The sequence below is a fragment of the Cyprinodon tularosa genome, unplaced genomic scaffold (genome assembly GCF_016077235.1).
Source record: "Cyprinodon tularosa strain WSP-4 unplaced genomic scaffold, ASM1607723v1 ctg445, whole genome shotgun sequence".
NCBI lineage: Eukaryota > Metazoa > Chordata > Actinopteri > Cyprinodontiformes > Cyprinodontidae > Cyprinodon > Cyprinodon tularosa.
The window spans coordinates 254,190-398,368 of NW_024039169.1; the positions used below are offsets into that span (position 1 = coordinate 254,190).

The 144,179-nt window shown below is 38.7% G+C and overlaps 3 protein-coding genes across 5 annotated transcripts; all 3 read right to left on the reverse strand.

Moving 5' to 3' along the window:
* Window positions 1-19,572: 19,572 nt before the first annotated feature.
* arhgef40 (Rho guanine nucleotide exchange factor (GEF) 40) lies at window positions 19,573-81,074 on the reverse strand. 2 transcript variants are annotated; one of them, XM_038300282.1, is made up of 27 exons: window positions 80,821-81,074; window positions 66,015-66,104; window positions 63,797-63,904; window positions 59,661-59,946; window positions 57,123-58,257; window positions 56,813-57,048; window positions 56,536-56,727; window positions 56,235-56,349; window positions 51,427-51,520; window positions 51,222-51,308; window positions 50,549-50,665; window positions 48,558-48,656; window positions 48,288-48,439; window positions 46,391-46,529; window positions 44,920-45,039; window positions 44,215-44,406; window positions 42,515-43,033; window positions 40,035-40,396; window positions 39,409-39,634; window positions 36,348-36,437; window positions 32,728-32,934; window positions 28,980-29,159; window positions 28,713-28,893; window positions 25,234-25,344; window positions 21,782-21,891; window positions 20,729-20,772; window positions 19,573-20,564 (listed from the first exon to the last, which is right to left on the reverse strand). In XM_038300282.1, the coding sequence occupies exons 1-26, from the start codon at window positions 80,821-80,823 to the stop codon at window positions 20,746-20,748; spliced, it is 5,178 nt and encodes a 1,725-aa protein (XP_038156210.1). In that variant the 5' UTR covers window positions 80,824-81,074; the 3' UTR covers window positions 19,573-20,564; window positions 20,729-20,745. The 2 variants fall into 2 exon arrangements, with proteins under 2 accessions (XP_038156210.1, XP_038156209.1); XM_038300281.1 differs by having other exon boundaries at window positions 39,409-39,658; window positions 80,821-81,073.
* Window positions 81,075-95,926: 14,852 nt separating this feature from the next.
* Window positions 95,927-102,940, reverse strand: LOC119793230 (putative ferric-chelate reductase 1). 2 transcript variants are annotated; one of them, XM_038300295.1, is made up of 12 exons: window positions 102,789-102,940; window positions 100,408-100,706; window positions 100,201-100,284; window positions 99,893-100,081; window positions 99,601-99,690; window positions 99,307-99,445; window positions 99,083-99,213; window positions 97,337-97,528; window positions 97,153-97,248; window positions 96,874-97,012; window positions 96,619-96,768; window positions 95,927-96,516 (listed from the first exon to the last, which is right to left on the reverse strand). In XM_038300295.1, exons 2-12 carry the CDS (start codon window positions 100,702-100,704, stop codon window positions 96,473-96,475), a joined length of 1,551 nt encoding a protein of 516 aa, XP_038156223.1. In that variant the 5' UTR covers window positions 100,705-100,706; window positions 102,789-102,940; the 3' UTR covers window positions 95,927-96,472. The 2 variants fall into 2 exon arrangements, with proteins under 2 accessions (XP_038156223.1, XP_038156222.1); XM_038300294.1 differs by having other exon boundaries at window positions 100,201-100,706.
* A 26,270-nt stretch (window positions 102,941-129,210) lies between these two features.
* On the reverse strand, window positions 129,211-132,471 carry LOC119793226 (putative ferric-chelate reductase 1). The gene is made up of 6 exons (XM_038300290.1): window positions 131,864-132,471; window positions 131,556-131,741; window positions 131,342-131,437; window positions 131,046-131,187; window positions 130,808-130,957; window positions 129,211-129,889 (listed from the first exon to the last, which is right to left on the reverse strand). The coding sequence occupies exons 1-6, from the start codon at window positions 132,158-132,160 to the stop codon at window positions 129,846-129,848; spliced, it is 915 nt and encodes a 304-aa protein (XP_038156218.1). The 5' UTR covers window positions 132,161-132,471; the 3' UTR covers window positions 129,211-129,845.
* Window positions 132,472-144,179: the final 11,708 nt, after the last annotated feature.

The window sequence follows — 144,179 nt, forward strand, 5'->3', positions numbered from 1 at the left end:
GCAAGACGCAGAATAGTGACCTTTGTTGTTTAATAATGACGTTCAGGTCAGATGAATGTGACCTGGCGGTTCACACACAGGTCGCATTTGAAAAGATCAGACCCATATCGGATTCAGGACCACATAACCAAGTGGCCTGGTTCGGATCGGAAAAAATCAGATCTCTGTTGTTCAGACAGCCATGAAAAGACCAGATCCAGGTCGCATATGGGCAAAAAAATCGGATTTGGGTCACTTCAGGCTGCAGTGTGAACATAGCCTAAATCTCCCTTTGGAGGGTTGTTTGTTGTGCCAAGGCATTCCTTAAGGTCCTGTGTTCCGCAACTTATAAATGTGATTTTAGATATAAAACTGCTCTAAGAAACATAAAAACGTATTTTAATTTTTTAACCAAAAAATGCTAGACATCAGCCATCAAGGACACCTGGTATAGTGTGTCTCCAGCTTTGTCTGAAAGTCCGCCCAAGCCCCTATATAGTCCTCTATATAGGGGCTAAGCCATTTGAAATTAGTGTCTGAATGTCTATTGGATGACAAGGTAGCGGACTAAACATTTCTAACAATGAACTTTAAAAGTACTGTGCATCAATGGTCACTTGAAGATCATATCCCAGAATGTTGTTTTCTGGAGCTCTCTCTGCAAAAAAAGAAATCATGAGATTTGTTTTGGGGGTGAGAGAGAACAAAGATGGTGCAGGCAATGTGCAGGGAGCCAGAGTCCCGCGGCCAAAAGGGAACGAAAAGTAGTGATCATCTCTCCGAACGGTCAGTGAGCTGAATTCACTATAAAGTGCACTATATAGTAGTGACTGAGGGGTCGTGGTTTAGGGCAGATGTTTGGACACAGCCTCTGTTTGGGACCTGGCTCCATCCAGGAAGTACTACATCTATTTCCCACTTTAAGCTGCAGATAAGTAGTCACTCCCCGCAATCATGCAGGAGTAAGCAACTGTGGAAAATTAATAATTGAGCTTTATCTAAACTAGTTTATGCGATAAAGTTTGATAAAGACAATCACTGGACATAGAAGGATGAGCTTTATTTCAGCTGCTGTCACTAAACTGAAAAATAATAAATACAATAAAAATACATTAATTTAAATAGACTCCTAAAAAGTAACACAGTCTTCTTCTTTTTATCATTATTATCATCCATCCATCCATTTTCTTACACGCTTGTCCCGAGTGGAATCACCAGGGGTGCTGGTGCCTATCTCCAGCAGTCAATGGGCGAGAGGCGGGGTACAACCTGGACAGGTCGCCAGTCTATCGCAGGCGAGAGGCGGGGTACACCCTGGCATTGTTATCATTAAAAAATATAATAATTATTAATAAGAAGAAGAAGAGTAACCACATAATGCATGTTTTACCCCAAACCTGCTTCAAATGTTATAAATTAAAATGTTTAGTTTAATTTTTACGGTGAAATATCAGCATAAAGGTTGTCGTTGTATCATTGAGGGCAATCTGGAGTACCCAGGGAATGCTTTTACATGCATGGAGAGTACAATGAAACTCCACATGGAAATATAAATGGAATTTTGTTTTAGATGGGTCACTAAGCTAATGACCACGTAATAGACCACATCAAAAAGCAAAATCGTCCATTCAGCAAAAGTGAACATAGAAAGCAGACTTTTTTCTGGCAGTGAACAAACATTGACTGACCCATTTAAACCATGTTTTAATGTTAAACCACATTTAAGTTCATATAGTGTTCAGAAACAATAAGGAAAGCTTTTTTTATTAAGTTAAAGTGAGCCGACATAAAAAAAGCTAGGACTCTCAGCGGATCTTAGTTTTACATCAGTCTCGGTTTAAGGTTCAAACCAAGTTGATGTTTATTCTCATCTCTATCTCAGCCCATGTGGAGGAGGGACCTCTACCAGCTGGTTTTGAAACAGTTTACAGTTATGTAGCACAATTGTCACAGGTTGGAGAAGAGACCGTGAAAGAAGGAGTGAAAATCTACCACCATGACAGTGTTAGAAGTATCAGTTATATCAGATGGACTGTGGGAACCTATCTAAATACAAGTCCCAGATCTGCATAAAGTTTTGCCTGATAGGAGATGTAGCCTTTTAAAGTGCGTCCTATTATCACTGGCCTTGAGGAAAGTTATTTTCACATGCCAGCACCTCAGTGAGCTCCAAATATTTTCAGTTGGTCTCTGTCCTCAGCTCTAACTGCTCCTTTTAAAATTAGCTCAACTTTTCTCTCTCACTATTCTCTGTGATCATAGCTTTGAGTTTTGATACCACGGTTTGAGTTTGGGGTTGAATGTCAACCATTGCAAAACAGAGAACTAAAAATTTCAGATTGTTACAAAAAAATAGAGTTTTACACAGCAAGAACAAAAATGTTTTGCAAAAACATATAATTCTGAATAATCACCACAATAATGTCTCTAATCATTGACTCACCCATCCCTATTATGTCATGCATTTTTCATTTTTATTTACTTGATGAAACACACAATTTCAACAAATGTTACAAAAGTCTAAAAAACAAGATTAACAACTCAACAAAGGCATTAACAATGGATAGCAATGGAATGGAGAAGAAATCATGTTCTTCAGTTGATCTCAAGACGTACCTGCTGAATGAACTAATAAATTGACAGAAATATGCAAAAAATATATATATATATTGGCTGGTCAGCAAATGTATTAGTCTTTTTGAAATTTGGACGAGATATGTGCCAGTTAAAAAGTAACAATTTCACAAAACTTGGTTTACGAGAACAAAACTCTGGAAGTGTTTTGGGAAAACAAAAAATTTTAGATCAGTATTCCAGCAGTGAAAGTCGTTCCACACCAGGGGAGGAGGCACTTAACCTTGACATAGCTAAAGTGAGGAAAACTCTGAGGAAAGGCCCCAGGCCCCGATAACATACCTGGACAGGTTTACAGGAGTGTGTCAGATCAGCTGGCTGGTGTCCTAACAGACATTTTCAAACACACAACATATCAATGGACCAAACCATAGTGCCACCATCATCCCTGTCCCGAAAAAGCTCCAGGTCACCTCACTAAATGATTACTGGCCTTACCGGCCTGCTTCAATACCCTCCTCTGCAATTGGCCCCTAGACAAATAGACCTCAATCAATCTGGGTCGGGACAGAACACCTCTTCTGTCATCACCCTAAGTACAGGCTCCCCTCAGGGCCATGTCCTGAACCCCCTGCTGTTTACTCTGAGGATGCTTGACTGCGTTGCCAGGTTCACCACTGATCACATAGTGAGGTTTGCAGACGACACCACGGTTGTGGGTTCTCTTCAGAGACAACAACGACTAGGACTACAGAGTGGAGGGGGAGCAGCTGATGGACTGGTGCAGAGACAATAACCTGATCCTGAATGTGGAGAAAACGAAGGAGATCATCATTAACTTCAGGAAGAACAGGCCTAACCACGCTTCGTTGCTGTAGGTGGTCAGCAGCACCAAATTCCTGAGGGTGAAATTCACAGACACCCTCATCTGGACTGTAAACACCACCTCACAGGTCAAAAGAGCACAAAAGCACATGTACTTCTTGTGGAGGATGAGGAGAGCCCACCTTCTTCCACCCATCCTCATAGGCTTATACAGAAGCACGTAGAGAGCGTTCTGACCAGCTGTCTCACTATGTGGTGTGAAGGCTGCAGCTCCTCAGACTGGAAGAAGGTGAGGAGAGTAGTGAGAGCTGCAGATCATCAGGGCTCCTCTTTCCTCCATAAAAGACATTTAATCCCAGTGCTGCTTGTCACGAGCCCGTAATATCATCAATGACCCCTCACCATGGACTGTTCTCCCTGATGCCCTCTGGGAAGAGGCTTTGCAGCATCCGCTGCAGGTCCAGCAGAATCCAGAACAGCTTCTTCTCCACTGCCATCAGACTGCTGAATGTTTAAAAAAACTGTAAAAAGAAAACTGAAAAAAGGTTAATGTTGGAAAAACTGTAAATCATGTCACAGTCTCTGCATCAAATTGACCATATCAATACGTTTTTTGCACCATATTTTTTTCTCCCAATGTTTACATTTGATCACTGCTGCACTTTAAGAAATGTAAATGTCATAAGAGCTCTACAAAACATAATTTTGGTTTGTATACACTATGTATACAATGCGTATACAAAATGAAAATAAAGTTTGTCTAAATCTAAGTTAAGTTTTCTCAAAATTACCATTCTGAAGAGAATACATGCTTTTGATTTTTTTTTTATAAATCAACCCACAGCAGTGATGTCTGTTTGGTCTCTGTTTGGTGTTTTAGCTTTGTTCTACTTATAAAGGTTATCCTATGCAAAGACAGAGAAAAAAGTACCAGCAGCTTAAGTCCAGCTACTGATTTGACTAGCTTTAACATTTGTTCATTGTGAGTTATAAGTGACAATCAATGTATGTCTGTTTACCCCCTATCTCGAAAGAAAAAACAAGCCTTTAAGAAGGGAGACAGGGAATTAAAGAGGAGTATACAGAAGCAACTTAAGGTCAAGATAAGAGAAAGCAAGAAGGCATACAGGAAAAGGCTGGAAAACAAGGATGAAGGTCACAGGCTTAAAGCAGAAGGATGATCAAACAGATGGAAGTTTGGGCAGATAAATGAACTGAATACATTCTTCAACAGGTGTGGTTCAGGAACAAGCTCAGCATCTTTCTCTCCACCCCCAGTCTAATGAACACCCTGCCCTCCTCTGCCATTGACTCTACTGCTTCTATGAGTTTTTTGTCTCCCAAATCAGAAGATGGGGCTGCTCCCTCCGCCTTTCACCTGTCAGTCTCATGAGGTCAAGTAACGGGAGAGACTAAATGGTAATAATTCCTGATGGTGTCAGAACATGCTAAAATACCCTGTTCCAGGAATGTGGAAGACCTCCTGCCTTGTTCTAGCGCCAAAGAAGACTCAGCCAACAGTCCTCAGTGACTATAGACCTGTTGTCCTGACATCTCACATCATGAAGCTCCTAAAGAGCCTGTTGTTGGTTCACCTCAGCAAGTAAACAAGCAGCTATCAGGAGACCATTGCAGTTTGCTTATTGCTGTGGAGTTGGGTTGATGATGCCATCATACACCTGCTTCAACAAACCTACTGTCATTTAGACAAGGTAGACAACACTGTAAGGATCCTGTTCTGATTTTGTCCTGATTTTGATTTCCCCAGTGCATTTATTACAATTTTAGTCTGACTTACTTTGTGAGAATCTTCAGAAGACTCAGGTGGAGGCATCAACAATTTCCTGGAACAAAGACTACCTGACAAACAGCCCACGGTATGTTAGACTGAACGGTCAGCTGTCTAACCAAGTAGTTAACAGCACAGGAGCACCACAGGGCTCAGTACTCTCTCCATTCCTTTTTACTCTGTAAACCTCTGACTTCCAGTAGCAGGCAGAGTCCTGACATCTGCAGAAATACTTGGAAGACTCTGCAGTCATTGGGTGCAACAGAGATGGCCAAAAGCTGAGTAAACAATCGTCTGATCCTGAATGTCAACAAAACAAGGGAGTTTGTAGATCAGGAGTGAGGTGAATCCTCTTAACATCATGGGAGAAGAAGTGGAGGTGGCTGAAGAGTATAAATACCTTGGTGTTTATTTAGAAAACAAACTACACTGGAGACACAACTGTGAATCCATCTATAAGAAGCGACAGAGCAGATTGTACTTCCTAAGGAAGCTTAGGTGCTTTGGCATTTGCAACAAGATGCTACAGGTATTCTACAGTATAAGTCTGTTGTGGAGAATGTGATCTCTTGCTCCATCATCTGCTGGGGTAACAGCATCAGAGCAAATTATTCTTTATCAGCTCAATAAGCTAGTAAAGAAGGCCGGCTCTTTTCTAGAAACTCCTCTAGAAACTCTGGAGATGATTTCCACAAAGGAGAATTCTTCATAAAGTGAAGATAATTAAAAAGTCTTCAGTCAGAGGCTTCTCCAGATACAGCGCAAGACAGACCACTACAGAAGACCCGTCCTTCTTACAGCTATCAACACCTACAACGCCTTGATAAAAAAAGACAACCCCATGAGTCACTGCAACATTTCATTTCCATGTGAGATTAATAAAGTATTTTTGAATTTAATTGAATCTAGAGGTAGGTCTGAGTTCATTTCATTATGATAGATTAATTGTTCATCTTTATAATTCAACACCTATAAATACTCACAGTATAAAGCAGTCCTCATCAATCAGAAAAATGTTTTATTAATAAATTATTGATAATAATTAATCACTTATCATTGGCAATCCAGCTTTTCACAGCTCCTTTTTGTATCTGCTTAGTTCTAGTATTTTAATATAGCCATACAAAAAAGCTTCCCATATTGTCAGGTTTTAGATGTCAGAAAGCAAGCCTACTTGTGAAACGGAGTCTGTGTCTCATTCTCTAAGGAGCTCATATTTGGAATTCCTTTCATAAACGCTGGATTCTTGTGTAACTAGATTTTCTCTCATGCATTTTAAAGGCAAAATCTATGTTGCTGTTTTAGCTGTATTTAACTATGATAATCAGAGGGAAATGTTAGAAGTGACTTATCATATGAAGGAGCTTTTTCATCTCTGTGTTTGTCTCTGTTGCACTGCAAACTATACCTTGCTGCCTGCATCAGAAGCTCTAGCAGTAACAATGGAAAATTTTAGGTATTAGTGCGTAAGCCTTCAGTTCATGTTATGTTTTAAGAGAAGAAGATGGTTTCCAGTCTACTTTAACTTTACAGGCAAGGCAACAATTGTCATTAACAGGTCTTCAAGGGACAGATTTATGCATGCTCAGTCTGAAAGAAGTCTTTAAAAACACATAAGTTTATATTTTTACCCATATCAGGAGTTTACAATAATTGACATTGATTTCAGTAACGACATTTATTCCTGTTGCTCCCATTATCGCAGCATGTGGACAAGTCTTTGGGTTTTTTAAGGCTTGTTGGTCCTCAGAACATTTTTAAATACACCAGAATTGGTCCTTAATAGCCACACACAATGTTAGCCGGACCTTTACATTAAGGGTGAATGTACCTTTTAGTTTGACTCCAAACAAGCACCAACTTAATGAAACCAGGGTGCGCTGCATTCAGTTCCTGTTTGCCATGTGAAAACAACATTGTTTTGTTCAAGGTTAAATATTAAAAGTGTCAACATCACTAGCGTGTTCACTATAACATCTTCTTCCAAAAGACAGATGTAAATTAATGTGTTTCAGCACACTGCGATACTTTACATTGTTCCTGTAGTACTAGCTATGTATTGTTTTACCAAGTTTTACAAATTTCAAAAAAAGTGATTCAAAGCATCTGTGATGAAGATTCTTAGTCATCTAGGTCATAGTCTTTCCAAAAGAAGTTATGAAAAAGTTATTTTGAATTGACAAAGCTTTGTGGATGGGAAGCAAAACGTTTTTGGAAACAAAGTCCAGTGAATAGTTTTTTAACTTTTTTGGAACATCTGTGATAAGAGTTTGCTCACTGTAACCAATTTAAGGACTCATAGTTTTCATATTTCTCATTAGCTAACTTGTTTATAAGGAGTTTTTAAGGCAGATGCTAAATTTAACACTGCTAGCTGCTAACAGCTAGCTGTTTTCAATTTCTCACATTAGACGTGTTTCTATTCAACTGAAATTCAAGTTTTAATTTAAGTTTTAAAAGTTTGATTAAAAACAATATATTTTCTGTGTTGCCATTTGGTTTGAAGCAAATTAACAAGCAAAGCTTATCGCAGTCCTAAATCATCCATATTACATCTTCATGTATGGCTGTAATAAACAGGAAGTAAGGGCTACAATCAAGCACAGACCACAGATCAGTAAAGTTTTAACGGATGTCTTGGAATTGAGGAGATTTTTTATACGTTAGTTCAGTCAGTAAGTTAATAATGGCCACGTTGCTTACAGCCATGTTCACATGCAAAAAAAGAATATCTGAGAAGACACCTACAGGAAAGAACAGCTGATCAGTCATGTGTGGAAAAGTTTGCTATGTCAGAGCTGAGAAAAATGGGGCTCCATCTGTCGTTTTGCTTATTAACTCTTTTTCACAAAAGCCAAAATCCACCTCAAGTGATTGTAAAAATATCAGCTTCTCTGATGCGATATTTCAAAATGCATATGCTGATGGAATCGTACATTTTGCATATAACATCTTATCCAGAGCATCTGTCACAGACTTTTCCCAGCTAGCCTGCCCTGTGTTTTTTTCATTAGTTGACTCCATCATCCCCAAAAATCACAATGGAAAGAACTACTTCCTTTCTTACTTCCAAATAAGTGTCAAACTGAGTTAGAAGTTGGCAAGCTTAAAGTATCAATCATTTAATCCTCCATTTTCCTCCCCAGATAAGAGCCTACATGTTGATATCTACTAAATAGCCTTTCACTAGGCAAAGATCATGCTGACTAGACATCTCAACATGCTAGAAGACCCTGTTCCTCCACTAAAAACTGACAATAAAAGGCCAACCTATAAAACTCATCAGAGATCTACAGTATTGTCTTCTATCTTCTACGTTTTGACCGTTCCTTCTACTGCTGAATGTTTGTCTCCACATATTGAAGGGCCCAGTCAGAAAAAAAAGAAAGTTGGAACATTTTCAGCAACAGGCCTGTTTTATTGCATTTAAATGTGCTGTGCTCACACGCTGTGTGAAGGTAAATGTTGGCTCAGAAATTCAAATGTCTTTGCTGACGCAGAACATATCTCCTGGATCAGCCATTGTAAGCCTGCTATTGTGTGACTGACTTAGTGTCTGTGGCATGTGTGCTGTGCCGATTGTCTCTGTGCGTGCTCGCTGTAAATCAATGTGCGTCTAGGCCTTGTTTTTTTTCTTTTGCTCATCAGCAGGTTAGATCTATGTACACATAAACACATATGTAGGTATGTAGGGTCTGTTTTTGTCCCTATTAACGTGTGAGGGCATGTATATTTGTGTGTGTGTGTTTTTTTCTATTTGTGTGCATGCACTTGGTACATATGTGCCACAATGGCATCATCACCCGCCCCTGACGCTTTGATTGTTTTCTCCGCCGCAGCAGAAATGCACCAATTAATATGCAGAGAGTGAGTGAGACGAGACACACACACACACACACACATAAATACAAAAAACAAAACAAAAAAACAAAAAAAAAACAGCCGTGAGGGAGGGAGACGAGGAGGGAGGTGCGTTGGGGGAGCAAAAGGGGTGCTGAAGAGATGGTACAGAGACAGAGAGAGAGAGAATTGGAGAGATGAAATGAAAGATGAGAAATGAGAGTGTGTGTTTGTGGAGGATAAGGGCGTAGATTGGGGGGGGTGAAATCTAATAGATGTTTGAGTAAAACAAGAGAGAGCGAGAAAGAAAGGAGTGAGGGATGAGGAGGAGAAGAGGAGGACGAGGATCAATATGCACATATTCAGTGAGATATGGTGGGAAATCAATTGAAAGGAGGGGTGGAGAAATTGATTTGGGGAGTGAAAGATGGGGGGGTGGAGGAGGCGCAGGTGTGTGCACGGAGGAGGAGGGGGAGAAGGAGGGGTGCAGAGGTGGAGTGATATGTGACTACGGCGGCTGTCCTTTTTGTCGCAGTGTCAGGGTATTGATACTGTAATACACCCCCCACCCCCCCTCACACACTCACACCCACACACACACACACACCGTCACAATGCTGTCGCGGCGACGCCTACTGGCACAATGCAGCCACAATACTGAGGGCACTGAAGCATCTCTTACACACACACACACACACTCAGAAGGAAGAGAAGAGGCCAGAAAAGAGAAGAAGAAGAAAAGAGTAGAGGATGAGGAGGGGGAAAGGTGAAGATTAAGGAGGGATGAAGAAAGATGGAAAAGAGAGAGGGACAGAGATGGGGAGAGGCAAAGGGGAAGGGTAGGGGACACGGATTGATGGAGAGACAGGAGCGAGGGAAGGAATGAAGGAGGGAGGTGGAGGAGAGGAGATAGGGCGGGATAATATTACATGTGTAAAAATGCCGGAGGCTGTGTGTGCGCCCATAGAAACATGTTTAATGGCTTTTGTGATTGGAGAGAGGGTAGTGCGAGGTGTGTTTTCTTATTTGCCATTTTGATGAGTGATGGATTTAGGGTGTAAAACAATCAACCACATACATGTGTTTTTTATTTCATGCACCAGAGGAATAGATTGTAATATATTGGGAAATGTATTAGGTTATTTGAATCAAAATACTTCCCATTTTTCCTTCAGAACAATAAATGTTATGATTTCATGTCAGCTCTTGACATGATTTGTAATATAAAGATATATTGCATTATTTCATATTAAGATATATTGGAAGATATATATTTATTGATATTTATGCAGAATAAATATATTTATCCTCGGATGGTCAGTGTTTCGATTTCCAGTCATTTAAAAAAATAACTTCTGGGTTCAAAGCGCACTGATTCAGGTATGACAGTTGTTGCTCTGAATAAGCTTCACATTTGCTGCATTTCATCTGCCTTTTTTAAGACTTTTGAATAAGAAAGTATTTCTAGAGAGGAACCTATTGATTGCACATGTTTTAAATGAATATATCAGATTACTTTTAAGTGTCAAACTGAAATTCCTAACAAAAATGAAAAAACAAACTAAATAAATAAAATACAGAGTGCCTGCTCTGACCTCCCCTCAGTGGAAATGTCTGCCTGGCGTATTACTGTATCTCCCTTCAACATGTACTCTGATTTACAAAAGAAACGCTTGGCTGGCTGCCTATAAGTCAGTTTATCCGCCTGAGATGACCAACGTCCTTCTTTTCCTTGCCTCTTTATTCTCTCCTTTTCCTCCATACAGTGTGTGTGTATGATCTATAGTTCCCTTCCTCTCTCCATAGCCCACCCTCCCCGCCCCTCCCCGTCCCTCCCTCACCCTAACCCTTCTTAATATGATGTAAAAAGCTAATCGCATGCAAATGTCTGTTGTCCCGGTAACCGGGCCTAAAAAATCCCTTTGATGTTTCACCCGACTCATTCTCTTCACGTTCTCTTTGTTCGCCACAGTCTCGCTGCTTTGTCAACATCCCCCCTTTTTACCCCGCGCGCACTCTCTCCTCCATCTATTCTGCAGCTCTCTTGGTTCTCAACATCAGAAAAAAAAAAGTTCCAACTCTACTTTGTGTCTCCCTCTTTCTATAAGCCCCCCTTTTTTTTTGCTCCCCCCTCCCTGTTCTACCCTTGACTGTGCCTCTCTGTCTGTCTGCCCCTTAGCCCTCACTCATTTCCCATCATTCCCACCTACTGTCTCCTGTCCTTCTCCTCTGTCGCTTCCATTCTCATTCCCTCTGTCATGCTCTTCCTGTTGCCCCCACCCTCTTTACTTTATCTCCCACTCCTCTCTTGGTGCCCCTCACAAGCACAGATGGACTCTGAAGCTGCCCTCCCTCCTTAAGGGAATTTGATCCCTGGAACTATTTGATATGGCACTGTACTGTAGTTATCTAATCTTTCTGCTTTTTGTGCGGCAGCGACAGCACAGCTGGCTTCCACAGAGGGGACCACACACTCATTACAGCGAGTTCGGGGCTTACAAGGTTACAGGCCCCATGTTAGGCCTGCAAGAAAGAAAAAAAGAGCCTGAAGCATAATCACATTTCTTTAAATTTAAAGTCCAGTTTTAATTGGAAACAGAAAAGTAAAAAGGACTAGAATAAAGTAAGCAAAACAAGCATTTTCCAAATTCTACTTTGTTTTAAAAAAATGTAAACATCTGGCAGAGTTTCACATACAACAAAAGCCAACAAAAAGTTTCATTACAATAATACTAGACAAAGCGAGAGGTTTCTGCATTAGACAATGTAGCCGCACTGTAAATGAATGATGGTGTTTATTACATCGCTTCTAATACAATGCAATGTACCAAACAGCTAAAGGCTGCGAAGTGTGCCGACTTCTTCAAGCCAACAAATTACATATTGATTTAGAAATGGCTCGATAGCCATTTGCAATTTTTAAATTCGAATGCAGATATGAAACGTGATACCAGCCACAAACTGCGGCACTGACTGCCTTCCCTGCATCCTGTAGTGCCTTAAACATGACAACACGTCCTTTTTAAAATCACACCGCCTCAGTTTAAAATATCAGCAAGATTTCTCTCAAATCTCTCCTTCCTTCTCTACTTGTTATTTCCATATCCAAGTATGTAAATAGCACTCAGCAGAGCAACAAATAGCTATTAATAGGTTTACAGCAAGTGTAGCAAAGCAGAGGAAGTGAAAGGTATTTTTATCCCTCATGCTGTAGTTTTGAGGTCTCTTCAAGCAAAGGTTTTTGCATCATAGGTTTTGTTTTTGTGCTAATAACAGATACCAGTTACATGTTTTTGTTGTAAAAAAAAAAAGAAGTTTGCAATCATTTGGTAGCATCAGCTCAAAATCTTGGTCTTTTGAATATGGGTGGACAAAGCTGGACAGTAACTAGCCACAATATGTCTACTTAGCTTGCTAGTTCCTTAGCTAGATAGTTCCTTTTGTTCTTGTTTGCATAAAATCTGCATTCGCAAAATTGGTGGGGATTTTCATGCAGAACATTCTGATCAAGCACTTGGTTGTGTTGCTAAAAAAAACGCAGAACTATGTTGAAAAAAGGAAGTTGCTTGTTTTTCTGTTTGGCATAAAAGTGGACTCATAAATGACAAGAGCTATATCACAATGCTAAATGAAACCAAGATTCTCCAGCAATGTTTGCTTTCTGGTTCTTAAAGTGCAGTATGTTTGGCTAACCAATTGTTAGCTAAAGTAATTATTCCAACTTCGTGTTGTCTCGTTGATTTACAACTTTGCCCTTTGGGGTTCTCTTTTTCTTTTTTTAAAAGAAAAAGACATTCAAGTGGAATGTGCATAAGGCCTTTGGAATCCTGAGGTGTATGAAATTTATATTCAATTAAATTTAAAACAGTTTTTAATATTAATCTTAACTGCCAAGAGAAATGTTTTGCCTCATGGAAACAAAAAATGTTGTATTTTGAGATAAACTCGTAATATCTGGGTGTGACCTTAAGTGTGGCGTGGGAAAAAAATAACAAAAGACTCATTAATCCAAGATAAGGGGCTGAGCAACTATAGAAAAGATAACATTTGCTGATGTAGGAGGAACGTATTAATCTGTTTAAAGAGGAAAAGGGAAAATACATTTATATAAAGACAAATTTAGATGTCTAAAATATTTAGTCTAAGGTTGAACAAAAAATATGGGTGAAAGAGTCACATTGTTACTATATTTCTCTCAGCCAAATTATTAGAAGCATTATAAATTTAAATGCCTAAAATTTGCACCTATTGAGTAACTTAAATGAGGCTGTAGGCTACAAACTACCTGGACTTTTGGCTGAGATAGAGGTGGAGCTATAAACACTGCTGGTGTGAACAGTTTGGATACAAAATATGCTAATGACGCATGGATAATTTTGATATTTGATATGTTAGGAAAAAATCCACACACAAGACACAACCTCTTATGGTTCAAAGTGGGGGAAAAAAGTAGCAACTTATAGTCCGGAAAATAAGGTGCATAAAAATTTTTTGGAAATTCCTTGATAGAACCGGGATACGTCATCTTGCCTTAACCAATTCTTTTCAGTGTCTGATCCAAACCAACACCCCGTGAGCTGCAACCTTAATGTGGTTGGTTGGGTTGCCCGAATGATCCTAGGAGCTATGTTGTCAGGGGGCACACACTCCTATGGACCAGCCACCCGCTGCGGGATATTGGAGACATGGCGTGGTCCATGTTCTCATCCTCCATTGTCAGTGCTGCCGATGGTAGCTGTGGCCAGGTCTGATGTGCCTGTCACGGCGGCATCCCCTAACCTGGTGGTGGCGCCTGGGAGTAGGTAATACCATCAAGCTGAAAAAGGAGGCCTACCTGGCCTTGTTAGCTAGTAGGACTCCAGAGTAAGCCGAGAGGTACTGGCAGGCCAATTGTGCTGCAACTCGTGTAGGAACTGTAGCGCTTAGATTGGCAGACCACAGTGGTGGTCTCTCTCTTTAAAAAGTCGGATTGGAGGGTGTGATTCAATCACAGAGGTGTCACACTTCTCAGCCATCCCAGTAAGGTCTACTCGTGGGTGAGAGGAGGATAGTCGAACCTCGGATCCAGGTGGCACAATGGGGTTTTCATCCCGGTCGTAGCACACTGGACTAGCTCTATACCTTTCATCGTGTGCTTGAGTGTTTGTGGGAGTTCGCCCAAACCAGTCTGTATGTGTTTGGTGGATCTCGAGAAGGCTTCGACCGTGTCCCTCGTGGTGCCCTGTGGGGTGTGCTCTGGCAGTAAGGGGTCTGGGGTCCTCTTTTAAGGGCTGTCAGTTCTCTGTATAAGTGCAGCAGGAGCTTGGTTAAATTTGCTGGCAGTAAGTCAGACCTATTCCTGGTGCATGTTGGTCTGCGCCAGGGCTGCCCTTTGTCACTGGTTCTGTTTGTTACATTTATGGACAGAATTTCTAGGCGCAGCCAGGGACTGGAGGGTGCCCGGTTTGGGAACCTCGGGATATCATCTCTGCTGTTTGCAGATGATGTTGTCCTGTTGGCCTCATCAAACCAGGACCTTCAGCATGCACTGGGGTGGGTTGCAGCCAATTGTGAAGCAGCCGGGAATAGGATCAGCACCTCCAAATCCACCGGAGAATGGTGGACTCCCCTTTTCAGTTCAGTGGAGAGTCCTTGTCTCAAGTGGAATTCAAGTATCTCAGTCTTGTTCACGAGTGAGGGACGGATGGAACGTGAGATCAATAGACAGACCAAAGCTCTTGATTTATTGATCTATCCACGTTCCGATCTTCACCTATGGTCATGAGATCTGGGTAATGTCCAAAAGGACAATATTTGCGAATACAAGCGGGCGAAATGAGTTTCCTTCGCAGGGTGGAGGAGTGCACTCTTCGAGAGCCGGTGAGGAGCTCAGTTACCCAGGAGGAGCTCGGAGTAGAATTGTTGCGCCTCCACATAGAAAGGGTCGAGCTGAGGTGGCCCGGGCATCTGTTCCAGATGTCTCTTGGTCGCCTTCCTGGGGAGGTTTTCCATGCATTTCCTACTGGGAGGAGGCCTTGTGGAAGGTCCAGGAGGGACATGTCTGTGAGCTGGCCCGGTGTCCCCTTGGGGCCTTCCCAGAGCAGCTGGCGCAGGTGTGTATGGATCGGGAAGTCTGGACATCTTTGCTTACTGTTGCCTCCCCAACCCAGCCCTGGATAAATCGGACGAAAAAGGATGAATGGATGATCCAAACCAAATATTAGATAAGGATAGCAAAAAATAAATGCCTCAAAATACTAATTTCAATACTCTTTGATTTAGAATTATATAAAAAAAAAAAACTAAACCTTATGTGACAGAGATTAGTAGTGAAATAAGCACAAACCCTTTGAGTTACAGTAATTTCATCAGATCTGTTGTTGGACACCCTGAGCCTGCTCTACATGTGTCAGATTTGCCTCCTCTGGAGCACTCCAAGGTCAATGTATGAATATTCTTGACTACCAACAAATGACTGCAGTAAACACATATTTCCACTTGTGCTTCACAAATAAACTCCATTGAGCAATTTTAGAAGTTAATAGAGCAAAAAAAATATATATGAGTTACAAGGAAAAGGGTATGATGGTGGTTTGGGATCAATGCAAGGCATAATTAATGGATTTTTTTTTCCCATCCATCTCTTAAAGGCCGCTCTGACAAAAAGAGATGGCAGGATTATGAATTTTTAAAATACTCCAGTTGGTGAAGGACAAGCTTGCTGGGGGATGATGCAGCATTGCAGAGTTTAGCACATTTTTTCCTTCACCTTGGCCAGGTGGTGGCCTAGACTCTGCTCGTGTCATGTATTTCTGTAAGATCAGATTTGAAAAAATAAAATGATAACGTGACTGTGGTATAAAAAATCTAAAATATTAAATCTTTTTGTCATTTGTTTTTAGCTTTATTTCAAAATGTTGTCATACTCCATATGTTGTGTTTATATTATTGTTCCCATTTGTCTCAGGTAACAACTACAGACCTCTTTGTAACTTTCTATGATAATTTTAAGTGATTGACACAAAGCAGTGAATATCTGAGAAGCTGACAAAGAAAATAAAGCATGGCTTTTGAATTATTTGATCAATTTGCAGATTTCTACTTAAGAAGTGTGAAAACTATGTCAATTTCTTTCCACTTTACGCTATTTTAAGTTGGTTCATTACAGCGAATTTCAATTTAAAAACATTGAAGCTGACAAAATGAAGAAAGGACAGAAGAGTTTAATACTTTAGAAGGAACTATACAGATGGGTGTCTTTTTAAAATAGAAATGAAAATAAATTCCCAATTTCTAGAAATGAAACTTAATTTGAGTTTTGTTTTTCTTTGCACTGTTTGCTGTAATATTTCAACCTTAGTATTTTTGTTTTTTTTATACTTTAATAATCCCAGAGGGAAATTACTTCTTTGCAATGCAAAGATCAATTCTTCCTTCCAACATCCAAATCTGCTTTATGCACATAAATCCAATCAAATATAATGTCTAGAAAATAATGTCCATTTAAACCAAAAAATACTTGCAGTAAACTTTAAAGGAATAGTACACCCAAAACATGATTAGCCTTCATTTTCTACTCACCCCCATGCTGAACAACACTCTGGAGTACTTTTTTGATATCTCAAATGCATCTGGAGATCTGGGAGGCTTCTTGCTGTCTGCTGACATTCAAATAATGGAGGTCTATGGTGCCCGAGGCAGAAAGGTCCATAAAAGTCCACAAAAAACTTGTCAATATTCCTCCATACTGCTCGTCCAATGTATTCCAAGTGTCCTGAATGGGTAGCATCCAGAATTTACTCGAAACGAAGTCATTTAGAATGTTTTTAGAGCATAAACAGTAGTGTATAGGATTTCCTGAAAGCGCGCGCCTGCGCGTTCACGACGCTACGGAAGCCGGCAGACCAAACCAGATGAAAGTGCGCATTCAGTGTCTGCTCTGCCGATAATGCAAGCGTAGAAGAAGAAATGTGCTGTTTACCTGTGCAAAGAAAGAAACAACGAAAGAAAAATGTCTGAGGACTTCAGTGTTGAGGAAGAGCATGAGTTCTTTGCCAAGCTGAATGCGCACTTTCATCTGGTTTGGTCTGCCGCGGTTTCCGTAGCGTCGTGAACTCGCAGGCGCGCGCTTTCAGGAAATCCTATACACTACTGTTTATGCTCTAAAAACATTCTAAATGACTTCGTTTCGAGTAAATTCTGGATGCTACCCACTCAGGACACTTGGAATACATTGGATGAGCAGTATGGAGGAATATTGACACGTTTTTTGTGGACTTTTATGGACCTTTCTGTCTTGGGCACCATGGACCTCCATTATTTGAATGTCAGCAGACAGCAAGAAGCCTCCCAGATCTCCAGATGCATTTGAGATATCAAAAAAGTACTCCAGAGTGTTGTTCAGCATGGGGGTGAGTAGAAAATGAAGGCTAATCATGTTTTGGGTGTAGTATTCCTTTAAGTTGCATGTCATTTTTCATCAAACACACAATTATTAATCGTATTATATGAGTAATCATTTTTATTATTACCAGATACTGTTTACATATGCTAGCCAAAGAAACTTGTAAAATAAAGTAAATAAAACTTGTAAATAAAGAAAATGAAAAAAAAAAACAAAAGTAATGAAATACTTTCCTCCATTTTATGGAGAATGCAAACAATTTCTGAAAAACAAAATTAGCCGGTATTGTTTTGAACAAAAACATTGCACTGACGCCCATTTATACCTTTGGCATATATGATATGGCATCTTATCCTCAAATCTGTAACATTAAAGTTGGTTTTAGTACTCATCAGTATAGCAAGGGAGATTCTTTAGGTACCAATGTGTTTATGCTTTACAATGCTGTAAAAAAATAACTATGAGCCCCCTCACAGACATTTTCTGATTTTGCTTTATAGTCTCACTTAAATGTTTAAGATCATTAAACAGGTTTTTAGAAAGATGAACATAAATAGTTATAAAGGTTTCTGTTCATTTATTAAGGGAGAAAAACAACAGATGTCCTAGTAGGCCTGGTCTGTGTGAATTGCTGGTAACTAGCAATTGGAATAAAACACAAATAACCCGCACTTTACTTCACTGTGGAGAGATTTTGGCCTCTAAACTGTAAAATTTTTGTATTCTTGTCGCAATGCATCATTTTTAAGTGTTACCAACTAAACTACCAGATTTAGGTCCAGGTCTTGACTGGTCGTCTCTGTCCTTGCCTTTCAATTATGGTCTTTCTGGTGTATTTCACTGTCCAGCCATTGAGCCTAAAGTCAAAAACAAATTTTCTGTCAGGATTTTCTGCTTAAGTAAACATTTATTATTATTTTCTCAATCTCAACAACTTGTCCAGGTCCTGAAACAGAGTGCGAACCTGTTGGTTTTTCTAAAATGCTGGTTTTACTAGAGATGACTTAACCTGATATTGGAAATCAGTCCCATAACGAAAAGCCATTTCGGTTTATATCAGCGTGCATCTAAAATGGCCAATATCATGCTTCTACCAGCATGTTTACATTGGGTGGCATTAATTCAAAGTCATTAGACGTGTTACTGAATAAAGGAGTTTGCCCTGTGACCATAAGGTTGTCGGTTCAAACCCCACCTCTGGCCTTCTCTGTCATTGTGTCTTTGGCCAAGATGCTTTTCACGCTGAAGGCAGTTAGAGAGCCAGCGAGGCCCAGCAGAGCTGTGGCTACAATGTACCTCAAGGATTTGCATCACAAAAGTACTTTGGAGTTTTGAAAAGATGCTACATAACTACAGGCCATTCCACTTCTATAATAATATACAATGCTTGAGTAGGAGCTGTGTGGCTTTTACAGTCCACACATTTACTAGTTTCCTCTCTCATGAAATATTATTTTTTAGTTTATGCATTGGTTAGTAACAAATGTGCCATTTTTTCCTCATTACTGTTGTCATTGAGTAAAATCACTTGATCAACTCTCTTCCAACATTCCACTTCAAGACAATTAATAATAAAAGTATGTATGATTTGTTCTGTTACTGTACCAGATCAGTATTGGTTCCAGTCAATACTTAAAACTTCAATTTCGGTTTAACATCAGAAATTAAAAAGTTATATCAGTACACCTTGACGTATTACTCCAGATATGACAGGACCAACACCCTCCAAAAGGGCTTGCTTGGTTAGCTTTTAGCTTCTGCGGAAACATTTGAGATTAATCAACCTTGGATGCTAATGTTGGTGTAGTCACCTTCTTTTTGTAGAAAAATGAACACTGCCCAGGTGTACACACTAGTCCTTTTGATGTTGTTCTTGGTTCCTTTAGGTCCTCCAATTAAACACCCTTGTTGAAGTTCTTCCATCTTCCTCTGTTTGGGGAATAATGTCCTTCTCTGTGGTTCCCTAGAGACCAGATGTCTTGGTAACAGCTTTGCTGTCCTTTCCAAACTGATATATGTCAGTGGCTTTTTGCCTGTCATCTGTTCTTGACATGACGGCACTACTTCATGCTGTTTAAAGAGCCTCTATTTCAGTTGAGTATTTTAGTTTCTAATCCCAGTTAATACTGGTTTTAACATACAGAAATCATCCGAAAAATTGATTTTGAAATCAGAGTTCTGCTCTTTTTTTTTCTAAACATTGACTTTGCTTGATTTGAAACATGAAAAGAAAAAAAAAAGAAAAAAACATAATACTGTAATGGGGGAACATTTTCATGCCACTTTTACGCTTAAAAGAAAAGATAGATACCATTATTACTTTCAGTTCTTAGTACTGTTTATACAATTTGCTTAGACACTCCAATAGTCATGTAACTAAAAAACCGCTTTCCTTGTTCATCATCTCTATGTGTTCAGATGGAGGCTCGCCTCATTTAGTCACTGTACCAGGCTCTAAACTGGGCAGCGACAGAGAGAGAGAAGAAGAGAGCATGTGAATGTGAACAGTGCTCCACTGTCTGATAACAATAAGAGTGACTGCATGTGTCGGGGGACATTGTGTGTGTCTGAGTGAGTGTGCTGGTTACCTAATTTACATAGATCCAATCCCACCTAACCCAAACCACACAGACACGAAACACAGGCCAGATAAAGAAGTATACAGTCCTCCATTCAGCATTATGAGGGTGATAAAGTCCATAATACATCCTAAATCTGCAATCCAATGCCACATTTACGCTCCCAAATATTACTTCCTGTTTATTATCAGATGCTGAAGCATGTGATGTGTAAAGGCAGCCAGTCAGTGGTTCAGACCAAGTGGTTTGGCCTAGTGGGGAGTTGCGGAGCAGACAAAGGCCGCACTGTGCAGCCGAAGTGCCTTTGGTGTCGATGACTCTGCCAGCAGCTGAGACTGGCAGACCCAAAATGGCGGAGTGTCAGAGAGAGCCCCGCTGGTGCTTGTCATGGTCTAAACAGAGGGCAATTTCTGATCCCGTTTGGATGCGGAACAGTGCAGCTGCGCCTAATCCCCTGGCATTGTTTGCACTCTTGGAGGAGGTTGAAGGGTACAAGAGAGGGTGCTGGTGTGTTGGAGAAGTTCACATGGAGTCCAGTTTGAGTTGGATTAGAGATGAAGGAATCCTCTAAAGGTCCTGAGTGCAGTTTCTGCTTCTAAGAAAGAAGAACACACATTTACGTGAAAAATTTCAATAGACAAAAAAAAGAAAAGAAAGGATGAGTGAAGTTTGTAGCATCCCAAAGTGAGCAGTTCACACATGAAAAAGAAACAGAACAACAGCGAACAGAGGGAGAGAAAAAACTGCCATTAAACTCACTGTTGTTGAGATGACAGTCACACAGCTGTAGACGGTGAATGATTCTGTGGGAAAAAAAGTCACGCTTTAGATTCAGCGTTAAACAGTAGGCTTGCACCAAAGGCGTCTTCAACCTGTTGTCCAATATGCGCACATCGCCTTCTGCGTGTTTGCCCTTACCCGTTCTGCCCGTCAATCTGTTCCTGACGCAGTCTGTTTGCCAATCTGTCATCTTCTGTTTGCTGGATAAGGAGACCGGGGGAATGTGTGTGTTTGCACAGCATGTGTAGGTGTGGGTAAGTGTGTTTAAATACTAAAAATGCATCCCATTCTGGGTTGGTACTCCTGTTGCTCACAGCTAAAGACAAGGGTTGTTTATAACCTCACCAACATATGGAAAGAGCATTTCTGATGGGTAAATGGTCAATGATAAAATCTCTTTATAAAATCACTGCGACCCCTGTTTTCATTAAATGAACACTTGAAGTCACTGAACATCCAGTGTGTCTTCATTCTAGAAGGAATGATGCATTCATCTTCTTGTATTGAGTAAAACTCAGCAAGAAGTGGAAAAAAAATATATTTTTTATTTAAAAAGATGGTAAAATTTCACAATTTTTACACTTTTTGCTGTGAAATCCAGTGCACTAACTGACTAAGTAAACACAATATTTGACTTTCTGTTTCCTGCGGGTAAAGTTTTACTACAGATGTGCCTTTTTCAATGAATAAGACAAAATAAACCTGCACTTCAATAAATGTGGCAGGCTAAATAAGTCTGATAGAGGCGAGATAAAAATATTTATTTTTTTCTTACAATAAAGAATTGTATAAAAAAATACTACTTGTTTTTTTTATTTTTGTTTTAGGGGTTGGAAGTCTGAGTTTTACCCTGTTGGGTGTTAAGAGACCCAGTCCCCTGAAAAAAGGATCCATCTCCAGTAGAGAAAACATAAAAAGAAATGTACTACATAAATACATATAACCACGCTGGAGGGAATAATTTCTACCAAGAGAAAAAGCTTTCATTCACCCAGGGATGACTGGGGTTTGGTGAATAAACTGTGAGCCCACCTGTGAATAGCTTGTTGATCCGGAGCTTGACCTGGGGTCCCTCCCAGAAGCTGGGGATCCCCCCTCCTTCTGACTGCCCACAGAGGAAGAGTCTGAGCAGCTACTGTGGACTGAAGCAGAGGGGATCCAATCAAAACAGAGCCGAAAAATACAGAACAAGCTGAGAGTCTGGAGCTCGAAAATACACGCTTCCACAATGAGTTTGGGGAAAGTATCACCCAGTGAATCACCCAAAACAGGGTTTTTTGTTTGGGTTGCCTGCATGCTGCCTGCATGCTCAGAAAGTGTTTTATTTGGGCTTTAGATGAATAAAAATATGATTATTATGGTAATAAGCCTACCTTGAGCAGCAGGCAGGGACAAAAGAAATAAAAGGCCTTTTTTCCTCATGTGTACCAATGAATATCTAAACATCAGCTTCTGTCCCTGAGGACATTTCATAGCCAGAAATCTGCTCATCGAGACACCTGGTGAGCAGAATGTGCATTACACCGAGGTGTGAATGGGGACTCATTTTAAGGTTAGGTGAAAACAGTTGCCTTCAGGGACTGTGTGTCTAAAATCAGTGGAATGGTACTCCAGATGGGATGCTTAACTGCTGAACTCTGCGGACAAATTCTGCATCGGATGATGATGTTTAAACAGCAGCAGTTTACAGAGCGTGTTCGCTTCCCTTCCCCCTGACTCCCATGAATATGCTCCCTAATTCCCTGTATTTAGGAGACAGATTTATGAGTGAGCTCTGGCTGATGCGAATATGTTTCTATCTATTTATAACCTATCTGTCTAAACCCCTCTGTTTGTTAGTTGTTGTTGTTTTTTTTATGACTGGCTACTTTCATTTTTGTGGTTGTTTCAAAAGGTCAAACATGCCTTTTTTCTGCAAGATCAACAAAAACACAAACATACTGACTCAAAGTAACTCTAAATATGGATAGGATGGATAATGTTTCATTCATGATGTGCAGATCTAAAAACAGCGTATCCTTGGAGATATTTTAGTTTTAGGACCTATGTGCACTGACTAAAAAAAAAACATAACTGCAAATGAATGCGAAGGCTTTTTTTAGTGTATCACCCACAGTGATTTCATCAGGCATATTAACTGCACAGAAAGGATAATACGTTTTCTGTTAAGAGATTGATCTGCTGCTCCGAGCGGCTCAAAAACAAAGAAATTCAATTAATGTGTCCGAAAAAGCTCGTTTTTCAATTATGGCCGACCACTACAGGCACAATCAAAAAAAAAAGAAAAAAAAAGAGGTGCAGGTGAAACATTATGCGATGCATGCTCCAACTCTCTTTTCCTGTTAAATTGCATTACAGAGAAAAAACTCTTGAACACCATTAGATAAATGTATTCACATCCCTAGTGCTGTTTTCACATAATGCGCTCTTAAAACCAACAAAACGAAATATAATTGATTCGATTTTATGTTACTGTTTAATTCAAATTGGAAAAGGGAAGGAAAACAGCACAAAGTTTCTAATTTTAACTATAATCCTGCAAAATCTGAAAAGTGTGGCATACATCTGCATTGTACTCCAGTTGCAGTCTCTCTAAAAGTTTCACGCTACAGTTCAACTGATTCAGTTTGTTTAAGACTGAAGTCAATACTGATTATCATGACATTTGTTTAACCAAACCGGTGTACTCCTGATTTTTTTTTTTATGTGATTATGTAGGCATATATTTTTCTATATTCCTCCATTTAAATAAAAAAAAAAAATGACACAATGATAACAAAAGCTACAGTACAGAAATCTCAATTGAAACAAACAGAAAACATAACTACAATGGACAGTAATTCTGTAGTGGAATGGAATTCTCTACAGCAAGCGGTAAGTCACCCGCTCTGCAAACAGGAGGCCTGGGTTCGTATCCCAGCAGGAGGGAATGAGCTGCCAATGTGGGTTCTTAAGTAAGACCCTTCACACTAATGCCTGTTTGGGGAGTATTGGCCTAGTGGATTGGAATCCTAAGGTTCTGAGTCCACGGACTGCCACTCAGGCTCCCTACAGTAATGCTGCTATAGGTTTAGGCTGCTGGGGGACATAGGGACCACTTTCCGTCATTTTGCCTCATTCTATCTTCCATTCTGGAGTATTTGTTATTTTAACGCTAACTTTATGTTCTCTCTGTTTATTTCTATTTAAGTAGCCTCATCAAGGGTGTTCCTGTTAGCTGTGAGACCATCCTGCAATGAAATATCAGTCGATCTGCTGCATCAGCCTCTCGCATTATTGATGATAGAGTAGGGCCTATTTTTTAGTGCTTATTCCTGTTTCTGTCCCGGACATAGCTATGGGTGCAGGTTTCACTATGACTAATTGTATCTGCCCACTTTCATCTCTTTGACACTAAAAGGGGCTCAGAGCCCGTTTCCTTATCTGTTTCTTTTTTCTTTTTGTAGATAAGAGCTTCAATGATCATTTTGTATGTCTGCTTCTATCTCCTTGAACCCCAGTTGGCCTCAAAAGAATGCCTCTCATACTGAGCCTGGTTCTGCTGGAGATCTCCTCCAGTTAAAAGAGAGTTTTTCCTCTCCACTGTTGCCACAATCATGCTTGGTGTCAGGGATTGCTGTAGAGTCAATGACGAAATACAAACGGATATCTACTGTCTCCACATGCTCATCTACTGTAGGAGCAACTAATTCTGCCAAGTCAATTACTTGATGCAATCAGATGGATTTCCTTAGATAAAAACTTTTAGCTAATCTGACTGTATGAAATGACTGGATGTAAAGTACCATGAGATGACGTGTTCGGAACTGCCGCTAGATTAAAACTGAATTGAATTGTTTTGCATGTAGGCCAATATCACACCAGATAACTTCTCCCTCGCATTCTTTCTGTGCGCTAATCTTTAAGTGGAACCTCTTGCTTTTTTCAACAACAGCTGTCTTATCGTCCCTCTTCCATGAGGACGTGTTTTTCTTGACAAGCCTAGTAAATAGAGGTCATTCAAAGAGATTCTTCCATCTGAACTGCTGATCCCTGCAGCTCCTCTAAAGTTACCCACGGCCGCTTTAGAAGCTTGACTGATTAATGTACTCCTCGCCTGACCTGCTAGTTTAGATGGACGGTTCGCAACAGAGTTCTGTGAGATGTTCAAATCTCCTCTTATGGTTTCTGAAACATAACCCTGATTTCAAAGGTGATGTGTTTGCTGTCTTCTTTAGACGTAAAGATACGGCAAGTTGAATTATGTTCTCTAAATAACTGTGTGACCTTCATTAAACAACTGACCCAAATGTTGTTGGGAATAAATGACGCAAATCTCCATGAAAAATATGAAATTGTTGCTTTAAATGGGATAGTAATATGTGAAAAAACATAAAGGGTCTAGATAGGGTTTCAGGGTTTGTATATCTATCCTTTTTTTCTCTTCTTGCTGAAACTTCTGGTGCTTTTAGAAGTCCACACATGATATGGCGCTTAGCTCCTACCTCTGTCGCTCAGACTGGAGACAGAGTCCAACTCTGATCCTGGAGTTCCTGTAGCATCCAGCAGAAGCTTACTGGAAACTCCCATGCACAGTGACTCCTTCAGACACAGCTCTGGGGGGGAAAAGAGAGATTTCTTGGAAAAACATAAAAAACACCTCAGTAAAGTAGCATTCCTAGGAATCTTTCCTCTCCGACAAATAGCTACACATTCTACATCGTGGTTCAAAATCACAGAAACATCTCTCGTCTTGTTTCGCTGTATCAGTCTGGAGCCACTTTGTTTTCTGAACAATGCTTTGTTCCCAAGGAGCATTACCATCTGAACAGATTTAATCCCCTCTTATAAGGAGCTTCTCTGCACCATATTGCAGGATGATACTGAAATCTAAGCCAACTGCGGGAAGCGATCCTCAAACACAAGCTAGGCAGGAACTCCTTGTGTTCAGAAAGCTGGGCATCACCATAACAAACAAAAATAAATCAGCATTTGGTTTTCCATATGTTATTTTTTTTTAACTCATAGCTATTAATGCTGTGTTTCACATTTCTGAAAAATAGAAAACATTTGTATGGTACTATTAGGTGTTAACAATCAGCTATAGCAGATCGTGAATAATGAAATACAAAGGCTCATGGTTCTTCTAAAAGGGTTTCAATTTGACTTTTCGTTTGATTTTTGTACCGTTTCCTTTCAGTCAGTCACTAATTTATCTTACATCTAAAGTTCTATGGAAACAGAATTAAGACAAAAGGAATACTTCTCTGTTATAAACCATCCACCGAGCTCCCTCAACCATGTTTTTAGGATGCGTTAGGATTATTCTTAATGGTGATGTGTGAGTCTGTTAAACCCTAATAATAACTGCCTTTTCTGTGTCAGAAGAAATGTTTTCCCCAGTAGTTTATCTAATTAGAACAGTTCCTCTGGCCGGATATACAGTTATAATCTTCATTCTTCACGTGGCAAAGATTTGGGAATGAAATGAGAGCGTTTTCCTTGATCAAAGAACGTAGTGTAATACTTTGATAAGGCTGGAGCCATGGACGCCCCCTCATTTACAAACATCTATGATGTAATGATGTGGTGTACTGTAGTTGTATAAAATGCTTAACTGTGAATTGAGGCCACTTCATGAGACGTGAGCCGGTTGGTAAGCACTGCTTCCTGTAACTGTGAGCAACTTCTCTGTCTGAGTAAGATCACAATTTCTATTACAATCTCCTGTCTTGTCTCATGGTTTTTTAAAAATATATACATTATGAAAAGTTTTTTAACGAGTTTGTCCCAAGTGACCTCTTTTCAGGAAAAAGAACCAGAGAGAGAAAGCTGGTGTAAACACAGAGCTTTCCTTCATAAAAGTTTGACCAGATATACAGGTGCTGGTCATAAAATTAGAATATCATGAAAAAGTAGATTGATTTCAGTAATTCCATTTAAAAAGTGAAACTTGTATATTATATTCATACATTACATACAAACTCATATATTTCAGATGTTTATTTTGTTTAATTTTGATGATTACAAATGACAACAAATGAAAATCTCAAATTCATCATATCAGAAAATTAGAATATTGTGAAAAGGTTCAAAATTGATGGCCCCTGGTGCCACACTCTAATCAGCTAATTAACTCAAACCACCTGCAAAAGCCTTTAGATGGTCTTTCAGTCTAGTTCTATAGGCTACACAATCATGGGGAAGACTGCTGACTTGACAGTTGTCCAAAAGACGACCATCGACACCTTGCACAAGGAGGGCAAGACACAAAAGGTCATCGCTAAAGAGGCTGGCTGTTCACAGAGCTCAGTGTCCAAGCACATTAATAGAGAGGCGAAGGGAAGGAAAAGATGTGGTCGAAAAAAGTGTACAAGCAAGAGAGATAACCGCACCCTGGAGAGGATTGTGAAACAAAACCCATTCAAAAATGTGGGGGAGATTCACAAAGAGTGGACTGCAGCTGGAGTGAGTGCTTCAAGAACCACCACACACAGACGTATGAAAGACATGGGTTTCTGCTGTCGCATTCCTTGTGTCAAGCCACTCTTGAACCACAGACAGCGTCAGAAGCGTCTTGCCTGGGCTAAAGAGAAACAGGACTGGACTGCTGGTGAGTGGTCCAAAGTCATGTTCTCTGATGAAAGTAAATTTTGCATTTCCTTTGGAAATCAAGGTCCCAGAGTCTGGAGGAAAAGAAGAGAGGCACTTCATCCACGTTGCTTGAAGTCCAGTGTAAAGTTTCCACAGTCAGTGATGGTTTGGGGTGCCATGTCATCTGCTGGTGTTGGTCCATTGTGTTTTCTGAGGTCCAGGGTCAACGCAGCCACATACCAGGAAGTTTTAGAGCACTTCATGCTTCCTGCAGCTGACCAACTTTTTGGAGATGCAGATTTCATTTTCCAACAGGACTTGGCACCTGCACACAGTGCCAAAGCTACCAGTACCTTTTTGAAGGACCATGGTATCCCTGTTCTTAATTGGCCAGCAAACTCTCCTGACCTTAACCCCATAGAAAATCTATGGGGTATTGTGAAGAAGAAGATGCAATACACCAGACCCAACAATTCAGAAGAGCTAAAAGCCACTATTAGAGCAACCTGGGCTATCATAACACCTGAGCAGTGCCACAGACTGATCGACTCCATGCCACGCCGCATTGCTGCAGTAATACAGGCCAAAGGAGGCCCAACTAAATACTGAGTGCTGTACATGCTCATACTTTTCATGTTCATACTTTTCAGTTGGCCAACATTTCTATAAATCCTTTGTTTTTATTGGTCTTCAGTAATATTCTAATTTTCTGATATGATGAATTTGAGATTTTCATTTGTTGTCATTTGTAATCATCAAAATGAAACAAAATAAACATCTGAAATATATGAGTTTGTATGTAATGTATGAATATAATATACAAGTTTCACTTTTTAAATGGAATTACTGAAATCAATCTACTTTTTCATGATATTCTAATTTTATGACCAGCACCTGTAGGACACCATTAGTTTCACCAAATATAGTAAAATATGCCCAGATCATCATACATCTGCTACCTTATTTGACTTTTTTTTTGTCTGAAGTCCCAAAGACTTTTTTTTTTCTTCCTCACCCATTATTGAATTGCTTCAATGTGACAACACATACAACATTTTATAACATAATAATTCCTGTTTTAATGAGGAGGAAAATTTCTCTATGATTTAGATCACTTGTTGCCTTTCCTAGATCAATTTATCATTAAAACTGCATGATCTTTTTTTTACTGAGGTTAGCATTGAAAGATTGTATTACCAGATATTGATGATTTAACACATAAAAGTGTATTAAACTGTATTAAAGCAAATTATAATTAACATGGTCCCTTTAAGTGCAAAAAAACAAAAAAAAAAATCTAAATATTCTTTGACAACCATTCTTGCTTCAAAGACTGATTGAAAACTGGACCTGTTGATAATTTCCTTGAGCGTCTGAGTGTATAGTGCACCTGTGTTGTTAATGGCATGCGTCCACAGCAGATGGGCTATGTCATGAGCCCAGGCCTCCCTTCCTTCCCTGTCCTGGGCCTGAAGGGTGATGCAGTCTCTGGTTCGGGGAGCCTGTCTGACCCAGACTTCAAACTTCACTCCTTCGTCACCAACACTCTGAGTCAGACCCATTTCGCCCGTCTGAAGTGGAAGGACAAGTTAGGACCATGTGTGAATTACTGGTTCAAACATCTCGGTTTTTTGAAAAAAGAAACCTAAGTCCACACCTTGATGCTGTGCTTGTAACTGTAGACGGTGCGTCCTGGACTGGGACTCTTCTGCTTGGTAAAGATGATGACCTGCTGGTAGAGGAAGACATTCCTGACCCCTGCTCGCTTCCTCCGAGGTCCCCCGCAGACGGTCAGCTCTCCTTGCCTCACCAGATCACCACGTTCTCCCATTGCAATCTGAACAACATATAAAGTAGCCTGTAAGCCTTTAGTTTATATCCGATTTTACATAGACCATCTCAGAGACATATCTTCACCTACATCTTTATGAGCCAGATTTTCTTGGTTTGACTCTAAAAACAGGCAACGACTTATCAAAACAGATTGCAGAGCAGAGTGTTTTTTTTATGTCATGTTTAGCATGGGGCCCTTTCCTCATCCTTTGTGTGTTCCTCTCCCTGTCAGTCAGTTGAATATTATATTTTTCAGTTAGAATAATTTGGACATCTCATTGTTTATGAGGAAATGCTGTTTAAGAAAAAAATGTTAGCATCAAGCTATGAAAGCTAGCATATCCCACCTAGGTGAGGTCTTTAAAATTTAATAGCTCATTATCTACATTAGTCATCTATGCCTTCATAACATTCTTCATAATATTCCATAATCAGTAGGCGGTGATGTAAGACAGAGCGCAATCATTTCTATGAGACGTTGAGAAGCAGTAGGTTTTTTTTAGCAGCTAATCTGCACAGTGACAGCAGCTGGTTTTTTTGTGATAATGTCTAAATCGTAAATATTTGTTTTCATCTGGTATTGGTCTTTGATTTTTTACAGCCTTCCTAAATACCAACTTTGATATAAGGTTTATGAATCGTTCAGCACATTTTTAAGGAGGAAAACATTTTCTTCTTAAAGGCATTCTTTGTTATAGAAAATAAAATTCTAAGGGGCTTCACGAGGTAGTTTCTACATTTTACACTACATACATATAAGAAAATACATTTTAATTTCACAACCAAATCAGCAACTATCCACTCCTGCTTCCAGTTTTCCTAGTTTGGTGTTCAAGAAAATCCATTTTATCAGTGGCGACTGAAAAGCCCTCTTCTCAGTCCAATAAAGAAAAAGACAAAGAAGGATTATTGTTCCACCGACTTCTATAGAGGCATCCGCTGCTTTCACATGGCCGCTTTTTTATCTGTTGGATCTTTGCTCTAATTGGCCAGATGAGTCACGTCTTTTAGAAAAAAAATGTAACTTCATTGTTCGCGTCAATTACAGGGCTGAGACTTCTTCATGCTGTTGGGACTCATAACAAAGGCAGACAGACACTCATAAAAGTCAGAAATTGTATAGAGCTCCTTCAGGAAGAGATTCCAGGATTATAAAGGCGCAAACAAACAGCGTGAGCAACAAGAACAATGCTCTGCTGAGGCCGAAAAAGACGGCGATTCACTGGCATGCAGCTTTATTTTTAAAAACCTGCCGAGGTGAGAGGGGGGTCATCATACAAGTGAGGCTTCACATACGTTAATAGCTCCCACACACACGCCCACTGGAAGACACGTTCCCCTGCACTCACAATCACTTTTTTACCTTTGAGAGCTGTCGACGTGAAGTGCCTCAGTAGAAGTGTTTACACTCTCCTAAACCCTCCCCCCCACACACCCATATATAAATTGTGAGTATATCTGAGTATATGCATGTGTGGGAGTTCAAAGCTAGAGAGTTAGACTAACAATGCGAAGTTCAAGAGCAGAGATATTGTTCAAGAATTTCTAATAAAGCCCAAATATGGTAAGCAAAATACACAACGGCCTGAGCTGCGAGCATTTCTACAGCATCTTTGGTCTCATTAGTTTCCCTCAGCTCTACTTTCCTCCACTTGTACCTGTCAAAATGGACCAAAATATTCCGGAAAATAACAAATGTTTCAAATAACTGCTTTATATTTAGAAGCTTCTCAGAAAAACAATCCTCTAATGGAACATTTAAAACAGCGGCTCTCAAACTGTTAAATATTAGTTTAAGTACTTTGTGCCTACTTTGTTTCTTCACGGTGGCGCTTTAAAGATTCTGCTAAATTACCAGAATAGTCTATACATTTAACTGTAATAATAATGCATGCATTATCTTTTTGTTTCCAAAAAAAAATCTTAAAAATGTTGTTTTTATTTGTATTCAACCTCCTTTCCTCTGCTACCCTTAAAATAAAATCAGCTTTCCTCAGCAAAGTATCATGGACCCTCTGTAAGTGCCTGGTTAGAGAAGACTGACAAATCGTCAACATTAGACCAGGAACACAGCAGGAACACATACATTAGTGACACATCTTAAAGCACATGAATTTTCTGCATGTTTCTGCTGACTGCTTAGATAATCTGGATGGATTATTCTGTTGTTCTACAAGAGAGAAAAGGTGAATAATGGAATATTGACAATGTTGCAAAGCTTGTTTAAGTGAAAGACTGGTAACCCATATCTATAAGTGGTGTGAACATTTGGACCGAAATGTCCTTGATATGTTGATATAATCAAAGGTACATAGTATGTAATTTGACATTTTTAAATGTATACGTCAGTAACTCATTCTGGTTTCATAGTTTTTTTATGCCAAATTACAGTGTCCTGCTGGTGTAGGTTTGTTACTTTTGTCTTTTGACCTTCGCTTTTGCTTAATTTGTTACTAAATATAACCCTCTGAGCTGAGCTAAGAAAAAAGTCTGACCTTTGGAGAACTTTAAGCTGGAGCTAAAGCTTAGAAGGCATTCTAATGCGGCTGTGAAGTTTCCTTTATTTTTTTTCTTATTTAAAGCACTCTGAATTGTTTTTCCACAGAAATATAAAAGGTAAATAAAATTGCTTGCCCTCATGCCGAAAATTTTTCAGGCAGCTGCAGAGGTTTTCTTGTGTCTCCATTCATCTAAAGGTGTTGTCATGGTTACCTGTGTGTTCATATGGGTGGGACTTATTCCGCACATTAACTTGAATACACCATCCTTCCACGTAACATGGCAGTGGCGGCATGATGATGTGGGAGGCTTTTCTTTTAGGGTAAAAGAAAGCTGGTCATAGTTGCAGAGAAGATGAATGAAGTCTAATTCAGGTTGATCTTATAAAGGCTATGGAGGAATGGGTTAAATAAAGCAAGAAACAAGCAGCTATGGGGGGCTTCTAACAAAAGCTGATTTAAGGTGGATTGGTAAAAAGGCATTCCACATGTCTCAGATTTTTCTCTGTAAAAACAACAATATCAGTCTCCTTGCAATAAAATGGTAATGTGGTTTGTGTGTCACACAAAAACAATTGTATGATATAAGTTACTAAGCTAAAATGCAAGGAATCATTGTGTATATAGCACAATTCAGTAGAAAGACAATTCAAAGTGCTTTGCATGAATAAAACAATAAAACATGAGAAAAGTAAAAGTGGAATAATAGCAAGTAAAGATAAAAACATGTTAAAAGCAGGTAGTAAAGCAAAAAAAAAAAAACAGCTAGATCACTAACTTAAACTAATGATACTATAGTTAAAATGTACCTGTAAATGTTAAAGGCATTTCTAAACAAATAGAGGTTTTAACTTTGACTTAAAACTGTTTTAAGGCATGAATAATTTATTGCATCACATGAGGGACCTTATTAATTACATCTCTTTTAATTGATGAATGAATATGAATAAAAATAATGTGAAAACACCCCCTCCTCCTTCCCTGGCCTGACCTCATCCAAATTATTTAGGTTTTTCCATCTAAGAAAAGAAAGTGGGACTTTGCACACTTAAGAACTGGGGCATGCGCTCTCACCGGACAGCCGACGATGAGGTCACTGGCCCTGAGGTCCTCGCCGTGCTTCTGGGCGTGTCTCAGGACGTAGAGGGCGGAGTCCGAGGCCAGATTTAAGCCCCCCAGCTCCTCCAGGGCCTCACAGTACTGCTCCAGTCTCTGAATGGGAGCCTGCAGGCAGTGAGGGAAAGACAGAGGGGAGAGGGGGGAGGCCTGGGGGAGTTTAGACTGTGGAGAGGAAGAATAAAAGAGGAAGGAGGGGTTGACAAGAGCAGAAATGCAGAAACAGAATGAATGCCAGCTCTGTCTGTGCTTTGGTTTTACATAAAAAAAAAAAAAAAAAACCCTCTGGTGTGTGGGTGTCATTTTCTAACTTCAACTTAAAGCCTGTTTCAGATCAAACGGCTCTCCGAGGCGACGATATTCGCTGACGCAGCATAAAGTCTCTGCTGCAGCCCAGCAGAAAAAGCTCAGGAACATTTCAAGACGCTAATGAAAGAGTTCATGTTATAGCCTGAAACATTCCCAGATATAAGTCTGATTAGGAATCGCTGAGATGTGCTGACAAAAAGCTTTTCATAACGGTCTGCTGCTGCAAACCGGGTGACTTAAAGGGATAGTTTACAATTACTGAAGTTGGATTTTGCTAGGAATCTGGTTTACAGTGTTTACTCAGTGTCTGCATTTGATAAAAGTCTATGAGACTAAAGCTAGCCTCCCATCTGAAACCCACCCTATTAGAAAGGCAGATTTTTACATTATTGGACTTTTATATCAGAAAACTACTCTTAAGCTTCTTAGAACATGTTTCACATCGGAAGACCATTGGTTACCTGGGTTACCTTGATTGCCCATTACTTCATCCATTTCTATAGAAAATCATCAATGGTCTCTCTGTAAATAAGCACTCAATGCAAACCAAGACATTAGAAGAGTCTTCTGCTCTGAATTAGGCCCAGACTATATTGGACGTCTACCATAAAAGAACATATCTACTCTCATTAGCATTATAGCTGTTAAAGGAAATACTAATTTATATCCATTTCTATTGGTTTCATGTTTGTATTCTGTGGTTCACCAAGAAACGTGTTTTACAAACAGGAAAGGTTGGAGGCTGTATGCCACTGGTTAAACATAAGCAGAGAACATGTCTGTCTGTCTGTCTGTCTGTCTGTCTGTCTGTCTGTCTGTCTGTCTGTCTGTCTGTCTGTCTGTCTGACTGTCTGTCTGTCTGTCTGTCTGTCTGTCTGTCTGTCTGTCTGTCTGTCTGTCTGTCTGTCTGTCTGTCTGTCTATCTATCTATCTATCTATCTATCTATCTATCTATCTATCTATCTATCTATCTATCTATCTATCTATGAGTTGCTTCAGTTGCTGTTTGGCCCTAATCCTCTCCTGAACATTGTTTGATAAAATAATTAAATTTCTTTGTTTTCTACTTTGGTTTAGATTTGAATCACTTCTAAATTCAGTGACAAAGAAAATGTTTAATAAGATGAAAACTTAAATAAAATTAGGCAAACTCATTTTAAAGCTCTTAAAGAAAGTTTACCTTTTTTATTTTCTCAACTCATATTAAAGTTTCTTATTCCTCCACAGCCAGAATTGTGAATTTTTCCAAGCAAACATTTTGTACCTAAAAGTTAGGTGTCTTGTGGCCCTTAAATATGTTTCATAAGGAGACAAACTTTTAAAAAATAGTGGGATACATTTTCAAAATGTGTTATACAATGTCTTAATAAAAAAAATAAACTTGAGGTATAAAAAATATTTTAAAAATCTATAAAAAAATCTATATTAGTTTTTTTAACCATTTGTGTAGCCATGTAACATATGTACAAACACACTTTTAAAATTTAAGTTATATTTTTCTTATATAGTATACAAAAAAAAAAAAAAAAAAAAAAAAAAAAATAATAATAATAATAATAATAATAATAATATATATATATATATATATATATATATATATATATATATATATATATATATATATATATATATATATATATATATATATATATATATATATATATATATATATATATATATATACATATATATATATATAGGTAGAGCCTCCATCATGGGAGGATAAACCCCTACAAGGGATGTACCACTGAAACATAACTGAAGTGGCAGAAATCAGGAAATCCTACCAAGGGCTAGACAGAGCTGTACTGAAGGACAGCACAGATGCACTCATCATGGCTCCACAGGAGCAGGCCCTAAGCACCGGAGCAATAGAGGCCCAGATCTACCACACCCGACAGGTGTAGACTGTACAAAGAGGCCCCTGAGATGATCCAGCACATAACTGCAGGGTGTAAGATCCTGGTAGGGAAAGTATGCATGGAGCACCATAACCAAGTGGCTGGTATAGTGTACAGGAAGATCTGTGCAGAGTATGGAGTGGAAACCCCAAGGTCAAAGTGGGAAACACCTCCAAAGATTGTAGAAAATGACTGAGCCAAGATCCTGTGGGACTTCCAGATACATTTTTGGCAAACCAATAGTAATGGCAAACCAACCGGACATTGTGGTGGTGGACAAAAAGCAGAGGAAAGTCGTTGTGGTTGACATAGAAATACCAAGTGACTGCAATATCTGGAAAAAGTAACATGAGAAACTAGAGAAATTCCAGGGGCTCAGAGGAGAGCTGGAGAAAACCTGGAAGGTCAAGGCATCAGTGATGCCAGTGGTCATTGGGGCACTCGGGGCAGTGACCCCCAAAGTGGAAGAGTGGCTACAGCAGATCTCTGGAAATACATCAGACATCTTGGTCCAGAAGAGTGTAGTCCTAGGGACACCAAAGCTACTGCACAGAACCCTCAAGCTCCCAGGCCTCTGATAGAGGACCCGAGCTTGGAGGAAAAAGGAAGAACGGGTGAGGAAGGCCTAGTGTGTGTGTGTATATATATTGCTTCCACGTGTAATTCGTTTAAAATTAACCATTATTAACTGGAGTCTAGTTTGAAAATCTCTTATCATCCTGTAGCCAAATAATAATAATAATAATAAAAAGGAACAGGTTTAAAGCCGTACCGGCCTTGTTTTCACTGCCATTACAATTATCACCATCAGCCTGCATGCCGTTTCTCAGCCATTACCATAACCATAAAGCTGCCTGTTCCCATTATCAGCCATGTGTTCAAGCTTCTTAAACGGTGGCAGCTTGTGACATCATTAGTAAATGCTGCCACCTAGTGCTGATCTGTAAGAGCGCACAGCTTCAGCGCAGCCTCAGTGAGCTCAGGCGCTTTGATCTTTCCATGTAAAGTCCTCATGGTAATCTCATCATGCTGTTGATGGATTAGTTGTAGTTAATTGTAGCTTGGATGCTCAGATTTCTCTCTCTATAATCTGCTTTTAATTGGCTTTTCTGGTCGTATACTGAACATAATTAACACCACTTATTTGCTGCCACTGACATATAAACTACTCGGGTTGGCTTGAGTTTGAGTTCAGAAATTACTTGGATTAATCATCTATTGTCTAAAAAACCCCTGAAAATAATGAAGTGTTTGGGATTATTTTAAACCAAATCTGTCCCCCTTTCTTTATGTTTGATCAATTTTATTCTTTTAAATGTGAATCTCTTCCATTTTAAATTACTCAGGGAGAAATGTGTGGTTTCCTACCTTAAAGAAGTCTGCTGCTTGTGTGACCAGCGGTGAATCCATTTCAGGTTTGGAGCGAATGTAGTGGGAATACTGAAGAAATTCCTCCCGCTTCGGTTACATAGGGGACAAGAAATATTTTAAGTTTACAAGGTTGATTTATATTAGCTTTAATATGAACATACACAAAAAAAGCCCAAAAATACAGTGGTTTAAATAAAACTTAATGACAACATCCACTTTCTTAGAATAAACTCATCACACTACTTAGCAATAATTTCCTTTTTATAAGTCCTTTTCACACCAGTGTGTCATTGAGTCATGCTTTTAGTTTTTTAATGACTCTGTTAATTAAAAACAAACAAAATGAATAAAATAGTTTTTTTGAATTGTTGTTATAAAGTTTCTCTCATCATCACTGCACGTTGTTGAAATTAATTTTTCTCAAATTTACATATTTTCTAAGCTTATTTAAATCACTGATTGGGTCATAATTAAAAGACTGTGATGTGGTGCGTCTGTATATACATTTGTATGTGATACAGAGTAAAATCTACATGTTATTTTCCACGTTCCTAATTGTTAAAAGCTTTGCTCATGCACTCTAGCAAAACCTCAGCTAGCACATTACATTTAAGGTCTACTGAGTGCTTTATGTGCACCTAAAAAGTTCTTTACAAAATCAACAAAATATATTAATTGCTGCCTTACTTAAACATTCTAAAAATGAATAAAATATGAAATAAAAGTTTCCAAGCATGAAAAGTATTATTAATATACATTTATACATATATATATATATATATATATATATATATATATATATATATATATATATATATATATATATATATATATATATATATATATATATAAACAAATATGTATACAGGTGCTGGTCATAAAATTAGAATATCATGAAAAAGTAGATTGATTTCAGTAATTCCATTTAAAAAGTGAAACTTGTATATTATATTCATACATTACATACAAACTCATATATTTCAGATGTTTATTTTGTTTAATTTTGATGATTACAAATGACAACAAATGAAAATCTCAAATTCATCATATCAGAAAATTAGAATATTGTGAAAAGGTTCAAAATTGATGGCCCCTGGTGCCACACTCTAATCAGCTAATTAACTCAAACCACCTGCAAAAGCCTTTAAATGGTCTTTCAGTCTAGTTCTATAGGCTACACAATCATGGGGAAGACTGCTGACTTGACAGTTGTCCAAAAGACGACCATCGACACCTTGCACAAGGAGGGCAAGACACAAAAGGTCATCGCTAAAGAGGCTGGCTGTTCACAGAGCTCAGTGTCCAAGCACATTAATAGAGAGGCGAAGGGAAGGAAAAGATGTGGTCGAAAAAAGTGTACAAGCAAGAGAGATAACCGCACCCTGGAGAGGATTGTGAAACAAAACCCATTCAAAAATGTGGGGGAGATTCACAAAGAGTGGACTGCAGCTGGAGTGAGTGCTTCAAGAACCACCACACACAGACGTATGAAAGACATGGGTTTCTGCTGTCGCATTCCTTGTGTCAAGCCACTCTTGAACCACAGACAGCGTCAGAAGCGTCTTGCCTGGGCTAAAGAGAAACAGGACTGGACTGCTGGTGAGTGGTCCAAAGTCATGTTCTCTGATGAAAGTAAATTTTGCATTTCCTTTGGAAATCAAGGTCCCAGAGTCTGGAGGAAAAGAAGAGAGGCACTTCATCCACGTTGCTTGAAGTCCAGTGTAAAGTTTCCACAGTCAGTGATGGTTTGGGGTGCCATGTCATCTGCTGGTGTTGGTCCATTGTGTTTTCTGAGGTCCAGGGTCAACGCAGCCACATACCAGGAAGTTTTAGAGCACTTCATGCTTCCTGCAGCTGACCAACTTTTTGGAGATGCAGATTTCATTTTCCAACAGGACTTGGCACCTGCACACAGTGCCAAACCTACCAGTACCTGGTTGAAGGACCATGGTATCCCTGTTCTTAATTGGCCAGCAAACTCTCCTGACCTTAACCCCATAGAAAATCTATGGGGTATTGTGAAGAAGAAGATGCAATACACCAGACCCAACAATTCAGAAGAGCTAAAAGCCACTATTAGAGCAACCTGGGCTATCATAACACCTGAGCAGTGCCACAGACTGATCGACTCCATGCCACGCCGCATTGCTGCAGTAATACAGGCCAAAGGAGGCCCAACTAAATACTGAGTGCTGTACATGCTCATACTTTTCATGTTCATACTTTTCAGTTGGCCAACATTTCTATAAATCCTTTGTTTTTATTGGTGTTCAGTAATATTCTAATTTTCTGATATGATGAATTTGAGATTTTCATTTGTTGTCATTTGTAATCATCAAAATTAAACAAAATAAACATCTGAAATATATGAGTTTGTATGTAATGTATGAATATAATATACAAGTTTCACTTTTTAAACGGAATTACTGAAATCAATCTACTTTTTTATGATATTCTAATTTTATGACCAGCACCTGTATATATATAAATGTATATTAATAATACTTTTCATGCTTGGAAACTTTTTTCCTAAATGGAATGGCCACCCTTTGGGTGAGTTAAATAAAGGGACTGTTTGGAAAAAGTGTTGAGGATTGTATCCAATTTAAAACCCACAATTCGGTGCTAAATTCTTTGCTTTGAAGACAACTGGAATAAGTGCATCTACCTCTGGTTAGTAGTGATGAAATTCTAAACTAGACTGACTTCTACTGGATTATTATGACCTGAAGATAAAATGTTTAAAGCACATTTTTTTAAAATGTGAGAGATTATTTTGTGAATATATTCAACCCTAAAGGTTTAAATATGACCAATGTTTTTGGGAAACATTGTCAGTGTATAAAAAACCAGGTTCTAGAGAATGATCTAAAAATAATTTGTTGTGTTTCTAGAAATGGGCCTTATTAGTGGAGAGGGTTTTCTTTTATTATCTGCATCTTCAAAAACAAATAAACTGTCCATTTAACTAAGCTCATTGATTCTTAAGATTTAGATTTTCCCTAAAAAGTGGCAGAATAACCGTTGCCATACTTTCCCAGCAAATTATGAAACTTACATATTTGCTGAAGCAGTCTTGTTGCAACAAACTCTGCACGAGAGCCCCCTCCATGGCAGGGAGCAAATTCTGGGAGTGAAAGGCACAGAGGCTGCTCCAGTTGGGGAAGAGCGTGTCTCCCTTCCCCCTGATAGACGCTGGGGTGTCAGAGAGCTCCAGCAGGGGCAGGTATGTTTCTTCAACTCCCTTCAGGACAGCCACGTACTGCCTCTCTGAGCTCAGCATCCTGCACCAGAGCAGGTATAATTTACTGCGGGATGAACAGGAAAGCGGGAAGGGCGAGTCAGTAAATGTTAATGCGAAGAAGGGAAATAAATGGTCTCGCTTTTTAAATGAGAAACAAACATGAAAGAAATCCGAGATGTTGGAAGGAAGCTGGCAGCAGGCAGTGGACGGAGATCAAAGAGATGGTGATGAAAAAAAGATCAGAGATTGCATGCTGATTGATCCCCAAAATGATGCCCCGTTTTTCTTTTTCATCTCAGACTCGCTTAATCTAAAGAAATTTATTCAGTGGGCTGGCTGTGGGAGTTTTAAGGCCAAGTGCTGCTTCTAATGCACTCAGTCGAACTACAACGTTCTCAACAGCAACTTGCAGAAGAAAAACAGGATCAAAGACCACATACCTCTGTGCAGTTGACCCAGTCCTGTCAGTCCCCATGTCCCTCTCAGTCCTCCCCAGGAGGACATGTTGCCGTGGCGACCCTGTGTGATCCACCACTTCTTTGCTGCTGACCTCCACACCTCGAATCAACACGCCACCTCCGACGCCCCACCCAGGGATAGCTGCAGCCATGCTGGTGGTGATGACGGGGTCGGCTACGTTCTTTCGGCCCAGCCAGGACAGGGGGGAATTGCGGCTAATCCCGCCAACGGGAGAGTCTGGTTTTGGGGTGGCAGTGCCTTTGCGGGGGGCCAGGAGAGCCTGGAGGTCAAAGCTGGGGTGGCGCTTCCTGGGAGGCTTTGGAGGGAGTGGGGCCTCGGTAGGCTGCAAGATCAATTAGAAGTCAAAACTGAGAAAGCTGCTCTAAATCTGTTTTAGAGTAACTTTTTAGAGTAAACTTGTTACATCATATTACGATAGGATGATTAAGAAAATGAATGGGATCATAAGGAACAAAGTAGAGTGTGAGTGAGCTTTTCTTTTTTCAATAATGGTCGATACATGCATGATTCACCATTCAGCAGCCATGCCTTGAGATCAAGGAAAGAACATGAATACTGCTCCCTCCATTTACTATTCTTAGGTTATTGTTTTCCTCAGTTTACTTGCTTCTTTATGTTGAATATGGGACAGGTGTAACATTCGCTGTCATTGTGTCATCGTTAGTCGAAAGTTGCTAACTCTTGAGCCGCTGTAGAGATCTACAGTCATGTGGGACAATCTATTGACAGGAAAACTAAACTAATCAGGCAGTCCACACAGAAAAAGATCTTGTTGAAGACACTAATTAAAGTCCAGCAATCACCTAAATATAGTGCTCAGAAGAAGACCTCGGGGTGATGTCCATCAGAGAACGGTCTGTGCTACCGTGGATTCAGTCTTATGAACTTCCCCTCCCTACACAGTGAAACTAAATGAGTTGCATAAGCAGGCCTTAACAATGCCTTTAACAGTCGGGTGAGTCGGTAGCTGTCCTGAACTCCAAAAGTTGTTTTGAGAAGAAATGTCCTGTTTAAAGGAACGTAAAGGAAGCCCAGCTTGCTGGCTGCTAAAATGAGTTACAGCTAGGACATGAGGAAAGGTGCTATGGTTTAGATGAAACCAATATCAAATGCTTCGTTTAATATATAAAGTGCTGTAACACTTAAAATCACCCCTAACATATCTCCATCTGAATCATTCTCTATGGCAGCATTATGGTGCAGCATCATGGTCGCTGTTTTTCAGAAGAGACAGGAAAGCTACTGAAAGTTGATGGACAGCTGGAAGGATGAGCCATGAGGATGGCCATAAAGCCTAGGCTACAAAGGAATGCTTTACATCTAACCAAATCCAAAAAGTCAGGTTATCCTGAACTATCTCTATGGTTATGCTGCTTTAGGCTTAGGAAGGTGGAGGACACAGGGACCACTTTTCCTCACTCTGCCTTATAAGTTTGTCATGTACTTCCCTTTTCCATCATAGTAGCTTAATCTGGTCATGTCCTGTTTGATTGTGACATAGCTGACAAAGATGGCCGTTTTGTTAGACATAGCTTTGGGCTCAGCTTTTACTGTTACTAAATGTTTACTTTTGGCATGAAAACTGGCTCAGAGCTAGTCTGCTTTACTGTTTCTTTCCTAAACAAAACCATGCATGTTAGTTTACCATTACATTTTCTATAATAGAAATTATGTATAGATTAGTGTTTCTGTTATTATTTTGCATGTCTGCTACTGTTTCCTTAAGCCCTCAGGCTGGCTCAGCAGAAGACTGCTCAGCCTGAGCCTGATTCTGCTGTAGGTTTCATTCTATCAAAAGTTTTCCCTCTCCACTATCGCAGCATGCATGCTTAGTGTGAGGGATTGCTGTAGAGGTAATGACAATGCAAGCAAATATCTACTGTAGCTTAATGCTCCTCCAGGAGGAACGAATCATGCAAGGTCAATGACTTAATGTCAACTGGGCATCTTTTGATAGAAACCTTTCAAAAGTCTGACATTACAGTCTGATTGAAGTACCTAGAGGGGACATGTGTTGTAAAATGGTGCTATATAAATAAACTAAAATAAAACTGTATTAAATAGTTTTGCAAAAAAGTGTACAAGCAGCGAAAGGGAGACCCCCCTTTCTGGATGTTAATATTTGCAAAAAAATAGCAGCAAAAATTCCTCACCAAACTTATTCTTGAGAGGGATACATATACATTCAAGCCATGATTTTAATTAAAATGTGTTAAAAATCTAGAAATGTTTGCTCTAAACATCCCATATGTGCAAAACGGTATGCTGGTGGTCCGTCACAATCTCAAGGGAACACAATGTTAGTGGTTAACGTGGTGTTGTGTTAACTAAAATGTGTTAAAAAAAATTCAGTGTTTCCTTCAGATATGTGGATGATATGATTTAGTAAAAATAAATGATGATAGATTTAAACAACAAGGACAAATGCAAATTTACTCACACTTTTCTTGACAGGATTCAGAAGGTTCTGCAGGAACTTCCCTCCACCAGCTCCTCCTGCTCCACCTCCATTTCCTCCCCCTTCTTTCCTGTTCCCTTTATCTTCACCTATCTTCAACGTGGAGCATGTTTGTGGTCTGAACAGAGATGCCAGGGACCCCCAGGACTGTAACCCCCCTTCCCCTCCTACTGCTCCCAGCCCCCAGTCGCCCTCTGCTTCAGGCCCCACCAGGTCCCAGAAGTTGCTGCCGGAGGGTGTTTTGGGCTTCCCCTGGCTTTGGTTCTGTGTCCTTTCAGAGTGGAGGAATCTGGGTTTGACCTGTGCTACAGTCCGCTGGTAGCGCTCTACTGTCTGGGTCCAGAGGTCCAGGAGTGCCCCGCCTCCAAGTTCTATAGCTAAGGATCGGGCATCCTGGAAACGAGAAGGGGGGATTGGAGGGAGGGAAGCAAGGGGGCAGGTGGAAGATGAGGTAGTGGGTGAGGAGGGAGTGGAGGAGACCGCATCACACCACTGGGTTGCCTATGAAATGCAAAAAAAAAATAAAATAAGATTAACAAGAAATGGATTGTAAATGCTTGATCTTCAGAAAGTTTGTGGTGTAAATGTGTTTGTGCTCATATAGCAAATCCACCGAAGATTCAAAGTAATTTGTGTTTGCAATTCAGCAGAGTGTGTTGAAACCATTCTTTTGTTTCTGTGTAATGGCCACAGGTGGCGTAGTGGTTAGAGTATTGGACAATAAAGGACTTACAATACATCAATATGCAGATCTTAGTGCGCTGACCAAACTGTAAAAAAAAATCATTGCTTGAGGATTTGCAAATGTAAACTTCTACCAAGTGCAAAGCGATTTTCCCACACTTTTTATAGTACTTCTAAGAGTCAGTGTAAACTGACATGCAAAAATATCTACAGTCATTTTCGCCGTAATGAGGGATTAGAACAACCCCTGGGAAAACAATTATTGAATCACTTGTTTCTTAAAGCCAGACAATTCCCATTTGAGATGGGTTTAGTTTTGTGACATGTCTGTGATCTGCTTTTTTCGTGCAAATTTAAAAAACAGAATAAACATCCGCCAAGGCCGGTAATTCCATAATTCTTGCTACGGGTTGTAGAATAATAGATTATAAAAAGAGATTCTGCATGTAGATATATTTAGACCATCAGAAATAACATTATTACAGCAATATTATTACAGAAAAAAATGGCTATGCAAGAGGGCACAAAGTGAAGCAGGACAACATATAACCAATATTTAAATCAACCAAAGCAAAGAAAATGACTGAATAAGTATTGTGTCATGTTTTACAAAAAAAGTAGAATATTTCAGATTTCTTTTACTTTTATTATTTTCATCCTTCATTTTGTTTTTACTTTTTTCACAACCACGGTGCTAAATGAATAGTATTTAGTATCATAGTATGTACGTTTTGAATGTATATTGTTTACTTTATGCTTTACTTCTATAAATCTAAATTAAAACAGTAAAAAGGTTTCTAATTTTTGGACATAGCCACTGGGTTGCATGTATCAATATTTGCACATGCAGCAGTCATTGTAGATCAACTAAAACACCACTTTCTGCATGGAGTATAAAATATTGCATGCACAATTCAGTGTCTCTTACTCTCAAACTTTGAAGATCAGACCCTAACTGTAGAACTTTATAAACTCTGAAGCTTTCTGCACTGTGTTACCTCTGTCAGTGTAGACAGCAGGCGCTGTGTGTTGTCCAGTGTGGTCCAGCAGTCTGATAGACAGTGGGACATGTCTCTCAGCTTCTCTCTCACCGGGGGAAGGCGGATCTGGACGTTACTGAGTCCTGCCCAGTTTAGCTCGCTCCAGCCCTCCAAATCGCTGAGCACTGACAGAGTCTCACTGTGCAGCTCCTAAACGAGCCCAGATAAAAAAAAACATTAAGGAGACTCTGGAAAACCATACAATCCACCAAAAGCTTGAGAAGATGCACGCTGAGAAACTAAAACAAATATAGAATCAGTTCAGTGCAACTGAAATTAATAAAATTCAAATCAGAAACATTTAACAATGCTTTGTTGTTAAAAAAGGGAAATATACAATTCTTTCAAACACAGTTTTATCCTCTTTTGACTAAAGTTCCTTATCACCTCATGATTTGGATGTAGATATTCCCTCTCCTCCTTCATACACAAGTCATAATATTAATATAAAAGATGTTGTTTTTTATCTCCAATTGAATTTTTTTTTTGTTTCCAAGGAAGGGCTGCTGACTTAAACATATGGCTTTCCTCACAGATAGACTGGATCCCATTGCCATCATCCACTCTTATAAAATGATGATTGCTTTTATTTACTGCACTTAATTTGTTCATTTCAGTCCAAAGGCACCAAGTTTTTCCTATACCTGGGTTTGTATCACTCACATTGGCTGTTTCTTTGAAAGTCCTGAACTTCTGCTGTTTCAGTGAGAGTCTGCTGAGAGACAGAGGGGGGTCCTTGTATTCCTCCAGCTGGGATTGCACTTGCTCAATCTCCTTGTCACACTGTGGGTTGAATGTCAACAGAGACAAGAAGAAGAGGGGAACATGTGTCACTGTACACAAAGAGAAATCACAGGGGAAGATGGGTGAAAATGCACCAGACAGGAAATGAAAGTAGTCAAACTAAGGCTTACTGCTATTGGTGCAGAATTTACTGAAACGTTTTCACTCGATATAACATTAGCTCTTTGTGTGCTCAGAGGAAGCTGACGAAATAAATAATCTGAGAAGCAGAAGTAAGTCCTGTAGTTTCCATCAAGTCCATTTAAGTAGTAAAAACAGGAAGTAATAAAAATAAACACCAGAAAAAAACTGGATGTAGAAATATTTCATAGTGTACCCCCACCCCCCCAAGCCAATTGATGGAAAAATGTTAAATTAAAGGAATAGTACACCCAAAACATGATTAGCCTTCATTTTCTACTCACCCCCATGCTGAACAACACTCTGGAGTACTTTTTTGATATCTCAAATGCATCTGGAGATCTGGGAGGCTTCTTGCTGTCTGCTGACATTCAAATAATGGAGGTCTATGGTGCCCGAGACAGAAAGGTCCATAAAAGTCCACAAAAAACGTGTCAATATCCCTCCATACTGCTCGTCCAATGTATTCCAAGTGTCCTGAGTGGGTAGCATCCAGAATTTACTCGAAACGAAGTCATTTAGAATGTTTTTAGAGCATAAACAGTAGTGTATAGGATTTCCTGAAAGCGTGCGCCCGCACCTTCACGACGCTACGGAAACCGCGGCAGACCAAACCGGAAGAAAGTGCGCATTCAGCTCAGCAAAGAACTCATGCTCTTCCTCAACACTGAAGTCCTCAGACATTTTTCTTTCGTTGATAATTTCTTTGCACAGGTAAAGAGCACATTTCTTCTTCTACGCTTGCATTATCGGCAGAGCAGACGCTGAATGCGCACTTTCATCTGGTTGGTCTGCCGGCTTCCGTAGCGTCGTGAACTTGCGGGCGTGCGCTTTCAGAAAATTCTATACACTACTGTTTATGCTCTAAAAACATTCTAAATGACTTCGTTTCGAGTAAATTCTGGATGCTACCCACTCAGGACACTTGGAATACATTGGACGAGCAGTATGGAGGAATATTGACACGTTTTTTGTGGACTTTTATGGACCTTTCTGTCTCGGGCACCGTAGACCTCCATTATTTGAATGTCAGCAGACAGCAAGAAGCCTCCCAGATCTCCAGATGCATTTGAGATATCAAAAAAGTACTCCAGAGTGTTGTTCAGCATGGGGGTGAGTAGAAAATGAAGGCTAATCATGTTTTGGGTGTACTATTCCTTTAACCTTTGAAATGTTTGCTTCTGAAAGTTTCTTAAAAACACACACAAACCTTTTCCAGTTTGTCCACCAGCCCTGCCAGTCGTCCCAGTGCTTCCAGATCCCGGCCTCTCCGGTTGGAAATCTGGACGAGCTGATGGAGGGCGTCGTCAACGCTGTCGTACAGCTGAGCAGTGGCAGCGAAAGCAGCCCTGTTCAAGCACAAAAGAAAATCTCATGGTCCATATTTAAATCTTATTTCCATTATTTCTGCACTTTTTTTCTATCTGCTTTTGTAAATCGTATTTACTTTATTCTAGACAATCTAATTTGCTCAATCAAAATGACAGACAGGTTTAACCACTCAATGGTAAAAAACCTGTTGGGGTTTCAAAAACGTGTGCTAGTAATCAAGCATTATCTCTTGATTCTTCGGGCAGCATGAACTCTTTCAACTTTTTCAATCTAAATAAATCAAACATAGAACTAAAGGTTTATTGAATTATTTTCTTTTGGCTTGGAGCTCTTGGGATTTTAACTATTGGTTGGCCCACATGTCAAGCTTTGGTAATTCCTCGCCATACTTTTCTGTTTGCTTGTTCCCTGCTAGTTTCATTCATGTAGCTGAATTTTTTAACTGTCTGGGACTTTACACAGACAAGGATTTTTTGTCTAGCAAAAAAAGTACCTCAGGAAATACAAAATCAGTAGATTAAAATGGTATGGTGACCAAAGAGGACTTTCAAAACTCAAAGCTCTTCTTGTAGTTTAAACTTTCAAAGCCTTTAAATAGACTTGGAGCTTTTTCTTTTATCTTAGTTTGCTTTCTCTTTTTATAGTTTAAGCCATTTGATGATTTCAGTAGAGTTCTTTTGAGTTAGATTAATTCTACAGGTCTAAAAGTAATCACGCCTTTTATTAGCAAAATAAATTGAACTGTGTGGCTATTTATTGTTAATCCATATTTCAACAACAGTGGTGATTACTTTAACAGAATTGATTTGCACAGCTTTTGTGGATTTTCTTATTTACACTTCGGAAATATTTATGTATTCAAACCCGGAGAAATCTGTGAGGCTTTAAATACTTATTCACAGCACTTTACTTACAAGGACATGTACAACCCAACTCAAATGAGAAGTAAGAAAATGGGAGTCTGACTCAGCTTTGGTACTTCCCCTTTAACTTGTTCTATTTTGAAGGGACGACTGTGCTCATAGTGTGTGTCGGAGGGGGTAGGGAGATGATGTGGCTCAGCCACTAACCACTGAACGAGGACACATCATTAGCTGAGTGGTAACGCCAGCACTAACAAACAGTGGTTGGTTTGTTATCTGATTGTTTTTTTCATGCATAGTTTGAAATGACTTGTGTTCAAAGACTTGACAGCATGCAAATACAGTCAAGAAGGCCTGGTGCAACTTAAAAAAACCCACAGATATTTACAAATCATATGACTCATGTAAAGGTGCTGTCACTCATTACATTCCTTCCTGTTTTGCTATCACCACCAGTCAGTGCGTGGTTGTGGGTGGCTGGTGTCAAGCTCCGTCAGGAAGAACTCACACATACTAGAACATGCAAACTTTATGTGCAAAGGGCCTTGGCTTAGAGGCCAGACTCTTAATGCTGCTGATATGGAAATAGTTTTCCCTTCCTCCGTCTTAAAATAAACTGAAGCAAAGTTAAATGATATGTTTTTGTAGACATCAGTTTCCATTCTTGTCAGGGTATGATTAGGCCAGTTGGTCATTCCCAAACTGCAGCAAGTTTTAAAGTAAAACATTCCATTCAAAGATGTTTTTTTTTTTTTCAATTTTTCTGGATTGAGACCCATTCACCCCTTTGTCATTGTCCCTGTTCCTACCAAGGAAAACACTTTCCCACAGGGTGATGCTACCTGTGTAGGCCAGCCAGCCAGATGAAAAGAACTGAATCTAAAGCTACAGGTGAATTCAGGTGTCTGGTACCTGCAGTCAGGTGACCTCTGTGCCAGTCCAGACGAACAGTTATTCAGTCCTGCTAGCCAGGCTCCGCCCCTCTGCTGCAGCTCTGTTAGGCGTTGGTCGGCCAGGACACTCGCCATGAGCTGTCGGTGTTTGTCAATGCTCTGAGGAATAGCCTGAAGAAAAACCATTAGTTCAGCCACTGCAGAACTCATCCATCAAGTTTTAACGATTAGATAAACAGTGGGCAGGAAAGGACACACAGCATCTGCTGGAAGATTGGCAGCAGTTTACCTTAATGTTGTTTGGCATCTCTTCTGTCTCCATTGACTGCAGTGCTTCTCTGAGCAGAGAGAGGGCGCTCTCACAGTGCTCGGTCAGTTTCTCCAACCTCTGTTTGGAAATAAGCAAAGGCACAAGTGGAATTAGTGACTTCAACATCCACTGCAGGGCAGACTTTCACACCTTCCTGTTATCTTTCCATTCCTCTCTTCAGCTTGCTCTCTCACCCTCACCCTCCTCATAGCTTCATATAACATGAAGGAATTCAAAACTTCACAGAACCAATTCAGTCAGTTCAGTTTGACTCATTTAACTAAATTAGTTTTATCATAAGGAGGAAACAAAAAAAGGAAAACTACATAAAGGTTTTTTATCCAAACTGAGGCACAAACTGGGGCAAAGATGTGACCAGCAGGGACGGATCTATATGGGGGCAAAGTTGGGCAGTTAAGTAATACATTTCTGCCATCATAACATGTGGCAGATAAATGATTTCCGGTTACATATTGTAATATAAAGAAGGCAAATTTTTCCAAATCTTGACGTTTGTACATTGCAGATAACATTGAAAAGAAAATGTTAAATTGTTGACATTTCTACACTGTTTTGAAAAAAGGATGTCAACAAGCATGTATTTGCATAAGATATTTTGCTGCCTAGCACAACAATAATAACCTTAAAGGTATAGCCACAATAATTTTCTTTTTTTTTTTTTTTATTCCTATGATAGTAACACTCTCTTTGCATACAAAGTTTTATTTTTTCTGAAAGATTCCTGTCCTGTTGACTTATAGCTGTAACTTTTTTTGCTCATTCTGTTATTAAACGAAGCTCTTTGTGTTTATTTACATTAACAATAGACACCACCAGTTTCCAAAGTGCGCTGTTGCACTTTAAGAAATGGAAATGTCATGAGAGTTGTACAGAACGAAATGTCCTTTTGTATACACTCTGTGTATGCAAAACGACTAAAGTCTAAGGTCCCTACCCACCGAGCAAAACACATGTGCACAGGTAGCTAACGGTTAGCCAGTTAGCATCTCAGTTAGCATAAGACTGGAATAGTGCTGGGAATACAGTATGAATGTTGGTGTTTGCTGAAGCTGCCGAGGCGTTCTGTGTTTGCAGAGTTAATTAATGTGAATAAACATCCTCATTAATACTGTGAGAATACTAATAACAATGCCATCTTAGTCGCTACAGTTTTAAGAACAAAAAAATTAATTGATTTATGAATTGATTGATTGACTGAGATTGATTGATTGGGTCGAACCTTAATGTTGTGTCCATGTTTGCGTTTGTTATGGTTAGGAGTTTTTATTCTCCTTGATGTTCTGTTACGTGCCTCTTAGATTTGCTGTAAATTGTTATTTTCACCAATACCAGTTGGTCTTTGATCATACCAAGCCACTGCTTTACTGTGAGGGATTACAGGCTGGCTGGGCTCTATTCAGGCTTTTTGATACTTTTGATACCCCGCTGGGGCTCTATTTAGGATGAAGAAGGACTATCCAGACACGATCAGGACAGATACTTGGTGTATATTGCTTTATTTTATTGTGATCAAATGTTTTTTTTTTTTTTATAGGCATATAAAATGACTGGGAACATTTAAGAACTTTCAGAAAAGAAAAAAGTGAGGGCTGGAATCAATAATATGGACTCATTCCAAGACTTCTTTTTCCAGTTTTTTTCCCCCCATATTCATTGATTATATAAAACCTTTTTTTTTTAACCAATACCTAAAATATATTTTTGTTTCTTAGAATAAAAAAGCATGCCATAACGTTGTGTTTTTCGGGAAGTTTGATTAAACCTCCCCGATTGGCTCAAAACCATGTCTGTCAGTAATTGTTAAACCCCAGAGGTAATGTTTCCAGTCTGATTTCCTCATGATCACTCCACTCCACACTAAATTCAGTAATCACAGTGACTGCTTGGATCTAGTACTGACAACAGAGACGCTTTTTTATCTAAACAGAAGAAGCAAACAGGATTTTTACCAGTCTGAAGGCCAGCCAGTCTGAGTGGCTGTGACTGAAGTCTCCATCCAGCCCTTTAGGAAGCTGCTGGTTGTCCACATACTGCTGAAGGACTCCTGTGCCACGCACCATGTGTGTCTGAGAAGAAAAACAGATAATTATAAAAAGAGGCAATATACAAAAGCGAAAGAAAGAAAAGATGAACAGGCTGTTATCATGCAAAGAAAGCTTAGTGTGACCGTCATTTGGTGGGATGTCACTTTAACAAGCAATGTTTCATAACTGCCAAGCTCTTATATACAAACCACATGTCTCAGATAATTTTGCCCTGCAAGCTTGCTTAAAAAATGCTGACTGACAGATGAAAGCTCTAACTTCAGGCAGCTGCTTGAAAAGTGTTGCAATGCAGGATCAACACAGAGGGTCAAAATCATAGTGAATTAATTCCCCAACAAAGGGAATCTGACATCATCATATCTGCAGAATCTAAAGCTTGATTTTGATTATGTTAGAGAGGGAGTAAGGTTCACGCAATTAGTTATAAATAGCTTCTTATGAGCAGCAAACAGCATTTTATTTTGGTTAAACAGATATAAGTTTGGACCTTAGAGTTAAGTTGGTTATATTATACTGTATATAAATATCTGTATAGCTGTTAGTCTTCCTCCTCCACATGCTGTCTGTGTGAGGTCACCTCTATTCCTTCTATTGTTAAGGAAAGGGACTCCTGCTGATTCTCCACCAAAACCAAGACTGATCCAAGACCCCCAGGAACCAAGACCTGGAACACACAGAAAGCCTGTGTTTGTTCTTTCAGTCCATCTACAGTATAATTAAGCACACGAGCAAATATTTGGCACATTTGTCTTAACAACTACTTTGTTGTTCCTTCGCCTCACCTGGAACCGTTTAAGTGCAGAGAGGCAAAGAGAGGATGGTTGGGATCGTCTGCTGTCTATGAGCACCGTCAGCCCCTTTTCTTTGGCTTCAGGCCTGATGAGGAATAATAAATAAAGGTGATTAAAACATGGGTAAAGCATTTTTTAGAGAAAAAACAAATGTTGTTATTTTTCTACAAGGGGTCACAGAGATCATTGCAAATCTAAAGGTATTTTCTAAATGAGGTCTGTAAAAAACTTGAACGTTAGATCAAATTTCAGGTTTCCCTCACAAAACAGTTTCACTGTTAACATGAATAGACAATTGGAAATCAGCATTGATGAATATATAGAAAAATATTAAAAAGTTATTATTTCAAGTAAAAGAAAAATGGAGGGGGTTCAGTGAGATATGTGGACATATTTTTGATCTGAAATGTCTTCTGTTAATATTTCTAGTGAGTTCCCTGTCAGATTACTGTTGGTGTTACAATTTTGGTCAATATTTAAAATACTGATTAAATAGCTTTTTAACCAATTATCAATTTCCAAAACCATAAACCCTGACCTTTGACAATATATTCTGGTAATTTCTTGAACATTTTCTAAACTACGGTGTTGAATAATTATGGAATTTTGCAGAATACTGTATCAATGAAAGTAATTAGAATTGAATCAGTGACATAATAGAAACCAGTAATTTTTTTATATCATACAAACTAAGTTGGGAGTTTTTCAAAAATCTTTTGATAAATATATTTCTTATGAATATTAAAAAACTTCACAAAGTATTTGGAAATCCCTACAAGCAATTTTTAAATATAAAGCATTTTATCAGAGGATCCTCTGCTTTATATTGTTCAATGTGAAGAAAAAGTTCTGTTAAAATTGTTTTCCTTGGCTCTTCATTGAAATTTTCCTAAAGTTAATGGTAATCTGCTGGGCCGGCCCTCCCTACATAATGCCGGCCCCAACACTTACACTCTGGCCGAAGCACCTACTGGTGACAGTAAATAACTCAAGGAGCTCAAGAAGTAATACAATGTTAACTACCTTAAAGGAATAGTACACCCAAAACATGATTAGCCTTCATTTTCTACTCACCTCCATGCTGAACAACACTCTGGAGTACTTTTTTGATATCTCAAATGCATCTGGAGATCTGGGAGGCTTCTTGCTGTCTGCTGACATTCAAATAATGGAGGTCCATGGCGCCCGAGACAGAAAGGTCCATAAAAGTCCACAAAAACGTGTCAATATTCCTCCATACTGCTCGTCCAATGTAATCCAAGTGTCCTGAGTGGGTAGCATCCAGAATTTACTCGAAACGAAGTCATTTAGAATGTTTTTAGAGCATAAACAGTAGTGTATAGGATTTCCTAATAGCGCCCCCATGCGCGCTCACGATTCTACGGAAGCCGGCAGACCAAACCGGAAGGAAGTGCGCATTCAGCGTCTGGTCTGCCGATAATGCAAGCGTAGAAGAAGAAATGTGCTGTTTACCTGTGCAAAGAAAGAAACAACGAAAGAAAAATGTCTGAGGACTTCAGTGTTGAGGAAGAGCATGAGTTCTTTGCCGAGCTGAATGCGCTGGTTTGGTCTGCCGGCTTCCGTAGAATCGTGAGCGCGCATGGGGGCGCTATTAGGAAATCCTATACACTACTGTTTAGGCTCTAAAACGTTCTAAATGACTTCGTTTCGAGTAAATTCTGGATGCTACCCACTCAGGACACTTGGATTACATTGGACGAGCAGTATGGAGGAATATTGACAAGTTTTTGTGGACTTTTGTGGACCTTTCTGTCTCGGGCGCCATAGACCTCCATTATTTGAATGTCAGCAGACAGCAAGAAGTCTCCCAGATCTCCAGATGCATTTGAGATATCAAAAAAGTACTCCAGAGTGTTGTTCAGCATGGAGGTGAGTAGAAAATGAAGGCTAATCATGTTTTGGGTGTACTATTCCTTTAAGGATGCATTCAGTATATATCGCCCTTCCTTGTCATGCACATCCTTGTGACGGTTGGCTTATGCTGTAATTTTCTATATTTTCAAACTGTAAAATCCTTGCAACAAACTCAATTATAATAAAACGAAATGCTTTCTTAAAACGAAAATATGATGTTCCTCTTATATTTGGCGAAATTATGTTCAAATATTTTGCTAAAATATGTTGCGGTGCAGTAATGGGGTTTTGCATCTGAAGTCTAACATTCCCCGTCTTACGTGCATTGTTGCCAGGTTGGGATGTTTGTTGGGGTGTAGATGGAAAAATGCCAGGGCCGAAAATCGTTCCCAGTCCGAGTCTGCAGGTCTCTTTCTAAGAATCACCTCGCACTGTCTCAGTCAACATATATGATAATATAATAGTGTATTTGTATATAGAAAATATTATAATTATATAGTATATATAATAGTATAAAGAATATAGAATTTAAAGTCCTCCTTCTCACATATAAAGCCTTAAATGGTCAAGCTCCATCTTATATCAGAGATCTGATTGTTCCTTATGTTCCTAACAGAGCACTTCACTCTCAATCTGCAGGTTTACTACTGGTTCCTAGAATTTCTAAAAATAGAATGGGAGGCAGATCTTTTAGTTATCAGGCTCCTCTCCTGTGGAACCAACTACCAGTTTTAGTCTGTGAGGCAGACACCCTGTCTACTATTAAGGGTTGGCTTAACTGTCCTTTTGCATAAAGCTTATAGTTACAGTAGAGTGGCTCAGGTTGGCCTGAGCTATCTCTACAGTTATGCTGCTATAGGGATAGACTTCTAGAGGACATAGGGACCCCTATTTCATCATTCTGCTTCATTCCATCTCTATTCTCTATTGTTGGTTCAATCTCTAACGTTATGCTCTCTCTGTTTTTTCTCATATTAGCTTCACCTCGTCTGTTCCTGTTTGACCGTGACACCATCCTGGAGAGCAGTATCAGCTGTGCTGCTGCCATCAACACCTTTGTTTATAGATGTTTGAGATCGGCCTGTTTGTTTTTGAGTGTAGTCCTGTTTCTCTGACTGTTACAGGCTGGATGTGCTCTCCTGATTCTCTGAGATGGGAGCTGGCTGTTGCTTACAGTTGCTTTTTGTATCTCTGCTTCTGTCTCTTTGAATCCCAGTCAGTGGCACGGGAAGGGGGGTGCTGTGGGGGCTGCAGCCTCCCTCGTCATAGCATCAGCCCCCCATGGTGGGGGGCTGTGGGGTAACATAATATCGTACTTAAAAACATGAAATTATTTATGTATTTATTTTTTAAAAGACTGTGTTTGATATGGGATTAAAATGATGGGCTGTGTATAAGATATAAACTAATGATTCATTATTTTAATATTTCATAAAAAACTAGGCTACTCCCCCTGAAGTGCTTCCGCCACCTCACATTCGTTTAGGCATGGGTAGCAATAGGCAGCAGAAATGTATTTCTGACTATTTCGAGGTGAGAAATGGTTTTAATTCCCCTATACGCTAGAATAAGGCTGCATATCACTAAATATTATGTCTGTATTAAGTGATAAAATATGAAATTATTATTTTTTTGTGTGTGTGTTTTTTGTTTCAGATATGAAATCATTCCCCATATCCATAGTCGAATGGACTTTCAAGATGTTCAATGCTCAGTTTAGGCTATATTTAGGCCATGTTTCATTCAAGTATTCCTGTTCCTGTTGATTGCAAGCTCTTGTTTGTCTTCAATTCAATTCAATTCAGTTTATTTATATAGCGCCAGATTCACAACACATGTCATCTCAAAGCACTTTACAGTTCAACCAGATCATCCAGTCAAATTGATACAAAGTTTTCTATCTAAGGAAAACCAGTTGATTGCATCGACTCATTGACTCAAATACAATCCCTCACACTAAGCATGCTTGTAGCGACAGTGGAGAGGAAAAACTCCCTTTTAACAGGAAGAAACCTCCAGCAGAACCAGGCTCAGTGTGAGCGGCCATCTGCTGAGGCCCACTGGGGTTCAAGGAGACGGAAGCAGAGACATAAAAAGCAGCTGTAAAAGGCGGCCCTGTCCAGGAAACACACAGCCAGGCAGACGATCAATTTTGAATGATTAAAAGAGAAGATATAAAGTTTAAAATGTTCATGCTTTGTTCCGATGCATTTTAAATGGCAGTTTTTGGCGACAAATGTAGGCCTACAATATTATGTTAAAAACGTCAGCCACAGCCCTCAACATAATGACGTCATGTGTTTTTTCCAACCCAGCCAGCCCCCCTCGCTTGAAACAGCTTCCAGCGCGCCTGATCCCAGTCGGCCTTGGCAGATGGCCGCTTAAATTGAGCCTGGTTCTGCTGGAGGTTTCTTCCTGTTAAAAGGGAGTTTTTCCTCTCTGCTGTCGCTACAAGCATGTTAAGTGTGAGAGATGGCATTCAAGTCAATAAGTCGATGCAATAAACTTGCTTTCCTTAGATAGAAAACTCTGATTCAATTTGACTGTATGATCTGCTAAACTGTAAAGGGCCTTGATATGACATATGTTGTTAATTGGCACTATATAAATAAACTGAATTGAATTGATACGTGGACCAAATTGGACAGATTTTAAACAATCAGCTCTGTTCTGCCCTGGGGCAGGGTGGGGCAGGGGCATGTTTAAAACTTCTCTAGCTCCATTTTTTTTGTTTAAAAAATAATCCAATGGGATTTTTCCCCCAAGCCAAGAAAAATGATTATATTTTATGCCCTTTCACATCGTTACCATGATTGTGGTCAAAGGTGGATTACTTTGTAACTGTTGTTATTCCGAGAAACATTGTTAAACAGAAACAGTGTAAAGCAAAATCAGAACATAAATCACACTTTATTTAAGCTTACCGAGTTATTCGGTGGTAACATGAAAAAATCTGTGCCATTTCCTCTGAGCAGAATCCCTCCTCTGAAGCATCTGCATCTGTGAAAACCAGAGCTCGCCCTAATCTATCCACAGTACCTGCAGAAATAAAGGTAAGTGATCACAACCAAAGATCAATGACATGATAAGTGGATGCTGTCCTGCTTGTTTTTTATTCATACTATTTACTTTACCATTGGTTTAATTTTGTCCTCTAAATATGAGACTTGAGATAAATGCAAACCTGACACATGAACAGGATAGATGTAAGCAACAGAATCTTGCCTGTCAGCTGTAGCTTCCCCGACTGGAGTAATTCTGTAACCAGTTCCCTCAGAAGCAGAGGATCTTTGGAGGTAACACCGTTTATTTGGTCAGTACATGTCTCTGGTGATCCAGCCTCCTCAGTTGAGTGGTTAAATAAAGATGTGCCTGACTGACCATTGCACACAGGCAACAATCCATTTTCTGTCTCAACTGGAATATGAGAAAAGCAGGAACATTGCTGTAAGAATATCTGCGGGCTGAGTCAAATAATGTAAAGTTAGAACATATTCCTCACCTCTGCTGCTTTTCCTTGTGTTTTTCATCCCTTTAGTGACAGTTCTGGGCGCTCCATCAGGTTTGTCAGTATTTTGTGTTTCCTTAGACTTGTTCTCTTCTGGGACTGGAAGCTCTGATAATGCAGAGTTGGCTGTGGGACTTGGTAGGGGACTTTTAGCCTGTAGTTTTGTACCCTTTTGGGTTTTGCCACCATTCCTGGCCTTGCCTTTGGCACCCTTCCCCTTCCTTTTCCTCCTAAACCACAAAATTGTACATGTGTGCATTCAAATAAAGTATACAATATATAAGAAAAAATAGATAGTATTTACCGTGGCGCTCTGAATCCTGCCGTTTTGACTTCTTTTCCTCTAGGACACACTCTGTCTTCCGTCCTTCCTTCAAACCTTTCGTCTAGGATCTTTGTTTTTGGAGACTTCCCCATTTTAGACTGACTAATTGATGTATTTTTACATTCAGGAACTTCAGCAGATAGTGTCTCTGGTGTGTCTGGCGTTGGCGTAACAATATCGCTGTCTCCACTCAGTGGTTTATCAGCATCCTCAAACACAGAGTCCGATTGTGAACCATGATCTGATTGGCCCTCAACATCATGGCCACTTTTAGGGTTTAAAGCATAGATTTCACTTACTACCAAGCTGTCACTGCTCTGAGAGTCTTTATTTTGTTGTCCATCTCTGCACGGTTGTGGGAAGCTGTTGCTCTCTCTCTCCTTACCCACACCAGGCCTCCTCTCTTTCAGCTGACCATCAAAATATAGGCTGTTGTTTTCCAGACTATTGCTGCCTCTATTTGTTTTATCTCCTTCATCTGAGTCATGAGCAGAGGAGGAATATGACTGCCTTACTCTGGCAGATCCTTCAATTGTTATCGGAGGCATTGGCAATAGCATATCATCATTTGGATTTACTTTCTTCTCCTTGGTACTGTACGCACCGCGAAAGCTTCCTGATCTTTCTGTCTTTGCGTAACCCCAAGCCTTTCCTTTGCGAAGTTTAATGGCCTTACCTCTCCTGCATAAGGGCAATGTTCTGGTCTTACTAATCCCATGCATCTCCAAGTACCTCTGCTTGGGATCAACTCCCCCATCAGGTCCCCCTCTGGGCTCCAAAAGTTCCACATAATCCCCATCCATGTGAGGTTGCCTTGCCGTCCGTCCCAGCCCATCTTCACTGCGCCTTCGTCTGAAAGCAGGAGCAGAGTGCATGCTGTTTGATGGGAGACTTTCATCCTCTTCCTCATCCCAGGACCAGGTGTCAGGGTCTCCTGAGGAGGAGCCGTCCCACCCACTCAGGAAGCTACTCCCCTCACTGGAAAGTCTGTTGGAAACCATGCCAAGCTCCTCGGATGGGTCGTGAAGGAATTTTGGGTAGACGACTTCCTTCCATGGTAGTCGTACTACACCATCACATGTACTGACCAGACAGGTGTCGAGTCCTCCTCCAACTGTGTAAAAATGACAGAAGTTAAGGTTTGTATGAATCTGACATGATTATTCTTTACATATAAAAACAGTAATTCCACTTCATGCTAAAGAACAACTTAATCTTATTTCATGTTTAAGATTCTAGGAAAGAGTGAGGATTAATTGGGAAAGAGAAATGCCCTGGTAATTACTTAATTACTTAAAAAGATCATCATGTTATAGCCATATTGAAAAGTTTGCTGATTGATTGATTGGTTGAATTATTGGTTGGTTGGTTTATGGATAAGTCATCTACTGTGACAAACAGCCTTAAAGGCCATTCTTGTTATTGTTTTTGCTCCACCTCTAGTAGTTAACACGATCTCTTGCAGTATTATTATTGCCATCAATGGTTAAGGTTCAAATGTTAATGCTGCTATAGGAGTCCTAATAGCAAACATTTGCTAGTTTTAGTCATTTCAAACACAGACTAATGAATAAGGGTTTTCCTTCGCTTGGCTCAATGAATGCATGCACACCTAAGATGAGAAAGATTATGGCCAGTGTATTAATTGGACTCCATTCTGTTGTGAATGACCAGGCTCATTTGTGCATTTATATAATTATCATTTGTGTCTTGGGTTATTGAGTCAAATTTTGTTGGGATCAATATCTTAAGTTGTACAAATTGTAGATGTGTTTGCCTGGAAAAAAGATTATTCATTCTCCTTAAAGAACAAGCATTTTTGAAATTTAAAATATTTAAAATGAATGAAGTAGTGGCTTTAGAAGATAACTGTTCTAAGATGAATAGACTTGAGTTATGAGATATCCACATAACAGGCATAGTCGTGAACAGGCTAGTGTTTAGGATAAAATAATGTAATACTCATTGCCAACAGGATTACGTAGAAACATTTTATCCTCATATTACAGTGAAGGAAGTTATTTGCATTTATATATTATTTCAAATGTACATACAAATGACAAGAAATAAAAATGTTCATTTACTTTAGACCATATAATCCTCAGGAAACTGTGTTTGTTTATCCTTTTGTCAAATTTATTTATATTTGTGCTTTGTTTTGACTCAATGTTTAGTCCATTCCATGGTATGAAGCTACATACAGATGCACACCAGCTACAGTAGTAGCCATTGGCTACATTGGCTTAGCCCTTGGCTAAGAACCAGCCAGGGGCCCATCGAGAAAAGTGGGGAAACTTTGAATGGCTACTACTAATGTCTGTACTGTAAAAAATTGCACTCTTTTGAACCTTAAGCTCTCCTCTTAAATTTTAACCCAAATCTTGGTCAGAAAATATTATGTCAAAGTTATGCTGTTTTAAATCTTACCAGAAACCAATAATTGTAGAGTTTTACCTTTTCACTGAACTAACTTATTTTGTTTATTACTTAAAAGATCATATAAGAAGTAAGGCTTACCTTCTCTCTTGTGACCGCGTTCTTTGTTGATGCTATGGAGCCACTCAGAGGTGAACACCAGGGGATGCTGTGACTCCGGGACCAAGATTTCTTGCACCGTACGACCCCCAGGGGCCAAGCATTTGAGGGCCAGTCGTGGGCAGCGCGTAGAAAAGGGCACCACCTGCAGGTAGAAGTCATTACTGCGCAGAAGCCTCCAGTCCAAGGTGGAGAGCTGAACGACCACTTTCTCGCCGAGGCAGAGGGGCCAGCCGGAGTGAAGGAACAAGCATCCCAAATACTGAGACTGAAGCCATAAAATGGGGACAAGAAGATAATAAGTTAAAATGCATTAGAGAGAGAGAGGAAAAATAACAGTTTACAAAAATGGGGAATGTTTTAGATTTCTTTAAAAAATGTTTTTATATGAATGACAACAGGTTGATTCCTGTTGCTTCCTGAGGTTACTTCCCTAAAAATACCCTGCTAGTCACCTTTGGGTAAAGTAACAGGTATGTTTCAGGAAAGCAATCAGTTATAAATTAATAACAATATCAAAAAAGCATCCATTGATTTATATCAGACTATAACATTTTTTTTCTCACGTCAAAATACATCCTGGTTCTTAAAAATAATCAGAAAGTCCCAGAAAAGTATCCAGAATTTTCTAGGAAAATGCCATTATAGAAAATATTTTCTTAGATTCTGAAACACAATGTTAATAACACTATGTTAATACTAAATTATATATCTTATAATAACAGTTTGGAAGTACCACTCATGTTTAACCATTTATCGTTTTCAAAAGTACTGCATAGCCATTCAAAGATAAAGACTTTATCTGAAAAGTTAATGGAACGTAATACATATATTCCAAAACAGTAACAGGTATGTTAAAGGTTTGGGTATCACATAAATTTCAGGAAACTAACCTTACGTTATACCAAAATAAATTCAATCATAATGTCAGGAGAGTATTTCTGGAAATACAGGGTAGGCTCAGAAAAGAATGTTTTATTTTATTTGGTAGTGTCACATTAGTGTCATTATTAAACAGCAAGACTGTTAGTCATCAAGGCCATGGTGAATTTAAAATAGTTTAAAAACAAAATCAGCTGGACTTCAGTTTTTATTGTTGAAAAAGTTTCTTCTGCCTTTGAATTGAGAAAGTTATTCTTGTAAAGGACAAAGGACTTTAATCTTAAAGAACAAAAACAAAAAACAAAGCCTAATTGTTTTTTTAACCTTAATTATAGTTTTAGATACACACAAAGTAAAGTAAGCTTTAGTAAAGTTCTTGGTACGTGTCTGGTAAGTTGAGGTAAAGTGTTGAGGAAAGTTTTTTTTTTTATTGAAGGTTACATCTATTCCAATTCCCTTCCCTTTATCTGCTTTAAGTGAGTCCTTCTCAGATCCTATTTTTTCAGAGATTCAGTTTCTGTGTCATTTGGTTCAACTTAGCATCTCTAATAAACTGAATCTCTAGAACCTGTTTGCTGTGGTCAGCTTTGGGGATACATGTACAGCTAAAACCGAAACAAATGTCAAACCAATGAGGTGTTTTCCAATTTGTAAAGCTGCCTTTATGAACTGTAACAATGGGAAAACTCTAGAGAGCTGTGAGTCAGGCAACAATTTACAGATGACCAACTCATCACAAGTTTCAAAAGCCCACTAATCTATAGGAGGATAAATGGATCGGCTCATTTGCACATCGGTATACGAGAAGGAGATATATATATATATATATATATATATATATATATATATATATATATATATATATATATATATATATATATATATATATATATATATATATATATATATATATATATATATATATATAAAACATCCTTCTCATAACATCCCAATTACTAGATTGATCTATTACTGTAATACTCCTTCATCCAAGCATTTATCTGAGCTCAATGAATGCTGTGTCAGACGTTTATCCTGCCACTCAAAGCCTGAACTTGTTTCCACTATACCAAGTAATGTCTAAAACACAGAAACAGAGCTGTTCCCTTTCCTCCTCATATCCTCAAGACACGAAACGTGATCACATTAAATTCCCTCCTTGACCTCTGCTCGGTGTTTCCTTCTGCTCCTCACTGCCCTTTATTTCATTTCTTCTCTCAATCCCCCTCCTTTTTGTGTGTTCTATAACTCAGGTCAAGCTGCAGACAAGTAAAATGGCCGATATGTTTTACCATTTTGGCTCTTAGCAGAAAAAAAAAATATGACTTCTAAAACTTTCTGTGTTCTGTGGTCTTCTCCTCTCCACCTACTTCTCTTTCAGACCCCAGAGTTTTTACTGCTATGACTTGCAACTAACATCTTCCCTTTTATTTTAACCGATAAACACAAACGTAGGAACGAAGGTCATGGTCATTCTCTCGAGTCTCTCCTCTAATGTCTCAACGCCGCCCTGCAGGTTCCTCCCTCTCTTGCAGCAGTAACACAATCACACATGGAAGGAATTATTTGTCATGACTCAGAGTCTGACTCCCATCCCAGGCAACTCCACTCAGCGACAATGAAAACATCATTTGCTCCCAACCCCTGCTTGTTAACGTGTATTTCAGAGCGAGTCTGCAGAAGAAACTGAAAAAAAAAAAAACTCTACAGAGGAATGTGAGAAAGCTAAAGCATTAACGCATGCACAGAAGCCCAACGGCTGTTTGACTTTGGGTCATAGAAAGAACAGTGAAAGAGCAATTAAGTTAAAGGATCACATTTCTTGTTTGAACACATACTGCTGATTATTTATTTGTGTTTAGTTGAATTCACTGGATAGGTAACAGAGAGGTTGTAAAGTGTTGTCTTAGTGTTATGATCTTGTTGACAGAAGTGTTAAATTACAAAGCAAACCTCATACTTTTGCTTCATTTATTATGTGATGTATATCTATATTTTTTTGTTGTGTGAAAATATATCTTTATCAGCATGTTGTTTCAATATGCTTAAGCTCTGTCCTCACAAAAGTGATTTTCTGCCCATGAAAAAAAATTAGCAAAGAATCCAAATCTATAGTAACTACAGCAGCCACTTTAAAAAAATATTCCTATAAGTTATCTATTTGAAAATAAAAAGGTAGTCGACTCACCTAATGTGTTCCAAATAGTGATATTACTGCGCTTTCATTTGGTAATTTTTGTAGAGACACAAATTAGGTATGGGATAAAAAACGTTCTTGCCACTTTTACGTTTATGCTTATGAAGACTACAAAACCTTGAAAAATGAATATTGGTTTGGTTTTAGAGTTTTTTCTTACATTGAACGTTGTTAAGTTCAATTGACCAAAACTTACCATAGCATAATATCACTTGGGTCTAAACATGAATTACCCAGGAGATACTTAAATAAGTTTACTTTGGCCCAAAAATGTGAATGCTACTCAGAGAATTTGAGTTAATTCTGTTTTCATCCAATGAAGGAGCTTAGTCCTGTTTAGTGAATTATTAAGTAAATGTGAAAGGCATCTCTATAAAATGAAAACATAATATTCTTTTCAAAACTATTATGCTTATATCTACTTTTTTAATGACCAAACAGACTATGTTTTTTAGCGCTTTTTTTGAAGTGAAGAAGTATACAGACAGGAATTAGTCTAATGGACAGGAAACATGATTTGGATATTCATGGTGGCAGTTTTATTTTTTTAGCAATGAATTACATGCTGAAAAGATTAGCTTAATTTAATAGACTAGGATTGGTGTTAACAGAAGGAGCAGAAACCAGTAAGGGATATTTCCTCAGAATTTGAGCGGATGTGAGTTCTGTCTCAGTTTACTTGAACTTGGCCTTATGTTAATCCTTCAGAAGAGAACATAAATCTTTCTATGGATTTATCTAATCTAAATTTAAACACTCCATTTATTTCTCTACTAATGTTACTGCAGTATCTGAAGCTTAAAAATGTGCTTGTTTTGATGACATAGGACTTGACTTGGACTGACTCGCCAATCACCTTTACCAGGGTGTATATGCTAACACCACCCAAGGACAAGTTTCACCAAAGGATTTAAGAAGTCAGCAGCAGCTGAAACTTTTCCCACACTATACTTCCTGCATGTGACAACTGATTCTGCTTCTGATTATGCAGCGTTGTGGGTGTTCTGGCAGTGAAATCTGCTTGCACTTTGGAACTCACACAGGCATGCTGCTGAAGTTTGTGCAGGAGATGCTTTGCAGGTACGAAATAGTCCAGGAGGTAGCGCAGACTGTCATGCTGGTAGGTTGACTCCAGGACTGAGAAGACCTGGATAACAAATGGAGAATAGAAAAAAAAAAAACATATTCAAAACTACTTGTTCAGCCAGTTTGACAGCATAAAATTTTTTTCAGGTGGAATATCTTAAAACCTTTATACAACACCCAGCAGTAGTATTCATACTCAGGATTTTTGTTTTTTTCATAAACTTACAACTGCAAACTGTTAAAATACTAAGAAAAATAGCATATAAGTGAAAAGATGCATGACCAAGGGTGAGGACATGCACAGCTTTGCTTGTCTAGAGACTAAATATGCATTAGATAAATAGCTCAAGCCAGAGTAGACTGGATGTAAAGCATCTAAGGACATCACTTTTCAAGACACTCAATTGGACTTAGGAGTGAATGTTCATCTGCTTTTTCTAACGCATCTATATTGTATCTATCTATACCCTTACATCACACATATAGCTGCATATTTAGAGTTGCTGTCCTGCTGGAGTGAACCTACTCTTTGTTTTAAGCCTTTTGAAGCCTTACAAGCCAGGGATATTTTTTTCGATTCACTTGGCTTTATGTGGAAAAGTTCTAAGGACCATGGCCTGGATCAAATCAGGAAAACAGCAACCATTTCTTCCATAGCAACAATGAAAAAAGAAACAACAATTACTGAACTTGAGTAGCTGATATTAATCTCTTGTAATCTGAGTGAACCTCAACTTTTCATGGGAAAACTACTAATGAGAATAAAGATCCTCCATAAACCTGGTTAATTTCATCCTTATTGTTAAATTCCAAGTTCTTGAAGATGTCATCTGTGTGCACTAATGCAAATATTATGGGAATGTCCAGGCATTGTGAACCTATGATTTAAAATTAAATGGTTCTATGTTTTCCTACCCAAACTAGTCATTGTGACAAAAAGGAATTCAAAGAGTGGTTGATTTTGTATGGCAGAAATGAGAATTACACACACACAGGACGTCTAACTGCTGCTACAGAACACAAACCAAGCAAGGCCGATGGAGCAACATGCATGGTTACATACAAGATTTTTCACAAAGAGTGGACAATAATCAGCAGCCTCAGATCCATGGCTACAACACTGATAGCTTGTCGTCTCCAGCGAGCAACATAAAGCAGCAGCATCATTGTTATCTTTGTCTGCTTCAGGTAAATGAGCCCAGTATTTTAGGTGACAATTGTATGGTATGATAAAAATGTACTATTGTGTATTAACAGTGATTTCCAGGTATCCATCCATCCATCCATGGATGATCAAATGTGAATGGTATCCATCCCTACTCACCATGTATGAGACAACTAATCGCCATCTTTCTTAGCAGCAGTCCAGCAATTCTACAGGAATGCTCATCACAGCAGCTTTCATCCCAGATCTTGTTTTTTGGTCAAAACCCATAACTGATAACCAAGGGTGAGGACAAAAATGTTGCCACTCTGCGGGCTTCTCTTTTTTAATTACAACAGACTGGAAACAGGCCTATATTACAACAGAGCTCTCATCTTTATGTCTATTAAACTCTCTTACTACCATAACTAGTGAAAAAAAAGCCCCCAAAATACTTAAGGTAGAGCCCTATCCCCAGACCTAATGGGAGCAGTCCACCTTTTTGCTGGTCACTAAACGTTAAACTCAACTTAGAGAAGTGGAAATTAAAGTTAGTTTGGTCGCGATGAAAACTGTATGATTCCAAAGTGAAACATAAATCCTTAGAACCCAATCCTTAAGGTGTATAACCATGATTAATGGGAAAGTTAAGCGGCAATAAGGACCGGACATTGCGGCACACATTGAAGCAACATTTCAAGACATCAATCATGAAGCTGATACTATGACCCTAAGCATAGTGCCAGGTTAGCTCCAAAGGAGATGGACTACAATATCAGAGTGTTCAAATAACATTGAAATGGATTTAAGTCTGACTTAAATGTAGAAAACTTTACTATATTTTTTATACAGTGTATACAAGCATATTTCAGGATACAGGGAAATGAGAAACTCTGAGTTACTTGGTGCGGTATGTAGCTATAAATAACCATTTAGTTACATTTTGATTTCACTTGGATTTCATCAGCTGAGCACCATTTCTACAACAGTTCTTGTGTCCTTGTGTGTGTGTGCTTGTGATGTCTACCTGAGAGAGTAGAGGAGGTGCTGTGCTCTCGAAAGGCGGATAAAGTGATGAAAGCGCCCCCTGCACGCAGTCCTCCATAGCCTCCGAACCCTGAGGGACACAAAGGTGGTGAGAAAGGGTTAATCCACAACTGGACACTGACTCAGAGCTCATGTCTGGGTTTGTGTCAAACAGCTGGTCCGCCTCATGTGCTGCTGACACAAAGACGCATGCATACACTACTTTCTACTTCCTGTTGTATGTTCTGGGGAGTGTCAAACATTTTCTCTCTGGGCCAGCAGTCGTCTGATTCCCCCAAAACAGAACAAAAACAGTGTGTAACTCCCTATCGGATGCAGAGGCGTTCACACTGGAGAACCCGGGCTGGCCCGAGAGGTGGGGGGTGACAGAGCAGAGCATGAGGTTCTCAGTGTTTATTTTTCTGCTTGTGCTGTTGGCATGGCAACTTGCAACTTTTTTTTTCCTTCTTTCACATTTCCCCTTAGACATTCATTCTGCTTCTCTCCCTGTTTTCCTAAGCTTTGTCCTCATCCCTTCTGCATTCCCTCCCGATCCCCCCGACTTCCAATAATTTCCATCTGCAGCTCTGAACCTCGACAAGACTTTCTAAATGTCATCTGACAACAATTACATCTGGATTCTCCATACACTGGGCTGAAAAATTACAACAACTGAGGGGATAGACTAAGAGGGATCATTACAGGAAAAACAAAGAGAGCAGGGTGTATGGAAAAAGCCATGAGCAGCAAGTGAGCAACAGCCAGGAATGAATGAGATGGAAGCGGTGTGGGGGCTTTTTATGGCAGAAGAATTGGGTTCAGGAGGATAGAGAATTATTCTTTGGGGTTGTTTTTGTGTTAAGAGACAAAACGTGGTTAGCCACACCGGAGGGCTAAATGAGCAAAACAAATAGGAAAGTATTTGAAAATGATTGTTAATGTGAGTGTAATGAAGAGTATATTGTGCTAAAAGGCATTTATTTGAGAATTTAACAAAGATATTCATATTGATAAGCACTGCACAAAAAAAAGTGGAGGAAAGGATCGGCTTGTTTTTCAGTGTAGTCGTGTTTCTCAAATTGTGACTGGCTGGATGTGCTCTCTTCATCCTCTGAAATGGGAGCTGGCTCGGAGCTCGTCAGCCTGGCTGTGTTTTTCCTGGAGAGGACTGCCTTTTACAGTTGCATTTTGTATCTCTGCTTCTGTCTCCTTGAACCTCAGTCGGCCTCAGCAGATGGCCGCTCACACTGAGCCTGGTTCTGCTGGAGGTTTCTTCCTGTAAAAAGGGAGTTTTTCCTCTCCACTGTCGCTACAAGCATGCTTAGTGTGAGGGCTTGCCTTCGAGTCAATGCAATCAAAAAGTCTTCCTTAGATAAAAAACTTGGAATCAATGTGACTGTATGATCTGGTGAACTGTAAAGTGATTTGAGATTAAATTAATTGGCGCTATATGAACAAATTGAATTGAATTAAATAAGAAGAGATGAATACTTTAAAGGGACTAGTCACACTTACTAATTGTGACTGCAGCTAAAATACAAAGGCATTTTGCAAAAAAATTTTAATTTTCAGTTAATTAAAATGGAAACAAACAGCTAATCTGTGATATGTATTACATTTTATTTCTTTTATTTACACTCTAAAATCATTTTAAGAAGGGTTTTCTAAGTGAGACATTACACACAAGAACTGTGGGTTACACATTAAACTGTGTACAAATTAATGTGTTTTCCAGATGTAAGTGAATTCATTGTTTAAATGTAATCATATTTCATTTCATTGTACATTGCTCAGTGGAGCAGTGCAGCAAGGGTCTTTCTGCATGGAGTTTGATGTTCTCCCTGAGCATGCATGGCTTCTCTCCGGGTACTCCGTCTTCCTCCAACAGTCCAAAAACATGAATGTTAAAATTACATTTTGGTATTATATTGATCATATTTTGGAAATAAATAACTGTAGTTAACCATTGTTAACTCCTTTTTGGTTATTATTCTAACTGAGAGGTTGATTTTCTATTGAACACCACATTTAAATGATTATTTAGTCATTCTTTTGAGCTTAAAGCGATTGCATACTGGAGAATTTGGACTATAAAACCTGTTTTGTTAATATAGTTCAGGTCTTTTGACGACGTGGGAATTGATGCTTCCAGCCCTGGTGTCCAACGACGTTCATGAGAAATTATCCATTGATTGCAAGACTTCCCAGTCGGATCGTGAGATCTACACATCATTCAGCCAGAGGTTTAAAGTGAACTTTTTGGGTATCTATACTTATGACTTCCAGTCATTACATTTTCACACAAGTATTTGTACTTTCTATTCCTTACATTTTTTAAACAAACGTTACTCATTACGCTTGGCTTCGGTTTAATGTTTATAAATACTTATTTCATGTCATCCAATGCAGATAATTGGTGCCATTAAACATCTAGTGAAAGCTGATGTAATTGAATGAGTCATAATGCAATGCAAACATTCATTGGTTAGCCATTTCTTATGTTTGTGCTGACGCCAAAGGAAATAATCAGAAACAAGCAGGTGATCTTCAGTCTGCAAACATGGATTGTCTATGCCAAGCTACAATGTTGGACTCAGAAAAAGATGTTGAAATGTCTGAAAGGTCGGACACAGGCGAGAGCGTATCTGGAGATGGAGACCAACAAGACCTCCCTCATCCTTGGCCCTATCGCAAAGAATTTTTAGAAATAGTCGAAAAATTGAGCTTTCAATTCATATAGTGGCATCTGGCTGTTTTTTAAAAGTTACTTTATGCTTTTATACTTTAAGCAGTTTTTGGAGCACAAACTTTTTCACTTTTACTTAAGTAAAGAGGTCAAGTTGATACTTGATAACTTTTACCAGTGTTTCTAAACTGCAGTATCTATACTTCTACTTGATTAACAAATGTGTGTACTTTTGACACCACTGCATTCAACAAATTCTATGGTAGGATTGTGTCAGTCCACTGACAGACATCAAGAGAGCCTACTTTGGATACAATCTCTGACTTGACTAATCCCCCTAACTAACTGACAAATGTACCCTAACATTTATTGAATTTCTGAATAAACAAATTCTGGAAGAACATTCTTCAGAAGGACATTTTTTTTTCTTAGTTTTACTTTGGGCAAAGAGGTATTGTTATTTTTGTATTGTACACTTTTCAATATCTGTTACTAAAGGTGCATTTAAATACAAATACCTTTGTCCATCACTTATTGCTAACTGCTAAGATCATATGAACCTAGAGTGTTAGACATGTAGAAACTCTAAAGTAGGTTGCACATTCTATTGGGAATTTTGCTGCATTTATTTGTTTTTACAGTCAAATTGGATAAAAAACACCAGGGAACTTTAATTTTCAATCAATTCTTCGACTGATTCATGTCTATGTCATTCAATGCAACGGATAAGGTTTGATTAAAAATAATTCTACTATATCTTTGGCTGTCTGTTGGGATTTTTTTTACTCCTGGAAGATGAACCTCCCCCTACAGTAGTTTCTACACCAGGGATGGGCAACTCCAGTCTTCGAAGGCTGGTGTCCTGACACTATTAGAATTGTCCTTGCATTAACACACACATCTAACAAACACACAACTACCAGGATTCTGGAGCGTCCCTTTATACAGTTTTTTTCAAGTGATTCAGTCACTTGATTCAGGTGTGGACCAAAGGTTGACCAAAGACACATCTTAAACTTGCAGAGTGCCAGCCCTTGACAACTGAAGTCGGCAATTTCTGCTCTAGATATTTGCAGCGTGCAACACCTTTTCTTGTTAGTCTGCAGCAAATTCTGCTCTTTTCATCTTCCTTTTACCCGAAGAAGAAACACACACAAACACCATGATTCTACTACTACTTTGTATAACAAACAAAGGTGTTTATTCACTTCCAAGTAAGTAATTTTCTTGTGAGCCAAGAAGTTTCAATTTGGTCTAATCAGACCAGAGAACATTATTTCTTATGTTTGCTGTGTCCACTAAGTAAAAACTATGCTACTCCCTCAGGAAGGCCATATTTGTAGAGTCTGCAATTAATGGTTTTTATGTCAACAGAATTTACCCAATGCAAAAAAATTGTTATGCTGCTCCTCTGAATTTAACATTGGCCACTTGGCTTCTTCCATACTGTCAGTTTTAGTGAATGATCGGTGATTGCACGAAAAACCACTCAGGGGTATGTCATGTGATGGTAGGGCCAAATATAGAAGCATTCCACACCCTGAAAACCCCTTTTCATGGTCCGTCACATAAAATCCTAATAAAGTAAAATAAAGTTTTTGGTTTTAACATCACAAAATATTATTTAGCAGGTGTGAGTACATTTCCAAGGAACCATACATCTACAAGAAAAGGTTTCTCAGGTCTTAGGCTAAAGACTGTGTCTAAAGTCTTTTAGAGAGAACCAGCAAAAGAATACAGGATCTCTGAAATGACTAATGTTCTGGAATTAGTAAAAGTGAAGCAGAAAGTTCATGGGATTGCAAGGACAGCCAGCAGACCTTCTATTGCGTTAACTAATTATTAACCCATTATCCTGTATGATCACAGGGCATAAGCTATGATGCTTTCTTTAATTATGAAATAGATAGTCTTTTGTGTTTTCTCTTGAACAAAATCATGTATTTTTTTCCGCTTACTATTGTTGTTACTCTGTCACAAGTACAGAGCAACAAAATTCACTCTCTGCATTTAACCCATCCCCTTGGGGATTAATGGGCTGCCACTGTGCAGCGCACAGGGAGCAGTGTGGGGTTAAGGGTCTTTGCTCAGGGACCCAGAGTGTAAGTCTGTAGGATTGGGGCTTGAACTCAGAACCTCTGAATTGTAAGCTGTATGCCCTAACGACTAGGCAGCCACTCCCCTTGAGTCCTTAACTGAACCACCCTTTTAAGATATATCTAGACCTACCAGTGAAAGCCCATTAAACTTGACTGACTTTAATGTGTGCATGCTAAAATTGCTTCTGCAAACCCTGTGATTTTGGAAAACCTTGTCTGCAATGCAATTTAGTTTCAATATGCTATGTGTATTTATTGGAAAAAGTAAAAAAAAAACAGTTTTTACAAAAGTTTATAAGCATAGCATATCGAGTAGGGTCTGGAAAGCAGGAGCCATGTACTGCCAAAGAAATCCATTTTAACTGATCATTGAGCGTTTGCGTAGAAACAGGGCTTTACCAATTCGCAGGCGTAATTCACACAATGCAATACCAGGAAAATATCAACAATAAAGCCTTATAATTAAGGAGAGTTATCAAGCCATCACGGCCCCTTTACAATGGGAGGGTTTATTAAGAATCAAAAGACAACTGAGGGAGTTTTTCCCTGAGTAGATATCTCAGCACAAAAACCCTTCAGACACCATGGGCCACAGTTGCCATCTTAAGACCTCTGCAACAGCATCAGAGCAAATTACATAAAATATACTCAAAAAGCTGATAAAGAAGACTGTCTATGTACCTAGAACTAATCTAGAACCTCTGGAGGATATTTCACAAAGAACAACATTATGGGCAACAAGCATCCTCCTCAGAATAATGTTGAACCCAAACAGTGTCTAAAGGCAAAGACTTCTCTAGATCTGGTGCAAGACAGCGCAACAAAGGATCCTTCCTTCCTACAGCTATTAACATTTCCAAAAACTAAACTAAACCTTATGAGTTACAAGAATTCCTCTAAAACACGTTATAAACTGATAGACTGCTCCCAATTTTTTTTTTTCTGTTTGTACTTTCTTTTTCCCATGAGTGGCCAAGCACGTGCCACAACCCGTTAACCTGCATCTCTATTTCATCCCATGTAAACTGTTAACTTTTGCCTTTTAGCCTGCATTTGCACTTTTTGGGGAAAAAAAATGCAATTAGACTGTTTATGGATAATTGTTAAAATAATACATCACAGACAGTGAGAATAAGATTGATCGACCCTTAAACCTAATTAGCAACACAATCACATGGTTCTAGGGGCCATGACGGTTGCACAACATCAAGACTACAACAATAAAGCTTTTTGTCCACTAACAGGTTGATTGTTGTACTTGAGAAAAAGGCCTCTCGTGGATTTAATTTGCCAACAGACACAAAAAGACCCTCACGTGAAACCTGTCGCCTCTGCATCAAAGTACTACTGTAATTCAGTTACACCTACACTGGACACTTATATTCTCTTGACCTGTTCTCTACTTTATGTAGGTTAAACAAAAATAAAGACCTATTTTACACATAATCCCACCAAATATTGCAAAGGAAAACAGACAAGTTACTTTTAACAGGCTGAAAATAGCTGACCTTAAACAGTCACTCTGTTCTGCTGGCTATATACTGGATACATGTCTCTATCTTTAATAATTTTGTTCACAGTCCCTTGTAGAAACATTAATACCCTTTATGAAACAAATGACATTAAACATTTTCTCTCTTTGTCCTTCTGTTCCCAGCTGTTATTAGTAACACATGTTCCCTACAAATCACTACAGTATTCATCTTTGTACGCTAACAGTTTGCAAGATAAGACAAAAACAAAGAAAAAGAAAGCATTTATGGATTTTGCTTTTAAGCATTAAAAGCAATTTGCAAGGAATCACCAAACACAAATCTATGGAAGAGTCAAAGAACTGAGGGGAGAGAAGTAACGGATGAAGACACTGGCAAACCACCAAACCTGCGAGCAAATGTGATTTGAAAGAGTTTAGAAAAAGAAGTAAAAACAGACTCAGACTGTGAAAAGGAGATTGAGAGAGGCAGACAAGAGCTCAGACAGAAAGAGAAGAGGAGGAGGCTGACCAGCAGGAGAGATCGATGGGAAAGGCGGGCAGGAGCAACCATGATGGAAACCAGATGTGCAAGAAGGACAGAGGAGAGGAGCTATGGGGCTGAGAGGACATAGCAGAATGTGGAGCTGATAGAGGATGACAAGATTACGAGACGATCTAGAATAAAAAGGGGGGGGGGGGTTCACAGGCAGTCAAAAGGAAATGAGGGCGAAGAAAAGTAGAACTCTAAGGCCTGATAGTGATTTCCTTTCTTAAATGACCATGTGTAATGTAATCTAACCTGGGAAACTTAACCATATGGATTCAAGATGACTGGTTCAGATGTTGGTCTCCCTTTTGTGATTTCTTTGAGTCAACAATATCAGTGACTGGAAATTAATTTTTCTCTGCCTCATCTAGTTCTGTCAATGGAGAATTCTAACAAATCTCTTTGGGTCACTGACCAAAGCTTGTGGGGTGGTAAGAGGTAAGCTCATTCTGACCCAGGCTGAACCTTGTTGAAGCAGGCAGATTGTGGATTAAAATGAAATAAGGTACAAAAAATTGACAGACAGGGCTTAGATTGGTTTTTAACTATTCACAGTTTATAGCAGATACAAGTTGTGTAACAAAAACAAGCCCCGAGCTCGACTAAGAAGCAGTTTTTACTTGACTACAACATGCATTTTTGTAGACAAAACATGAGACAATTTAGATTGGATAAGAAGTTTAGTTGAAGTAAATACTCATTCATCCTGAAAGTTCTCTGCTAATAACAGGTCAGACATTTTAATTTGTACTTTATTTGTATCTCAGCTTTAAACCTTCACTCATGATTATTTCACTTCAGATTTAAGTTGACAAAAAAGAAAAAGAAAAAAAAACACAAAAATTCTTCAGAAGGAAATTCACTCCCATGCTCAGCTATGTTCAGCTTTGCCTCATTCTGTAGTTTAAACTATCAACTCACTGGTTACTTTGCAAGGTATTCCTTACCATTATAAGTTTCTTTATATAAATTACAGATTTGCTGGCTGTGCCTCCTTGATGAAAATGTCCTGTTCTACCAAAACCCAAAGGTGCTGTATTGGATTTAGTTCTTGACAATGTGAAAGGCAATTGTACGGCAGGGAATTCCTTCTCATGTTTCTTAAACCAGTTTAAGACGTTTTGGGTTTTTTGCTTTATCTTATTGGACAGAGCTATCAGAAAATTGGTAAATCATTGTAATGAATCGATCAACATGGTCAGCAATAATGCTGAGCTGTTGCTTCATTGTTAACAAAGATCCAGAAGAGAGTTGAACTTATTATCCCTGACATCACTACATCACCAACAGCAGCCTGGACCATCAATACAAGGCAAAGGGATCCAAGCTTTCATGTAGTGAGCACCAAATTTGGACCAACCTATGTCAACAATCCAAAAGAATCCAGACTCATCTGACTAAAAAAAATTTTAACAGTCTGTTATCCATTTTTTGTAAACATGTTGATTTATACTCAGAAACCATGTTGTCTGCGTGTGTGTCACAGTGAATGCAAATGTGCCCCCACCCATTCCGCAGACACTCTGGTGCACATCTCCAAAATTGTAGGTGGCCGCAGACAGTGCCGCAGACAGGAGGTCTCTGATTGGTCAAATCTACATCCGCTTTACACTATGTGTATTTCCTGTTTGGTACCTTACGGGCTTATTTTGTTTGTATGACCACCATTGTGGAAAACGACTCGTGAAGTTGGACAAGCTGGAACAGCGAGGTGTGCGAGAACGCCGGGATACTTTTTCCACCTGGATCCCCGCTCTTTTTTGCCCTCATGTCCCTACGTTGTTGCACAAACTTGACCCTACTTCCTCCCCGCCTCTGCCGTATCTAGACCCACAGCTAGTTGGTGATTGTCCCTCTTGTGTTGTGGCATGGAATAACATAATGCAGACCACTTTTCAATATTAGGCATAAATCAAAAATATCTGTGATGAGCTCACTGTGACACACTGCTGCTGGAGAATAACCAGCCCTTTAGCCTTGGTTTCCTGCTTTCAGCTGACAGGGATTGCATCCTGTTTTGTCAATGTTCAGGCAAAATTCATGAATCCCACTTTTTCTTTTCCTAAAATTCCTATACAACTTGTGGTAGGGGTAGCTACTAGTAGGGCATGCAATTTTTTATTAATGCATGTGTTTGTTTATGGATGAGTAACTTAAAATGAATCAATTTGTAATCTTATTTACATCAGACTTCTGACAGCACTCCAAAACATTGACTCTCTGCTAAAACCCCTTTGTTGCTAATTTAGGAAGGCTTTCCCTTGCTTGCAAGCTCCCCCCTTTTTCCTCCAAATATAACACTGGTAACTGTGGTCAAAAACTTTCATTATATGTCTACCAGACCGCATGGCATGCCTCCCAAAGGGACATGTCTTTTATTATCCTTTTGCATTTAAAAGTTGTAATCTGAGTGGCCCATGTCATTAGAGGAAACATTCCAATATTGATCTAGAGGTTTGGCTCTGGCGTCAGTTACACCAGAATGTCTTCATCTCTGGACAAAGAGGAACTTTCTTCCTGAGAAGTATGATTGCTGGGTGTTACTACAGTATTGTTTTTGTAATGCCTTTAGCACAACTTAAGGGAAGTTGGAATTGGATCCATGGATGAACCTGTCAGGAACCTGATGTGCTGTGTGTGCTGTGAGGTAATACCTGAAGAGACTATATCTACTTGATGGTATGGCTGACTGCTCCAACATGAACATGTCTGCAGTCTCCCCATTTTTAAGAGATTAAGGGATCTGTTGGACAATCACACTTGCCTTAACAATCAGACCTTTAAAGTCAAAGCTGTTACCTGCCTTCTGTCCAACACTTTGGCTTGATCCCAATACATCAAAGTGTATCTCCTGCTTCTTGCTTCAGCTCCTATGCCTTCAACTTCCAGGGTATGAAATGAGCTCCAGACTGCTGTGCTGAATCCAAACAGCGTTTAGCCTTACAGAACTCATCACGCGGAGGAGGCGCACATGAATGAGTCTCATCAAATGGGGCTATAGCCTTCCAGAAAAGAGGTAGAAAAAAAGTTTTGCAAATATGGCGAACAGCTGAAATTCTCCATCAAAAAAAAAAAAAAAAAAACTCAAAATAAGGGTGAAGGAATTTGTATATGTCACACAAAGTACATGTCACAAAATAATGTATTTTTTGTTAATCCCTGTGAGGTCGGCTGTCCCTATACCGACTGTCACGCAAAGAATTTGGGACAACCGTATAGCTTCAATTTTTATTTTACAGTTCACGCTGAGACAAACAAAATGCAGCACAAAGATGGAAAATCTTCACAAGGGGAACCTCTGTTCACCTCTTTGTGGCGATAAACACGGCCCAGGAAGTGAGCTGGTGGGAGATGTTTGACTCATCGTTTTGTGGGTGGGTCATCAAAACAAGTGGTCCTCTTAATTGTCAATCATTCAGGTGATGTTTCCTCATCCCCATTTTCACTTACAAATCTTCTTTTGGAGAGTAAGTTTGTATGAGTGATGCAAAGAGCAACTTTTAAACTTAGCATGCCCAAGGAGAAATGGGTTCGTACATGCTCTTGCACGCGTTTAAAAGGGGTTCCCTCTCAGGAGCCGGTACAGGGTTGTGCATGCATGTGCATTTTTTTTTAAGTGGAGAGGGCGGGTCTTTTTAAAAATTAGCAAAAATCCTCCACTATACCTTTAAGTTAATAAGTCTTGAGGCTAAGTTCGGTCCATGCCTCAATTTTTCAACCCAGTTCTGAGCTGCTTAATGGGAATCCCTCCTGAGCACCAATCCTCTCTACCACACCTCCCTCAACAAGCCCCCAGTATCCCCTTTCCCTCAATGCGGTCTGCTTACTCTGACATTGCAAGCCATTCAGTTACCCTCCTGATTATCCAATAACCACTTCTCTCCTTGTTCAGCTGCTGTTGAATCACCAACACTCAAGCTTACATTCTGAATGTTTTTCAGGAAACTCTCTAGAAACATGAAAGAACCAGAGTTTTTAGGTTAACACTTCCTGATTGCTTAGTTGATGACGCCAAACAAGAAAGGGTGTTTCCCTCAATTACTTCCACAGATGTGCCTTCATTCAATTTGTTGTGAAATTAACCCATAATTAACCTTACAAGCCACAAACATATCATATGATCTTTCTCTGAGATGGTTTTTAGACATATATTCTAATCTTATGTAAATCCCTGACAGAAAACAATCAGGCATTGCATAAAACATTTTCTCTTGTTATGTTTTTTATCGTAAAAAGAGATTATTTTAATAATCCGAAAAATACCTAATGAAGAAAAAAGTCAGAATCTTTTAAATGTTTGTACTTGTAAGGCTATGAATAGTTATAAAGGTTTCACCTATTCATCATTAAAATGATTAATAGGTAATAATCATTTTTAGCAAATAAAATACAAGTAATATTACTATTTTATGCATCCCTAAATCATTTATAATTTATACAACCAAATTAACAAACAAATAAAAGTAAAAAATTGTCATCTTAAATCAGAAAGAAACTCAAACGTCCTGTTTAACATTTGCAGCCTTCAGGATTAGAATAAATTCTTTTGTCAGTTGACATAAATTGTTTTGGCTCATTGACTGTATATTATCAAATAGGTCTTACAAGTTGTTTTCCCCTTGGATGCTTCCTACTTGTTGAAATGTTTTGAACGTCACTTTATTCCCATGTGCCTTTTTTTCCTCTCACTAAATTTTCCCTCTATCCTGTTTGCTCTGATTTGCTGTTATTCCACCACTCCTGAGGGAATCGTCTTTTTTTAGCTTTTACATGCCCTGTTCTGCCAAAATGCTGTCTTTGTCAATTATTTGGTTGTGATTAGATAAGTGAGGGTTGGTTTTATCGTGGCATTTCCGCTGTTAATAATGAGGCAATGTCTATAGAGAAAACACACATGCTAAAATAGATATCCAAGGTTGAAACTTGACGAAATACTCTATGTCAATGATGTTTAAGGGTTGTAGCAACTACTTAATCCCATTAAGAAGATATGGTGAGATGATGAGGCTGGCACAGATTTCAAGTGAAACAGTCACAAGCTGAGAATTTCTCAGCAGGAACATGGCCATTATTTGTCTGCATGCACTGTGTTCTGGACAATTGCAGGAAAATCCGTTAACGCACGATTCCTGTGACTGACAGCGTGATTCTGATCGTGTCTGGTTTGTTATCTTCACCTCTGTGGGTTAAGCTGTTTGTTTTAATCTTCATTTAGCTCAATTAGGCGGTCGATCCCCTGACTAAATTCACAGGCTGCGCTGTACACGGTGGTTACCAAATCTTTCCAGACATCAGCAGTGGAAATACCCTCTGCCACATATTTTTTTCAAGGGTGAGCTGGCAGTAGGACTTTGTGTTTGTCTGCAGAGCAACTTGCTGGAGATTTTATAACACCTATGTGCACCAGAATCTACAATATGAATGCAGTGCAGAAGTATTCGCACCCCGTGAACCTGTTCAAGTTACAAGTTGCTGCTTTAATGTTTCTCTTTAGATTATATTACTAACCAACAAAGTGGAAAGTCATTGGATGGGTGGAAAGATAAGAATGCATGGTTCTTGGATGGTGAAAAGTGAAGTGAAGATTGGTATCCTGTAATCTTCAGGCAACATTTTTAGAACAAAATTTCAATGTAAATAGACTATACTTCTCTATACTATACTGCTGCACATCCAGCAACTGTCATTTTAAAACTCCTTACTTGACAAAATAGCTCCAACTCTGTCAGATTCAATGAGGAACATATTCTCAGTTGATTTAGGGCTGGACTTTTTGTTGGGGTGTTTCATTGTACCTGTGTATTCCTACTTTATTTCCAAAGTCTTAAGCCTGTAACAACAGATTTTCTTCCTGTATTTTCATGTGTTTAGCTCTCTCCATCTTCACATTGCATCTGACGAGCTCTCCCGATCCTGCTAAAGAAGCATATTACTACAGCATAATGCCACCTCTTTGAAAAGAGCTTATCTGGGGAGTGCCCAATTAGTATTTGTCATAAAATTCCACTTGGGAGATTCTCCCACTTGAGCGGAGGATCTCTGTAGCTCCTCTAGAGTTACCTTTGGCCTCTTAATGCTTCCCTGCCTGTTATTTCAGGCATGTCATTATGCCTAACTCTTCAAAGTTTTGGATTATGATCAGACTGGACCCTTGTGAGATGTTCAAAGTTTCAGATGTTTTACTTAGAATTCAACTGTACCAAACTCTCTATAGCTGTTTACCTAAAATGCTGTTTGTAACCTTATTTTCTTCACTAAACCTTTAAAGAGGCATGTAAAATCTATCAGATAGCCATTTTATTTGGCCCTTTACGACAAAAGAAATTCTTTGATGAGCACACGTTCACCTCAATAGCTCAGAGTTGATGCATCTGAAGCCTATTTTCCGGAATGTACCGTGGGTCAGAAGTTCCTGCGCTGTTCGGTGGTTGTGGCCTCAAGCCCGTCCAAACAAACAAATAATTAAAGGGTTATATTTGAGATAGATTTTGTTGAGACCAACGTGTAGCTAAACTAAGACACGAATGGTAAGTCCAACTAAGGTGAGAACAGTAAAAAACTAACCTTGTCAAATACGAGCATGAGCTAAGAGGATGAGCAGAAAATTGCTGCAGTTTTGTGTTTTGGCCACGGGTGGCAGTATCATTAGATAACTCTGTAATGTCTCTTTAAGGCCTTCACAGAAGAGCTAGATTCACACAGCTGGACTCTGTTTACTAATTTACTGACTTCTAAGGGTAAATGGTTTCCCTTTATGTAGATGAAATGCTAAGCTCACTTTTCAGATTCTTATTACTAAGACATATAATGAAGCAAAGTTTAACTTCTACTTTCCTGTTGTACTTTGTGTTGCATTGCAGGGACTCTTTGCATTCATCACACACATATATTACTGTTTCCTGTCTTAAAGCTTCCCAAACTGGTCAACGAATGGGGGAAGAAACTGCAGAGTACATGCTCTTCCCTCTCTTCAGACCATGCCACTCCTTGTTCCCCCTTTTTTCCTCCCCCTCTTCTTCTCCTTTTTCTCCTTGCTCCAGTGTGGAAAATGCGGCATCACTGAAACCACCTTTCTAACCGTCCAAGTCTCCTAAAATAAAAAAAGTAGCCCTACCCTCTGCTTTTATTCTTCCCTCTCGCTTTCTCTCTGATTTTGTTTCTCTTCTTGTCAGTGCCAAACAGCTCCACCCTGCACGGCACACAGAAGCTGGAATATGAGCTTGGTCACTGTGATCCTACTTCTTCTTCTCTTGAATTCATGTTAAGTTCATACGAACATGCATGGCCCAGTCCCTTTCTTTGCCTCTGAGTGTCATCATTCAGACCATAAGTGGGTGGGGGAATGTGAATACACTCCCAAGGGATGCAACAGAGAAGGCTCTTTGGCTCCCTTTGCAAATCATCCACAAAAGTTACCAACATCACAAGACTGATATTGTGTCATAGTTTACAGCGTGTGGGAATATAACAATAATCTTTTGCTCAAAACAATGCAAGCCTACCTAAAATACATATAAAAAGGTCCTGTGTTAAAATGTGGATGCATTATGCTTATTCATTCCCACTTATATGAAACCCCAAAACTACAGTTACTTTTACTTCCACTTTGTCAAAGTGAATTCTGCTACATATACATTTTTGTCACCTTTCAGATGTAAATTTCTTAAACAAATAATACAACAAATGTGCATGATTTTTTTTTTCCATTTCACAATTATATGCTACCTGGAATTGGTTTGTCACCTCAAAGTTGAATATAAGACATACTGATTTTAAAGTTAAGGAAACTTTCTAGAAACATTAAAGTACTGATTTAAAGGTTAACACTTCCTGATTGCATCAAGTTGAAATTTCAAGCTGTGTTGATGCTGTTGCACTGCAATGCTAATTTAAGTCAGTTATTATTAGAAACCTTTATATGAATTTTATGAAAAGGGGAACTAGCTTGATGGAGTCTCTTTCTCAATCAAACAAAGACTCCAATAAAACTCAGAGGCTTACCATGACTTCAGTCAGGAATTCCTACATGGTCCTCAGTTCCTTTCCCTGGCTCCGCTTCCTCTCTGCATTGTCCACAAAACTTTCTCCCCTCACTTATCATCCACTCGCATCATATCCTTCATCAGATGTTGCTCCAGCATAAATGTTTTGCCTTTTCAAAAAGGAGCTTTAGCCTATAAAGAGAAGAACTAACATTTCCTCCTCTCTTCTCCTCTACAGTCTGCACTGGATTTCCCAGAGTGGGAATGTCCAGGCAGCATTTTCATTTCCCCTCCCCTCTCTGACTGCCCCGGCAGTTACACATGCTTCCACCCCCCACCCCCGCCTCCTCTCACCTAACAGAAGCACTACAGTCCGTCTCAGCTCTCAACTCTCAAATTTTCCACTTTTTGCCCTTCCTCCTCACCAACTTTAATGAATAGACAATGAAAACCCCACCCAGCCTTAGACTCCAAAGAACTGTTTTTGCCATCATGCTATGTTGATAGGATTGCATGTTGTTGAATTTATGTTTTAATTAGGCTCAGTTTCTTAAACAAGAAAAAAAACAAGCTGCACATTCAAGTTTGCAGAAGAATGTCCTATCTAAACGCTGTCATATTGGGTCACACTACGGCCCCAAACCTCATGTAGTTATTGCAGTAAACACATTACTGCAATGATCTAAACAGATGATGATTGGTACATCGTCTGCACACTGATAGAGTACGACAGCTTAGTCAATCTTTTCTACGGTCAGTCCTCAAGGGTCAATGTTCTTCGCGATTCCTTTGTGATCCATGTGAGAGCTAGATTACATGCAAAGAAACACTAAAATTATTTGAATCAGGGAATAGGCCATGTTTGAGGAAGCACAGATCCAAAACCTGTGGTACACCAGCCCTTGAGGACTAGAGCTTGAACTTGTTCTGAACTGACCGGCCACACTGCAAAAAGAGGCAAGAAAGACACTTTTGCAAGAAGGGTCAAAGGAAAAACAAGTTGAAAGACAATTTTTTATTTTTCAGATAACACCAAAATTGAACTGGCACAACACCACAAGGTGGACACACTACCCACATTTGGAAGCATGGGATTGAAAGCATCATCCTGTGGGAAAGTTCTCTTTAGGTAAGACTGCAAAGCCCCTCAGATTTGATGGGCAAATGAAGGGAGCTAAATACGTAAGGTTTGATGCAAGAGGAAAACCGATTAGAGGCAAGAAAAGATTGAGACTGGGTCAGATGTTAAGCCTCCACCAGGAGGAAGAGCTACAATGGAACAGCTCATTTGAAAGAATTGTTGCAATGTTATGTGTTAACGGCCAAGTCAAACTCCAGACCTGTATTTGATATAAAAAAAATTGTGGATCTAAAGATCTAAAAGCTGATTGTCATTGTTACTGTTTCAGTTCTTGCTTATGCACCACTTGTTCCATTCAGTAGCTCTGTTTTTGATTAGCTCCTTACTGGTCTGCTGCCTCAGCTTTATACACTCGCTCTTCTGTCTGCCAGACCATTTGTGGCTTTTAGTGTCAGAGCTCCAGTATTGTCAAGTTTACATTCATGTGTCAAGTATTTTTAACTCAGTCCCCCACCATCCAGTGAAAGATCAAGTTTCAGCATCTTTGTGATAATTAATCCAAGCCTTATCCTTCTTTCTTATCTGACAATCAATTGTTAATGCTTAATGCTTGGTCTGAGCCAGTAGAGTAAAACAGTGTCAAGGCTCAGAACAGGGGGCACTGTATTCAAGGCAGACAGGCAGTCTGATAATTCAGAAGCGTTTATTTCAAACCTGCACATCTGCAGTACCAGCGAGGACATCTAAGGCAGGAACCTCAGCAGGAGGAAAACTCAGGTTAGTCACCACGTTAATCTGACGGAGGATGATTATGATCGTGTGAGTCACTAACCTGGTTTTCAGTGCCCAGAGAACTAAGTAGATCTGGGCAGACGGAGGAGGGCAGGAGAATCCAGATGGCGAAGCCAAAGCTGGTGTCAAGGATGCCCTCAGAATTCAGAACTAGGAGATCAGAAGTCCAAAAACGTTCTGAAGGGAAATTCGATTGGTGACTCAAAGTTCAGCAAACAGGCAAATCAGCAGTAGTCCATAGACAGGTCAGGCAGACATATCAGATTGGAAGAGGCAGGCTCAGTGGTTGAGAGGCAGAACAGGTCCAGATCAGGTAATCAGAAACACTAAGTAACCCTGAATCACTCTCACCACTGGCTCGAGAATAATCTCACCTGATGAATGGAAGCAGGCAGGTTAAAACTGATCAGATGGGATGTTTTTTGAAGAAGTTTTCAACTATACAGTCCAGTCAAATAAAACGGAGATTGGTGGATTTTACTCAGTCGACACTTTATTTACTTTATAAAGTAAAGGAGAACAACACATTCACATATCAGCATGATGCTTTGCCGTAATCTGACTAAACAGAGTTTGCCTCCCTTACTTATGCTGTTGGAAAATCTGTGAAGGTAAGCTCACAGTCAAACAAATTACACACACTTTAACAAACCTTGGGGAAACAATATGGCTTGTTGTGGGAATAAGTCTTGTCTAAAATCACTCCTCACTCAGACATTTTCTCAGCCTTACAGGTGAAATAAACTGAGTAAAAACATGTATCACTGGATAAATAGCATAACTAAAAATATGAGTAAAGAGAAATCAAAATTTTCCCACCACATGGGAACAGATAGGCTTAGTGGTTGAGAGCCAGAACAGGTTATCAGAAACACTAAGGTAACGCTGCAACACTCCCTCCACTGGCTCGAGAGTAATCTGGTGCTGATGACTGGTTAGTGGGCTGGTTAAACTTAAGCAGGAGCAGGTGGGTCAGATGACCAGTAACTAGAAACTGGGTGGATTTAGACAGGTGAATGAAATGAATAATTAAGTCAGTCATCAGCGCCAAGACTATGACAAACAATGTAACTGCTGCAAATCTTAAACAGTGTCCTTTATCAGTCACTGTTATTCTCTTATTGGAACCCTGTCATCAAGCGAAGAGAGAGATCCAGTCCCCTATTCATCACAGTCATTTTACACAAAGTTCTGAATCTTTCCTCTTGATGGATACAACCAAAGTAGTTAAGTTCCCTCTTTGCCCAACCAGAATATGGTGAAGTTGCTAGAGTCGCTACTAATTTTGGAGTTTGACAACTTTGCAAAAGGATTAGATTCCACACATCCTCCTCTGACTGATCTTAGACATTTTATAAAGAAGAATGGAAAACCTTAATCTAAAGTTCAAATCCCCACCTCAGGGCTGCTGAATACAAACACATATCAAACTTTTCAAAGTTTTATTTATAAAAAAAAAAATCATGTTTGGTTTTCCCGCTACTTTAAAATGCTCTATAATATGCACTTTTGGTATTGATGGATCAATTAAAATGTCAATAACATATCTTGAGGCTTTATTGGGGCAAAAAGTAAAAGTTTACAGGGTTTATGTTTTTGTGGTTAACTGTTTCACACATATTCAACAAGGTATGGTATTGGACAAATTGCATCCAGCGAGTCAGTCCACCTCCATCTTTTGCCCCAAACTGCAGAGAGGAGGAAAATGTTACTTTGTGAATTGTCTATGGCTAGCTGTAGCTAAAGGCTCAGTTCATATGTTATATAAGAGAAGACGTCAAAGGAAAAGTTGCACCTCAACCCATTTAGACAGAGGAAAAAAAGCAATGCAAAACAGATATGGGTTTAGTTTCATATAAATGTTGTGTTCCCCCTTGCAATGCCTCCATGGGCAATTGCCCAGCATGGCCCAAATGAACCACATGTCCTCTCCACTAGAATATAATTTACCCCTTGATCTCCATTTGAAAGTTTGGAGCTTCATTTACATCTTTTTAGGTTAAACTGTTTTTAGGTTAAACTAAAGCTTGTCATGAATAATCGTCTGAGGGATCTATAAACTCTAGTGTAATAAAACATAGGAATAGAATAATGGCAGTTATTCATGCACCTCCAGAGCTATTGTCAGATGTGTTGTTCTGTATAGCAGACCAACCCATGGGTAAAGTAGCTGAGTCTGCACAGTCACAGATGTTTGACCCACACATGGACCCAAGAGACCTCGAGCGGGCCTGTGTCAAACCAGGGATTCCCTTTAGAGCTGTGCTTGTGTTCAGCAACATCCAACATCACTCCCCCTTTGTAAATGGACACAGATTGACTGGTTTGTTTCAACACCTCAAATTATTTTATGCTTCAGCAGTGAGAGTAAGAAAACACAAACCCATTACTGAGACATAGTTAAACAGTCAGCCCATTGTTCTCGCTCAGCTGAGCAGAAGAGCAGAACATCTACAAAAACCAGCCAGACTTCTTGTTACGTCTGAGATAATTTTACGTTCTCAGATAGCCTTAGCGCATGTAAATGTTGCCAAGACTACGAATACCAGTCAGTGTTTGCTAAAAATGTTTCACGTCTGCACTAACTGTTCTGACATGTTTTCAGTTTTACAAAACATCCCCAGGCATGATTGCTGTCAAAACTAAAGTAGGCTGAAAATCCCTCAAAAACAATATATCATTTCGGGATATGAAGATCACCTGCAACAGAGAAAATAAAGGAAACAAGTTTTGAAGAGGTGAAAATACCTATCTAAGGCATTAGCTCGCCAGCAAATAAAAGTGAGAAATATTTTCCATAAACAGATTTGACGTGGTACAGTGGTGAACCTTTACAGGGAGCGTACCAAAACCACTCAAATTTCTCATCATTAAAAAGCCCAGAACAACGTTGCAATAATTTTTTCCAGTTGGGGATAGAGTTTAAGACTCTGTAATAATAAATAGACTAAAGAGACTGGGTAAAACTTCAGAACAGCTCCTATTCTATGACAGCTAAATTTAAAACATGTCAGAGAGCATAAGCTTCTGTTAGCTGTTTAAGTTTACAAATTCCTCTTAGCCCAATTGCTGCCCTGTTGTTTTCGCCAAGGATGATGAAATTATTTTGCTGATGCTCCTTTTTTCTAGCTTGTAAAACCTGACTAAATGGGAGGTGAAAGGTGTTATTTTGTCTGAGCCCGATGAATCAGACATCAGAAGATTGCTGATGAGAATAACCTGTTGTTTTTTTTAAACAAACAGCCTGTCCGATATATGGCGAACATGTCCTTCTTAAAAATTAATGAGCTTAGAGCCTCTTCCTGCTCACGTTTCAACGAAAACCCCAAGTCTAATCCTTCCACAACTAATTCCAAAGCTAATTTTGACCGCTGGCGGGTGGGGCTAGTTTACCAGGCTACCTTTTGTCATGATGATAACAAAAACTGAAGAGCTAAGCTCTTTTTTTTTACCATTGTCAAAAATCATGGTTTAATGACTAAAACATGACTAGTCATAGCTTTAAGTTTTTGTCAACGAAACAAGATTAAATAAAAGTTAGGGGGTGGTCGGTCAGATATTTAAAATGCATTATTGTCCTGCAATCTGTTGGACAAGCTAAGCTTTATCAGCTGTGCTACTGCGATTTGTTTGTCATGCAGCCCACCTGGATTGCTACGCTGCACATTCTGCCAGGAGAAAATAATGGAATGGTCCGGTACTGCGCGCTGAACTCTGATAAACTCTGATCTTCCAGCTGTGATGTGCAGAAATCCGTCTTTGCGCACATGTAGCTCAGAGTCTATGCTTTATGCTCCACAGTAATGGTTCACTCTCAGCAGTATGGCTCTTCTTGTCCTTGCTACTTAATAAACTATATATGGCTGATCATCGTCTACCAAGAGTAAAAAAATCCCTTTGGCTAACTATCAATATTTTATTTCTTCCAGCTCACAAGAAGTGATACTAAATATTCTTTAATTTCTGCCAAAAACAATCCCTAGATTATATCCAAAGAAAATATTTAATTGCATAATGTTTATTTTTAGACAATGAGCCAGGTGAAAAGGTGCATAGATTTTTCAATATTTCTTTCACATTGTTCTTGTTTCTATCTATTTCAATATGATGTAAATGTTTCCTTTTATTGTCATTAAAATATTTGTTTCATTCTTTCCTTTGAATATATTTCAACATTTTAGTTAGCATATTTTTTAGTTTGCCATGGCATAACAAGGCCATCATGTCGGTTCTCTCTGTGTTTTTTTTTTATATAAAATCCCTGTGAATTTAATTCTATTTTGACCCCTGAGAAGCATTATCCAAGGGGGGAATTCTCAGAAATAAAGGCAAAATTGAATTCTATAAATCAAAGTCTTCTGCACAACAGCAATGATGAACTGCATGGCAACATTCTATACCCAGCAGTTGTAGCATCCAGGCAAGAGCAGTCAGTCTGGTAAAGAATCTGTTTGTTATTCGAAATTGGAAAGGTTAACTTTTTTTGCAACATAAAACTGACTAAAACCTTTTTAAGTTTTAGTCGACTAAAACAGACTAAAACTATCAAACATTGTAATGACTAAAATGTGAGTAAGACTAATAATAGTTTTTGTCCAGATGGTGTTTGGGAAGCATGTATTAAAATTGCCTACATTCCAAAACTTGAGTGCTGCACATCACAACACGTCATCTCAACACACTTTACCGTTCACCAAATCATACAGTCAAATTGATTCAAAGTTTTCTATCCAGTTAATTGCATTGGCTCAATGACTCGAAGGCAATCTCTCACACTAAGCATGCCTGTAGCGGCAGTGGAGAGGAAAAACTCCCTTTTAACAGGAAGAAACCTCCAGCAGAACCAGGCTCAGTGTGAGCGGCCATCTGCCGAGGCTGACTGGGGTTCAAGGAAACAAAAGCAGAGATACAAAAGGCAACAGTAAACGGTGGCCCTTTCCAGAAAACACACAGCCAGGAAGAGGAGCTCAGAGCCAGCTCCCATGTCAGAGGATGAAGAGAGCACATCCAGCCAGTCACAATTCGAGAAACAGGACAACACTAAAAAACAGGCCAATCTCCAACATCTATAAACAAAGGTGTTGATGGCAGCAGCAGCTGACATTAATCTCAAGGATGATGTCACTGCCAAACAGTAACAGACGAGGCAAAGCTGCTATGAGAAAAAGCAGAGAGAGCATAATGTTAGAGATTGAACTAACAGATTCTGAAGAGTGGGAGAATAGAGATAGAATGAAGCAGAATCATGAAATAGGGGTCCCTATGTCCTCCAGAAGTCTAAGCCTATAGCAGCATAACTATAGAGATAGCTCAGGATAACCTGAGCCACTCTAACAATAAGCTTTACCAAAAAGGACAGTTTTAAACCTAGTCTTTAAAGTAGACTGCCTCACGGACTAAAACTGGTAGTTGGTATAACAGGAGAGGAGCCTAATAACTAAAAGATCTGCCTCCCATTTTACTTTTAGAAATTCTAGGAACCACTTGTAAAGTAAACCACTAGGACAATCATATCTCTGATATAAGATGGAGCTTGGCCATTTAAGGCTTTAAATCTGAGAAGGAGGATTTTAAATTCTACTCTGGATTTAACAGGAAGACAATGAAGAGAAGCCAGGATAGGAGAGATATGATCTCTCTTTTTAATTTTCATCAGAACTCTGGCTGCAGCATTTTGGATCAGCTGAAGGCTTTTAACTACAGTTTGTGGACTTCCTGATAGCAAAGAATTATAATAGTCCAGCCTTGAAGTAACAAATGCATGGACTAGTTTCTCAGCATCACCCCTGGACAGGATATTTCTAATTTTTGCAATATTCCTTAGATGAAAGAACGAAATTCTAGAAACCTCTTTGACATAAGATTTAAATGACAGGTTCTGATCAAAAATAGCACCAAGATTTTTTACTTTATTATCTGAGATCAATTTAAACCCATCAAACTGACGTGACTGACTAATCAGCTTCTTTTTCAAAGACTCTGGTCGAAAAACTATAACTTCTGTTTTGTCTGCATTTAGGAGCAGAAAGTTAAGATTAAAAGTTAAGAGTTTTTATTTCTTCAAGACATGCCTGTAATCTATTTAACGAGTTAGCTTTGTTTGGTTTTGTAGACAGATATAGTTGACTATCATCAGCATAACAGTGGTAATTAATCCCAAGCTGTCTAATAATTCCACTAATTGTTGACATGTATATAGTAAAGAGAATTTGTCCTAGCATGACCTGAAATCGATCAGATAGATACAATTTAAACCTGTCTAGTGCTGTTCCTTTAATTCCTACAAAAAATGTGAGTTTTTCTATAATTAAATTATGATTAAGTACAAGTCCATTATCTGTGGCCATGAGAAAGTGATGCCATGAGAAAGTGTAAAGCCAGACTGAAACTCTTCAAAAAGGTCATTATAATGTAAGTGGTTGAACACTGGTTTGGCAACTACTTTCTCAAGAATTTTAGATAATAAAGGAAGATTGGATATAGGTTTACATTTGACCAAGTCATCTGGGTCAAGAGACAACTTCTTAAGTAAAGGTTTAATTACAGCACCCTTAAAAGCCTTTGGTACATATCCCTGATGTGATTAATCACATCTAAATTGGAGGACGAGATCAAAGAGAAGAGTTCCTTGCATAGTCCCATTGAATGAATTTAAGGCCATGTTAAAATGTCATGTCATTCAAAAATGTAACTGCCCTATGTGACCTGTCTTTTCCTCTATGTGAGATTTTGTCTATGTTGTATTTCTGTTTGTATTTTAACTGGTGTGCCGTCTTGGCCAGGTCTCCCTCGAAAAAGAGATTTCAATCTCAAGGGACTTCCTGGTTAAATAAAGGTTAAATAAAAAAAATAAATAAACTGGTTGGAACTGGATCTAACTTGCAAGTTGAAGGCTTAGATGAGGACAGTAGTTTGGCTAACTCTAAAAGTATAAATGGATCAAAGCAGTTTAAACCTGGTTAAGATTTACCTCAATTTCTGCCTCAGCTTCCAGAGATAACCCAATCATAGTTAGAGGAGTGCTATTGATCTTATTTTTAATTAATATCAATCTTATTTATAAAGGATCCCATGAAATCATAACTGCTAAGAGCAGGTGTTCAGGGACAGAGACAGATCTATGGCTCTGGGCGAGTTTGGCAACTGTATTAAAAGATAGCTAGGATTATTCTTATTCTCCTCTATTAATGAGGAGAAATATGCTGCTCTTGATTTACGAAGGTCCTCTTATACAGAAATCAACTGTTTTTCCAGACTAGGTAGGATTGTAGTAGGCATGTGGTGTGTGATTTTCTCTCCAGTTTTCAAGGATTTTACTTTAGAGTGCACAGCTCTGCATTAAACCAGGGAGACAGTTTTCTATTTCTAAAGTTTTTCTTTTTCAAAGGAGCTGCTTTGTCTAAGGCAGTACGCAGAAAACTAGCAACCCCATCAACAAAAGCATAAACCTGTTAAGGGGAATAAACTAAACTTTTGCCCTCTGAAGCACGGCTCAGTAACACAGAGGAGAGGAAAAGTGAAACCGATTCTTTAAAATGTATGACTGCACTATCTGATTATGATCTGCTAAAGTGAAACCTTCTTCCCATCTGCTACCGGCCTTATCAACAAGTGACACTGGACAATGTTTCTCTCCCCCATTCAGGATTTCTGCCTTACATTAACGCACAGTCTACTGTGTGTATATAGCTTCTGTGTATATATATATATATATATATATATATATATATATATATATTCTATCTTATTTTGTTTTTTGTCTGCACCAACAACACCAAGTTAAATTCCTTGTAAGTGCAAACCTACTTGGCAATAAACTTGATTCTGATTTTCATGAGTTCAAGACTCATGACCAAAACAATGAAATAGTGGGAAAACAATTGGCTTAGGCAGGGTGGTTGGAGCTCCAAGGAGACACATCATAAGTAGCTGCTCAAGGTATTTAAGACATTTCTGGGGGATATTTTACAAGCATGTTATAGTAGGAGAATACCCCAGGAAGTATAGCTAATTTGAAGGACTGTAATTCCCCTGTCGCTGGATATTGTTGCTAGATAGAGGAAGGCTGGCCTTTCACTAATTAAAACACACACACACACACACACATATATATATATATATATGCATATATATAATATATATATATATATATATATATATATATATATATATATATATATATATATATATATATATATATATATATATATATATATATATATATATATATATATATATATATATATATATATATATGCATATATATAATATATATGAGACAATACTAATTTCTCTACTTCTTGCCACTCCCCGTTTGACTAATAAACTTTATATAACGCTTATAGTTACTGACCTGCCTTCTTACAGCATCAGAAAAAACAAGTGTTGACATGCTGGATTGGTTAATCTGAGCTCTCAGGGTAATCCACGGCCAATTCCAGACAAAAAGGGAACAATCATCTAAGCTGTTTTTAAGGTTATAATTAACAACTTTATCTTAAATTTCATTGTATTGCAACACAAAACATGCTGTGTTGTTTCTTACATTACATAAAAACACTTTACCTTTTCTATCCGTCTTACTAATACTAAAATAAGACTTTGTTGTTAAACTCCTTCAACAAAACACATTGGCTTGGTTAGATCCTACTTTGTGAAAAGCTAACAGCACCCTCTTGTGTTTATGATGTGTTATGCTACACTCCAGTTACCAATAAAGCCTAGGGGCAACACAGGCCTGATGTTCATCAGATCAATTACAAAATCCAAATCCAAAGAGGAAATAGTGATTTATTATATATTTTTTGTTAAATTTGTTGATTCCACTTCAATGAATGCTGTTTTATTTATTTTCACAATCTTTATGCAAAAGTATTCAAACCACATAGTTGCATTTGATGTAAAATTCACACTCTAAAATATGAGACCATGTAGATGAACCTGCACAATGTGAAAGGCGCGGTAGTCAGGTGACTAAAACTAAATCTTCCTGTTAACATGCCATAGGTACTCATCACTCTTAGCACACCAGCCCAGTTACTTAACACAATGACCCTCCCTTGATTGGCAGTGGTAGTGAGAGTAAAATGTGGCTGACTGGTGGCTTTTCTAGAATTTTGTCTGAAAATACTATTTGTTCCCCCTTTTGTTATGCCTCAGAGTTCTGTTTTCCTTTCTGCTGATCTGTCACATAAAACAGTATTGAATCCACTGGGCAGAAGGCATTGTTCTAACTTCATTCAAATCAGATTTTTTAATGCACTCTTTATCACATGCTTTCCCTCCTATTAAGTAACAACCTACTTCATCAGTGTAACTTTTGATGTGTTTTTCCATCTGTGCTCAACAGTTACTTAAGGAGTCCTCATTGTGTAATAAAACACAAATTTGGATAAAATCAAGCAAGTGCTCCAAAATCAACAGAATATGAATTATTATATGTCTGTTACTTAATTTGGCTAATCAAATTTTTTAACTTGGCTCATATATGTAGATTGAAATAAAAGTTACTCAGTGTCTCTTTTTCTTATTGTTGGACAGTTTGGTAAAATGGACAAACTAGATGATGGTATTTGACTGTTAATTGGCATTTGACTAATAAATACATCAACTAACAAAATAAACTCCATAGTGATTATCATAATTATTGTTTTTTAAAACGTGTTTACTGTATACCTGGATAAACACATCGCCCAGTCTATGCCTCTTGTTAAGAAACCAGCAGGAAAGACTAGTAAAACCAGGTTGTTACTTTGTCCCTGAGCCTCACCCTTAGTCTCTGGGTGTTCACTGACTTGCCCCAGTTTATGCAACACACTAGTCATTCCTGTAACGGTCAACTTTATTAACCTCCCCATGCACCTGTGGCAGGCTTGTGGCGCGCCCAGAAAGGACACTTTGTTCTGTTTTGGACACACGCAACTAACTACTCACATAATGACTGCTTTCTTATTGTGAATCTGGTATTGTGCTGTTGTGGTGATAACTATCATTTAAAGGATTAAAGATAAACTATATGAAAAGGTGTCCAAATAACTTGCTTTTTATCAGGCATTGTTTATGAATCATTTGATTTATCTTCAACTTCAATGTTTTTCACACATAAATCAACATTTCTGCCCAGTTGAGCTGCATTTTGCAATCCTCTCCTTCCCAGCAATAGATGGCAAACAGAGAGATATAGGTTTGTAAAATCACATTGGAGCAACACACCACAGACTGAACTTACTTTCCAGCATACTGTCAAAGTTTAGAAAAAAAAAAACATCCCAGGGGTTTCATTTTTCAGCAACTCTATTTTCAAAAATCTATCTTGATTACTTTGGCTTTAAATGTCAGTGTTGCTTAGCATCATCAGCTGTGACTCATGTCCCCCAATCTAATCCTACAACAAAACGACAGACAGAAAAGCTGATTCATTATTAGAGTGGGGACAATGCACCTTCTCTAGCAGAATAACCGACCATAGTTACAGTGGAAAAATTGTTTGTTGGACACCAGGAAAAACACAAAAAAACTATTTAAGCCAGCTGCTTTTTGATTCGCAATGACTCAGGGCAGTGTTGTTTTTAACTGCTGGTTGTATAAACTGATGGGAGGTGAACAATTAACTGAAATGACAAAGTTATAAAATATGCATTTATGCAGGTGGAGCTCAGTGAATGCTAAGAATTTGCTTAAACTAAGCTAAAAATTAGGGTGATGTCAAGGAGGCTTTGGACTTCAACACTAAAGATAAATTGTCTAAATATAATGGAAACACTCAACAGTTGCTCAAAAGTTGCAATCATCATTGCCATTAATCATTAATTTTCACTGGATTAGTGAGAAGAGTATCTGTTACTTTTAACTAAAAAGAATTGTGTTTTTTAACAGCCATTAGGAAGCATTTTTTTTTTTACGAGGAAACACGTGTTAAATTAAAGTGTGTAAAAAAAGAAGCATTGCGGATACATCTTAGATCCACTTCAAATGCAAGAAGCCACAAATATTACTTCTCCAATTTCTAAAGATGAATTATGTTTAATCGATGGTTGATTTGTTGGTATAACTCACTTATGACAAAAAGGAAATAAAATGGAGGAACATTTGCATCAACGTATTGTGCTCAGTTCCATTTAGCTGTGGAAGTCATAATTCTTCCATTGATCACACACTGTGGAAACACTCCCTCTACACAGCCATCACATTCCTGTCCCTAAATACACTTCACAATGACAGGTCCAGTTGAACAGAGTTTACAGAAATAATTGTTTTTCACTTTCTGTTTTCACCAATTGTTGTAATGATTTGGTCTATGAAACAGCTATTGCTTGCAATATAAGTTTCCATTTAAAATGGTTAGGGTTAACAGAAAAAAAAAGAAATAAATCTATGGGAGAATAAACACTGAAAAGTTCTACTTCCCATAGTGGATATATATTGACTTCTGCCTCCTTTTTAAGCTTACTTTTCATTAATGTTTTATATGAAATTTATTTTTGTTTATCCCCTGGGTTCCCCTTAAGTCTGCTTACTAAGCTGCCTAACTGCAGAATTAATTTGAAGTATATGTGTTTTTATTTTACACCCCTCATATATTTACAAGTGTTATTGTTCACGATATGAAAACTAACATCACTGTAATTCAAGCTGAGTGTCTTCTTTCCAACTCATTATTTGCCATTTTGTCCAACCATTTTTACACAGTTTACCATAAACAAAAATCTTGACCAGACCAGCTCTACTCTATGTCTTGTTTTTCGTTTTCTTGCCGAGTTATCCTCTCATTTCTGGTAGCCTCCCACTCTTGCGTGGATCTGGTGGATCTTTTGTTTACATGATAAATGAGGGACAAAGACAATTATTTAATGTAGAAATCCTGCTCAACATCTACAGTACTAGCGTTTAGCTGATGCTAACCCTCTAATAACTATGCCGTTATTTATTTTACTGGTCAATTTTATTTTTATATTACAAAAATTTTCTTCTTCTTTAGGACCCCCCTCAGTCAAGGGCCCTTAGAATCATCATAGCTTTTGCCCCCCATATGGCGCCCTTGGGTGGAACAAAGAATTAGAGGAAAAAAAAAAAAAGGTGGCTTTGAGTCAAGCTACTTGATTGGCCAAATATGTCAACTGCAGATGTTAATGGCTATTAGGGGGTTCTAATAGGCCATTAACTCCTTTGTCGGAGTGGTTTCAGTCACATGCCTCATTGAAGCATGAGTCAGGTGAGGGCAGGTGAGAGGCGAATCTTCTGGTTAATGTTCATTTGCTTTGTAAGTAGGTGACAGGTTATGTCTAAGACCACCTCCTTTGTTGAGAGATGTTTTTACCAGAATAACAAAAATGGCTTCCTTAACCCCTCTTTCAAATCATTGTTCTTCCGTGGCCAGAATATGGACCGTATTGTCCTCAATGAGTGTCTTTTAGACTTCAGGTGTAGTTTAACAGCTGAGTCCAGTCCCAAGGAGTTGGCCCTCCTGTGTTGAGCTATGCGCTTTGTACTGGTTGCTTGGTCTCCCCATTTTACAGCTCTGTGCAGGAAGGCAAGACTGTCATCTTTTATATCTTTCCAGGTGAACTTGAAGTTTTCTGTCCATTGCGTTGATGTGGTCTGTAAACATGTTGATATTGTATCCTTGGTCTTTTTATTTAAACAAATATGTCATCTATCACCTGCCCTCACCTGACACATGAGGGAGTTATTAACCCATCAGAACCCTAACAACCATTAACACCCCCTGGGTGACCTTCATGGCCGATCAAGTAGGAGGGATCAGAGCCACGTTTTTATCCCCTTACTCTTTGTTACCCCTACAGTGCATTGATATCAATGTTCTATACCATCAGTTAGAACTGTGGAAGCATTTGGCCATCAGGAAAACCTAAAGTCTAGTTGCCTAAACTGAACATTTCAAGCTTGACCATGGCCTGGATGACAGAGAATCTTCACAGAAACAAAGAGTTAAACTGATACCTCTTTGAATGGACACACACTGCATACATCATCGACTAATTAATGAGAAAAATGTCCTGATGGCCCATACTAAGAAAAGCCACTTACTTCAAGAATATTGGAAACACATTGAGAGGTGGTATGAATTAATTAATGGCCAAGAGTCAGCAGGAAGCTTAATGGAAAGACCTTAGTCTAGGTCATTTTCTTTGAGGAACATATTTAAAACTATATGGAAATAAAAGAAGCAAATATGTTATATTTAATGAAAAAGTGTATTTAGAGACACTAAATAAGAAATATAAACTCAACCTTTTGAATAAAAACATATTTATTTTTGGCAAAGAAACAACAAATCTTACAAAAATAGCAGATAACCAGTGCAAAAAGTCTAAACTACTCATTTAACAATACTTGTATCACATGTAGCATTTTTTCATCCCATTTGCACCTTGTCTTCATATAACATTGGCCAGTGAAAGTTTCATAATTTAAGTGCCTTCAAATTGTTACATTTTAACAAAGAATATTTTGATGACATCGTTTTCAATTATGATATGACCAGAAAAATAAAATATTTTAAAACAAACCAGTAACAAGACTTTAGAGGGTCAAAAATCGTTGAAACCTTAAGCCTCTCACAAAAACCACCACCCCGTTTCCGTCAACTCACCAGCAAGTTTAACGGTACATGGTAATAAATTGTACTTCAGTGTTGCACGCATTAAAGTATTCTTACATTTATGCTATGATTAAGTAATCAAATTAAATTGTAGCTTAGATTTAAAAGATATTTCTATTGTGTTTTAAATCAAAAGTCATTAGAAAATCTGACATTCTATCATCTAACATTGATTCTTCACATTGCTGTGAAAGCCAGCATACAAATGGTAACCATCAGAGCTGTAAAACAGAGAAGAGAAGATAAATTACTTTTTGTTGACATTTCTTTCTTAAGATCCTGCATCTTTTGAGAAAAACCACTAAGAAATGTTTTAAGCTTACCTGGCAAGAATGACAGTGTGGCTGTCACAGGATGAGCAGAGGCGTTAGTAGTGTTGGTGGTGAGCAAATTGGTGATGTTGGCGCTGGGGTCCGAGAGGTTTACCCGAGATGTCAGTATGGCAAAGGTTGCTCTTCCAAATGCCAAAGAACCTGAGAGAACATCAAAATATCATTACATTTATATGAATAAAAAAAAATGCTAAATATTATTTGAGTCTAGGCAACAGTTGATGAATGCTTAAAGTGAATGCTTACTAGCGTTGAAGGATCCAGTTGAAACAGACAAAGAGTAAGTTGCTTCTGCTCGTGCACTTGTGTCTGGTAGCTCAGCGGTAAAAGTACACTGGATTTTACCACTGGCGAACGAGCCTCGCTCATTGCTTGAGTCCAGTGACTGAAAAGAAAACACTTGATTAACTGCCTGTTTAGCCATGATCACCATACAAAACTTGGTTTATACAAACTGACAATGTACCTCCGACCACCACACACACACAAACAGAAACACACCATCTATATGAATACATAACTCACCACTGTTGTATTTAGTTCAAAATTATCAATGGTGGCAGTGAAGAAACGGACAGAACCATTGTTGTTTGCACAAATATAGGCTCTGTGAGAGCCAGCCTTTGGATGATGACAACACAGTATTAATTTCATGTATTTAAATTAAGAGGTACTTTCTTCTTGAGCCATAAAATAAAACATGCAATACCTGACTTTCAGCAGTTGAGAGGCCAGCAGCAATGTAGCCGTCAGACTGTCCTGACAGTTCAAAATCAAATGTTTGGCTGCTTCGTTCCTTGGCCGAAAGGAAAAAACAATTGTCTCCTGTAGAAGGATCACAATCTGTGGGTCTATCCGCACAGAGCTTTGCGGAACCACAATCATTCCGAGTAATAGTTCCCTGAAAGTGTGAGGACAGATATTATAGATTTTGAATCTTAAAAACAATGATACAGGATAAAGAAATGAACAGGCAAAAAGGAGGAATTAGTAAACCTTATAAATCAGTTTTTTTGGACACATTCACACAGATGGGTGTTCATTTTTAATTATAAACAAGACATTAAAAAAATAATATAGTTCAAAAGAGAAACAGAGGAAAATAGCCTTTTCAAATTTATGTTATTACTGTAATCAAATCAGGATCATCAGCTCATGATTAAAATTCATGCTGAACATTTTGACACTGATTAGCCCTTTGATACATTGATGTGGGTAGTTTAGCAGTTATATGCACTCAGAACCACTGAGTCGAAGGTGAACTCCCTGGTAAGATCCAACTTTCTGTCAAAAGGGCTATGCACATGACCAGCATGAGGCTTCAGAAAACATCCTCAGAGTTTTCACCAGATACAGTAGTTCTCATAAAACGTCACCATTGTCTGAGTGCAATGAACCCAAAAGAAGCTTTCCGCTTCAATGATCGCACGTAAGAGAACCACAATGGTTGTATATTGTTGGCTTCAAGGGAGTGAAAACAAAACTGATAAAACCAGAAAGGGTAGTTTTCATTTACGTCCTGATAATCAAAAAAGCAGGGCTAACCAAATTTTTCTATCAAGCATCGAGTGTCAAGTATCCAGAAAAAAGAAGCCATCCAATACAGCACCCATTTGCACTATGGACATTTATAAAAATGTTTCAAAACAGGCAAGTTAGCTCTTTAAAGTTAAACTCTTCATTAATACATCTAAATGTAAAAATGTCCATATCATCTTAAATAAACAGTCATTCTGATTTGGAGACTCTAAATATTTATTGTGTAAGCATGCAAAACTCACAAGGACAAAAACATGAGTTGCAGCAACGCTTTTTTCTTACCAATTATTTTTTCTTGATCCATATTTTATGGATCAATATAACAAGCCACCTTTGCTTACTACTTTCTCAGCAACACATCAACTACTGTGCCTTTATAACATTCTTTAGCACTGGACAAAGACATAGCTAATTAGTAAAATCCCTGAATATTATATAAACTAATAAGTCTAACAATAAATGTAAAAAGGGTCTTAAAAATGTTCAAATCAAACATTTTCATCCTGTTTTCAATTACAACATATTTGAAATGACCGGCTGTGCGTACAATATTATGCCTAAAATTGTTCGCAAGATGCAAAAAGAAATCTTGCCACAGGCCTCTTGCTTCTTATGATTTGAAAGTGCACAAACAAACTGGACTTCTGAAAATCTTCTATTTATTGTTTTGTGACTAAAATATTTGGACTTAGAACCAAAGACTTGTTGGAATAAACTAAAAACAACAAGCAAAGATGGGATATCATAGCAATCATGGATTATAAAGCTGGAATTATAGCAAATCCTGACAATCTCATCAATTTATTAATGACAATGAACTCTACTGTATTGGACAATGCTTCTGGAAATCATGACGTTATTGTTTTTAAAACAATTTCCATTTGGCAATAATTCTAGCTATTTGTGAATCCCTTACCTGAAGTCCGGGGATGTTTACTGTTGAAGTTGTGTTGGCGGTAATCTCGTTGGTGACAGTGGCATTAGGATTTCCCAGGTCTACGGGTGAGGTCCTTATTATATCAGTGGGGGCCCCCAGACTATTGTCGGCTGAGAGTAGAAGCACATATTTTTAAGCTAAATAATATCAGTATTGGTAAAAGTTAAAATAGTTTTTGGAAGTCTTTGTGATATGTAGCTTACTGTCATTAAACTCTCCTGTCGAAACTGAAAGCGAGATGCCGGTTGCACGAGCACGCCTACTTGTCACTGGGACTGTGGCAAGAAAGCGGCACTGAATTCTGTTGCCTTCAACCTTGCCCCTTACTGAGTTAACACTGAGCTGCAGAGCAGAAAGTACAGTTATTTTTTATTTCAATTTTTTTTGACATATCATATTTTAAAGAAGAGAGCAAACTTGCAAGCTGTTAAACAAGATACAAAACAATATGTATGGTTGGTTATCATTAAACAATGAAGCAAAGCAGCAGAACTCACATTTGAAACTTTCAATATACCATTTACACGGCGAGTAGTAAAGAATCGAACACTACTCCTGCTGTTTGCACAAACATATGTTGGGTCTCCCTGTGGAAGGATAAAAGGATAAAGTAAATAAAATCATATTAAATTTTATTAATTATCCACTTTGATCCACTATACAGTAGATGATCAGCTACGTGTTTTACAAAATTTTCAAAACACAATTAAAACATTTAAAAACCATAAGTAAAAAACTCTTTGCATTGTTGTTAAATTATCTTTAAACATGTTGATAATATTAAATTACCTCTGGGCCACCACCCGACAGAGTGGCTGCAATGTAGCCTGCTGATTCTCCTGAGAGATCAAAGTTAAAGTTGTTACCACTTTGCCGTCTGGCACCAAGAAAGAAGCACCGTCCATTCCCGGGATCACAGCTTGCGGGCTCAGCTGCACACAGCTGCGTTTTTCCACAATCCGTATTAACAAGGTTTTCCTGCAAAAGGGACACAGACCATCTTAGTGGGCAGAATGGTTTAAAGTTTAAGTGTTCTTAAATTCATCTACGATGTTCGCTATCCTCATTTTATTTTTTTTTAAAGCTCTTTCACTTACCTGCAGAGGTGCCACTGAGGTGTTTGTTACTAAAGGTGGAGCTTGTGTTGATACGGTTGTATTTTCAGCTTGGGTGTTGTTCATGTTGCCGGTTGGTGTTGTCGAAGTATTGCCAGGATTTGTCATGTTTCCTGTCATTGTCGCCATGTTGCCAGGTGGCATTGTGGTCATATTGCTGTGATTTGTCATGTTTCCTGTCTCTGTCATGTTGCCGGTTGGTGTTGTCGAAGTATTGCCAGGATTTGTCATGTTTCCTGTCATTGTCGTCATGTTGCCAGGTGGCATTGTGGTCATATTGCTGTGATTTGTCATGTTTCCTGTCTCTGTCATGTTGCCAGTTGGTGTTGCCGAAGCATTGCCATGATTTGTCATGTTGCTAGTTGCTGTTGCTGAAGTATTGCTTGAACTTGTCGCATTGTTTGTTGTGTTGGTCATAGCGTAGGTACCCAAAAACTTCCATGACAGAGTCACCAGCAGCACACAGAGGATAAGCCCTTTATCCATGCCTATAAGAAGGGATATGATAAATATTATGTCAGTTTGTTAGATAGATGTTGTTTAGATAGGCGTTGATGTAAGATGTATGTAAGTGTCAAATTTTCAATTTCTCCTAAAATATATTGAACATTTAATGTTCATTTAGTTTGAAATAATATGTCTCACTGTGTAGTAAAGAACATTCCAATAATCTGAAATAATTATAAAGTAAATAAAATAGGAAACATTGTTTGCAAGTTGTCTGGCATACTAACCTGCAACGTAAATATTATTATGAAATCTTAAACATCTTCTCTATACCCTTGTATAATTCCGTTTGTTTATTTTAGTTTATTCATATATCACCAATTAAAAACATCTCAACGCACTTTACCAAGAAAGTCAGTTAAATTAGATCATACAGAGAGGTTAAAAGTGCTTTATCTAACTGAACCCAGCTGATAATATGGAATCAATGACTTTGCCAAACTCTAATAAAAGGATTACATTTTAAAGTCAGGCATTAACACATCGTAAGAAATAAAAAGTTTTAAGAAATAAACAGACAGTCAATGAAATTATGATGTTCAGGTGTTCATATGGGGAAATTTAGCAGTTTTGAATTTACCAGAAGCTATTCTGTGGATTTGTATATTATTCAAAACTCAAAACACACAGTTACTTGTCAGACATCTTTGTAAAATACAATGTTAAAAAAGCAGACAAAATATGAGCATTACAAGAATTTTATTACTGCTTATCTATAATTGATATGTCTTTCCGTATTCTGTAGTTATTGCCATGAGAGTCTTGCCACATCAGCTTGTGTTCTCCTGTTTAGTATCCTAGTTTATGTGCATCTAGCTTCCTCTCTGGTAAATAGATGTAATCCAGCATCTGCCTTGCCTTTATTTTGCTTTAGCTGCTTCGCATTTCTTCAGATTAGCTTCTCTGTTTTACTCCTTCTCGCACCCGACCTAAGGGTTTAAGCTAACTTGTTCTCATTATTCATCATAGGATCCTCCAGTAATGCTGCCTGTTTTGCTGTCTGTTATCTTGCGCATTTCCTAATCATAGTTTCATATTCCTGTTGGTTCTGTTTCTTCTTTCAATGCTACTTCCAAACTGCTCCTACTATTAAAGAAAGAGGTCTGACAAAAAAAACGTTATTCTTTAAAATGTTTCTATAATTAAATCAATGACACAATCTTCCATATACGGAGTTAAAAGTTATGCTTATTGTTTTTCTGTCTACTGTTTTAACATTTTTAAACCTTTAAGTACTTTTAAATTATCTACATACGATGGAGGTGTGAATTGTCCTCTAAATATTAGTTATCCCTGGTAAGTTGAAAATTGTCACATTGTCCATCCATCCATCCATTTTCTGTCACCCTTATCTGAGAGGTGCTGGTGCCAGCTGTCAATGGGCGAGAGGTGGGGTACACCCTGGACAGGTCGCCAGTCTATCGCAGGACATTGTCTCATTGTATGTAATCATACTCTCACTTTTATAGGAAAGCGGCAGTGGACTGCTGAGGCTAAAACAGAAGTTATTAAGCAAAACTTCTAACTTTCCAAAAAAAATATCTGTTGTAGGCCATACCTATTCATATAAAACAAAACATTTCTACAAACATTTATGTACTTTATTTACTAAAGATGTAGGATTTATCATTACTAGTTTATGTTTAAGATTGTTAACCTCAGTAAATCACCCTTAAAAAACATTTCTTGTTGCTTCTTTAACTGGTCATTGGTTGAACATGATGAAATTTGCTCTATAAACAAGTCCACAAATTCCTTTCTAGGAAATTTCTGGTGAAAAGAGGTAGATAATGATGCTTATAAACCTAAATCATTTATAGCAGTTCTGCCTGAAAAAGTGGCTAAAATTTTAGCATACTATTGTTAGAAGCTTGTGGAAGGATATCCAAATGATACAATGCAATTCATTTAGATTAGACCGGCTATATTTCAAGTAACCTGTGTTAACCTTATCAATTAATAAAGTAAAAAAAATAAAGAACTATAATTTAAATTCTTTAACACTAGTGAAATAATGTAACATAAAGTATTTTGCAATGGAGAACAGTTGTTTCAGTTCCTACCTTTGAATCTTCTTATTCTCAGTGTAAATGGTTGTTCCTTAGATTTAAAATCTCTTATAGTTTTGTTTCCAGATATGATTTGCAGGTGGAGTAAATCTGATGCCTTCTACAGCCTCCAAAAAAGATGTGACACCTGTTCACTCTGTTTCCATTTATAAGCTCAAAGGGAGGAGTCACAAAAAAACAGAAAGAAAACATGACACATTAAATATACATACTTTTAGGATATTCCACCATGCAGGTTGCAGGAAATAGCTTAAGGGTATGAGACAATGGAATACTTGTAAGATAAACCTTCCAAACTGCTATGAAGCTGTCTGTTGGTGTGTGTGTGTGTGTGTAGGGTTTTGTGTCTCTGCAGATACTCAATGCTGACAGAGAATTTTTTTTTCTGTATTTCAGTGTGGTCACTTTAGGAAACTCTTTTTTTTATTTTGGTCCTAAGTCAGGGTTTATATTAATTAAAACTGTTCATGTTCAATACAGACTCCAATGCAGCTTCACTGTCCAGGGATGATTGAATCATTTTTAGAGGTGTGTCAATTATCTTATTTTTAAAACAATAAATCTTATTCATAAAGTCATCCCATAAAGTCATTGCTGCTCAGAGCTGGGGAAATGGGCCACCTAACAGATCCATAGCTCTGTCTAACTTTGGCAATTATAATAAAAATAAATTTATGATTATTCTTATTCTCATATTGCGTTGCGCTATTAATAGGGTTAAGTAGGACTCCTGTTGACGTATAGGGCATCATATTAGCTTCAGTGATAAAGTTATTCTTTTGGGATGCACTAAAGAAAAAAAAAGGACAAAGTATGAGCAGAGTGGTGTATGCAGTTCAATGCAGTGAGGAATGCACTGATCTTTATATTTGACAAAACAAACAACCTCTCCACGGAGGCATGTCCCAACACAGAAGAGCTACCTCCGTCAGAAAGACTCTGCATTACATCCACACCTTATTGACAAAGAACATTCTTTTCAGGACCTGAATGTTCACATTTTGAACAAAGAAGACAGATGGTTTTAGAGGGGCATGAAAAAAGCCATCTATGTCAAGAAAAAAAACCCAACCTTAAACAGAGAAAGTAGACTCAGCTTTCATCTTTCAAAAACCTACAAAACAGCAATAGAATTAATTCCTTCCTGTTATCATCGCAACCCCCACCCCCATACAGGGGACCAGAATATTTCGCCTGTTCAGCCAGGCCAACAATTCCCCCAAACTACCCTCCTGTCGGAGACATAGACCAGCATCAGGTATTGCAGGCTAACAAAGAACCCAAATTACTGCCTATTGCTAAGGGGTGGACCGGTTTGTCTGGTTCAATTCAACCCAGTCTCATGGGAAAATGTACCCCCACTACGTTGGTCCACACTGCAAAACTTAGTGGAGGTACATTAATGGCCATTTTTTTGTGGTACTGTTACGTTTCTCCTGCCTATACACTTTCTATTGTTTTACGTCCTAGTCACGTAACTTTCAAGATTCCAGCTGGGAGAAGAAAAAAATATATATAGATGGCCGACATTCGTTAATTTTTTTGTGGAAAGATTAATAACTTGAGTTTGTTTTTGCATTAAAATGAGTTTTGATTACATTTCTAGTGAGAAATGTATAGTTTGTTGCCAGAATATTTACTCAGGGAATGTACATATTCACTTGCTTGTTCGTTTCTTGCAAAGATTTTTCAAGATAATGTGAAACTGTAACATTTTGGTACAAACATGGCTGAGATTTCTCTAACTTTTAGTGGGAAAACCAATAATTTCAATCAGTTTCTGCATTTAAATGGGTTTTGATTACATTTATAGTGAGAAGTGTAGGGTTTATTTACATAATATTTACTTAGTGAACATACATAATCACCCGCTTGCTAGTTTTTGCTACGTTTTTCGGATCTCGTCAGGATTATGTGAAATTGCAACGTTTTGGCTGCTACCTATCGCCTAGCATTTAGCTGCCGCCCCGATTCAACATTGAAATCTTTGTGATTTAACTCCATCTGACGGATCAAACCCTCGCCACTGCGTGTGTTGCGTCTGAGGTTGATTTTCAGATCAATGCATTACGTCGTGGCATACGGGAGAAAATAATTAAACTAGTTAAAAAAAGGATCATGGGTTAAGATCGGATGTGTTTTATTTGGAAATCTACCGGATCCTTTGTGCATTTCACTTCCTGTTTGGTGCGATCTCATTGATGGGTTTTGACCAGATTTTGACCAAAGAGGAACTAAAAAAAAATAAAATAAAACAATTTAAATACACAACCAGCATATCTGGAATCAATGACAGAGAGCATACATAATCACCCGCTTGCTAGTTTTTGCTGCGGTTTTTCGGATCTCGTCAGGATTATGTGAAATTGCAACGTTTTGGCTGCTAGCCATCGCCTAGCATTTAGCTGCCGCCCCGATTCAACATTGAATTCTTTGTGATTTAACTGAACCGAATTTGATCCCTATTACTTTTTGGCCACATGCAGATTATTGTGCTGCCTGGTCAACCCTATGAAAATGTTCTGGAACTGCCACTGAACTGACACCCAATGCATGGAGGGTAACCCAAAAAGGGCCATTGTTAGAGAAACTGGGTGCCTACAAAGTGCTGTTTTCAAGCTAATTAATGGAAAGTTAGGTGGAATGAAAAGTAGACAAATAACAATTACAATTCCTTCAGGGAAAGGGGAAGGAAAATCATTTATTAAGAGGAAAGAAATTGAAAAATGGCAAAAAAAAAAAAAAAAGGTGGAATGAAGATAAAAATGAAGAAGGTTATATAAAGTACAAAAGTCAGTATTAAATAGAAATATTAATGAGAGAAACCGAAGGGAAGAAATAATAATGATCAGATTAAGAGTAGGTCATACTTATTTAAATGACAATTTATACTTAATAGGGAGGAAAAATAATGATAAATGTGAAGGATGTGGAGAGATAGAAAATATAGAACACGTATTGATGAACTTTAAAACATCTGGACCTGAAAGGAAGAAATTGAAAAGAGGACAGGCCAAGAATGGAGTCTTAAAGGATTATTGGGAAATAAAGGAAATATAAAAGATATTTATAGATTAAGGAAAGCATTATTTATTTATCTTCAGAATACAAAATAAAAAAATAGAATTTAATAGATGTAAAACAATGTTGCTACACACTCATGAACAGTAGGTGGCGGTATGCCCGCCCCTTCCCTAGAGCCCGGTGGGAGCGAAAACATTTTGAATGGAAATCAGTGGGGAGAAATTAATAAACTTCTGGTCCCAGTCGCTCTCTGTCACTGATTCCAGATATGCTGGTTGTGTATTCAAATTGTTTTTTGTTTTTTTTAGTTCCTCTTTGGTCAAAATCTGGTCAAAACCCATCAATGAGATCGCACCAAACAGGAAGTGAAATGCATAAAGGATCCGGTAGATTTCCAAATAAAACACATCCGATCTTAACCCATTATCCTTTTTTTAACTAGTTTAATTAGTTTCTCCCGTATGCCACGACGTAATGCATTGATCTGAAAATCAACCTCAGACGCAACACACGCAGCGGCGAGGGTTTTATCCGTCAGATGGAGTTAAATCACAAAGAATTCAATGTTGAATCGGGGCGGCAGCTAAATGCTAGGCGATAGGTAGCAGCCAAAACGTTGCAATAGGCTCTATGCACAGCTCCACTACTTCCTGAATTTAATGCAGCTCCTTTGTTTCCTGTCTTTCATGATTGGATGCACTGATTAATCCAGGTGTGTATGACCTAAGTAACTGGCCAGACACACCTGGATTAATCAGTTCGTCCAGTAATGAAAGACAGGAAACAAAGGAGCTGCATTAAAATCAGGAAGTAGTGGAGCTGTGCATAGAGCCCATTTCACATAATCCTGACGAGATCCGAAAAACGTAGCAAAAACTAGCAAGCGGGTGATTATGTATGTTCACTAAGTAAATATTATGTAAATAAACCCTACACTTCTCGCTATAAATGTAATCAAAACCCATTTAAATGCAGAAACTGATTGAAATTATTGATTTTCCCACTAAAAGTTAGAGAAATCTCAGCCATGTTTATACCAAAATGTTACAGTTTCACATTATCTTGAAAAACCTTTGCAAGAAACGAACAAGCAAGTGAATATGTACATTCCTTGAGTAAATATTCTGGCAAATGTAATCAAAACTCATTTTAATGCAAAAACAAACTCAAGTTATTAATCTTTAATAACTTTAATCTTTCCACAAAAAAATTAACGAATGTCGGCCATCTATATATATTTTTTTCTTCTCCCAGCTGGAATCTTGAAAGTTACGTGACTAGGACGTAAAACAATAGAAAGCGTATAGGCAGGAGAAACGTAACAGTACCACAAAAAAATGGCCATTAATGTACCTCCACTACGTTTTGCAGTGTGGACCAACGTAGTGGGGGTCCATTTTCCCATGAGACTGGGTTGTTCAATTTGCATGTTTTCTACGCCAAAACAAGGCTTTGTTTTTGGTCCACTCTATAGAGCCTCAAACTCAACACTATTTCTGACATTTTTAATTGAAAGATCTTCCTGGACAGGAACATCTTCAAACTTGGAAAGCGGATTGCCTTTTAACTTTTTTGGAATGATTATGACCTGGATGACAAAGAACCTTCGCCAGCATATTGCATCAACTCATTGACTCGAAGCAATCCCTCACACCAAGCATGCTTGTAGCGACAGGGGAGACGAAATACTCAGTTTTCACAGGAAGACAGGAGGGAGGGGCGAGCAGCAATTGAGGGGAGGAAGTTGCTGGTTGAATTAGATAGGGGGGTGATGGGGGGCTGTGGGTGGCCTGTGTGGGGCATGTGGCCCTGGGGTGGCTTTTGCTGGAGGTGGTCTGGTCCGGGTGCAGGGTGGGGGGCCGGGCCCGAAGCAAAAACAAGATGGGTTGGTGTGGCAGTGTCACTGTTCCGCTCCCCCCCATCCAGATTTTAGGTTCACTTATTGGGTCATCTGATAATCCCGGGTCCAACCACCGGTGCCACAGAGTATTTGGTCCTAGGATTATTGGATGTGAGTGTTATGTGTGAATGTGCGTCCACGTTTTTTGGCTCATCTCTACAGAGTCTGTGTGGTATGAGTCGGGGCACTAGGGTGGCAAGGCGTGATTGAGACTTTTTCTTTTTTCAGGCTGGGGTCTGAACTGCTTCCTCTCCCAAGCACATCCCAAGTCTCCGCAGAGTGCGGAGCCCATTCCCCCGTCCTACTCTCTCCCTCGCCGGCATGCGCCTGCTGCTGGCATATTTAGAGTGGCTGAGGTTATCCTTTGCTATCTCTATAGTTATGCTGCTATAGGCTTAGACTGCTGGAAGACATAGGACCCCTTTTTTTTTATAATTCTACTTCATTCTATCTCTATTCTCCCACTCTCAAGAATTTGTTAGTTTAACCTGTAATGTTTTGCTTTCTTTGGTTTTTCTCATCATAGTAGAAGATTCATTTGGTCTGTTCCTGTTTGGCTGTGATAGGAAACTTTGAACCAATCTGACCGCATGATCTGGAGTAATTGTCTCTGTAAAGTGCCTTGAGATTACATGTGTTGTTGAAATGGTGCTACATAAAGTTTTAGGCAGAGGTGAGGATCCAGAACGAAATCAGTTTTGAGTTGAGAAGGAACCAGGAAACCCATGCAGGCCTGATCAAAATCAAAAATCCCCTTCAAAATCTTAAGACTAGTTGTTAGCAGTCCCACTATGTGCTCTCACTGGTAAATTTAAATAAAATCATCTCTGATCGTAATCTTTGGCTCTATGCCTCAATGCGTGTTTTCTGCTCTATGGCTCAATGCATTTTCTCTAACTATGCAAGCTTAATGTATGACACATAGAAAGGACGGTCAAAGGAGATTGAGGGATCTTTTCTCCCCATCTGAACTTTATACACTAAATGAGTTTTAAGTCAAGAAAAACAATGTGCAGGGTGAAAGTGCAGGGTGAAAGCGTCTTTCACCCTGCCCAAAGCTTGTCTGTACTGCTGCCCTAAAGATGTTGGTACAGAACTATAAAAATGTGTACTTACAGACTCAAGGACAGCATCCTCTTTGCATCTATCAAAAGCCATCACTCCCCTTTAGACTCTTGCTGTATTTATCGTCTCTTTCTTTTTTTTTTATTCTATAGCTATAAAAGCCTTGATACCCAAATATCACACACACACATACATATATATATATATATATATATATATATATATATATATATATATATATATATATATATAGCATAATGGGCTTTAAAGATCTGACCCACATGCAGAGAACCACTCAGAGACCAAGGGTAAAAGTTTAACAGGTTTATTGTAGGTTAGCAAAAAAGCAAAAACTGATGGAGATTGAAATTCAGTGGGGAAACAATGCTGGAACTCAGTGGACTGGTGAATCGGAACCGAACCCAGTTTGTGGGGGTTTAATCCAGAGAAGAGGGAACTCGTTGGAGAGCGGACAGGCAGACATTAGTTGGACCCAGAGGAGTAAAGAGCGGACTGTCACTTGTTTTCCAGGAGTGGACTTGAACATATCATGTGGAGGTTTTCCCCTTCCTCAGTGAGACTACTGAGACTACTCTACCCCTGGAAGAGTAAATCCTTCCAGGAGTAGAAGGTCCAGGCTTATTCAGTAACACAGGAAATCTTCCTGCCGAAGAACAAAGACAAAAAACAAGTTCAGACTCAGAGAAACAATACTAATCTCAGTTTGGCTAGAGTACCCAATACTGGCAAATACTCTGGCCTCAAGGTGGTGACAGCCCGCTGCTCAAGTACTCCTCTGGTAATGACCCAATGAGCCCCAGGTGTGCAGGAAGGCCCAAGGAGAACAGAGCACCACCTGGTGGTGGAGAGGGGAAAACACAAAAAAACAACCCACACAAACTGGAATCCTAACAGTTTCCAAAGGAACACCACCCCCTTAAGGATGCTTAATAGTGGTGTCAAAAATACACACATTTGTTACTTAAGTAGAAGTAGAGATACTGCAGTTTAAAAGCACTCTGGTAAAAGTTGAAGTATCAATTTGATCTCTTTACTCAAGTAAAACTGAAAAAGTATGTGCTCCAAAAACGGCTTAAAGTATAAAAGTATAAAGTAACTTTAAAAAACAAACAAACAGCCAGACGCCACTATATGAATTGAAAGCTCAATTTTTTGACTATTTCGAAAAATTTGTCACAAGGATGAGGGGGGTCTTGTTGGTCTCTGTTTCCATCTCCTAATATACTCTCACCTGCGTCCAACCTTTCAGACATTTCAACATCTTTGTCTGAATCTGACATTGTAGCATGATAATATATAATTTGCGCTTACAGTTTGAAGAACACCTGCTTGCTTCTGATGATTTCCTTTAGCTAACCAATGAGTGTTTGCGTTATGACTCATCCAATTACACTAGTTTTCAGTGGATGTGGATGGCGCCAATGATCTGCATTGGATGGCACACATGACATGAAATAAATATTTATAAACATTAAACCAGGGGTAACCAATTAAAAATCAGAGGGGTCCGGATAAAGAAAATCATCAACCAGTAAAGGTCCGGAGACATATTTCAATGATTTGTTACTTTAAACAGAATTTAACACTGAAATAAAATGAGGTATTTATGCATTCATGTTATACATTGAATTAAAAAAATAAATAAATAATAGAAATTGCCAAAAATTGCATCCCGTGCTATCTTAGAGGAGTTGACACTTGTATGACTGTATTCCTGTATATCCATCAGTAGTTAAAGGACAAGGGTCAGCAGTAAAACAATGACAGCACAATTGCCGCTGTATGATCTGAAGCCTCAGTTGGAGATTTTAAACAGGCTTTTTAAAAACTTTTTAGAATAAAAAGCTAGCAGATGTGCATAATCAAAACTGAAATACAATTATAGAGCATTCAATATTGTAAGTAAGCCCACACTGTTTCTGAATAAATACATTGCTGTATGAGTTTATGTTTCTTTCCTTGTAAGAATGAAATGTCCCATGCTCCTGAATGCACCATAGCTATCTGACGCTCGTGAATGCGTCACACTGGTCTGTGAACGCTGTGCTGCGCTTTGATCTTCTGCTTAAGACAAAGCTTTGGAGTTTCAAAACTCACGTCGGCTATCACTGTTTATTGTTGTGTGTAAATAACAAGTGACTACAACAAATCAATCAGCCATACCTCGGACAAAATCTTTTTATTTTAATGTTGTTCATAACACCCATACTTTTTTAAATGGATCTGCCAAATAACCACTATTTTTTTACACGAGAGGTATAGTTGTACAGAGCGAGGCTCGCTACCGCGACTGGGGACGCATATCTCGGCAGACATGCACTTTTCGGCATAACACTGGACCGCGGGCTGCTAATCGGTGACCTCTGTATTAAACCGAAGCCAAGAGTAACGTTTGTTTTATAAATGTAAGGAATAGAACGTACAGATATACTTATGTGAAAATGTAATGAGTAGAAGTAAAAAGTAGGAAGAAAAATAAGTAATGGAGTAATGTATAGATACTTAAAAAGTGTACTTAAGTACAGTAAAGAAGTATTTTTACTTCGTTACTTGACACCTCTGATGCTTAAAGACCCTTTTTACTGGAGTTTTCCCCAGTTGAACCGACCAAATGCAAAGATCCTCTGAAACAGTCAACTTTTTAAGTGAGCAACCTGGGAATAAAACAGTGACAACAGACAATAGTGCAGTAAGCTTAAATCAGCATCATCCAAACTACGTTTTTGAGCTTTTCAGTATGTTATTATGCTATTCCGTTGGTTAAATATGTGTATCTGAGTAATCTTGATATATTTTTGAAGAATACTGATTAGTGATAATGATAAGTGATTTACTTAGCAGTATAGTAATACTATGTTTCTAAATTCTTAGCTTTAAAGCTGATAAAATGAAATCATCCATGTGACGAGAGTGGCTGAGAGAATTGGCACTGATTTAAATGAAACTTAATATTTATTTTATTATTTGTAATATAGCTATTTTGACAAACGTCTATGATATGTTTAACAAGTTATTTTATGGTTGGGTTTGTTTAAAGTCCGAATGCGTAATTTTCAGCACATCTAATCGTCAGAAGGCAGAGTGAAACAACATGAACTGCCACAAACACTGCCTCTCCCCTTATGTTTGTCATGGTTTTGTTTAAGTTTTATCTGTGAGTTTTCATCTGTCTTATTTTTCATTCTTGTGTTCTAGGTATTTTTGATTGTATTTGAGTTCTTAGATATTTCCTGTTTGCCCTCTTGTGTCAGTCTCCTTTCCCCTAGCTCCCTTCTGGCCTCTGTTCACATCTGCTAATTAACCTGTTCTTTGTTTGTCTCTCCCATTTATTCTCCTCCTCTTCAGTCATTGTCTGCTGGGTCGTCTTCATTAGTTTGTCCCCTTCTTGTTGTAAGTATTCTTGTTTTTGAGCATTTTTGGATTTTTTGTAGATTTACATTTTTGGATTTTTGCTTCTCTTAAACTTTTGTTTTTATTTAATTAAAATCTTCAAGTAACAAACGTACGTTTTTGTGTCTGCACTTGGGTCCTGTCAAGCAACCACCTCCACCTGTGACAATGTTCAAGTATACATTTAGGCAGTTCTCTTAGCTTTCTGAATTGGTTATCTCACCATGTAGGCTGGTGTAACTACTATAACTAAATACATTAACAAATAGCTTACCCCGCAGGTGCAGCGGGGTGGGCCACGCCTAGGCCAGCGGCCCCTGGCCACCACAGGATACCCCAAACACCCCCGGCCCTATTTAGCTCCGGGCAGTCGGTGCTCAGGATGACAACCCCCCCGGCTCCTCTGGCCCTATAATATCAATGGATTGAGGACCACTCAGGGGTCCTTTGTATCTAACAAACATTTAAAACAGAGAGATGGGCATCCCTGCAGAGTCACAGAGCAAGGCCCCCCAAGCAGTCCCCACTACCCCAAGAGCCCTACCCACCTGACTCTGCTCAAAACATCCATCCCCCTGAGCCTAATGTGTTAGTACGAGTATGATCGGAAGTAACATCAAGATGCCCATAAAACACGGCTTGGGGGTCGCGTAGGGCGGAGAAAAGAGAACCTGCTGGGAGGCACCCTTAACCGCACCCCACAGACACCCCAAGAGCGCCGAAGCCCTGTGTGGCGATTGTGTTCCGTGTGCTGGAGCCCAGTGGGTAGAGGGGTAAGGGGATGCAAACCGGGCACCCTGCCTCCCGAAGTCCTGCCCCTGCCTGGAGGTCCAGTAATCCCTAGGCCCTGGCTCAACAACCGCAGGGGACCACCATCCGGCCAGATGGTACTCCATTACCCGCGGCTCCTTAAAAACCCACCACCACCCAGCCCCGCCCAACCACAGCCACCGACGTAAGGTAGCGCATCACCCCACCTGCGCCACCTGCGCCACCACCATCCACCGGGGCATATCAGAGGGCCCCAGTGAGCCAGATCCTAAAACCCACACTGGCCCATCCCCACCACGGCATGGCCAAGGTGACCTGGACCCCCAGACACCGGACGGAGGGCATCTCCAGGGGCAGAGAGGCCACACCCAGATCCCAGGGCTCAGACCCCGAAGCCCTGGCTCTTGCTCAAGCAGACCACATTGGGCCCAACCAGGGGATCCCATGCTGCAAGATAGCACCCAGCCACCCCCCACAACCCAGGGGACCACAAGGAACCCAAGTCCTTAGATCCACTCAAGCCCTCCACCTGACAGCCCAAAGCCAAAGGACAGCAACCTGCGGCCCCCTCTAGGTGATAAGTCTAAAAAAGCAGGGACAAGAGAGAATGAAATTCATCCAATTGATCCAGGGGCAGGTACACATTATTTCCATGCTGATGTGATCTGAAAGAGAAGTTTCTATATCCATAAACTTCCCTTGTCTATTAATTGTTCTTAATTAGGATCTTGGTTCTCAATTTCTAGAAATGACTTGGAAGGATTGCTGGACCTCTTGGAGGGGAGATTTTGAACTTTTTTGTTTTGCACTAAAGAAAAAGAAAACACGTAATGCCAAGTGGTTAGAGGCAACACGTATAAAGATTTAGTTCAATTTCAATTGAGTTTATTTATATAGCCCCAATTCACAACACATGTTATCTCTAGGCACTTTACATTTCACCAGATCATACAGTCAAACTGTTTCAAATTTTTTTATCTAAGAATGATTGCATCGACTCATTGACTCAGATGCAATCCCTCACACTAAGCATGCTTGTAGCAACAGTGGAGAGGAAAAACTCCCTTTTAACAGGAAGAACCCTCCAACAGAACCAGGCTCAGTGTGAGCGGCTCATCTGTCAAGGCCGAGTAGGCCGAGGCTGAGGTGGCCCCATCCAGGAAACCAAGTCGCAGTCAGAGAAACAGGACTACAGTGAAAGATATATAAACAAAGGTGTTAATGGCAGCAGCAGCTGGCATTTCTTTCCAGGATGGTGTCACTGCCAAACAGGAACAGGCGAGGCAAAGCTACTATAAGAAAAAGCAAAGAGAACATAACATTAGAGATTGAACTAACAGATTCTGCAGTGGGAGAAAAGAGATAGAATGAAGCAGAATCATGAAAAAGGGGTCCCTATGTCCTCTAGAAGCCTAAGCCTATAGCAGCATAAATATAGATATAGCTCAGGATAACCTGAGCCACTCTAACTATAAGCTTTATCAAAAAGGAAAGTTTTAAACCTACCCTTAAAAGTAGACCCGGTGTCTGCCTCATGGACTAAAACCGCTAGTTGGTTAAACAGGATAGCAGCCTGATAACTAAAAGATCTGCCTCCCATTCCACTTTTAGAAATTCTAGGAACCACTGGTAAACCTGCAGATTGAGAGCGAAGTGATTTGTTAGGAACGTAGGAACAATCATATCTCTCATATAAGATGGAGCTTGGCCATTTAAGGCTTTATATGTGAGAAGGAGGATTTTAAATTCTATTCTGGATTTAACAGGAAGCCAATGAAGAGATCATCAGAACTCTGGCTGCAGCATTTTGGAATAGCTGAAGGCTTTTAACTACAGTTTGTGGACTAATAGTAAATAATTACAATAGATCAGCCTTGAAGTAACAAATCGAGGACTAGTTTCTCAGCATGACCACTGAACAGGATATTTCTAATTTTTGATATTCCGCATATGTCCACAATGTCCCTAATAATGACCTCCTGACATTAGTTAGGATAAGATTACAGTTTTTTTTTTCTTTTCTCCAGCCTCACACCCCAGTGGCCAACTGGACTTTGTGGCATCTGTAATATAAATCCCCAGTCTGTTGCTTCGGATCAATGATCCTTGAATACCCAACATATCAGCTGCCCATTCTGAGAATTCTCTGCTATCTAAGATCTTTTGGGAATTAACAATCCCCCCAAAAATCAAGATAAGATGAGATATTTAGGAAGTCATTTTATCCAGAACAGGCATATGAAAAGTCTGACCTATTCTGAATATGGTCATTGGTCTCAGGTAGGTTGTAAAATTGCCAAAACATGAAGGCAATATGCAACCAATATATAAAGACAATAACCATTGGGGCATAGGGCTTGGAATCCTGAGGTTGTGAGTTCGAAACCCACTCCCACAGACTGCCACTCTGGGTCTCTGAGCAAGACCCTTAAGCTCCCCTTGCACTACAAAGTCGATGCCCACTGCTCCCCAAAAAGGGGGAAGAGTTAAATGCAGGGAGATCATTTTTCCATTGTGAGATCAATAAAGTTTATTTACAATTTATTTATTATTTATTTTATTCATGTAATTATATATGTAACGAAAGTTCAGCGCTGAACACAAAATGATAAGACTAGATCAATGTAATCCTTCTGAAACATATTTTATTTAGCTACATTGCAATAAGTTGACATACAAGCAAAATATTTGTTATTTCTGTAAATGTTTAAATCATCTTCAGCTATTCTTTGCAACCACACATTATTGCATCCCACATTCATACATGTACACATATAACCCGGTGAGGACTTGATAATTAAGGAGTAATGAAATATTAAGACCACCACCGCAACTAAGGAGAAAATAAGTTTATGTCAAAAGAAAGGGATAAAAATAGATGGGCATCTTTTAGGGTAGTTCTGCCTTTTTTTAGGCATGGTTGGAGACAGTTGTATAATAACCTCAGAAACTAGGACCTAGTTATCAGACAGACAGACCAGGGTGATTTTAAACAGGCTTTGTATCTAAAAATGAGCCCACAGCGAGTGGTTGGGCATCAGCAGGTCGGAAAACCAGATTTTCTGGTTTAAATTTCAGTCCAATCCCAGAGGCAAGGGAGAAATCCGGGAGAGATATTGTCCACCGTTTTCAGCAGTAGCCATTTTCAGAACCCCGAGCGATGATGAGCTGAACGCCAGGTCATGCTGAGGGAGCAACAATGTCTGTGAGCAAAGTCCAAGCCTAGGTTAGTGAAACAGCCAGGATTGGTAACCAGCAGAATCCAGGAAAAAGTGCACAAAAAACAAAACCAGACAGAGCAGACAAGGGCAAGGCAAAAACTCGAATATCCAATGCAGAAAACTGGTCGGAAATAGAATAACAGACAACAGTCACTTGAATGCTATAGTCATCATTTTCAGCACCTTTCCAAAAATAAGGTAATTCAGAGGTAATGTCCATATAAAATCTAAAATAATTACTTATAACAGTCTCAGTAACTCTTGAGATAATTTCACTAGTATTACAGCAACTTAATCACTCCAATGGCTCCTGAAAACATTTTTTTCCATGTTTCTGCTGGTATTTATCTTTGATGATGAGCTTCAAGTCTTTGGGTTAAAGAGCTACTTTAACATCGCTCTAATCTTTAGCCTTCTCCCTGCTTATCTATCTCATTTAATTAAAACTCATGCTTAGCCTGTTCAAAACACTAAAATATCTTTACTGCAAAAAGAAGCCTAAACTAAAAAAAATGCTTTTAATCCAAATGTCAACCTGTTATCAGATTGTAGTTATGATCCAAGGATTCGATAAACCTACTTTGTATTTGTACTTTGTATTATACTTTTTGTGTTAAGCTTTTTTATTATCTGGCATTCATATTGGCGATTCCATACTTCCCACAGCTTTGGTGCTATAACTATACCCGGCAAGAATGGCTGTGTGGTTGTAACTGGATAAGCAGATGAAATGGTGATGTTGGCAGTAGGTCAGAAAGGTTTACAGGTGGCTAAGTAACTGAAATGTTGGTGATGTTGGTGATCCCAGCTCCCCGGTGCCTACAAAAGACAAGAGGATTTCAGAATGAATATTCTGTGACTAAATCACAGGTACATTTTGTTGTTGCTTATTGATTGCTTACTTTCATTGTAAGGGCAAGTTGTAACCAACAAAGAGAAACTTGCTGATGCTGCTTGGGGTCTTGTGTCTGGTAGCTCAGCTGTAAATGTACACTAACTTTGCTCTTGCCAACTTTGCCCCGCACATGCTTGAGTTAGGTTGACCAGATTTGGGTTTCTGAAAAGGAGGACACTTTTTTGGGGGGGCGGTCTCATAGGGCAGCTGACTGGACTGGACTGGGCATTAGAACCGAGCCATCAGCTCCGAGGCTTGTCAGGTTGACGATATGCTTCCACCAGCCTACCTTACTGGGCTTACTGCCTTACTGTGAAGCACGGCGCCGCGACTACCGTTGACGGTCGGGTTCGGTTGCTCCATTCCCCGGTGGCCCCTTCCCACCATCCACCAGAGTTCCCGGACCAGCCCCGGAGTTCACGGCTCGGTTCTGGTGCACTGTAGTTTACCAAAATTCCAGACGATTTTGAAATTCCCCCTGGACATTTTTTTACGTATGTAAAGTAGGACATGTCTGGGAAAAACAAGGATGTCTGGTCACCCTACTTGAGTTCAATGACTGAAGAGAAAACAGGTTGATTAACTGAATGTATAACCATGAGATCAATTCAAAACTTGGGTCATGCAAATGGACTAATCTGCTCCCTCCCATTCACTTTTGTGTATGAAGGGATAACTCACATTAGTCACATTGAGCTTAGAATTCTCAATGAGTCCAGTTATGAAGCGGAATGCACCATTGTTTTTTGCACAGATGTAGGCTCTATGACTGCTGTCCTGTTGAAAAATATGAATATGCTTATTATATAACTCTTTAGTCTAAATTTAATGATACTTTCTTAAAAAAAAATGCAAACATGCAACATCCAACTTGCGGTTTCTGAGAAACCCTTAGCAATATACCCGACAGTCTCCCCTGAGAACTCAAAATCATATTTTTGTCTGTCTTTATGATTGGCCAAAATGAAAAAGCAGTCTCCAGTAGTTGGCTCAAAGTCTGAGCATTTCCAGGCGTACACTACTGTTCAAAAGTTTGAGGTCACATTGAAATGTCCTTAATTTAGAAGGAAAAGCACTGTACTTTTCAATGAGATAACTTTAAACTAGTCTTAACTTTATAGAAATTCACTCTATACATTGCTAATGTGGTAAATGACTATTCTAGCTGCAAATGTCTGGTTTTTGGTGCAATATCTACATAGGTGTATAGAGGCCCATTTCCAGCAACTATCACTCCAGTGTTCTAATGGCACAATGTGTTTGCTCATTGGCTCAGAAGGCTAATTGATGATTATAAAACCCTTGTGCAATCATGTTCACACATCTGAAAACAGTTTAGCTCGTTAAAGAAGCTACAAAACTGACCTTCCTTTGAGCAGATTGCTCGTTAGCTTGACCGTATGGTACGCAAGAAGTGCCCATCCAACCAATCCAACTTGGGGGAGCTGCTTCTGGAAGCGTGGGGTGCAATTTCTCCAGATTAGCTCAACAAATTAACAGCTAGAATGCCAAAGGTCTGCAGTGCTGTAATTGCTGCAAATGGAGGATTCTTTTTTGATGAAAGCAAAGTTTGATGTAAAGATAATCTTATTTCAAATACAAATCATTATTTCTAACCTTGTCAATGTCTTGACTCTATTTTCTATTCATTTCACAACATATGGTGGTGAATAAGTGTGACTTTTCAGGAAAACACAACATTGTTTGGGTGACCCAAAACTTTTGAACGGTAGTGTATATCTGTGGTGAACTACGGTTTCAGACAGTCCTTGAAGCTGACGTTTCTCACTGCAATTCTTGGCCAAGTGTAGTAAGAGAGAAAGTGTCTACAAAGTGTAAGACAAGAAAAGAGAGGCCTCAGAGAGGCAGATATATCCCGGAATGCTTTGCGTGGAAAGCTTTCCTTGCAAAGTATTATGGGCTTTTCTGTCACAACAGCCCGCTTTGCTACCAGACAGCAGCGACTAATAACAAAGATGGTGCAGGTATCGGGCAGTGAAGGAGGAGTTACTTGACCAACTGAGCAAAAAGCAGTGATCATCTGTCTGAAAGTTCAGTTAACTGCGTTTGCTAAAAAGTCCACTATATAGTTCCCACTCAATATAGTGATTGAGGGATTTAGGGTTTAGTCTTGTATGAGCTATTTCAACAGCAACTTTTAAACAGAGCATGCAGGGGGAGAAATGGGCTAGTGCATGCTCTCGCACATGCATTTTTTTTGCAAGTGAAGCTTTACAAAATTATTGCGAAAATCCTTCACAATAGTGTTAAGACATTTATTTTAAATATTATATTTACGAAAAAAGAACTATCCAAAAGAAGTCATACTTCATAATTTACTGTGTGATTTTACAAATTTTCAAAGGTTAAGGCTTTTGTTATTTTCAATCACTTACTAGAAATGTAGAAACTGTGCTTAGTGCAATTGATCCACTATTAGTTGGTGGTAGCAACTACTGGTTCCATCAGTAGTTGCTACCATAATGTTCCTACTAGCAGTGATTGTTACTGTGGTCCCACCAGTAATTGCTTCCACAAAGCTCTCCCCAGTACTGGCTGCCACAGTGGTTCCTCCAGTAGTTGTTGCTGAAGTGGTCACACCAGTAGTTGCTGCTGCAGTGGTCTCACTTGTAGTCGCTGCCACAGGGGTCACACCAGTAGTTGCTGCCACAGTCGTCCCCCTAGTAGTTGCTGCCGCAGTGGTCTCATCAGAAGTTCCTGTTAATGTTGCAGTGTTAAAGTAAGACTCAAGAGTAAAGAGTAAAGTCAAGAAAGGCCCCAGGCCCCGAAAACATACCTGGGCGGGTGTACCAGAAGTGTGCAGGTCAGCTGGCTGGTGTCCTCACAGGCATTCTTAACACCTCACTGGACCAATCCATAGTGCCAGCATGCTTTAAGTCTGCTTCCATCATTCCTGTCCCAAAGAATTAACTTGGGACATGTCACTCAATGACGACTGGCCTGTCACACTGACTCCAGTCATGATTAAATGCTTCGAAAAGCTGTTTAAAGAATGCTTAGTCTCCAGTCTCCCCCCAACAGTCGACCCGTCACAGTTTGCCTACTGATTGAACTGCTCCATCTTCTCTACTCTTCACCTGAGCCTAGCACACTGGGAGGGGAAGAACAACCACATGCGCATGCTGTTCCTGGACTTCAGTTCAGATTTCAACACCATTATCCCACAGCATCTGATAGGCAAACTGGAACAGCTGGGGTTCAATACACCCCTCTGCACTTGATTGCTAGACTTCCTCCCAAACAGACCTCAGTCAGTCGGGGTTGGACAGAACACCTTTGATGTCATTACTCTAAGCACAGGCTCCCCTATGGGCTGCGTCTTAAACCCCCAGCTGTTCACTCTGATGACACCCAACTGTGTCCCCAGGTTCACGACCCATCCCATTGTGAATTCTACAGATGACACCATGGTGGTGTGGCTTATCAGGGAAGAAAATGACCAGGACTACAGAGAGAAGGTGGAGCAGCTCGTGGGCTCGTACAAAGAACACAGCCTGATCATGAACGTGCAGAAGCACGTTCAAGAAGACAAAGGAGATCATCGTCGACTTCAGGGAGAACCCATCTTACCACGCTCTACTGCTCATCAACAGCCCAGCTGTGGAGGTGATCAGCAGCACCAAATTCCTGAGGGTGCACATATCAGACAATCTCACCTGGACTGTAAACACCACCTCACTAGTGAAAAGGGCACAAAAATGCTTGTACTTCCTGCGAGGATGAGACCCCACCTGCCCCCACCTGTCATGATCATGGAACTGGTGACTGGCTTGATTGCTCATTCCATTCACCTGTGTAACTCTGCCCGGTTTCGCATTACTGCTTATCCGATCCACCTGTTTCCAGCCCCTATATATACCGTTTGTTTTCCAGCTACCAGTGCCAGATTATTCAAGCTGTTTCTGCCCTGTGGATCCCAAATTTTTGCTTTGCTCCTGTCTGCTTTGTTAATCTCTTTCTGTTCTAGACTGATTCCTGGATTCTACTGGCTTACCGGACCTGGACTTTTGTTCTGACCTTGTCTTGGTTTCCCCTTCTATACCTAAGCTGTTCTCTGATCTTCTGGTCTGTGAACTTGGCTCTGGATATTCCCTTCAGGATACTGTTGCCCCTCAACGCTGGCTAGCTTCAGCTCCGCTCATCACCCGGAGCTCCAATGGGCGCTGCAAGCAGGGGATAATCTCCCCCTTGTACTCATCTCCTTCCTCTGGGATTGGACTAAACTCTGAACCAGTTCAGTGACTACTTTCTCTTGGTTGTTATCAGCCCTATATTCTTAGTCCCTCACTTGAGTTTCTATTCCCACAAAGGATCCGGTTTATCCGCTCTTGCTGATGTGCAGCCGCACGCTGATTCTTTAATCAAGACTAGTTTGAACTTATCCTGATCTGTGCTTTAAATATTGGGTCCAAGGTTTCAAGCTCCTGACACCACCAATCCTCACAATATTCTACAGAGACACCATAGAGTGCATTCTGACCAGCTGTCTGACTATGTGGTGTGGAGGCTGCAGCGCCTGAAAGTGAGAAGATTGGTGTAAACAGCAGAGAGGATCATCGGGGCTCCTCTTCCCTCAATAAGAAAAAAATAACAAGTTTCTTCCCCAACCATCAGCCATCAGACTGCTGAACTGTTCAAAAAACCCTAAATCATGTCACAGACTCTGCATAACACTGATATCACCAAACCAAAAATACTGCATATTTGTACTATATATATTAATGCTCTGACCTTCCATATCAATGTGTTTTTTTGACCATGTTTTTACTCCCACACTGTTTACATTTGATCACTGGTGCAATTTAAGGAAGGAAAATATTCATTTACTATTTGGAAAGCTGTACTAAAAAATGTTTTGTATACACGCTGTTTACACAAAATGACAACAAAGGTTGTCTAAGTCTAAGTATAAGTCACAGTGGTCACACCAGTAGTTGCTGCCCCAGTGATTCCACCAGTAGTTGTTGCCACATTAAAACTTATTTTAGAGAAGTTATCAATTTTAAACAAGTACATATATAAATCTAATGCCTTAAATAGGTTATTGTAGTAATCAATGCCAACTTATTTAAATCAAATAAATATCTGATAATCAAACATTTTAAGGTGAATTCTCAAATTAAAAAGATGTAAATGTTTTAAGTGACTAAATTAAAGCTACAGTGTGTAATTTTCAGGGACATCTAACGTCCAGACTGCAGACCGCAGCAACATGAACATCTCCCCCCCACCACTTCTCCCCCCCAACAGTACGGCGAGCTTTACGGGACAAAATGTCTTCCACGACGTCTGCATCACCTACCTTCTCAAATGATGAGGTTTGTTTACATAGATAATTTTATAGATAGTATTTCATTAGTCTGTGTAGGGTATAGATTTCAGTACCGTCTCAGTTCATTTCTCTCAACTTGCCGTAGTTACTTTCGAGCGTAATGGGCGATCTCGCAATCGCTAGTTTATTGGCTCTGCGCTGCCATAGCGCAAAGATGTCTGCCTCCATGGCTGCGAGACCCGCTCCTATGTAATTAAAAATAACTAATTCTAAGGCAACGCAAATATTAAGGTTAAGAGGCTGAGCTCGTAGATGATGATAAATAACATAGTTATGTATAATATATTAAATTTCTGACTGTATATCCCTGTAATTATTACACACTGTAGCTTTAAACAAAGATATCCAGTCTTTGTGTTTTGTTACAAAAGAAATAATTCAATAACCATTTAATACCATTTTAACTAAAGAATTGTAATTGATTAATAAAGTAGTCTTTTTTCATTTAATCAGCATCTAAAAAATAGCTCTTTAAACAATAAGGTTCCAAAAAATTATAAATTAATGTACAAAAAAAGATCAAATGGGACATCAGATGTTATTTTACCCTTCTGTTTATCTTCTTTTCCTTAGTGCAAAGGAAAGTCCCTTAGATAAAATTATCATTTTGTGTTATATTAAATCTCCAAATACAATTGCAGAGAGTATATTTCTGATTTACTGTGATTCCCAGACTTATTTGTGACATCCCTTTGCTCTGTTTTATTACGTACGTTTCAGAAGGAAGTAGGAAGAGTGGAAGAAAGCAGAACAAAAGAAATTAATTAGTAATTTCAAACAGGTTATACATGTATTTTATTACTGTAGAAATTTTTTTTCCTCGACGTTTACCAAGAACTGTAAAACAGTCACAGGTTAGACCAAAGTGGTTTTTATCATATTTTATTTGATTCTGCAGTTATGAAGTAGAGTAATGGCTGTACATTGTATGTTATAGAAGGTTAAACCAAAAAAATAGTTTTCATAGTTTAATCATGCTTACTTGATTTAAAATATCGTAAACAGTGGAGCACACCCAAACAAATGTCTTTGGATTATAGTAGCTGACCTTCTCTGTAAAGCTCCAGCTTTACAGAGAAGGTCAGCTCAATCTTCATACCAAGCATGAATCCAACATATATGGTTCCCACAACTCAGGTAAGCCAGTTCTATCATTCCAACAATCCCTGCCAAGCAGGTCCACAATGGAGATTAATAATAACTGTTAATATATTATTACAATCCATAATAAATATGTGGGGCGCATTACTGCTAGAAATACTTATGTTGAATTAAAAGAAAAACATTTTAGGTCAAAAAAATTCTAAATTCAGATTAGTGTCAAAGAGATACCAACCATGTTTAACCTCATTAACCACAAGCATAACTTTTCGAAGGACTTGTGTAGAGATGTCCCCACCAATGATTTCCGCTTTTCCCCCCCCTTTCCGCTCATTTACTTTATCTAATAGTAACTGGGATTAGGTGCAGCTATCTGTGGTCAGAGTGTTTTGAGTTCAGGATTTTTTTCCTCTCTCTTGCTTCTCCATAATCCCACATATCGATATTACATGATCGGATTCATCACTTTGAGACATAATATTATTGTGGTCGCTATTCACTGCATACATAGTAGCTACTGTATTTGGTTGAAGGAGTGACATAAAGCAGCTCCCAGTGAATTTTAATCGGCAGCTACTTTGATATATGTTTAAGTAAAATTTAGGAGACTTGTCGACTTTCACATTTCCTACCAGCATTACCTAAATGTCACATTTTACTATTTTGAGCCAGATAGTAAAATAAATAAGCACTATATGTCCATTTGCCAATTGATACCCAGACGTGCTACCAAGGCTGGACTGGGACAAAAAATGGCCTGGGCATTTAGAACAGATACAGAATCACTAGAGAGAAAGATGATAAAGTTTAGAAATGGAGAGAAACTTTCTTCTATGTATATTTTCATGTAATAATCTAAACCCCTATCCGTCTGGTTCGGTTATTCAATGAAAGATCAGTAATCAAAAGGTTGCTTTTTCTAGTTAATCTCCTTCACAATGCACACAATCTTGATGTTTGGATAGAACTAAGGTATCATCATTAATAATTGGTCTAAATTTTAAGTAGTCAATTGTGAATTAATTATATCTTTATAAACTTTGCTCTTCAAGGCAAATCTATGAGGGAAAGTGAAGCAGTGTAAGCCCTGACTTTCTTTTACCCTGCTCTTTCTTCTCTCTGCTTTCTTCAGAGCTGCATTACTACAATCATTATCTTATCTTATATCTAATCATTGTCTTATCTTATACTAATGCCATATCATAGTTACAACCAAAAGCTGATAAATACCAAAGGGTTTTTTACATTTTACCAAAAAGTAAAAAATTACTAATGTCCACAAGAGTTTCTTAAAATCTTAAGTAAGGAATTTCTAAAGGCTAAAAGGGCTAAAAAGAGCCTTTTTATCTATTAAAAAGCAAAACATTTAATTAGTTTCTTTAAACATCATAGAACTTTTTATATATATTCTGGTAAATCCTAATTTGATTTAATCTATATTATTGTATATATATATTGTGTATATACAACCTGCAGAAGTAGAAAGTTAATGATGAATAAAAGCCTAATCATTTGGTGTCAATTAACAACAAAGTTCAATAAAAAAGCCAAATAAATAAAGGAATAAAGTGATAAAATAACAAAAATAAAATAATAAATTCTCACAAACAAAGGATTAATTTGTACACACTCTGACATACAAATGTGTGCACCTGTGCATGTGCACAGATTTACATGTCCACATGAAAAAGAAAGTAGATGATCCATTCAGTTCTAGGCAAAGGTTTTTCTTGGGATTAGGAGCCGTGTAGGCTGCAAGAAAAAACTGTTGCTGATTTGTGTCCTGATCTTGCTCTAGAACCTTCTGCCAGAGTTCAGCCGTAAGGATAGTGTTTGTGTCTTTGTCTGGCTTACCAGGCTCTGAAAGCAACTGTCAGAGACTTGTGCAGCTGCAACTGCAGCACTAGTGCATCTGCTGTACCACAGAGTACTACAATTTATTTATTTGAAACTATGTGTTCCTAACAGCTGAAATGGGGTAGAGATTGTCCATTATAAATGCTATAATGCTTACTTTACTCAACCAAAGTACCCAACTAGAAAGGATCTAGAGAACCATCAGTGAACCAGCAGACGCATGCATTTCTCACAGGTGGGGAACATAAGAAGAGAGAGGAAACAGGTCCAGCATAAAGGTGGGGCTTAGGATCTTCCAGTAGGTTGGAGGGGAGTCAAGCCCTTAAAGGGGTCATAGAATGCAAAACCGAGTTTACATTGTCATATATGAATAAAGATAGTTCAGTGGGTGACGTACAGAGAAGTTCAAACCCCATCGACTTCTCCTTTCCCTCCAAATCTCACAAGTTCCACCATAAAACGGGCGAATTCTAATGAAGCACCGAATTGAAGTAAATTCGGGGATGTTGCCTTATTTGGTTCTGGCCTGTACTTTTGTCAATCCCCAAAATTTACATACAGAGCAACCCACTGGTTCACTGGCCCAAGAACATGAATAGAGGTAGATGTAAGACACCAGTTTAGCTGTTCAGCCTAAAATTGGGTTTACTTCCACAAGAATTACAAAGCAGGCAGTTTTATTATTCAAATGAGCCAGAAACACGGGCGTAAATGCAGTGTTCCCGGCTGCACGGAGGAAGGGGACATTTTTCACAGGATCCGAAGACTTGACAGGCATGGATTATTGGATTATTTTTGTCTTTTAGAAGATCGCTGCAAAGTTTGATGCTCAGATGTTCATTTGCTCTAAGCATTTTACCAAAGACAGCTTTCAAAATCTTGGACAGCTCAAAGCAGGATTTGCTAAACTTCTTTTACTTAAACGAGGGGCTGTTCCAACCATAAGGCCATCGCATCCGCAAGCTGGCATCTCAGGGGTGACCACATTTGGGTTTCTGAAAAGGAGGACACTTTTGGTCCCGGCCCCAGAGGGGGATGAAACGACCGAAAACTGACCCAGTGATGGTATGCTTCCCCCCGCTTGCCTGGTGAGGTGCAGGGCTGCCGTTGTCCAGGCTACCATCACCGGGTCAGGTTTGGTCGCAGCTGGCTCCCTGTTTCGCCTACATGCTGCACTGCAGTCGACCAAAATCCCGGACAATTTTGAAATTCCCCCCGGACATTTTTTAGGTATGAAAAGTAGGACATGTCCGGGAAAAAGGGGACATCTGGTCACCCTACCATATCAACAATTTTGATGTTTCAGTAAGTGACTGCTTGCTGCTATGAAGCGTCTATGCTCAGTAGCTTCGCTCGTTGTAAACCAATCAATCAGCGCTAAGCTCATCTAAATATTCCTGAACATACCATAAAAGGAAGAAAACCTCTCATTTCATTCAACAGCTTTTAACCAGGCTTGCATTAAGGTTCATAGAACAGCAAATATGCGATTTTCAGCACAACCAATGTTACACACCCTATTCAGAGACCTTAACGACCAGCACCAAATACCTTATATAATCATTCTATGACCCCTTTAAACCTGACAAGTAGACCAAGACATATTCACATCCATCCAGTCACTTACACACAATTCAACACTTTCACCCGTACAGATATATACAAGCTCTAAATGGAGACAAATTCAGAAGCAAACACTAAACATATCCCTACACTCCTCATAAAAACACTATCCTCTCTGGTGTAGGGGCCAGAGGGAACAGGACCCCATGGACAGGAGGAGATCCCCAGTGCCCTTATTGTGGGAAGGGGGCAGGAGGTTTGAGCTCTTAAAAACAAAGAAAAGGGGCTGAGACCAGGTGCCATACAAGGCAAAAGAACCCAGGTCTATCCCTGGGCACCACCCCAGGCCCACCCCTAGGAGGGACATCTGTCTCCTGCTGGGATGTAGTTGCCAGTTGGACTACTGTGTATTTAAAAGGCAGGGGAGATTAGGTGTGCCCCCCAACTCTGAAACCCTAAACCCGAAGTTTCTAAATGCATTCCAAAAGACGCAGGTGGGCATGAGAATCCGAGGCAAAGCCATAAAAGCTGACCCACCTCCAGTGCCCCAGATATGCCCACCTTGATGTACCACATATTCAATTCAATTCAGTTTATTTATATAGCGCCAAATTCACAACACATGTCATCTCAAGGCACTTTACAGTTAAACCAGATCAAAGTCAAAAAGCCTTTATTGTCATCATATTCTGCAACGGATACAATGAGATTTTTGGGACTTCCATTTCAGCTACCATAAAATAAATAAAAAAATATAAATATATTAAAAGGAAAAGGAAATGTAAACAGTTCTGGCACAGATTGTGGGGGGGAATAGTGCAAAACAGGTGTAAAGTGACCGACAGTGCAGGTCGGAGTTGAGGGGGGCAATGGCTTAGGGAATAATGCAAAACAGGTGAAAAGAGTCCGTCATTGCAGGTCGGAGTTGAGGGCGGCAATGGCTTGGGGGAAGAAACTGTTCTTGAGTCTGTTTGTCCTGATCCTCAAGTTTTCTATCTAAGGAAAACCAGTTGATTGCATTGACTCATTGACTCAAATACAATCCCTCACACTAAGCATGCTTGTAGCGACAGTGGAGAGGATGTAGGTTTTGCTGAAGTCATTAATAATGCTGACTAGTTCGTTCATTAAAATTGGGGCATAAGGCACCACAAGCATGGGAGGACCCATCCTGGTCATAATCTTGACTGCCACAGCCAGATCAAAGGATAACAGAGCAAGAAACACACCAAAGCCAAGGCAGATGGCATGGCACACCTGACCCAAAAGAGCTGGCCAGTCCAATCCTTGACACCCAGCAGCCAGACATATGCACACATACACTCATCATACAAAGACCAGAATTACCTATATCAGCAGAGGGATGAAGCAGGCTATTTGGCAGGCCACCTGGCAGGCCAACCCCAACAACCATGTTACAGCAGGGAAGCAACCACAAAGAAAACCAAGAGATGCCTTAGAGAAGCCAATGCCAATATTGCTAGGCATAGACATCTCCACCCAGAGGCAGCAGAAGGGGACAGCAGCCAAACTCAGAGCTGCACCAACTTAACGCCCAGTCCGCCACGTCCCCCCACTTCAACCCACCACATACAGATGTCTAAATCCATGCCTGCATTCAGCCATCCACCATCCAAATATATATACTGAGTCAGGCCCGTACATCTGCACTCTAAGATATTAAAATACATACTCAATTTCTTTTTAATATCTTACAGTGCAAAAAAAACATGGTTTGTTTACACATATAGATAAAATAATTAGTAATGTTTATTTTTTTTTTTATCAAAAACATCTTTCTTCATTGAAAGTGCAAACACTGTATCTCCTATTTAGATAGTAAGCATCTTTTTAAAGATTTAATAATTAAATGGGAGCGTCAATTGAAAGAAAAAAAAAGCTTAATTCATTAAACAATGGCATCTAAGGGATTACTTATACCTTTCCAAGCAACTAATGGAAAAATCTTTACTAGCCTTAGAGTTATCTAATTTTTGTGCAGCACTATGAAATGCATTCCCACTGAAATGTGGTATATGAATAAACTAGCATTGCCAATAATTATTTTTCTAATTCTAATTTTATATTAAATTGGTTAATTTATAATTAATAAGTTCATAAATAGGGCTTTGGTTGCTGATAGGGCCGCCAAATATTTATGTACAAAAGAATGCAAGGTTCGCTGGACCTCTTGGCTGGCTTTTTTTGTGCATAAAATAAGAAAAAACAAAAAACAAAAAGACAGTTACAACAGGTAACACTCATTTAGTTTTATTTAACTGTAGTATAAAGAACTTGACATACAGCCTTTTATTAAAAAAATTACATAATACTTGCTGTTTTTGCAAATGCTTAAATTATCTTTAGTCCTATGTTATAACCTCTATTATTGCATCCCACTTGCAAAAAACATATGCATACACATCAGCCAGTAAAGACTTCATAATTTAGCGAATTGATTATTAACACCACCATCACTACAAAGAAGAAAATCACATCATGTAAAAAGAAAAATTAGGAATAAGAATAGATTTAAACATGCACAAGGAAAACAGGCTTCAAAGTTAGCCAACACTCAAATGATATAATGTACGCTGACTTGCTTTGCAACTCATTTTCTTCTCATTTGTACTCTGTTGGAACACATTTTTCATTCCGTCTATACCACAAAGCACAACTCCAGCAGTTACATAGTTAAATGTTTGAGTAAAACTAAATTATTTATGTTTTTCCTTTTGCAGTTTAACAATATTAAAGGGGTTTGGAAAAGTTAATTAAATAATGGTGAGCCAGCACTAAATTATTTCTACCATACCAGAAACTATGCATGAGAAAGTTCATCTTTTAGAGTAGTTCTGCCTTTATTTAGGCATGGTGGGAGTCAGTTGCTTCACATTGCAGTGAAAGCTATCATGCACACGGTGACCAGCAGAGCTGTAAGGGAGAAAAGAGAGAAAGAGAAGGCACATTTTAATGGTAATAATCTCTGTTTTTTCTTTTTTCGATCAAGAAACTGCTTATCCCGTAAGCAACGTATAAAAATTGGATGCTATACATAGCCTTGGTAAGAAATTTCTTTGAGTGTCATTATACTTGATTATACAAATTATGACACTCTATTAAATACAAATTTTAGAAGAGGAAAAGCATATTTACTATCTTCTTTTAAATATCTGGGGAAAATAATGTGATTGATCTACAGATATAGACATAACAAAAAATCATCCATATTTTCTAACTTTGAAAAGGGAGGACACCAGATCTCCCAATTAGTCTCATCCCCGTCAGCGTCTTTTCAAAGAAGAGGTAATCAGGAGGTAATGTCCATAAAAAATCAAATAAAAACAAAACAAAAAGGAAAAACTTAATTTGTTCAATATTGGCAAGTATAGAATTTCTTATACCTTTCTCAGTAACCCTTTCAATTTTTTTTACTACAGTAGTAATACCGCAATTTATTCATTCCAATGGCCTATGGCTGGTATGTTTCTTCTGATATTTATCTTTAATGATGAGCTCCTAGTCTTTGGGTTACAGGGCTTCTTTTCTATCACTCCATTTTTAGCCTTCTCACCTTTTATCTATCTGATTTAATTCAAAACGTGTGCTGGATGAGATCAAAACACTGAAACAGCTTTACTGTAGAAAAAATCTAAATTAATAAAGAACTTTTAATTAAAGTATTTTACTAGATTTTTTTTATCACATTTTAGTTGTGATGTAAGCACAAATAACCCTGTTTTTTGTTATATTAATTTGTATTCAATAACTTTTTTTATTATATTTTTTTTATTATCTGGCATTTATATGGGGGAATCCAAACTTCCAACAGCTTTTCTACTTTAACCTTACCTGGCAAGAATGACTGTGTGGCTGTGACTGGATAAGCAGATGAAGAGGTGGTGTCGTTGGACAGCTGATTGGTGATGTTGGCAGAAGGGTCAGAAAGGTTTACACGTGGCGTAAGTATCTTAAATACTGGTGATCCCAGCACCCCAGTACCTGGAAAAAAACACAAGATGATTCCAGAATTGATATTCTTGGACTGTAAATGACAAGTACTTCTCGTGGTTGCTTATTGATTGCTTACTGGCATCGTAAGGTCCAGTTGTAACAGACAAAGAGAAACTTGCTGATGATGCTCGGGTCCTTGGGTTTGATAGGTCAGCTGTAAATATACACTGGACTTTGCCCTGGCTGACTGTGCCCTGCACATTGCTTGAGTCCAATGACTGAAGAGAAAACAGTTTGATTAACTGAATGTATAACCATGAGGTCAATTCAAAACTTTGGTCATGGAAACTGACCAATCTGCCCCCACCCCCTATTCACTTGGGTACAAAGGATAACTCACATTATCGAGATCTAGATTAGAATCTAACTCACATTAGTCACATTGAGACTAGAATCCTCAATGAATCCAGTGAAGAAACGGACAGCATTATTGTCTCTTGCACAGATGTAGGCTGTATGTCTGCTGTTCTGTTGAAAAATATGAAGTGGCATGCTTATTATATAACCCTTTAGACTCAAACTACGCTAGTGGCTCTGGTTTAAATTTTATACTACTTTCTTTGAGAAATATGCAAACATGCAATACCTGACTTGCGGTTTCTGAGAGACCAGCAGCAATATAACCATCAGTCTGCCCTGAGAGCTCAAAATCATATTTTTGTCCGTTTTGCTTGGCAGAAAGGAAAAAGCAGTCTCCAGTAGTTGGATCACATTCTGAGGGTTCCTCTGCACAGAGCTTTGTGGATCCACAATCTCCTCTAGAAATACTTTCCTGCAGGTGTTAAGACATTTATTTCAAATATTAAACTTTAAAAACAATCCAGTAGAAGTTATATATCACTTCTAATTTCTAATTTTGTTATGTTATTACTTTTGTTATTTTCTATCACTTACTGAAATTGCAGGGACAGTGGAAATTGCAGTTGTTCCATTAGTACTTGCAGCCGCAGTGGTTCCACCAGTAGTTGCTGCCCCGGTGGTCCCACCTGTTGTTGCTGCCCCGGTGGTCCCACCTGTTGTTGCTGCACCGGTGGTCCCACCTGTTGTTGCTGCCCCGGTGGTCCCACCTGTTGTTGCTGCACCGGTGGTCCCACCAGTTGTTGCTACAGCAGTGGTTCCACCAGTAGGTGCTGCCATAGTGGTTCCACCAGTAGTTGCTGCCATAGTGGTTCCACCTGTAGTTGCTGCCATAGTGGTTGTTGCTCCAGCAGTTGTTACAGCAGTAGTAGCTGCCACAGTGGTTGTTGCTCCAGCAGCCGTTCCAGTAGTAGTAGCTGCCACAGTGGTTGTTGCTCCAGCAGTTGTTGCAGTAGTACCAGCTGCCACAGTGGTTGTTGCTCCAGCAGTTGTTGCAGTAGTAGTAGCTGCCACAGTGGTTGTTGCTCCAGCAGTTGTTGCAGTAGTAGTAGCTGCCCCAGTGGTTGTTGCTCCAGCAGTTGTTGCAGTAGTACCAGCTGCCACAGTGGTTGTTGCTCCAGCAGTTGTTGCAGTAGTAGTAGCTGCCCCAGTGGTTGTTGCTCCAGCAGTTGTTGCAGTAGTACAAGCTGCCACAGTGGTTGTTGCTCCAGCAGTTGTTGCAGTAGTACCAGCTGCCATAGTGGTTGTTGCTCCAGCAGTCGTTGCAGTAGTAGTAGCTGCCACAGTGGTTGTTGCTCCAGCAGTTGTTGCAGTAGTAGTAGCTGCCCCAGTGGTTGTTGCTCCAGCAGTTGTTGCAGTAGTAGTAGCTGCCCCAGTGGTTGTTGCTCCAGCAGTTGTTGCAGTAGTAGTAGCTGCCCCAGTGGTTGTTGCTCCAGCAGTTGTTGCAGTAGTAGTAGCTGCCCCAGTGGTTGTTGCTCCAGCAGTTGTTGCAGTAGTAGTAGCTGCCCCAGTGGTTGTTGCTCCAGCAGTTACTGTTGTGGTTGGTGCTACAGTCGTGGTCTGGGCATTGATGGCAATGAATCCCCAGGATGCCATCACCAACACAACACTGATGACCAATCGCTTATCCATGCTTTTAAGAAAGGGAAAGATAGATTTAATAGGTCATGTTTTGAGAGCTTTGCCTAAGTTTAAGAGGACATCTCCAAAAGGAGGATACTCATCTTGCCAACCTGTGCCTATATATATATATATATATACATATATATATATATATATATATATATATATATATATATATATATATATATATATATATATATATATATATATATATATATATATATATATATATATATATATATATATATATATATATTAGATAAGTTATCTTTATTTATATTAAAAAACATATATGAGTCAAGCCTTACATAGGTTGTTGTGGAGGTAAAGTTCTAGATTTTAACTTAAATGCGTTAATTATCTCATCATAAAGGGTTAAATTAAAAATGAATAATTTTTCAGCTTTTTATTTCCAAAATGTCCAACATAAAATGTAACTTTATTATTATTTGATAACATTTCAAAGTTCTAAAAAAATCAAATTTATTAATTACATAGTTTTTTTTTTTTTATTTAACCATGGTCTAAAAAATTAGCACATTCAACAGTTATAAGTGTGTAAAATTAAATGCATTAAAAAGTGAATGAATAAAAATAAAAAGAAATTGTTATTCTACTCACCTTTATATCTTCTTTTCCTTATTTCAAAAGAAATTTCCTCAGATTAAATAATTCTAATGTATTATGTTCAATCCCCAGATATGAATTTCAGGCTGTATATTTCTGAATCCCTCTGATGCCCAGAAGTATCTGTGACATCCGTTTAGTCTGTGTCACTATTTAAGCTCTAGAAGGTAGGAAGGAGGAAGAAGGGGTGGAAGAAAGCAGAACAAAAGATATTAACAAGAGTAAATACAAATTATAGGTTATAGGTGTGGTTCATTACTTAGGGAATTTTGTTTTTTGAGACCTCCCATGGAATGCAACACACTAACTCCAACAGGAAAAGAATGGGTTTTACCATACTTTATCTGATTTGCAGTCATGAAGTAGACTGATAACTATAAGATTTCTTCAAATTGTACGTCACAGAGACTTATTCCTAAAATAGGTTTTATCTATCGTTAAGTCTTTAATTGATCTAAAATACGGCATAACAAAAAAGCATGGCTTATGTTTTATTGCAATTTTATTCTTTTAAAATATCGAGATTTGATCAGTCGTTAAAACTATTTTGTGACTGGACTGGATCAAATGATTTTGGATTTTAGCAGCTGACTCTTACTGTAAGTTTTAGTAAGAACTTTGTACTACACACGAATCAAGCATCAATCAGCTATGGTTGCCACAATTCAGGTAAGCCAGTAATATCATTAACTACTCACAATTAAGATTTATCATAACTATTTATATCCATACAATCTATACTTAATATGTGAGGGACCTTTTTACTAAAAATACTTTAGTTCAATTAAAAGAAACAAACAAAGCTGAACTGAAATTATTCAAAATATCACGTTTATCTGGATAATAATCATGTTTAACCCCATTAACCCATCAATTTATCTACTAATATTTAAACTGCAACATTTAAAAACAAAGTGCATTCCAGTGCAAAGCAGTGGTTCTCTATTATTTTGTACTAATTTTGGTCTTATGAAACACTGTCTGTCAAAAGATTGCTCATGCCAATGCATTCTGATCAAATGAAGGAGAAAGAAATAGAGAATTAAGAAAATCTAAACCCTTTCAAAGGCTTGGAAATACTAATACAGTTTATTCTGTAGACATTCTGTGTCAAATCTGATGTTTTAATGTTAGCGGTTTGGTGTAGCACACCGGTATTCATGTGTGTTGTAGATGTTTTCATTTCCACAACTCTTGTCTTGACACTTTAAAAACGGCTTTTTGCCTCAGGATGTGAGAACAACACAGGACAATGTACACGCATGCATGCTGATTTCCAACTGCACAGTTAAAAATAAAAACATGAAACAGGTTTGACAACACATTAAAACGCAAGATGTTATGCGTTCTTAATTTCTCTCTTTTGTTGTTTGTTTTCTGATGAAGACCTGACAAAGATGGGCAAGTCAAGACAAATTAGAGCCACACCTTCTGACGAACGACGATGGTATTTCTTATGGTCAGCAAGTTTTACAAATCATTTTGCACAGCATGATACATGTCTGGTTGTTTTTTTGATTGTTTTATTCTGTTGGACTGTTTTCTGTTTAGATTGTAACTCCTCCATCTGAGCTTCTTCATGTATATTGTCATTATCTGTAGTCATCCTTCCTCTGTGCTGCATTAGATCATTCAATCCCCAATGTATTTGCTCTCTTTTGTCATTTGTTAATAAAATCATTCAGACCAGTTTCTGTAGACTCCTTTCTTCCCTTTTGCCTCATGTTCTCCTTGTTGGTTTTAGTTGGATTAGTGGACAGTGGATTAGATTTTGCCTGCATTGAAATAAATGTTCTGTACATTTTGTAACTTAATTTAAGTCAATTACCTAAGTTTACTGATTAGCAAAAAATATGGTTCTTTTAAATATTTTTTTTTTTAATTTCAGAAGCACCTGATTGACATGGATTCAGTAGCAACTAAAAGGCCTTTAGTAAAATAAATGTAGAACTGGCATAGAAGCATGTGTTGATGGAATGAGGACACCAGTCTGTCACCCTTTACCTCGGTAACTGCTGCCGTCCATGTCAGCCCTGGGTCAAAAAGGTTGTCTTTTTTTGGCTTACACCTAGAAACATACCTACTGTACATCCAGATATAGATTCCAATGCTCTGTCATCTGACCAAGAATCTTGAGATGAGCAAGACAATTGATGTTGTCTCACCAACCAACACAGGTACTGCAACAACCCTCAATATTGTTCCCCAGGAATCTAAGCATCAGTACAATACAAATGTAGTTCAAATTTTCTGCCAAGTATAAACTAATATAAAAAAAAATTAAACAGTGCTACCAAATCTGAAAATAGGAGGATTGATAGAATTAAGTAGTATACTGATATTATTCAATATTAGTCTGAAACATATTTTCTTTCAAGAAACTGCAGATTTCCTGAGATAATTTAAATCATGGTTGAAAAGATGTTCAGTTTATTTTGCTTTACGAAATGGGTAAAAATGGGTAAAAAAATAAGAAACTAAGAAGGAGCATTTAGGCATTTACAGAAAGACTGAACATGCACAGCTTTACGGACATTGTTGAGGTTTTAGACCATGTGGACAGTAGATAGCTTTCTGGTATTTACATTTTAACTGAACTCTCCTGGACCTTGAACACCTCCCACTGACTGAAATGCCTCTCAGGAAGTTCAGGTAGACTGGTTTCTCTACTCACTTAATCACAAATCTCTCCAGAGCTACAGTTAAAGCATATTGTGCCTCAACGTGACAGTGAAGTATTGGAGCTACACAAGCAAATGTGGGATGGCTGGGGTTGGGGATTAAAGGAAAATATCCCAAACCAAATTAAAAAATAAAAAACAAAAAAACTGCTGTTGCTAGATAAATAATTTCATAAGTAATCATGTGATAAAAATAACTAAAACAAAGTCATTAATTATGATCAAATGGAAATAAGTATTTATATCTGCTCATATTTACATACTTAGATGCAAAAAATTACCAGATGATGCAGTCAGTTCTAGCCACAAGGTTTTTCTTTGTTGGCTTGCTGGCTTTATTTATTTGAGAGATTATGAGTCTTTTGGTCTGCGAGAAGACTCCTCCTGCCTTTTCAGCAGTGAAGATAGTGTTTGTGTCTTGATAGTTTCCCTAGCTCACCAGTGTCTGAACACAATTGTCTGGTGCAGCACACGTGCAGCTGCTTCGCCATGGAGTAACGCAATTGTTATTGTTGTAATTGGTACTATATGTTGCTAACAGCTGGAATGGATTTTCCAGTTAAATTGCTGCTGAGCTTCTGTAAAAAGAATTCTGTATTCTTTGGCCAGGTCAGGTTGCCTGTTATGTTTACGCACACAAACCTTGTGTTTTTCTCCATTGATATGCAATGAGGTGTGACTAGTCTACTTCTTTCTGGAGTCAACAGTCATTTATTTTGACTTGTTGACATTCACGGAAGATTTTTTTTTTTTTTTTTTTTGTCTGTGCCACTTCCCTAGCTTATCTTCAATCAAACACTACAGCTGAATCTGTCACCTCAACATGAAAACTCAAGACGGAAAAAAATGTAGAAAAGTTGTGAAAACGGGGTCAGCCCCTCTGTAACCACAATGCCCTGGTTTAAATCCTATCTGAAGGACATGGACTTCTATTTGTCAGTAGAGAAGTTTAAATCAGAGACCAGAAAATCACATTACTCAATGGTTCCTCCATTCTAGGGCCCCTCCTATTCAATATCTACATATTCCTTTATTTCAGATTAAAGCAAACAAACACAAAAACATTACCATAACTATGCAGATGACTCACAGCTTTGCATCACAATGTAAACAAGTATCTAGGAACCCATCAGAGCAGTGGGTAGATGGAAAGACCAGATCATTATATGGATGCATCATACTTTTCTCCAGCTAAATAAAAGTAACTTTTATTGCATTCCTGTTACCATCTGATGTCAGTTGTGAGAGTGTTTTTAGCATTACCTCAGTGTTCCTGATTACCTGATTCCGTTCTTCCTCTCACTCACTGAGCCTGCCTGTTCCAGTCTGAATGGTCTGCCTGACCTGGCTTCGGATTCCTGCATGTTCTCCGAGGCTGTAGCATCTGGGAGACTCTGGGCGGTGCGGGCCGCTGCATCTTGTTGCCAGCCAACCGGCTTGACTCTACCTTTTTCTCTGCGCATGGACTGAAATGGTTACCCATGTTAGTGACTTACACCTTCATAATCATCCTCTGTCAGGTTATTGTAGTCACTAACCTGTGTTTCTCTCCTGCAGAGGGTCCAGCCTTAGCCGACATATCCAATGATTTGTAACCATTTAATGCGTTTCCTGCTGTGTTTTGCAAGCTAATAAAAAGTTAATGATAACCACATAAAAACCACTGCTGTGCTTCACAAAGTTAGAACAAATAGTATTTCAAAAAAAAAAAAGAATATATATATATATATATATATATATATATATATATATATATATATATATATATATATATATATATATATATATATATATATATATATATATATATATATATAAGGTTAATTTTCACGTGTTTCCAAATATGCTTATTGAAATTGATGGCTAAAATATAACCAAATACTCTTTAGGATGAGTCTCCTATAATCTGTTAACTATTAGCTCCATTTTGTAATAGCAGAACCTAGCTAACAAAGCTAAACAGTTGCCTAGTGGGTCTTAACCCAAATTATTCACTCAGGAACTATCATAAAGGTTAAGAATCAATTATCTATGCAGTGCACCATTCATTTTAAGAGCTTTGGGGAGGGGCACTTCAGCCCTTAAAATGATCCTGCAGACCAATGGTGGTCAAGAGCTGACTTGGAACAAAGTGGTTTCCTAGAATTCATTCAGTGAAAAGAAAAATAGCTTCTGGCTGTGGAAAAGAACTGCGCAAATCTAATCATAGTTTTACAATTAACCACGCATTCTCAAAAAATAATATGTTGGGATATCTTAGCTAGATATAAATAGAACTGAATTCCGTACCGTTGTGTTAAAACATGAATATTGCAAAATCGCTACTTTTTATAGTACGCAAATGTACAGAGAGCTTGTTTTTTAAATAAACGTAAATTAGGGTGATTATGCATTACAGCTTTTAATAAAATCACATTATCACCATTTCTATCTTGACGTTTGGAATTGCCACAGTCACTATAACAGCATAGATGGTATAACGTTATGTTCAATTTTTACCATGCTTGTTTAAAGGAGAAGTTCACTTTTTAACACTTTAAGTCCATTTTCTGTAGTGTCCAGGATGAAATCGAATGTGTACTCCGACGTCGAGGTGCTAACGTCTCTGTTAAACACTTTAAAAAACTCTGAAAATGGAATACGAAAGGTGGATTCTTGATTCTCGACGTCGGAGTACACAGAGTGAAGCGAAAAGACTACAACTGTGTAAACAGGCCCCATTTCCGTTTCCGGTGGCAGGGGAATATTGACTATTCCAACAGAACTCAATGGGATTTACAAAATGCTAAATAAAACACTACAGGAACGTTTTTTCTTCACGAAACTTTTTTTGGAACGTCATTGAACAGCGCTGACGACCCGGTGAGTAGCATATTTTAAAAAAAGAACGTTTAAGGTTGTTTTAAGGACATTATCGGACATGCTCTATGGAAGCCATTCTAAAGCAGCCAGGGGTGGATTCTAAATGAGCCAAAAAGCAGAGACAGGACCAATTGTCAAAACTTTGGTGTCGATCATTCGATTTCATCCTGGACACTACAGAAAATGGGCTTAAAGTGTTAAAAAGTGAACTTCTCCTTTAATGCACAGTGCGCACACAAAGTGAGTGTCATAAGGCATGATTATTCAGGTTTATGAGTAATAAACCACAGTTCCTGGGCCATTCGATATAAAACAAATACTTGTCAAATGTCTTCTCAGCAAAATAATTAATCTTCTTATAAGGGTGTCAAAAATTGGAGACAATATTCAATAATTTGTATATGTATGATGCAGGCCAATAGAAAGCTCTTACAGCCATACTGTCATAGGTTTTTGTTCTGTTCACATTTTATTTTGAGTTTTCATTGTACTTATTTCGATTCTTGTGTTCTAGATATTTTTGATTGTATTTGAGTATCTTAGATATTTCCTGTTTGTCATCTTGGGTCAGTCTCCGTTTCTCTAGCTCCCTTTTTGCCTCTGTTCACACCTGCTCCCAATCTGCTAATTAGCCTGATCGTTGTTTCTTTCCCATTTATTCTCCTTTGTCATCATTACTTTGTCCCCTTCTTGTTGTGTATTCTCGGTTTTGAGCATTTTTGTTTTTTTGTTGATTTGTATTTTTTTATTTTTGCTTTTGTTAAACTTTTTTCATTAAAATATTCAAGTAACCACCTCAAACTTTTCTCTGCATTTGGGTCCTGTCAAACCTCCAACCTGACTGTGACAGTTTAATTTCAAACATTTCCACTTAAGTAAACTACTTACAATAGACTGGGCAATCTAAACCTATTTTCTAATATAGTCTAGGTTAAGGACTTTTGATGCAAATCAGGTCCTAAGTCATTCTATATCAAGGTATGCTATATCAAGTCTGAATCTATATTCAGCAGAACATTCCAGTGTGTATCAGCAGCAGACATCAAACATATCTTACACTTCAATGCCTGTCAGTTGAAAGGTATCTATCCTGCACAGCCTAAGGATGTTTTTGCTTATTATTTTCTGCCTAAGCTCAATATTGTTGCATTCAATATGGGGTAATAGAGGTTCTATGGTCTACAGTTCATTGAAACTCTAAAGAAATGTGTAGATACTGAGAGACATTTAATCTGTTTTATACACTTTATCATTTGACTCACTGATAATTAAAGAGTAGTTTCAAACTATTTGTATTCTGAACTCTATAGCTTGTCACAGCAAATTGAGAATAATATTGTCTGAAGTTATAGTTATAATTGTATTTTAATTGCATTTGTTTTTTCAGTGTCATAGAAATAACAATATCTTCCCTAGTAGCCCCTTGTAGCATAAATGTCAGTGTATCAAACCTATAACTCCTATGGACCTTTGTGTGTGTCACATGTTTTTCACTATATGTGTGTATAAACTTGTGTGTTAATTGGGGTGCGTCTGGATCTCTGTGTGAATGTATCTATGTGTGTGAACGTGTATGTGGTCAGGACCCACTCCAGTCCTGGAAAAGAAGGTCACTTCTTGAGCACTGGTCCTCTCAAACAGGTGAAATGAGTTTAATGTCAGTTTTAGGATAAGTTCATTGTTCGAGCAATCCGCCAATTCATCTGTTACCACAAGCAGCTTGAATCATAAGAGTTTTTGGGTCACCACAACTCATTGATTGATAAGTCTTCCTGTGTAGCATCGGTGTCATAACCCAGAGGCAGAATGGAGCAGAGTCCTGAAAAATTGGATTTTCCCTTCAAGTAGTTTGTCATCATTAAGTGTTCTTCCTTCAGAGCACAGGACTGTAGTACGAGTTCTCTGTTCACAAAGTTTAGGAGTCCGCATTTCTGTAAATCTTAGAATCGATTCCATCTCATCTGTTGCAAAGCATCGAGGTAAAGCAATTGAAAATATACTTCATAATAGGTGGTTCAATAAAAAAAAAAAAGAATTAACAACTGCTTTAACATCCCCAAAACAAATCAAAAGTTTGCTGTTAGGAGCCCTCGCCAATCCAGCAAGTGCTCAGCCATCCCCACCAGTTTCAAAATGTTCATTGAACCTGATTATACCCAAGTTGTTTTATCTTATGAGTTCATATATTCGGTCTTTAGTTCCATTGAATGATTGGAATTGATTACAGCTGCGGATGTAATAAACTGAGGCGTGCATCTTGTGTGCCTAGCCATACCCAGGATTCCTAATAATTATAGTTTTTGTGATATTTGTTTTTCATCCACTTGAAGCTGTTGTTTAAGATTTGTGACATTTTAGATTCCATGCCCCCTATATTGAGATGTTATAGACATAACTAATCCATTAACTTTTAGGTTATCATTAAAGTTTTTAGTTCATGGGCAAAGTATGATTTATCAAAGTTGTCCACCTCAGAGGATGACACTATTACTTCAGAACACCTCTCCAAAAGTCGTTTTCATTGTTTCTAAACTGTAGTTTATTATTACCAATTAAGACAGCTGTGATACCCTCTCTGCACATATTTCCTTAGCAATAATGCATTTTCAAGTTATTCAGTCATACTTATAATTATTGATATAAGCACAAATTAAAGAGGAAGAACCTCACCTTCTATCTTACACCTTTTTATATCTTGATCATTAGCATTAGGGAACAGAAAAATGGCAGAGAAAGTCAGTCAGGGTGTTACTCCCCCAAAGCCCCTAATCAGCCTCCGGCCCTTCTAACACAGCACCACAGCCAGGTAACAGACATATATGAAGTGAGGAGAGAAAACAAAAATAAACCCTAGAATATAAAAGACCATCTATGGCAAGTCTAACTGGTTAAAAATGCTAGGAGAGTGAAAATGTAAATAATGGTATTTTAGAAAAAATAAAGTAGTCAGAAATTTCATACCATATTTTCATTATTTATGCTTTTATTGTTTTGATAGAGGAGAATTATCTTAAAAGTATTGTGAATATGTTTTTAGGGTGTGACTTTTCCATTTACAGGACTTAATGTCTGATTGACAATGTAAATTATTTGTGCTATTTCAAAATGTGAATGACCAATTATGTCACTAAAAACCAGAATATTATAGAAGATAGTAACAGGGATAACATAAATTTCTTTCATGTTTGTTTTAACATAATTCATCTACTTCAATTTTAAATCTCTTCTGTAAAATGTGTTACCAAGATATGAATGCTTGGTTTGAGACTAATGTCTCAGCATGATCTGGAAAAACTAATCCATGCGTTTATTTTTAGTCGAATTGATTACTGCAACAGTGTTTTCACAGATCTGCCTAAAAAGTGCATCAGACAGCTGCAGCTGTCTCACTAAGACTAAGAAAGTAGAGCACATCACCCCAGTTCTAAAGTTGTTATACTGGCTCCCTGTATCTCAGAGAATAGACTTTAAAATACTTCTGTTAGTCTATAAATCTCTGAATGGCTTAGCACCTAAATACATCACAGACTTGCTATCAGTGTATCAACCCTCCAGACCACTCAGGTCTTCTGGCTCCAGCCTGCTTTGCATACCTAAAACCAGAACTAAACATGGAGAAGTAGCATTTAGTTCCTATGTTCCACTTATCTGGAACAAACTTCCAGAAAACTATAAAAGTGCAGAAAGCCTGAGTTCCTTTAAATCAGACTAAAAACACATTTGTTTTGGATTGCCTTCGACTGTTCTAGTTAAACAGTTCAACGGAAATATCATTAGTTCAACTTTTTTATTCTTTATTCCAACTGTTTTTAATATTCTTTTTTTGTTTCTGCATTTTTTATTTAATTTTTTTTCCTACTTGCTTTGATTCTGTTTTATTTTCCTATATTTTAATCATGTAAAGCACTTTGCATTGTCTTTGTACTGAATTGTGCTATATAAATAAATTTGCCTTGCCTTGGTTTGGTATTTAAAATTGGCTTTCTTTAACTGTTAGAGAAATTGTCCCCTCAGTGAATTGAAAGTGAATATTATGAAGGTCTCTGTGATAATTTTTCTCTACAAGGTTCTTATTCATGATATTTAACAGAATAAATTATACTAATTGATTAAACCATACATTTATTATCAAGTATGTTTTTTTTTTATATTTATATTTTATTTTGGAAGGTTAGGAAAATGTGATGAACTTAAACAGAGAGATCTTGATCACCTAAATTTAAGGTTTGAGTTATTACTTTGCATATTTTATAGTATTGTTATGTCAGTACATCTAAAATTATGCTTAATTTAAGTTAGATGAATATTATAAAAATTACCATTAACATTCAAAAAATATTTGCTTACTTAAAAGACCACATGCAGCAATAGTTTGGGGCAATACACTTCACTGCAAGTCAGATGAGCTTAAATGTTTATCAAGGATGCATGGGGTGGGGTCAAAGAACGCTCTGGAGAATTGAAACCTACTACGCCCTTGTACCCTCAGCTTGAATGCCCAAGAACAGGAGCACAGGGCTGTGTCCAAACGTCCACCCTAACCCCTATATAAAGCAATAAATAGAGGTTACACCATTTTATGAGTGTCCAAATGTCAAGTGGATGAAAAAGTGGTGGACTCAAAATTTCCCACAATGCACCTTTAACAGCAGTGTGCATCCATGGTCACTAGACAAGCAGATATATCCCAGAAATCTTTGCAAGAGCTCTCCTTGCAAAGCAACGTGGGGTTTGTTTTAGGAATGAGAAAGAACAAAATGGCACAAGCACTGCGCAGAGAGCCGGAGTCGCGTGACAAACAGGGAGCGAAAAATAGTGATCATCTGTCCATCCGGTCAGTTAACTGAGTTCACTATAAAGTCTACTATATTGTAACTACTCTATGTAGTGATTGATGGGTTAGGGATGACGTTCAAAGCCCACTTATTGGGATTTGCCCTGACTCTGCCAACTTAGTGTCCATCTGTCAAAGTCACCATTTTAGTTATTATTTCTTGCAAAACTTGAAGTGGCCAGTCCAGAAATTGCGTAAAACAGGCAGACAATTGCACAACCTTGAA

What these genes read in the sequence shown, in the direction of transcription:
- arhgef40 (XM_038300281.1), bottom strand. An exon ending in CTTTCAAAGAAACAGCCAAT is followed by an intron (nt 44,407 to 44,919) that starts GTGAGTGATACA and finishes GGGCTCGTTTAG; the next exon opens with GAGCTGCACAGTGAGACTCT. An exon ending in ACCTCATCGTCGGCTGTCCG is followed by an intron (nt 29,160 to 32,727) that starts GTGAGAGCGCAT and finishes TATGTTGTTCAG; the next exon opens with ATTGCAATGGGAGAACGTGG.
- LOC119793230 (XM_038300294.1), bottom strand. Translation starts at nt 100,704, where the DNA reads ATGGATAAAGGGCTTATCCTCTGTGTGCTGCTGGTGACTCTGTCATGG. An exon ending in CCTCAGTGGCACCTCTGCAG is followed by an intron (nt 100,082 to 100,200) that starts GTAAGTGAAAGA and finishes TCCCTTTTGCAG; the next exon opens with GAAAACCTTGTTAATACGGA. An exon ending in CACACTGTCATTCTTGCCAG is followed by an intron (nt 96,517 to 96,618) that starts GTAAGCTTAAAA and finishes TCTGTTTTACAG; the next exon opens with CTCTGATGGTTACCATTTGT.
- LOC119793226 (XM_038300290.1), bottom strand. Translation starts at nt 132,160, where the DNA reads ATGGCAGCAACTACAGGTGGAACCACTATGGCAGCAACTACTGGTGGA. An exon ending in TCTCAGAAACCGCAAGTCAG is followed by an intron (nt 131,438 to 131,555) that starts GTATTGCATGTT and finishes ATTTTTCAACAG; the next exon opens with AACAGCAGACATACAGCCTA. An exon ending in AACTGGACCTTACGATGCCA is followed by an intron (nt 130,958 to 131,045) that starts GTAAGCAATCAA and finishes GTTTTTTTCCAG; the next exon opens with GTACTGGGGTGCTGGGATCA.